This window comes from Ascaphus truei, chromosome 3 (assembly GCF_040206685.1).
Source record: "Ascaphus truei isolate aAscTru1 chromosome 3, aAscTru1.hap1, whole genome shotgun sequence".
NCBI classification, from domain to species: domain Eukaryota; kingdom Metazoa; phylum Chordata; class Amphibia; order Anura; family Ascaphidae; genus Ascaphus; species Ascaphus truei.
The window spans coordinates 109,766,258-109,910,436 of record NC_134485.1 but is presented as its reverse complement, the minus strand read 5'-3'; the positions used below and the strand labels follow the sequence as shown (position 1 = coordinate 109,910,436).

General features: G+C 44.9%; 2 protein-coding genes across 8 annotated transcripts; one reads left to right on the top strand and one right to left on the bottom strand.

The window, feature by feature from the left end:
- The first annotated feature begins 59,563 nt into the window (after positions 1-59,563).
- On the top strand, positions 59,564-79,842 carry YWHAE (tyrosine 3-monooxygenase/tryptophan 5-monooxygenase activation protein epsilon). Of its 2 annotated transcripts, XM_075589342.1 has the most exons (7): positions 59,564-59,773; positions 69,097-69,296; positions 70,103-70,209; positions 71,005-71,211; positions 74,235-74,371; positions 75,025-75,068; positions 78,458-79,842. In XM_075589342.1, exons 1-6 carry the CDS (start codon positions 59,710-59,712, stop codon positions 75,030-75,032), a joined length of 723 nt encoding a protein of 240 aa, XP_075445457.1. In that variant the 5' UTR covers positions 59,564-59,709; the 3' UTR covers positions 75,033-75,068; positions 78,458-79,842. The 2 variants fall into 2 exon arrangements, with proteins under 2 accessions (XP_075445457.1, XP_075445456.1); XM_075589341.1 differs by lacking the exon at positions 75,025-75,068 and having other exon boundaries at positions 59,565-59,773.
- LOC142489117 (uncharacterized) lies at positions 78,458-132,209 on the bottom strand. Of its 6 annotated transcripts, XR_012799799.1 has the most exons (15): positions 132,090-132,209; positions 127,232-127,318; positions 126,700-126,786; positions 126,161-126,247; positions 125,622-125,708; positions 117,269-117,349; positions 116,743-116,817; positions 107,810-107,896; positions 107,244-107,330; positions 105,877-105,963; positions 104,648-104,738; positions 103,698-103,816; positions 98,277-98,440; positions 81,330-81,717; positions 78,458-79,950 (listed from the first exon to the last, which is right to left on the bottom strand). XR_012799799.1 is itself a non-coding variant. In XM_075589336.1 (14 exons), exons 1-14 carry the CDS (start codon positions 132,204-132,206, stop codon positions 81,582-81,584), a joined length of 1,392 nt encoding a protein of 463 aa, XP_075445451.1. In that variant the 5' UTR covers positions 132,207-132,209; the 3' UTR covers positions 78,458-81,581. The 6 variants fall into 6 exon arrangements, 5 of the variants coding, with proteins under 5 accessions (XP_075445451.1, XP_075445452.1, XP_075445454.1 ...); XM_075589336.1 differs by having other exon boundaries at positions 78,458-81,717; XM_075589338.1 differs by lacking the exon at positions 78,458-79,950 and having other exon boundaries at positions 81,578-81,712.
- Between the last annotated feature and the right edge of the window lie 11,970 nt (positions 132,210-144,179).

Here is a 144,179-nt window from a genome sequence, read left to right as displayed (position 1 = left end):
AAGTTGTCACAAATCAGTTCAGGTTCCAACAGAATCTGACTTACCTTGAAGGGTGAGACCTGCTGAGAAGGTAGGTTATGCGGACACGTTAATGGCTGACTTCTGCTCTTATACAAAATTAAATTGCAGTTTATTTAGACTTTTCTGCTCTGGGTTCAAAAACTCTTCTTCTTTCTTTTTCTACTGAAGCTGTAAATGTAGCTTTTCAACTCAAAACAGAATCAAACCAAACAAACAAACTAAGATACCAGACAACCCCCTTGAACATCTTGCAGGAAATAAGATCCCACTTTATTATCAAAGATGACGGCACTGTAGAATGTAGTTTTAATTTTCCAGCTGTCATAAAACTGAGGAAGACTAAAACGCGCAGACTGGTCCTGTAATTCCCTTTTAAAAAATGCAAATAAGTGACTGTGCTGCATTGATGACTACGTATACTGTAGTTAGTGACTGTGTTTCTGAATTATCTGCTCTTACACGTTGTTTCAAGAAATAACAGGTAGTTACAGCCAAGCAGTGATTTATTCTGTGATCTTCTAAGGTAAACTGTCATTTAATTCGTAATGTCATTTTAAAAATATGAAATATGCATTTGTATCATCGCAATGCTTGATACATGTTTTAAAATGATTGTTACCATTGGGTTGCATATTTTAGCCCGTCTGCTGGTAGGTATTCCCCTCACAGTAGAAGTCTATACACAAGAAGACAGACGCATGCATCCAGTGCAAATGTCCCATGAGCATGCAGGAGACAATGTGTGCACAATGTTTCAGGGTACCAAAGTCCCAACCCTATTTTTCCTCGTGTGTATCCTCCCCTTCTTGTATATAGACTTTAAACTGGAGACAGTTATACAGTTATACAGATCATGTCATGAATATTTGACAGCAGCATCAAGTATCTCCTATTGCAGGGGCACAAACTGGGGTGCTCATAATTTTCAGGGGGGGCGGGGTGCTTACAGAGGCCCCACACTCTTTTCCACAACATTTAAATAAAATGCTGTGGGAGCAAGCGAGGTCTCTGTATGTCTCTTACTTTCTCTCTGTTGGCTTCTGACAATGCGTTGCCATGACAACGTGGAGTCACGGGGTCAAATGGCAACGTGACATCACATGATGTTGTGATGTCAAATGACACTGCCGATGCTGGAGCAAAGGTAAGGGGGAGGGTGCTGGCAGTGGGGTGTAAACAAAAAAGTTTGCGCACCCCTGTCCTACTGTATACTACTTCTCAAGGTGTGCAGGGCAAGTATATTTCCCCATTACATTAGACACCAAATTGGTGCCGGTATAATCCAGCAAAGAATAAGCACATTGTCGATGTATCTCAACCACAACAAAACATTCAGAAATATGTGACATGTCCTCTCCAAAAACATATTTGTGTTCCAACAGGGCCGAGATATAAGCCGGCATACACGGGAGGAAATGCTGCCAGAAATGCCATCCACTGAACCTGAAGAATAAATCTATCACGAAAGGCAAAATAATTATTTGTAAACACAAACAACAAAGGTTTAACTACAATGTTCCTGTACCTTGTCTGATCGCTCCCAAGCATGTCGCACAGCAGAGATACTACCCAAGTGGTTTGTTCTAGTGTACAACTCAACATTGCAGGTGGCTGCATACAGTATACCCGGCCATGAATAGTCAGAACATTTATTTTAGACAACACGTCCATCGTGTCATTTACAAAAGATGGAAGACATCAAACAAAAGAATTTTCTAAGCGCTCACCTGTTACTCACTCCCACCACTCGACCTCAAAACGGTCTAAAGTATCTAGAATTGTCGACTCACCAGGCGGCTGTCTCACCCCCTCCCCCCTTCCCTTCCCTAACTGTCTTTTTTTTATGTACCCCCCCCCCCTTCCATTTACTTTAGAATGTTTTGCTTTCTGTATACTTCTGCTTGAAAACCCAATAAAAATATTGTAAAAAAAACAAAAACAAAACAAAAGACATTTCAATCTTATCCCAATCTATTTACCAATCCAACAGTCCCCAAAACAATAGGATAGACAGTTTTTTTACCCTGTGGTGAAACTGACAGCATATAAAAGCAATAACAGTTAGGTTTGCTTACTGTCTCTGCTGTCAAGATGGAGACCCACTACAAGGGTTGGTACGCCATCCCAGGTTGAAAGAAATGTCTCAACCCTGGTAATATGTAACCAGAGTGACTCATTGTGGGTCTGGGCCAGTAACAATGTCTGAGTACCAATGAGTCAGAGGGCTAGCCCTTGCGTGGAGCCAGCTGCTGTGCTTAGGGACAATGGTGAGCTAGGGAGGAATGCTCCCACCTGCTGAGAGAGTACACACTACAAAGGGGAGCATTGTTCTCTCCCCGGCAACGAGGTGTCTAACCTTGCAGAAGGCCTGGAACTATACTCGGGGACAGGCATTTGGGTTCTAGCCCTGTGGCCACAATTCTCATTGGTCAGTTACAGTACAATTTCCCATGTTCCCAAGCCCAGTCTTTTGGCACTGGCTACACTCCCTCTCTGTATTGGTCCATTACAGATGCCCCCCTCACTCCAGACTCGGTGGATTGGTCGGCACCCTAAATGGAAGCCAGAAAAGTATAGAAGCTGACACTGATCCAAGCTCCACAGTGGTTCCTGGTTGGTCTTGGTGTCTAGAGACCAACTGTATCGTGAGCTGTGTGGACCCGGGGCAGTCCTCCCTTGTAACAGGTAACCTGAATGGACTACTAAGGCATCATCCAGGGTAACCTGGTGAGCTGGGAGTACCCCCATATGCCCCTTTTTTGTGAGGTTATTGTTGTCTTTGCTTGTGTTGCTCACTGTTGGTTCCAGACAAATTAACTTACATTTATTAACTCATGTTCTGCCTGGTGATTGCGATCCTTAGTAGTCTGGTCAACCCCCTTAAGCCCATAGAGTACAGGTGAACAATGGCTGGCCGATTCTGAGGCTTGACTAAGATCCAGCTGCCTAGAAGTCGGAGTGCCACAGAAGGGATATCCAATATGAACATCCTCTGTGATCTGTTAAGGCACGAGACGAAGATGCTGGAATATACCATGGAAAAGGGGCAGCCGGCCCCATGGCCCCGGCAGGCCAAGGCCAAGTCCTAAAGTTCAGACGGTGAATACTGCGACAGTGTCGCCCTGTTGAGAGTGGCATTGAGTCTGCGAGAAGTGCTGACCCGAGTTGGGTCCCAATGCCACTTCGGCAGAGGTCATCCAATTCAAGGTCATCCAATTCCTGAATGGTGACATAGCCCCAGAGCAGGCTGGTTATGCCATAGTAACGCTGCTTCTGGCAGTCAACAATTGGTCGCTAGACTATTCTTGCAGCTGACATAGAACAGCTTCCCCAAGTTTGACAAGGCTAAGGAGGATTTTTTTTTTAAAGATCTGCCATCTGCACCAACAGCTTGGAGTTGATTGGGTGAAGTTCCTGTCCCTCCAGCTGAGCGTCGAGGTGGCCGAGGTGTGAGTGTGACGATAGGGCAATGTGGCTCTTCTATTAAAGGTAAAGCCCAGCCATTGCCGCATCGTCTGGGTGAATATACAGGGTAGCTCAATATATTCATCCTACCGTGGTTTATCTGGCCAAATATATGACGTGAATGGATATATGTAAACCTTTATTTTCTGTGTAAATGTAACTGCAAGCATAAAAATATGTTTTAAAGCATAGCCAAGGTCTCTGGAAATGCAGCGCTGAGAAAACCTTTGTTCAGCCGACATGTCTGGAGAAATGGCTATTGCTGGGACTGAAGGTGGAGACTTTTGTACTCAGTCCTGGATATTTGTTACTCTGAGGGCAGGGCCATTGTTCAAGTCATCAACCTCCACAGGAGGTATCCAGCTGAACCTGGACCCTTTAGGCTGTGAGACCCAACTGACTAAGGCATTACTGGTTAGTTGGTTTGAATTTCCCACAGTCCTGATTGGCCTATGTAGCTTGCTCTGTGATTGGCCCACATTGCATCCAGGCTGTGATTGGTCCCACATGCCTGCATTCACTGTGATGGGTCACCACTCTTTCTCCATGATTTCCTATGGAGACAAGAACCTAGAAAAGGATCTCAGTTCCACAGATCATTCCTGGACGGATATGGAGATGGACTAAAAGGTGTTCTGTGAGGTTGTGCAGAGACACCCAAGACGAGACTGCATGCTTTTCTGAAGCGGGAGATTTAAACTTGCTTGCTTATATCTTGCAGCCAGCATTACCTGGAGTTCCCGATCCCCCACTGGAGTGGAAGCTTTGCTGGGTAAGCCAGTTCGGTCTCACTGGGCACCTAGGTCTGCTAGGATTCTCCCTGTAGTCCCGTTTGGTGTGAGTATAGCTCTGTTGGTGATATTGTGTTGCGTCTGTTGGCCCCGGCCAAAATAAACACTTTGATCTCTGTGTCCTGTCTGGTGCTTGATCCTGTAAAAGAGTCCTGGTCTCCTGTGACAGTGAGATTGACATCAAGGAGACCAGGGACTACGAGGTAGTCAAGCGCATCGTCATGGCAATGTACATGATTACCCCAGGGTCCTATCGGCTGCAGTTTCAGTTCCTGCACAGAGGTTCTCAAGACACCGAAATATCGTGCTCAGGGATTCCATCGTGAATTTTCTTGCTTGGAGAAATCTGTTGGTCTTTTTGAGATCAAATACAGCTCTGAATGATCTGTTCTTTTTTCTTACCAAATTTACAGAATAGACTCCCTGAAACCTCTGGTGTAGCTTATTTATTTATTTATTTATAAAATGTTTTACCAGAAAGTAATACATTGAGAGTTACCTCTCGTTTTCAAGTATGTCCTGGGCATAGAGTTATGGTGACAAATAATACATGGTTACAAATACGTAGTTACATAAGTGAACAGGGTATACATTATATAGAAGACATTGCATGCACAGTTAGAGATACTATATATTATAGGCGTATGTAACAGTTACAGACCAGATTAAAATGTGAGACAGCTTTAGTTTTGAAAGAACTAAGACTGGTGGTGGCTGTGAGAGCCACGGAACTAGCTTTATTTCCTTCTTGTTCAATAACTCTTTCATACTTTGCTCTAAGGCTAGTGCAGCCTTCATGTTTCTTGGGAATGTGGACCTCAAAAAACTGCTTCTTACGGTATCATCTTGAACTCCAGAAAATACAAACTGTGAATTATGCGGAGTAAAGTGAAAAAATAACCCGGTGCTCGTGATATAATATATCCAAGTGATATATAAATATTGAAGCAGCTCAAACCCCAATTAGAACTAACTCTTGGTTCATAAACTGAAGTGAAGGAAAAAATATTGGGGAGCGCTCAAAAAAGTGCCGCCGTATAAGTGCAACTTTTATAGAAGTAAACAAATATGATGAAGTGAATTGTAAAAAATAATAAAGTGAACTTTAGCGCAAAGTTGAATAAAGACAAATAATTTAAACCATATATAAATGTGATTTTCCTTCTGTTCTTTTTCCTTACGTACAGCAATTTTTCTTCTTTCAAGGTTTACATGGAAATAATTTATTAAGGAAAATTGCTATCATGTTTACTGTATGTTCTGCTGGTACTGCTATCCCTCACGCCTGCACAACATGTACCCAACATCCTCTCCGCTCTGTTTAAGAGGATGCAATTCGATTGCCTATATGTATCATACTTTATGGGAATTTCCTGGGGTTACCTCTATTTGGAAACAAACCTATGACCTCATGTACAGTATAAGATATCTGGGGTTTCCAGATTACACCAAATCCATGGCAGACCCTTCGTAATAAACCCCAGGACGATATACCCAAAAATTCCCTTAAATTGATCAAACATATTTTCACAACAACTAGATGTTGTATTGCAGTCTCATGGTGACAAAAATTACCAACAATCATAGATGTGGAAAATAGAATTTGCTGCATTTTATTGATGGAGAAATGAACAGCCTTTCTTAACAGCAAAGTAGTCAAGCTCGAGAGAATCTGGTGTCCATGGCTTGTGAAGGAGTGACACCGAGGTTTCGATATGCGGTCATTCGCAATTTAACATTCTGGTTTACTTCCACCTGGGGGAGCTGCCCCCTCACCTGCTACTTAAAAAAAAACTTGTTATGGCTACTACTATTGTTGATGCTTTCTTGTTTATGTGATGTATTCAGGTTCCCTTCATTTGCCCCACATCCTGTTTCTGTGGTTGTACCCCGACGTCTAACATACGTATCAGTATACTTTGTTTAATATTCACGTTCCCTAATTTCCCCCTTTCCTTCTTTATGCATCCCCGATAAGCTATGTATGTGTATTTTCTAATGTTTCCTCATTCTTCTTTCTGTATCCCTAAAAAAAAAAAAAAATGGAAAATAAAAAAAGACAAAAACTATCAACATCAAGAATCTCAAGAATAGCACCAGATAATTTCATCTAGAGCTGAAAAATGCACAAGAACACTTTAACAAACGATTATGAAGATTATAGTTGAAAGGGCAAAAAAAAAATCTGAGGGATCACTGACAAAAAATAGGATAAGAAAATATCAAATGAGTCAAAGCAGTTACTAAGGAAACAACAAGAATATGAATAATTCCAAGAACGCAAGAACAAGAATTGAACATGCAGAGCCATGCAAGATGATCCACAAGTGTATAACTGAAGACGGAACAGGGATTGCAGAGCACAGAGTATCCTCCGATGTATATGTAAAAAAGTTAAAAAGAACATACAAAAAATCAATCAAAGTCGAGTGGAAAAAATATAGCGATACCACTCATATGCTGGTGGAGTAACTCAAGCAATTAGGTCTGGAAGGATGCAATTCGTCTATGCATATATCAGTTGTTTCAAGTTCTCTCCCAAAATATATAAGTTGACACAAATGCTTTTATATTTTAAATAACTAACAGAAGCTGTTACTCAGAGTCAGACGCAGAATTCTCCTGTGCTCAATAGCGGGTGCGCTGCATCCGGATCACGTCACCATGGGAGTCGGGTTAGTGTCAGTATGTTCGTCTGATCTAACTTGGGGACTCCAGACTCCTGACTTCACTTGCTTCACTATGTCGCTATCTCAGTAATCCCACGCATTTCACTTGCTTCACTATGTCGCTATCTCAGTAATCCCACGCATTTCACTTGCTTCACTATGTCGCTATCTCAGTAATCCCACGCATTTCACTTGCTTCACTATGTCGCTATCTCAGTAATCCCACGCATTACACTTGCTTGAAGATTCCTCAGGGATTGTAAAATGTCCGGTCTTCATTTCGGATATCAATAGTCTCAAATCTCATGACACCACAATGCAATTAATTATAAATGTATAAATGTTACATTAGCATAACTTTGCCACACATTTATTATAAATACATATATATAGAGAGGGTGAATGGCCACTGAAGATGTAAGAAAATGTAGCACTGATATTACATAGGTACAGTACATAGTAGTAGATGAGGTTGAAAACAGACATACAGTATGTCCATCAAGTTCAACCTATCTTAAATATAGATGACAGATACTTATCCTATAGTTGTATTTACAGTATAGTGATCCAGAGGAAGACAAACAAAAAAAACCAGTGAAACATTATCCAATGATGTCTCGTAGGGGGAAAACATAAATTCCTTCCTGACTCCAATAATGGCAATCAAATTTGTCCCTGGATCAACATATTTCCCATGTTTACTTATTTGGTATGTAACCCTCCTATGGGATTACCATGGCCATAAACAGTTAATAGAGGGACCCACATATATATTATGTTTTCCTATTACATTGGGCTACAGGTGAGTCAGCAGATGCTAAGATTCACCCACTGCTGCCTGGAGTCAGGGACATATATATATAGGGCCGAGAAGATTCTAGAGGTTAGGTTCCTGGATGAACGAGTGTGGAGGAGCCTCAGTGTATCAAGTCAGCAGGAATGTTCCTGAGTAAATATGTATTATGTCCTAGTTTTGGACAGAGCCCCTTCAGGTAGGGTCCCTAGATATGGACAAGGTGAACCCAGAGGTTCACAGAAAAGGAGGCATGCACCCTACAGATCTCTCTGAGGGACATCCCAGGGTGCAACAGGTCCAGCTCTACAAGCAGGTCCACACCGGTCTCAGTAATAGTCTGTCAAGAAGAGGCAGTTCAGACACTGGTTCAGACACCGGAGTGGGATATTGACCCACTACCTATATTGAGCTGGCCAGGGCCTAAGAATGGTCTCATAGTAAGAGAGCATAATGGACGTTATACAGAACGGGGAAAGGTCAGTTAATCCAAAGACCTCCAAGCGTCCGCACCTCCCCAAGGGGTTTATAGAGGGCACCAGGGGATGCAATAAATGGGAGTACAAGCAACTGAAAGAAACAATTTGATCTGTAAATATATGTACTGTAATGAATTAGAACAGCCCTAGTAAAAGGAGGGCAAATAAACAGTGTTGTTAATACAACAAATGTTCCTGGCGCCCATAATATCCATCTTTGCTAGACCATCACCCAGCCACATGAATCCTGCATCTGGAGATGGTAATGCCCTCTGAATAGCCAAAATGAGAGACACTGATGTAAACTCTCTAGGGGACATGCAGGGAGGGTTATATATCCCTGTATACCTTTCCTTTCTAAAAAGATGTTCAACCTTTTTTTGAAGAGATCTATTATATCTGCAATCACAGTCTCCATGGGTAATGAATTCCACATTTTAACTGCCCTTACTGTAAAGAACCCTTTCCTTTGTTGCTGGGGAAATCTCCTTTCCTCCAACTTTAAGGGATGTCGTTTTTACTGCATTTGAGATGGATAGTTCTTTTGAAAGCTCCTTGTATTGACCCTAAATATATTTGTAACCACTCTCCTTACCCAGCTCAAAAGGAGAGTGTTGCACAGTGAGGTAGTGTTTGCGCAAGTGCAGGTCTGGAGCACTGGACTCTGTTACCTTTGATCTAAGGGTTGGTGCTCGAATGGCTAGGATTGTTGTAAGCTTGACTATGGTTGGTGATGGGGAAAAAGCCAGAGACTTTTAGTTGACAGATACAATAGACATACTTTATTCTTCATGACAAGAAAGGTTTTCATACATCATTGTTGCATCCCTTGATACCACACAGTGTTGGTCCAGGGAGTTCCACATGGCTTCCAGTCCTCCTATATTATTCCCTAACAGTGGGCCAACCATTAAGGGGCACACATCTATTCTACGGAAAATAATAAAAGGTGACTCCACACTCTTCTCTTACATGATTTACATAATTAAAACTTAAACTGGTGAGATCGCACACCTTCTTCTACCTTAATGCCATTATGCTCCTCCTGGGGTCTGAGGCATTAAACCCCTATCCCCAATATTTATAGTCCATGGTGACATCAGAGATCACCATGGTAACCTGGATGGTGACCTGGACCCTTTAACATACACCCAATCTGGATGACAGAGTGGGTCCTTTCTTGAAGAGGGCAGAGCCATACTGCTGAACTGCAACATTAAACAAAAAAGGTTGATGGCTTACTTACAATAATAACTACATTAACCTTTTAATTCCCAGATAGTAAGCCCAACAGGGGGGATACATATTTGTACAGTATATAGTTATCATATCCCCATTTAGATGCATCTTTCCTAATGTAAACAAATCTAATTTAGCTAGCCTCACCTCATAAATCAGATTATCCATCGCCTTTATTAATTTGGTTGCTTTTAGCTACATTCTAGTTCAATGTCTTTTTCATGGAGTGGTGTCCAGTACTCTATATTCAAGATGTGGCCTTACTAATGCTTTATACACTGGCATAATTATGCTTTCGTCTTTTCCATCCATACCCCATTTAATGCAAAATAAGATCTTTTTTTCCTTTGATGCTACTGCCTGACATTGGGCACTATTGCTAAGCCTGCTGTCTACAAGCACTCTTAAATCCTTCTCCATCAAAGATCTGAGGAGATAGTACCTACTGCTCACCTATTACTAGAATTCAAATTATGAGTCAATATGGTGCACAAGGGATAATTGACATCGCGTGTACAGAAAAAGGTTGATAGAACCAACCAGAAAAGACACCTAACTGCACTCTATATTAACCAAACTAATAGATTTGGTAGTGTGGTTGGAAAAATTCAATCCATGGTGTATTGTAGCCCTTATAGCCACTCCAGCAAAATGAATAAAATCCTTTAATCGGTATAAGGTAACAAAAGAAACAACACATTTAAAATCATTTAAAATAAGGGCGAGGTCGCTCCGGACATGTGCAGAAAACCCTCAATGTGACTTAATTAGTCCAAAATAAACCCCAATGGGTAGAGGATATTTTCTAGCATGGATAGCAGCTAGCAAGAGACAGATAAGTATCCGTAGTAGAAATACAAACATAAGTTGCCTTTTCTATACTCACTATTTGATATATCACACATAGATCAATTAATGGGAGGAACCTGTAATTGCTTCATCAGGTCAAACAATTGGTGAAACTAATGTCTCAATAGTATCACATTAATAATCTGTTACACAGTAGAAAATAGTGTGGTATGGTGAATAACACTGGTATGTAGCAAACACTTCTCATAAACACAATGTGTCAATGTGATCGCTTGTTTGAAACAAGTGAATATCCATGGGAGCTCTTTACACACAGCTTAGACACAGAGGGACAGCATGGTTAATAACCGGTACTCACTCAATACCTGACACGAGGAAAATTATAGTAATCTCTCAGTGTCACACCAACATAGTCTATGACCAATGTGGTTACATGCCCACTGTCTCGCTAACTCCTCTTAAGGTTTAATTCACTGAACCAAAATGTGAGTAGCCTGTAAGTTCCAATCCCATATAAAAGCTTGAGAAATGTAATGCCACAGTGTAACAGTTAGTACACGACCTGATCCATGTTGGTACGCTGTCTCGCTAGAATGTTATCCTAGTCCGTTGCTCTCTGCACCTGGCGTCAACGGAATGACGTCATAGAAGCCCGACGCACGTTTCGTGTCTGCTTTCTTCTTATCTATCCATACCCCATGTAATGCAAAATAAGATCTTTTTTCCCTTTGATGCTAATGCCTGACATTGGGCACTATTGCTAAGCCTGCTGTCTACAAGCACTCGTAAATCCTTCTCCATCAAAGATCCACCTAATTTTACCTCATTTGATTTGTACTGTGTCGCCTGTTAATTTTTGTTTCTCAAATGCATAACCTGTTGAAGTAGAGAGAACATCCTTACAACAACAAAAAAATGCCTGTCACATGGTACAGCATCCAATCGGACTGGTGCTGTGTCATCTAACCCCAAAATGTGATGTCACAGGCCTTATATAAGGCCTGACCCATCTCATTTTATCTTTAGAAGATGACGAGACAACATCTACCTATGGATTTCTATGGATTACAAGTAAAGAAGATTGAAGAAATAAGTTTTTACCTGATGCTGAGGATCGTGGAGGATCGCCGAGGATGACTGACAGATGGAGAGCTTCCTAATACACCGGGAATCGGAGGTGAAGACATCTAAAGATAAGAAAAACAGTGAATGTATGTAAATTTAATTTTTCAGGTTTTTTTATTGTATTTGTTCATTTTTATTATTTTGCTTGCCCATTGACTGCCACTGTATTTATCTATGCCCATTTTGGGTATAGATAAATACAGTGACAGGTAATGCATTTTTAATTAATTATTATGTTTTGTATTTGTGTCTTGTGTAGGTGTTTAATTTATTTTCTTGCTGTGTTGTTTAGGCGTTTGATTTCTTTTACTGTTGTATTGTTTAGATGATTGATTTCTTTAATTGTTGTGTTGTTTAGGAGCTTGTTTTTTTTATTGTGTTGTTTAGATGCTGTTGTTTTTTTTAGGTTGCCCATTGACTGCTATAGTGGCTTATCATGCCCATATTATATGAGCATGATGTACCACTGTGCCAGTCAATGGGTATTTGCCCTGGGGTAGGTGGTTAGGCCATCCGGGTGGGTAGCGGGGGATGGGGGTTAACCCCTTAATTACTTTAGCAGTTACTAACCGCTAAATGATTAAGGGGTTAGGGGCCATTAGACTGTATTTTTTATTGCTGTGTTCCTGCCAACGGAGGACAAGGATGGGGAGGAAGATGAGGACAGCCTTCATCCTGGGAGGGGTAAGTGCAAGTTTTATTTACTTTATGCTGGCTGGATAATGTTTATTTTGAATGGACAAATGCACTATTATCCAGATCTGGATAATAGTAATTTTGCCCATTATTGTACTGTAATGTTCTGATTGTTGGGGTAGATGGGGTGTCTATTCATTCCCCTTGGGGTTATCTTTGCTCCCACTGAGGGCATAGGTTACCACACTGGCAATGAATTGGTGTGTTGGCTAGTATTGTGTTGTAATGTTTATTGTGGGTAGCGGGGTGGGTGAAGATGGCATTTCGTCCATGGTGGGTGTTAATGCCTACCAGGTGGGTAGCGGGAGGGGTTAACCCCATCATTACCTTATTGCTATTAACCCCTAAGGTGGTGAAGGGGTTAACTCCTCCCGCAACTCCCCTGCAAGGTCCAAACACGCACCGCGGACCAAATACTACTTTCACCAACCCCCACTAACCACAATAAACTGGGAATTGGTAATTAACCCCTTAATTGCCCTAGCGGTTAGCCGCTAAGGTAATGAAGCTGCCTGAGAATGTATTTTTATTGCATCGGATAGAAGCCAGGGGTTCTCCCAGGGAGAAGCTAGAAAGGGACTCCTGTTAGCACCAATCTGAAAGATTACCATTCACACCAATTCTAAAACCTCGCTAAATCTGTATTAAACCTCTGCCATTTACCTACCCAAATGTCCAGTCTATCTAAGTTCTTCTGGAGAGAAATTACACTGCTCTGATTTTACTACCTTACACAATTTTGTGTCATCAGCAAATATGGAGACGTTGCTCTCTATACAAACCTCGAGGTCATTAATAAACAAGTTAAAAGCAGGGGCCCAGTACCGATTCTTGAGGTACTCCACTCACAACTTTAGCCGAACCTGAAAAAGTTCCTTTTCTGACAACTCTGTTCTCTGTCCTTCAACCAGTTTTCAATCTAGGTGCAAGTGTTTTTATCGAGTCCAATTTCAATTATTTTGCACACTAACCTCATGTGTGGAAATGTATCAAAAGCCTTTGCAAAAGCTAAGTAGACCACATCAACAGGATTACCCTGTTCTAAATTCCTACTTACTTCCTCAAAGAAACTAATAGGGTTAGTTTGGCACAACCTATCCTGCATAAATCCATGCTGACTATTACTAATAATGTTGTTATACATTATGTATTTCATACTATTATCCCGCACTAAACATTCAAGTAGCTTCCCACTATTGATATCAGGCTTACAGATCTGCAATTCCCTGGTTGTGATCTAGCTCCCTTTTTAAATATAGGCACCATGTCTGCTTTACACCATGCTGTGGTACTGAGCCTGTTGATATGGAGTCCTTGAATATTAAATGTAATAGTTTGGCTATTACTGTGCTTACCTCCTTAAGAACTCTTGGGTGCATGCCATCAGGGCCATGTGCTTTATTTACTTTAATTTTAACAAGCCGCCTATGCACTTCTTCCTCAGTTAAACAATGACATAACATATGATACGTGTGCCTCATTATGCTGTCTGTATATGACTTAAAGCAAAAATGGACCTTTTCATTAACAACTATAGATGTGTTAGTGCAAGTGATGTTTGTAGGCCGTTGCATGCAATATATTTGATGCATGCTTAAAATAGGCAGTAATGTCATGTTTGTCGGAGTAAAATAAATAAAATACACAATAATATTATACATATTTATGTTCTGTACCTGTAGCTAGTAATAATTTCTCATTAACATGTGTTACACATGTGTACTACCCTGTTGTTCCCCATCTTCGCCCACCATCAATTGCTTCCACTGCAGCAATGCATTTTGGGAATTCACATGTAAATGAGCACGCAATGGCACGTGCTATATTAGTTACTGCTTTTAGTAGGACTACAACATATATGTCTATTTTGAGATATATATATATACAGAATCAGACATATACATATATAGATGCAGGTATGCTTATATTGTGAAGACAGTATAAAAAGCAGTGTAAATATGCAAAATAACTGTAAGCAACGACACGCCTAGTACAGTAATATTTCTCACCTGGTGGAAATTGTGAGGGATAAATTCCAATATCCCGGTCACCAGGTAAGCCTTCCACGACGACGGGAAGTAATTTTGCCCGAAGCAGCTCCTCCAATGGACTTAATATGAGACGTTGTGGTGTCGGCCCACCTCCAGTGCCAGTAGCATGCACGCGTTGGTGTTGTATTTTCTTTTTCAATTTGGACCTAATATCATCAAATCTCTTGTGACAATTCCGCTTGTCCCTCACATGATTCCCACACGCATTGACACCAATGACTATTGTGTCCCACATTTCTTTTCTGCTTGCTGAACTTGTCCGTCCTTGAAAAACATATAAAATATATGAGGTAAATTAATAATAATAGAAGCACCAGTTTCCTACACTGCTAGCTGTTCCAAGAGATAGCAAACATGCTGTTTTATGTGTAATATGTGAAGCACATGAGCATTCACTACTAAACCTATACATGTAAGCAAGGTTGCATTCATATTGTATGCAGTTATGGCAAATTGACCGCCTGTGTTTAGTTGTCCTTGTAAGGCATGATAAAAAGCTGTGTTTCCAGACTAATTAACATAGAAAGATATTCTGAACCCATATTTGCATATGAACAAAACTCAGATGACCTAGGATCACATGTATTTGAATAATAAATGTAAAGGTACACTTACCTAGTAAATGTCCATATATACTGTCATAGTGCTCCAGAATGCCAGTGACAAGAGCTGTATTTTCCTGGTCATTGAAGCGAGGATTACGTGGCTTCTCCACACGTTTCTTCCGAGCAGGTTTAGGGTCAGAGCTTGGCTGGTGCTGACTGGACTCTCCTTGTTCCAATGGAAGAGCCTCCAAAAGCTGCCCACCAGCAAGCACGCCACCACCATCCACCCCATCAGCAACTGCGCCACCAGCAGCACTCACAGCACCAGCACTCCCACTCCTAGCACCAGCACTCCCACTCCCAGCACCAGCACTCCCACTCCCAGCAACAGCACTCCCACTCCCAGCAACAGCACTCCCACTCCCAGCAACAGCACTCCCACTCCCAGCAACAGCACTCCCACTCCCAGCAACAGCACTCCCACTCCCAGCAACAGCACTCCCACTCCCAGAAACAGCACTCCCACTCCCAGCAACACCACTCGGTGCACCAGCAACATCACTCCCCTGAACAGTACGTTCACTCCGACGCGTACTCCCACGAGTAGCACTCCCACTCCCACCAGCATCACTCTTCCCACGCTTTGCGGGCATACTTCCAGCACTCACAAAAAACAGACAAGAAATATACAGCCAATCACACGAAACACTTCCACATATAAAACAAGACAAAGATGTAAACAAAACAACAATGGACAAAGCTCTCCCAATACACAACAAGTCTCTCAGTCAATATGCAAATGTTCAATCAGCCAGCTCTGTGCGTCTCTCTCTCTCTCACTCCCAACAACACAGAGAACGATTAGCACTACACGTTGCCTTTAAATATGGCGCGCAATCCAATACATGCTTGTTTCGCCTGATTCAGCAAGATTTGTGATTGGGCAACCTAACAGCACCCCGCCACGCACGCCGATACACCTGTGTGTGATCGGCTAATCATCGTGAGAGTGGGCGGATTTGTTTTCGGGTTGATTTTGAATGTATTCGGCACTTACTGCATACGGAGAGGAAAAATCGCCAATAACATGACTAATCGGTAAGATTGCCGATTTCACATAATCGACGCTTACTGCATGAGGCCCCATGTCTGCTTTACGCCATGCTGTGGTACTGAGCCTGTTGATATGGTGTCCTTGAATATTAAATGTAATAGTTTGGCTATTACTGTGCTTACCTCCTTAAGAACTCTTGGGTGCATGCCATCAGGGCCATGTGCTTTATTTACTTTAATTTTAACAAGCCGCCTATGCACTTCTTCCTCAGTTAACCAATGTTTCATTAATCTAGAGGCTGTGGCTTCCTTCTGTGGCAATATTTTTGCAATTGATTACTCCCTGGTAAATGCAGAGAAAAATAATTTGTTTAATACCTCTGCTTTTTCCTTATCTCCAATAATTTACTTGACCATTTCACACTGAAAGGGTCCTTTATTTTATTTTCTCATCTTTTTATTATTAAGGTATTATCAAGGTAGAGGAATAACTGATATCGCCAGTTAACCTCTGAAAGAAGCACAGTTAGGGTGCACACCAGGGCTATTTAAAACATATCGTTGAATAATTATAAAGATAATATATGTCTACGCATGCTGAAATGATAATTGTAGTGGGTATATGTAAAAAATTATAACATAACAGTTGGTATGGCTACCTCATAATGTCCACTATAGGAGATACTGATTTGCTAATAGGAGGTTAAAACTAATCTACCAGTGAATACCCTAATGGGTGTGATGTAGTAAAGTATACTGCCGTATTAATGTGTGTTAGCTGTCCAGATCTGCTAGGAGACCAATTACACTCTTAAGGTGTGTGCCACAATTTATTGTGTGTCGTAAATCTTATAAGTGACACTGTATCCAGATTATTAAGGTACTTAAAAACCTTTTTTTTTAATATTTTTTATTAGTTTTTGAATAATATGAAACAATACAAATATAATAATTAAACATACATAATAGAATGATGTATATGTATTAATATATATAAAGCATATTTTAAAACACTGAATACCATACTGTCAAATCCTCTATATAATACAAATCAAGCATGAAAAAAAATAAACTTATTATATTTACCTTCACCCTCCCATAACCCCCCCCCCCCAGATCATAGCATCATAGCTCATATATTATCTAAGAATTTTGTAAGAACATTAGACATTGCCACAAAATAAAAGACCTCATCTTGATATCTGAGACCTCTTCATTTCAGAACAAATCCATCAATGCATTTATATGATTTTTTTTTTTTAATAATCTATATAGTATAACTCCCAGCATTATCTGGTCTCGTTATGATAGAGTTATGTATTTCCAAATAAGATGAGATATCCGTAAACTTAGAATGTTTTTGTCGTAAGGAGAAAGTTATGCTCTCTAAAGCACATATCTCCCATGCTCTAGTCAACCATTGTGTCATATTTGGTGCCAATACATTCTTCCAGTTAGAAGCAATGCACAATCTGGCGGCTAATAGTAAATGTGTGAGCAGAAAACTGGAGTTAGATTTAAGGATATACTTTTTATCCACATCTACTGCACCCAACAAAACCACTAAAGGATCCAACTAGTGACTAAAACCAGTCATTTCCTTTATGATTTCTAAAACTTGTATCCAAAAGGTTTGTATTTTAGAGCAAGACCACCATATTTGGCAAAATGAACCTTCCATGGAACAGTTACTCCAACATCTGTCTGAGGTTATAGGATATATTTGTTTTAATCTGGAGGGTACCAAATACCAACTAAAAAATAACCTTATAGGAATTTTCCCTATGAAGAGTACAAATGGATGATGAAGATGCTCTACACCAGATTTCAGACCATTGAGTATCAGGAATTGTATGTCCCACATCTCTTTCCCAAGCTGAAAGTACTTGGGTTGTATGTTACTATATGCGAATAAGTATATTGCAGACAGATGATCTAAGTCCAGAAGTAGATTTAGAAAGAGTAATAATAGCCTCAAAAAGTGTAGTTTCTTGTATTGCAGCTTCCTTAATATTTGGCTGTGATATCCAATGTCTAATTTGAGAGTATTAAAAAATACTATTTTCTGCCAAATAAAAATCAGATTTGCATTGCGAAAAAGATTTAGTCTGATTCTGGAAATAAAAAATGGCCACTTTATGTCACTTTATGTCACCCTCCAGACTCCCATGGGTCATACAAACCTAAGGCCAATGCCGGAGCAAATTCCAGATTATGCAATTTTGGAGTCCGAGGAGAAGGAAAAGAAGATAATTTGAATTTCCTGAACGTTGAGTCCCATATTCCCAGAGTAAAGCCAATTATAGGATGTTTATATAATTCCTTAGGTCTATGTTTTTTAGGTAACCAAATAATCTTATGTAAGGGAATTTTAGTGATGGCATTCTCTATATCTACCCATTGTTTGATACCAGCACATGCATACCAATCCCTAAGAGTTCTTAAATGGGATGCTAAATGATATTTAAAACACAAAGAACACTGTATGACGTAAGACACTGTACATACAGATAAGGCCCTATAGATGCACTCAAAATCTAAGGAGGGAGAACACCCTGAAAAATAAGCAACACAACAGAAGAAATCTGGACCAAATCCCTCTCTTGGAAGAAGCTATTGCGAAACGGACGTCAGAGGGCGTGATGACGTCACACATTATGATTTCCAACATGGATGCCTGCAGCTTCTAGTTGACCTCACCAAGTTCCTGCTCGAGCTCCCTTCAGCTGCACACTCCATGAGACACTCATCCAGGCTGCTTTAACGGATCGTGTACCCAGGGCCAGTACAGATAAGTGATTCAGGGTCCTCTTTCCCTCTTTTCTGTCCTCTCCCCCCCCTCTCCCCCCGTGTGCTGTAGGGGTATGTTATTGAGGGTCAGACCTTTTGGACTACACGATCCTGTTGCATTTCTCTCCCCCCGCAGGGCTCGCATATATTGGTGTGCAGGGTACTCCCTGTCCCACTTTTCTGTCCCTGTGTGTAGTTACTCACTAACAGGGTCAGTTTTGGTGGGGTTTCACGCCTCTTATTGCTCTTTGACCATCACATTGGTTTATGTCAGCAGTCTTACACTTGTGTGTTTTTGTGCTACATTTACACTACTGATTTATCATTGCCACTATTATGTTACTTATATAGTACATCACTGATGCATGATTGACAGCGATTATGTGCCTATACACACTTTAGTGCCCCATGTGAGTGTATATATTATATATAGCGTTCTAGTGACGTCACACACCAGAGTTAGCCCCTATTGCCTCATACCATAGGCATAGGTTCAGTGCTTTCTGGATTTATAGTGCTTACGTTCATTGTTCCATATTTTTGGATACACTTCAGGCATTTTGCCTACTAGCACTTTTTTGCATTCAGTTCACCTCATTCGCTATATGTTCCGGTACCAACCATTTTATTATCAACAATAAAGCATATTTATACATTAATCTCAGGTTTGGTCCAGATTTCTTCTGTTGTGTTGCTTATTTTTCAGGGTGTTCTCCCTCCTCAGATTTTGAGTGCATCTATAGGGCCTTATCTGTATGTACAGTGTCTTATGTCATACAGTGTTCTTTGTGTTTTGATTACCTTCCCTGCCCTTTTGCACCAGTCTGTACCAGTGACCCAAGTGGTCACACTAGGTTGAGCGGGTGCATCGCTCTTTTGTCCTCTAAATGATATTTATGCATATCTGGACAACCTAATCCTCCCTCCCCTTTTTTCCGAAATAAAATGTGTTTAGCCACCTGAGGAGGATTATGATCCCATATAAATGTCATTATTTTAGATTGTATCGAATCTAGAATGCCTTTAGGAATATTTACAGGTAAAGCTTGAAAAAGATATAACAGTCTTGGTAAAATATTCATCTTCGTACTTATATCCCTGCCAATTCAAGAAATCTCATAGGAATGAAGATCCTTTTTATATATACAGGCAGTCCTTGTTTTACACCGCTTCGTTTTACAACGAATGGCTTATCCAACGCTATGCAATGCATACCTATGTTAATTTTTACAACGCCAAAACGGCTTATTCAATGCTCTTACGATGCTTTGCAACATTGTGTATGTGTATGTGTGTATATATATACACATAAACAACATTGCAAAGCATCGTAAGAGCATATATATATATATATATATATATATATATATATATATATATATATACAGTGTTCGACAAATCACCCAAAAATCTACTAGCCCAACCAACAAAATTTACTCGCCACATAGTCCCACCCCTAAACCCTGGTCCCGCCCCTAACCCCGCCCCTAACCCCGCCCCTAGTCCTGCCCCCAACGCCGCTTTAAAATAAAACACATTTAATAAATTCCTAGTCAAAACAACATTCATTTTTGACATAAATGTATTTATTGTATTACATTATACTACAATTAGTTGTGTGTGTGTGTGTGTGTGTGTGTGTATGTGTGTGTGTGTGTGTGTGTGTAAATGCCGGATCTTACCTGATCCGCAGTCCCTCAATGTCCAGGTACCCTCATTCCCGCAATGTTATACATTGGAGGGGAGGTGTTCCCTACCTGTCTTCTGGGTTAGGGGGGGTTCCGATGTCTTCCGTGTGAAGCTTGAGTCAGATCTGGAAGAAAGCAGTATAGGTTATTTCAGTGTAGTATAGGGCAGTTAAGATATATAGGGTAAGTAAGATATCCAGTTCCAGAGTGTGAGACAGACACAGAGAGAGGGTGAGAGAGAGATAGAGAGAGAAAGAGAGTGGGTGAGAGAGAGAGAGAGGGGGAGAGAGAGGGGGAGAGAGAGGGCGAGAGAGAAAGGGGGAGAGAGAGAGGGCGAGAGAGAGAGAGGCCGAGAGAGAGAGGGGGCGAGAGAGAGGGGGCGAGAGAGAGGGGGGGCGAGAGAGAGGGGGGGAGAGAGAGAGGGGGCGAGAGAGAGAGGAGGCGAGAGAGAGAGGGGGCGAGAAAGAGAGGGGGCGAGAGAGAGAGGGGGCGAGAGAGAGGGGGCGAGAGAGAGGGGGCGAGAGAGAGGGGGCGAGAGAGACAGAGGGCTTGATTGGGTGGGGTGACGGGGTGATTGGGTGGGGTGACGGGGTGATTGGGTGGGGTGACGGGGTGGCTGGGTGGGGTGTCGGGGTGACGGGGTGATGGGGTGTCGGGGTGATGGGGTGATGGGGTGGGGGGTGACGAGGTGGGGTGGGGTGTGACGGGGTGGGGTGTGACGGGGTGGGGTGTGACGGGGTGGGGTGTGACGGGGTGGGGTGATGGGGTGGGGTGATGAGGTGGGGGGATGGGGTGATGGGGTGGGGGGGTGATGGGGTGGGGGGTGATGGGATGGGGGTGGGGTGATTGGGATGATGATTGGGGGGGTGATTGGAGTGATTGGGGGGGTGATGTGACACTTCTGGTATCCTACACACACACACACTCTCCCATGCACACACACACTCTCTCTCTCTCGCTCCCCCCCCTACACACACACACACCACACACACACACACACTCCCCCCCTACCCCCCCCCCTCTACACACCTTGGGATCGCTGTGGTCTCCCCCGGAGAGCGCCATATCCCACGGGAGAAGAGGCGGGGGCAGGCTGGGTGTCGCCCTCGGTGGCTGTCACTGCGGGTCACCGGGTGTCAGACACGCCGGGACATGGGGGCGGCGGCAGCAGCCTCAGCTCAGTGGCTGTCAGTGGAGGATGCTTTCCGGGACCTGGCGGAGCTGCCACGCGAGATCAGGAGTGAGTGGGGAGATTTGGGGTGTCGGGGGGAGATTGTGGTGAGGGGGGGTCATGGAGGCCAGGAGCAATTGTGGTGAGGGGGGGTCACGGAGGCCAGGAGAGATTGTGGTGAGGGGGGGTCATGGAGGCTGGGAGAGATTGGGGTGAGGGGGGGTCACGGAGGCCGGGAGAGATTGGGGTGAGGGGGGGTAACAGAGGCCGGGAGAGATTGGGGTGAGGGGGGGTCACGGAGGCTGGGAGAGATTGGCGTGTGGGGGGTGGCGGATGGCCCGATGGGAGGGGGTGGCGGATGGCCCGATGAGAGGGGGGCGGATGGCCCGATGGGAGGGGGGGCGGATGGCCTGATGGGAGGGGGGGGGCGGATGGCCCAATGGGAGGGGGGGGCGGATGGCCGGATGGGAGGGGGGGTGGATGGCCCGATGGGAGGGAGGGGGGGGCGACAGATGGCCCTGCAGGGGCCTGAGGCAGACAGGCATGGAAGGGGCTGGATGCCGGAAGGGGGAGGAGTGGAAGTGCTGACGAGGGAAAGTTGCTGAGAGGCGGGGGAGGAGCGAAGGCACTGCTCAGAAAGCCGGAGGCGGGGTAATCTCCCCCAACAACATAAACCTGCCTTTAATTTAAAAAACACACGTGTGCTGCTTGGGCCAATATTTACTCGCCCGGAGGTTAAATCCACATGCCCCGGGCGTGTAAATGTATATAATTGTCGAACACTGTATATATATATATATATATATATATATATATATATATATATATATATATATATATATATATATAAATATATATATATATATATATATATATAATATTATACTATGTAATATTATATTATACTATATAATATATTATTTATTATGCTATATTATATATATATATATATATATATATATATATATATATATATATATATAAAATACAGTATATACACTATATAATTTATGTGTGTGCTGCAGATCTTATTGTCTGCGTAAAATATTTGGTGTAGTTTATTGTAAATAATGCCTTCAGGAATGGAACCTTTCATTTAAACAGTGTCCCTATGGGAAAATGTGTTTCCCTTTACAACGTTTCGCTATCCAACGCCATTTTGAGCAACACATTGTGTCGGATAACCGAGGACTGCCTGTATAGCAAAGCAATAGAACAACAGACACTCCGTAATAATAGTCTCTGTCTGATGCAAATCCTATACAAATAGTAAGCAATACGATACCATTTTTGAAGACGAAATCAATCTCTCACATTTCCACACCCACCCACACCATTTATATCCGCTCCCACTCCACACACACCTTTTGTAAAGCACTGTTTATACTGTGGGCTCTCCATTCATGTTAATTCACACTGATACACATACACACTCTTTCATCACTTGCTTTAAGGAACCTTTTGACACCTCCAGCCATAAAACACATCCAGCACCAGCACAGATAACATTCCAATAGACACTGGGCCTCATGCAGAGAGCATAGAATTTTCAAATTGGCGAATTTCATAAAAAGTAGCTTTTTTGGAGAGTTTTATTCTCCATATGCAGAAAAGTGCGAATTCTGCTATGTTTAACATGGATGCGTGTGGCGAGTATGAATGGGAAAGATGCGCGCTTCAGAAATGTGTAAAAAAAAAATCGCGGCTTTTTTTCCCCCTTTGCTATAGGCGGCGATTGCCATTTTATTGCCAACTTTTCCTGGCGCGGCAAAAATGAGAAAATCGCGCCATTTCCCTGGCGCGAACAGCCGCTACATGCCGTTCGTACCTCTCTGCATTCGGAGAGTTTTAAAAATGGCGAGATGGAGGTTCTCGCCAGCCGCGAGGCGAGTTTTAGCAATAGAAAAAACAAAATGGCGCGTTTTTCGTAACTCGCCATTTTCTGCCGGTTTCTGCGCGAAATTGTACAAAAAATGGCGAATTTTGAAATAACGATGCTCTCTGCATGAGGCCCACTGTTTATAGTATAGCTTTTGCTTGCTTCATTCATTGTAACATCGCCGGAAGAAGAGATCAGTGTATCTAGAAAGCTCGCACAAATAAAAGCATTTTGTTAGCCACAGAACGGTATCATCTATTTATTTTTTGATTATTGAAGCTCGGCTAACACGGTACTGATACCTCTACATGTATATATGTATATATATATATATATATATATATATATATATATATATATATATATATATATATATATAAATATATATATATATATAATATTATACTATGTAATATTATATTATACTATATAATATATTATTTAATATGCTTTATTATATATATATATATATATATATATATATATATATATATATATATATATATATATATATAAAATACAGTATATACACTATATAATTTATGTGTGTGCTGCATATCTTATTGTCTGCGTAAAATATTTGGTGTAGTTTATTGTAAATAATGCCTTCAGAAATGGAACCTTTCATTTAAACAGTGTCCCTATGGGAAAATGTGGTTCCCTTTACAACGTTTCGCTATCCAACGCCATTTTGAGCAACACATTGTGTCGGATAACCGAGGACTGCCTGTATAGCAAAGCAATAGAACAACAGACACTCCGTAATAATAGTCTCTGTCTGATGCAAATCCTATACAAATAGTAAGCAATACGATACAATTTTTGAAGACGAAATCAATCTCTCACATTTCCACACCCACCCACACCATTTATATCCGCTCCCACTCCACACACACCTTTTGTAAAGCACTGTATACACTGTAGGCTCTCCATTCATGTTAATTCACACTGATACACATACACACTCTTTCATCACTTGCTTTCAGGAACCTTTTGACACCTCCAGCCATAAAACACATCCACACCGGGGGAAGGACCAGCACAGATAACATTCCAATAGACACTGTTTATAGTATAGCTTTTGCTTGCTTCATTCATTGTAACATCGCCGGAAGAAGAGATCAGTGTATCTAGAAAGCTCGCACAAATAAAAGCATTTTGTTAGCCACAGAACGGTATCATCTATTTATTTTTTGATTATTGAAGCTCGGCTAACACGGTACTGATACCTCTACATGTATATATGTATATATATATATATATATATATATATATATATATATATATCTTCTACAGTGGCATTCTTAAGAGATTTATTGAATCTCTTGAATTCTTGAATATATATATATATATATATATATATATATATATATATATCTACAAAAACACAGAAAAAACAGGCGCACTCATAGCGTAAAATTGTATAACAATAAATTTATGGAAAAAGGGATAAAAATACACACTCACAAACAGAGCTGAATAAAATACATTTTTGAGTACAACTCAGCCCGTTCAGACGCAGGAACCCAAAGAGGAGGACTTCGGTGTGATGTCCGCGGCGTGTCTTGCCACAATAGCCCCTCTATGTCCCAGCAGGGACCGAAAGCCACGAGGGACGCCGCCTTCCCCTTGCTCCGGCGCTACACAGAGCATACACTGAATCAAATCTCGCGTGAGCTCGATGACGTCAGCGAGGTTTCAGCCGGAGAGAGTTCACAGTGTAAACAGGAACTTGAATGTCTGAATGGCTGGTAGCAAAATGCTAGCAACGCAGCAAAAGTGCAATATATGCAGATGAGTGTCAGTATAAAATATACAAACTGGATATATATATACAGTGTTCGACAAATCACCCAAAAATCTACTCGCCCAACCAAAAAATCTACTCGCCACCTAGTCCCGCCCCCAACCCCGCCCCTAGTCCCGCCCCCAACCCCGCTTTAAAATAAAATCTATAAATAAAATACATATAATAAATTCCTAGTCAGAACAACATTCGTTTTTGACAAATGTATTTATTGTATTACATTATCCTACAATTAGTCCTTGTTACGTGTGTGTGTGTGTGTGTGTGTGTGTGTGTGTGTGTGTGTGTGTGTGTGTGTGTGTGTGTGTGTGTGTGTGTGTGTGTGTGTGTGTGTGTGTGTGTGTGTGTGTGTGTGTGTGTGTGTGTGTAAATGTCGGATCTAGAATTAAAAGCCAGGTGTGAATGACTAGTTTCATGTACCCCTTAACCAGTGTCTGGATGCCCCCGCTTCACAATATCTAAAGCAGCAATCCCACCTGGGATCTTACCTGATCCACAGTCCCTCAATGTCCAGGTACCCTCATTCCCGCAATGTTATACATTGGAGGGGAGGTGTTCCCTACCTGTCTTCTGGGTTAGGGGGGGTTCCGATGTCTTCCGTGTGAAGCTTGAGTCAGATCTGGAAGAAAGCAGTATAGGGCAGTTAAGATTTCGGTGTAGTATAGGGCAGTTAAGATATATAGGGTAAATAAGAGATCCAGATCCAGAGTGTGAGTGACAGAGAGAGAGAGAGTGTGGGGGAGAGAGAGAGAGAGAGAGAGTGTGTGGGGGAGAGAGAGAGAGAGAGAGAGAGAGTGTGGGGGAGAGAGAGAGAGAGAGAGTGTGTGGGGGAGAGAGAGAGAGTGTGGGGGAGAGAGAGAGAGTGTGGGGGAGAGAGAGTGTGGGGGAGAGAGAGAGAGAGTGGTGGAGAGAGAGAGAGTGTGGGGGAGAGAGAGAGAGTGGGCGAGAGAGAGAGAGTGTGGGGGAGAGAGAGAGTGGGGGAGAGAGAGAGAGAGTGTGGGGGAGAGAGAGAGAGTGGGGGAGAGAGAGTGTGGGGGAGTGTGGGGGAGAGAGATTGTGGGGGAGAGAGAGAGTGTGGGGGAGAGAGAGAGTGTGGGAGAGAGAGAGAGAGAGTGTGGGGGAGAGAGAGAGTGTGTGGGGGGAGAGAGAGAGAGAGTGTGGGGGAGTGTGGGTAGAGAGAGAGAGAGTGTGGGGGAGAGAGAGAGAGTATGGGGGGAGAGAGAGAGAGTGTTGGGGAGAGAGAGAGTGTGGGGGAGAGAGTGTGGGGGAGAGAGTGTGGGGGGGGAGAGAGAGAGTGTGGGGGAGTGTGGGGGAGAGAGAGAGAGAGAGTGTGGGGGGAGAGAGAGTGTGTGGGGGTAGAGAGAGAGAGTGTGGGGGGAGAGAGAGTGTGTGGGGTGAGAGAGAAAGAGTGTGGGGGGATAGAGAGAGTGTGGGGGGAGAGAGAGAGTGTGGGGGGAGAGAGAGAGAGTGTGGGGGGAGAGAGAGAGAGTGTGGAGAGAGAGAGAGAGTGTGTGGGGAGAGAGAGAGTGTGGGGGGAGAGAGAGTGTGGGGGGAGAGAGAGAGAGTGTGGGGAGAGAGAGAGTGTGGGGGGAGAGAGAGAGAGAGTGTGGGGGGAGAGAGAGAGTGTGGGGGTAGAGAGAGAGAGAGTGTGGGGGGAGAGAGAGAGAGAGAGTGTGGGGGGAGAGAGAGAGAGTGTGGGGGGAGAGAGAGAGAGTGTGGGGGGAGAGAGAGAGAGTGTGGGGGGAGAGAGAGTGTGGGGGGAGAGAGTGAGAGTGTGGGGTGAGAGAGAGAGTGTGTGGAGAGAGAGAGAGAGAGAGAGAGAGAGAGAGAGTGTGGGGAGAGAGAGAGAGTGTGGGGGGAGAGAGAGAGTGTGGGGGAGAGAGAGAGAGTGTGGGAGGAGAGAGAGAGTGTGGGAGGAGAGAGAGAGTGTGGGAGGAGAGAGAGAGTGTGTGGGGAGAGAGAGAGTGTGGGGGAGAGAGAGAGTGTGGGGGGAGAGAGAGAGTCTGGGGGAGACAGAGGAGAGAAACGGTGGGTGACACACACAGAGGGTGGGTGATACACAGAGAGAGAGAGGCTGGGTGAGTGACTGGCTGGGTGAGTGACTGGCTGGGTGAGTGACTGGCTGGGTGAGTGAGTGACTGGCTGGGTGAGTGACTGGCTGGGTGACTGGCTGGGTGGGGCAGGGGTGACTGGGTGGGTGGGTGAGTGACTGACACTGACTGGGGCAGGGGTGACTGACACTGACTGGGGCAGGGGTGACTGACACTGACTGGGGCAGGGGTGACTGACACTGACTGGGGCAGGGGTGACTGACCCTGACTGGGGCAGGGGTGACTGACACTGACTGGGGCAGGGGTGACTGACACTGACTGGGGGTGGGGGGGGTGACTGACACTGACTGGGGGTGGGGGGGTGACTGACACTGACTGGGGGTGTGGGAGTGACTGACACTGACTGGGGGTGGGGGGGTGACTGACACTGACTGGGTGTGGGGGGGTGACTGACACTGACTGGGGGTGGGGGGTGACTGACACTGACTGGGGGTGGGGGGTGACTGACACTGACTGGGGCGTGACTGATTGGGGGGGTACCTCTGGTGTGTCACACAGTCTCCCATACACACAGACACACAGACACACACACACAGACACACACACACAGACACACACACAGAAAAACACAGGGGGGGGAGGAAAGGCCGCGACCAGCACCACCACCACCACGCAGCTCCCCCACCCACCCGCGCCCATCTACCGCTCGTGGGAGGGGGAAGGGCAGGCTGACATCCCCCCCCATACCTCACGCGGGCGTAGTTTGGGGAGGTGGCAGGCACGTTGCGAGGTGTCCCCCAGCGGGCGCCCCAGGGGACAGTCAGCCCCGCCATGGCCGCCACTGCCCTGCTCCCCTCACTGGCATGAAGCTTGTGGTCGAGCAGGCAGACGGGCAGACGGGCAGACGGGCAGACGGGCCCCCCCCCTCATGCTGCGCCGTCATGAAGATAGCTGGGCACACTCTCCCATGCGCACACACCCATGCATACACACAGACACACACATGACAGGGGGAAGAAGAGGAAAGGCTGCGCGACCACCACCACTGTCCCGCTCGCTCCTCCCCCCCCCCCCCCCCCCGTGACCATATCCAACCCCGCGCGGGGATCGGCAGGAAGTCGGGGTAAGCGGGGACAGGGACAGAAGGGGGGACACCCCCCTACCATCCCCTGCCCCGCGCGGGAAGCGGGGAGGTGGCTTGCAGGAGGCAGGGAAGGATCAGAGGGGCCGCAGCATGCAGAGATTGGAGAGTACTTACTCTCCAATAGATCTCCGGCCAGAAAGAATGGCCGCTCGTTGGGGGCGGGCTCATATAGAGCCTGGCCGCGCGCCCACAAAGCCTGGGAGCGCGCGCCAATAAGCTGTCAGGTAGGTGGAGTTTTTTTTTTTCCGGCGCAAGCAGGGAAAATTTCAGCGCGAGCAGGGAAATTTAAAAAAACAAGCACGTGTTCTGCTTGGGCCAGTATTTACTCGCCCAGGGGGTTAAATCCACCTGCCCCGGGCGTGTAAATGTATAGGATTGTCGAACACTGAATATATATATATCCTTAAGAAGACTTGGAAAGTTTGTATAATACTTGTTCTATATAGGACCAATCTACAGTGGCGGCCGGGCTGACTCTAATGCGGCCGCCACCGCAGTTTTAAAATAGCCTGGGTGGTGCGCGGGCTGTCTCCGGCCGAAACCGGGCCGGTTTAGGCGGTTTTCCCGCGCCTCGGGCGCTTTCAATAGTAAGCGCCATTAGCGCTTATCTATTGAAGCGGCCGCCGCGTGGGAAACTCCATTTTTAAACGGAGCACGGACCCGCGGCTAGCCCGCTACGATCCCGGCCAGCTCCCGGCAAGCTTTAGAATGAGCTTAGCCGGGACAGTACTCTGTCAAACACTTTTTCTACATCCAAAGCTAAAACTACTGAGGGAATCTTATGTTTTTAGCAATATTACCTTTTTTATTTAAAAAAAAAAAAAAAAACAGTTTGGTGTACATAAAATCCATTTCTATTTTCTCTACAAAAGCATGTTGAGTTTACCTCTAGTCCCAATTACACGTTCCAATGTATGGGAGGAACCTGACCTTTTATGCTCGGTTTCAAGATCCAATAATTTCTTTCTAGTATTATCTATTTAAACTTTTTTTTTTCCACTCTTGAAGATAAAGTAAATTATTTTACGTCTAATTACTGCTTTAAAGGCATCCCACACATTAGAAGGAGAAAGTATCTTCCGGTCTATTTAAATCAAAGGTGAAATGTTATCCCTTCTAATCTCCTCTTTTTTTTCCCCCAAATGTTTTTATTAGGCAAGATTCAAGAGTACAGGCATATAATAAACAGTAACAGCCTAATACAGAGTAGGTTTTTGGGGTATATATAAGATAGGAAAGAGCATCGCCAAGGGAGGCGAGACCTCTGGACCACGCAGTGGACCAGTGAGAGTGAGGTCAGAAAAAGAGAGGAGAAAGAGGAGGGGGGAGGGGGGAAGTCCCTTCCCCAGTTGCGAAGATCCCACTATCTTAGCTGGGGACTATATTTCTCATTTGATTCCTGGGTAAGTGAATTTTTGGGCTGAGTTAGTGACTAAGCCAGGGTTCCCAGACCTTATAGTAGTCCTCTGTTTTTCGCTTGAGGAACGCTGTTAGTCTCTCCATTAGCATAACCTCATTTACCCTTCTTTTAACCATCTGCTTGGAGGGGGGTTGTATCTTTTTCCAGGAGAACGCCACCGCACATCTCGCCGCTGTTAAAATGAAGAAGATTAATTTCCTGACTGGGCGGTCAATTTCCTCTATTGGCCTGCCGAGTAAGTAGGTCAGTGGATCGATAGGAATAGTGAGGCCAGTTACCTCATTTATTAGGGTTTGAACTGTGAGCCAAAAGTTCTGAATTCTTGGACATGACCACCAAATGTGGGCTATATACCCTCTTTGTCCACAGCCTCTCCAGCATAAATTAGAGGCCAGGGGATAGATTTGCCTTAGTCTCACTGGGGTAAGATACCAGTGAAATAGGATTTTATAGATATTCTCCTTCGTTGTGGTACATATGGAAGTTCCTGAAGCTGAGTCCCAAATATCTTCCCAATCCTCTCTGTCTATAACTGTATTCAATTCCGCAGCCCACTTAAGCATGTAATCGTGTGCGGGGAGGTCCGCTGATATCTCCATTCCAGCGTAAATTTTAGTTATTAGACCTTTTTGATGAGTGTCAACCTGGCACAGCTTCTCAAAGTTTGTGAGAGGGGGAAATTCAGACTTTGGGAACATCTTTTGAAGGAAATGTGGAATTTGGAGATATTTAAATACGCCCAACTCTGATGCCTCGTATTTGGTACATAGATCTTGGAAGCTCAGCAGCCTTCCACCGCTCAATAGGTCGGCGACCACCCTGATCCCCTTCAATCTAAATTGTTCAAACTGTCTTGTTTCGCGCCCTGCGGGGAACTTGGGGTTGTTTATAATTGGGGTGAGCTGTGAGCCAGTGGATGAGAGTTTAAACTTGGTTTTCCATTTCAACCAGACTTCCCGGGTGTGCATCGTCGCACCTAACTCAAATTTGTGCGCTGGTTTATCACCTCTGTCCATACACCAAGGTCAGGCTGGCAGAGAAGGCATCTTGGCGTAGTGGGACTCAATATCTACCCAACAATGTTGGCCCGGGTCTGCGTTCTACACTACGGCTTGTCGCAGCTGAGCCGCTTGGTAATACTTTAGGATATCTGGCACTCCCAGGCCTCCTTTCGCTTTTGATGACAGAAGGACTAACCTAGCGACCCTAGGTCTTTTGCCCTGCCAAATGAAATTAAACAGTCTATTTTGGATGTTTTTTAGTTCAGAGCCAGGGACACGGATCGGGATTGTCTGGAAAAAAATCTAACAATCTGGGGAGTATATTCATCTTTACCGAGATTATTCTCCCGATCCATGAGATCTGGTAGCCTTCCCACTTGTCCAGGTTTTTTAATTTTTCCAAATAGAGTTGGGTAATTATATCGGTATAGTGAGTGGTAATTTCCAGATACATTTACTCCCAGATATTTGATGTATGAGGAGTTCCACCTATAATTGAAATTTAGTTTAAGCAGTCTAGCTTCTGGCTCTGATAGATTTAGGTTTAGGGCTTCAGATGTATCATTATTGATTTTATAACCTGAAATTTTGCAGAATTCTAACAATTCTTTATGAAGATTCTGAAGGGAGGTCTGTGGATGGGTTAATGTTAGAATGATATCGTCAGAAAATAACAAGATTTTATAATTCGTTTCACCAATTAGTACGCTTTGTATGTTTACGCTATCGCGGATTTTGGCCGCTAGGAGTTCGATAGTCAGAGCGAAAAGGAGTGGGGACAGGGGCAGCCCTGTCTTGTGCCATTTATTATTTCAAACTTCTTTGCTATACCCCCCGGAAGTTTAACCACCGCGGATGGGTTGCGATAGAGTGCCCGGCCCCCTCGAGAAACGAATCTCTGAAGCCGAATTTCTGTAAAGTTTTGTCCAGAAATTGCCAATCAATTCTATCAAAGGCCTTCTCTGCGTCTAAACTCAGAAGAACCGCCTTGGTGCCTGTAAGGTTGATGTGATCCACTAAATGTATTATTTTGCGTGTGTTGTCTGCGGCTTGGCGGCCTGCGACAAACCCTACTTGGTCTATATTTATGAGTCTGGGTAAAATGGGGTTCAATCTATATGCCAGTATTTTACTGTACAATTTGAGGTCATTATTCAAAAGGGAAATTGGGCGGAAAGGGAGCCATTTACCACTAGAAATCTACTCCCTGGGTCCGTGACCATTTTAACAAGATTGAATGGGGTTCCTTGACGAATTAAAATAGCGACTCCTCGCTTCTTACTACTAAAAGACGAGTAGAAACCCATTGGGAATGCATTACTAAATATTTTGGGCGGTTCATGATCTGTGAAGTGCGTCTCCTGGAGAAATATTATATCTCCTTGGGATCTTTTCATCTCTTGAAGAGACAATTTTCTTTTACTATTGTTTTGTAATCCCTTCACATTGAGGGATACAAATTTGATTGGGGTTTGACTAGCCATAGTCACTATGTTTGGTGAATAGTCTTTGGACCTCACTATTCCCACTAGCGGGGTCTTGCTGTGGTTCTATGTAGGATGAGTTAAGGTCCATTCCTTGAGCAGGGAGGGTGATTTCGTGACCTGATATAGGATCAGCAAACTGGGGAGAGAGACATGGGTGGAGACGGGGGGAGGGGTAAAGATCTGCTGGGACGCGTGGGGAGGAGGGGGGATGGGGAGATCTCGGGGACAGGTGCTTATATAGGGGGGGGGGGAAATGGGGGAAGATTTAAAGGTAAAGATTAAACTATTATAACACGGTTATCAATAATATAACACTACTAATCATTAACATAAACACTGGGAGAGAGTCAGATCCATAGGCCATAAGTGGGCCTCATCGGGGCTAGCCCACCTCTGTTTAGTGACAACGGGTGCAAAGACCTTCAGTCTCGGTTTATTCTTTACTCTCCCGACGTTTTTTGTAAGCAGAGTACAAAACTTGGGCGCAGTCTCCCAACCCAGCCGCCAATCCCTCCCGTTACAGCCCGTTTTGTAGAAATCGACACAGGCTTGTCCCTCCGGGTCAGACAACTCTTTACTTCAGTGTGGAAGCACCATGGAGGAAGGGCGCAGGGCGGCCAAGTCGAATCCGATCGACCCCAATCACCTCCCCACCCACACAGCAGGGAACACCCCACCCTTCAAAAAATAAACTTCGGCCTCTGCAGGGGCTCGTTCTCTGGGCTGGAGCTGATCCGGCGGGGAGAGGGGCCTCAGGCCATGACGTCTAGGTGGATGTCAACAGGGGGGTCGGGTGTAGGTGGAATCTGACGGTATTCCTCTTCTGTCTTCACTGCGACGGCAGGCTGTGAGCTTCAATCAGGATCAGGTAAGCGGCAACGGCCAACATGGGATGGGGAGCTCACTTGAGCCATTTAAATCCTATAGATGTCATTTGCCTCTGGCTTGGGACTGCACTGCAATTTTGCGGGAGGAGCGGATAGCTTTTTCTCTGTCCTCGGCGTCTCGTGCAGATCGTTCCCCGTCTGTCCATGAGAGTGGGGGGGGAGGCCTAGTGCTTGGGCAAATGAGGACATTTCCTCCGGTTGTCTCAGGGCTAGGAACTTTCTGTTCTTGGAAGCAATTAATTTGAATGGAAAACCCCACCGGTAGTTTATTCCACTCTCACGGAGGAAGGTGGTTAAGGGTTTAAGCTCCCGTCTCCGGCTTATTGTAATTTTGGACAAATCGTTGAACACCTGGAGGACTTCATTTTGGAAATCTATTGTGTCTAAATCGCGGCCGGCGGACAGGATCTTCTCTTTAGCCGAGTAGCTGTGAAATCTTACAATTAGATCTCTCCGGCGGTTTGGATCATCTGACCGTGGTCTTAGGGCTCGATGCGCCCGATCGATTTCTAGATCTCTGTCTTCCAGGTCTTTACAGACGGAGATGAAGAATTTCACCAGGAATGGGTGGAGGAGGTCAGGGAGAACCGATTCCGGGACGTTTCGAATTCGTAGGTTTTGTCTTCTGTCCCGTTTCTCCTGATCCTCCAAGCTGTCTTTGAGGCCCGCAACCTCTTTCCCCAGGCGGAAGATCTCATCTTCAGCCTCCGTTTGCCGTTGGTGGGATTCTCCTAATTTAGCTTCTGGTTCAGATGTTCTTTCAGCTAGGCCTGAGACCTCCTGCTTAAGTTCAGAGACTGCCGCTTTAAGGTCACTTTACAATGAGGTATGTAACTTATTGAGCATCGTCGTCATTAGTTCTTCTAGGTAGGATCTGGTAACTGGGTCTTCTGGGCCAGGATTCTCTTTTAGTTGCGCTTGCCTATTAGTGATTGTAGGTGAGCCGCGTGCGCCGGCGCCATCTTGTATTTCAGCCGTTACTCCAGGGCTCCGCTGCGATGGAGGAAAATATTTAGTAACTCCCTGATTTGAGGGTTTTTTCTGCTTTGCTTGCATCGCTGCCTTGTTCACCCTTCTGGGGGTGGTTGAAAAAGTTAGAGAAACTCGGGGGGAAAGTGCTGAATATTGCGGTTATTAGCGTGGGTCCACGGAGCTCTCTTAACACTCAACCATGCCGGATGACGTCACCAGAAACTCCCCTCTAATCTCCTCTTTAATATTTTTGTCTTGAAGTAAATTATAACCCAATTTCGAGTCAAATGTCTTTGGTGAAACCGGAACAATTTTCAACAAAGCCGATATGGGAGCATGGTCTGATACTGAGATACAATCTATATTTGCATGTGTTAACAAATGTGAGGCGTGGCTGGCTGGATATAAATATTTGATCGATCCTAGAGTAGGTATCATGAGAAGAAGAATAACATTTATAATCTCTACCTGTAGGATTTAACAAACGCCATGAATCAATCATACCCAGTTTTTTTAATTCACTCTCTGATTGTCCAGCTTCTGAGTTATCTTTTGTGGTGTTTTATTAATCTATCCATTAATGAATCAAAAGCTAAATTAAAGTCTTCACAACAGATAGGGATCCCTTCCATAAATTGTGCCATAATGGGAGATACAGTAGGTCATGGAAAAATGTATACTGATTAGTGTTGGGAGTGTAAATATGAATTATAGTAATCATTTCCCCAAACACATGTCCCTTAATCATTAAATATATACCTTCCTTATACTTTTTCTTCTTTTTTAAGAATGGGGGGGGGGGAATTAAGCAAAATGTTTACTCCTTTTCTTTTAGATGATGCAGATGAGAAATATTGAGTGGAATATTTCTTATTATTAAGAAAATGTTCTTCTTTAGAGGTACATTGAGTTTCTTGTAAGCATACTATATCCGATTTCAATCCAAAAATAACATCATAAATGTTCCTCCTTTTTCTGGGACTGTATAGGGAGAGGGGGATTGGCCCGGTATTAAAGGGGTTGCACCCCATATGGCCACCCCCTGACCTCACCAGGGAGGCAAGGGGTTAACTGGACTGCGGTCCAGGAATGTGTTTTTACCTTGCTTCACTATCCAAATGTGCGTTCCCCTGTAATAATGTATTGTCCCCATTCCAGTGTCTGCACCAACCCTCACACTGGAATCCGTTCGGGAGGAGAAGGGTTAATAGTTAGGAAGTGATTATAGCCCTTTGTTCCATTTTCCCGCCTTTTTAGGCTCCATTTTGCAGCTCCCCATAGGTCACCATTGCAGCTCCATGCATTCCAATGGCGAATCAGTTGGTTTGGGCCCGTTTCCATAGAAGACCAGCAGGTGGCGTCCGAGAGGAGGAGCAGCGGTTCCCCATTGTAAGTCAATGGAGCCATTCATTTCAATGGGGATTCCTCGACGCCAACCTCCAGGAACGGGTTGGCAGCCATCCAAACCGCAGACCGCAGAAGCGGATACATTTTCTTAAAAAGAGCTTTTGATCACATTAGTTCAAGGTCAAACACAATTGGCATGGGAAACTTAGGTTCTAGGGCACCCAGGAATACCCTAGGAACCCCTAGAACTTAGGAACCCCCACACACGACCACCACCGGGTCCGAGAATGAAAGACCCCCGTAAAGGGTCGGCTCGCCACAAGGGTCGCGCCATTGACTCCAATGGTAGCGGAGGTCCCATTGAATCCCATGGCGGCACTGGCCCATGCATTTCCTATGGCGGCGCCGCCATGTTGATTCCAATGGGGGAAACCCGCGTGGCGTTAAAACGGCTAAGTCCGAAAGTGTAAAAAGGGTAAACCCACATCTCCGGTTCTGTGAGTACCAGAGGGCTGGGATTTTGGTCGCATGTAGTCACGGTTCCGGCATGACTGCATAGCCATTTCCAGCCCTCTCCGATTAACCAGACAGAGTGTGGGCAAATGTAAAAAGTTGTGTTTTTTCCTATAGACTTCAATGGCGGAGTTTCCCCATTGAAAGCCTATAGCGGCGGAGCCCGTTTAATTCAATGGGAGAGTGAAAAGCAAAGATTTATTTTAGTTATAGCGGAGAATCCTGCGTTAAAGTTAATAGGGAATTTTTGTTGGTTTTTGGTATCTCCAGCTCTGGGGGTCGTGGAGGGCCGAAACTTGGCCACCATGACAAGGGTCCTCCGGCATGAGGACCTGGCAAGTTTCGGCCCGCTCAGACCCCCAGAACGGATTATGTTAATAAAAATTGATATTGAAAAATGTATTGTATTTCGAAGCAGGGATAAAAAGCCTGCGAAGGTTTCTGACTCTGTTTAATGTACAGCCACTCTGGCTGTATACATAAGGGCAGAGAAACGCAGGACTTGAGTGGTCTGTAAGTGTTGTAATTCACACTTACAGACAAAGGGTTTCCTGACCAGATCCAGGTCTGCTAGACATGTAGGCGCCCTGACTTTTGTGTGGGGCTAAAGAAATGAGACCCCCAGGGCCAGGAGTACGCATGTGCCAACTAGCTGAGGGGCATGATCTATCAATGTTCCCACGTTAGAGATTGGGTGCAGATAATTGTTCTCCAATGACCTGCACTCAATGACAAAGTATAGGACTGGAATCCCATATAAACCAGTGTCAGTCCTATGCTCAGAGTCTTCGATTTTACCAAGTACTTGATGCCTGATTGCTGTATGAAATGCCAATCCTGTACCTGATTGATTCCATACCCAACCCCTAAGTAAGTGTTATTTCTTGTCTGTTATTTGTATTATCTTGTGTGTTCACCTATCTAGGAATAAACTATCTTTATTATATCTAAGTCGTGTTCAATTCAACCCAGTTATTTTGGTGTGTATTATAACCTATCACTAGCTACCGTGACAGGGACTATTGAGGCCTTTAACATTAATGGATGTTATCTTAGACAGATTCTCAAGAAATCCAGGGGGAGAATATGGGAGAGAAGAAAAAACAGCGACACAGGAAATATAAGTGTAGACGTAGGAACACAATGGAAGTTATTAGAGTGTTATCTTGGCTCTATGTCCTGCCTACTCACAGGATAGAAGTAGTCACAGGGCGTTTTAGTGGACAAATCCCAAGAGGTACTGGTAAACTCCTCCCCTCCGGTATCACAAAGAGGGGTGTGTGCTCCAATGAATATAAGGAAGATAAGAAGGACTACATAGCACAGATCAATAAAATAGGTGAAACATTTTATGGTAAAATATAAACAACGCACTTACAATAGTGCTAGTAAAACAGGCATATATCACTGAATAGTGAACCAGGTACGATCATGATTATATATTCACTATTGGGTTTTTTTGCGCCTATAATATCACTGTCACATACTCACTATAGTTGTTATCTTAGACATAAATTAAAATACATTACATTGTTAAAGCAGTCTGAAAAAGATAAAAGGTGTCTATACCGCTAACAAGTCAAAGTTCCCACATTGAAACATATACTGTACAGTATATTGTGATATGAGCACATTAAAAAATATATAATTCTTGTCAACAACAAAACCCAATAACAATAATAAAAAATGACTCCATACACCCTCAGTAGCAGCTATCCCTATTCTCAAAAGAGAAGATAAGAGAAAATAGATCCAACTCTGGACCCATGCCTGAAGAGGCAAGTAGAGAATCTCTCTCTCTCTACTCTAGTCCCAAAAAAAGAGTACTCAAACAGACTACAGTACTAAGGCTCCCCCCCCCCCCACACACACTTATACACCTTCAAGGTGTTGTTATTCATATCTGTATATGCTTATATATACTTACCTATTTGCAATCATTTCCTAAGTCATCTATCCTTCCATAATATAAAAGAGATGACCAATGTTGCTCTAAAACAATTAATTCCTGTAAAATTGTTACGCCGGTACTGCCCGCAGACCAGACCCGTCACCTGTGCTGAAGGGGGAGGTAGGAATACACGCACCCGCAGCAAAGTCAGCGTGTCCGGAGTGTGGTATTAAGCGTTGTCAGGCCAGATGTAAGTAACGTAGACAATACTTGTCGGTACCGGGTATAGGAGTAGAATAGTGATTGCCTAGCCGAGGTCAGGGAGCGGAGAGATGAGGAAGGTTGAAGTCCAAGCCGTGATCGTGGGATGCCAGAGAATACGTAGTCCAAGGAGAGCCGAAGTCGGGAGCCAAAGGGGGTAGTCGTACGAGCCGTGTCAGAACCTGTAGTATCACCGAGAGTACACGAAACACTTCCATACAGAGACTATGTCGAGCGATGAGTGAGGGCTCAGAGATGCTAGATAAGGCTGGGCTGACCAATCAGGGATGGAGGCATGTCAGGAGGACTGCAGGGAGCCTCTCTGGATAGGTGTGGCTGATACAACCCAGGTGAGCACTGGTAGCACTCTGATTACACCCGTGCGGTGTACGGGGGCGGGGCCTCATAGCAGGGGTGTAAGTAGAAGAGTGGATGCTGGGCGTGCGCTCTGTAAGCTGCGTGTGCACGCGACCAGCGTTGGAGAAGGACACACGTGTACTCGCGGGACGGAGGACCCGTGCCTGCCACTGAGGAGGAGGAGCGGTGGGGCCGCCGAGGGGAGGAGCCCTGCGGCGACGGAGGGGCTGACGGCCCGTGGAGGCGGGTAAGCGGAGGTTGCGCTGTGCACCCTGAGTCTCCCTGAGGGTAGTCTGTGTGTTCCGTGGACGGCGCTGAGAAATCAGATTCCTAACAAAAATAAAGCTGCATTTTGATTTTTAACCCATTTTGACCTTAAAGAGTAAATTTCTTCGAGTATCCCTACACATATCAATAACACATCTATATTGTGTCTTCAGAGGGGGCAGGGAGTCAGAGGAGTCAGGGGGGCATGGGATTCAGAGGGGGCAGGGAGTCAGAGCGAATACGGAGTCACAGGAGTCAGAGGGGGCAGGGAGAGCAGGGAGTCAGAGGGGGCACGGGAGTCAGAGGGGGCACAGGAGTCAGAAGGGGCACAGGGGTCAGAAGGGGCATAGGAGTCAGAAGGGGCACAGGAGTCAGAAGGCAGCACGAAAGTCAGAGGCGGCATGGGAATCAGGTGGCACGGGAATCAGAGGTGGCACAGGAGTCAGAAGGGGCACAGGAGTCAGAAGGGGCACGGGAGTCACAGGAGTTAGAGGGAGCAGAGGAGTCACAGGAGTCAGATGGGGCAGGGAGTCAGACAGTCAAAGAGTCAGAGAGGGCACGTGAGTCACAGGACTCAGAGGGGGCACAGGAGTCAGAGGGGGCAGAGAGACAGGATTCAGAGGAAGCAGAGAGTCACAGGATTTAGATGGGGCAGGAGGTCAGAGCGGGCAGGAAGTCAAAGGGGTCAGAGCAGGCAGGGAGCCAGAGGGGGCAGAGAGAGCAGGGAGTCAGAGGGGGAACAGGAGTCAGATGGGGCATGGAGTCATGGAGGGCAGGGGAGTCACAGGAATCAGAGGGGCAGAAAGTCACAGAAAACACACAAACGTACACAATAGCACAGTCCCAGACAACACACAGACGCGCGCACACACACACACACACACAACAGGACAGTCCCAGAAGACACACACATGCACACACAACAGGACAGCAGCAGAAGACACACACAACAGGACAGTCCCAGAACACACACACACACAACAGGACAGTCCCAGAAAACACACACTCAACAGGACAGTAACAAAAAACACCCACACACAGGATAGTCACAGAAAGCACACACACAACTACTGCCCATGCTGCTTTCTTCTCCACTGCTTGGTCACACCCCACAGGCTCCTGATACCTCCTCCTGATTGGCTGCATTACCCAGCAGCAGCCAATCAGGATAGCGGAAGCTGCACTGTGAGATCGGGGAAATCCAGTGGCCCCCTTTTGATCCTCTCATGGAACCTCAGGGTGCCGCGGAACCCAGGTTCAGAAACACTGCAATAAGGGATTCACTATGCCCTCCCTATTTCTTTTTCTGCTTACTGTTTCCTCACTCCTTTGTGAGCATTTCTGTTCTCTACAACATCCCCACTCCCCACTGCACAATTATTTATACACCTCTCTCCCAACGGCTTCTTTACCCCTCAATGAAAAACAACCACACAAATCCTCTATTCCCACCCTCTATCTGCTCCTTCCTGCTGCTGGGGATCTCCCCTAAGCCTGAAGCCAGACATACACACCTGATCTAACCCACACCTCCCTGCCATCTCTTCCCCTGTAGATGGTGTTACCCTTTTCATTTAACACTGACTAACCTGACTGTCACGGTAACTTATGACAAGATATAACAAACACCAAATATCTGGGTTGAACTAAACGAGGCTTAGATATAATAAAATATATTTATTCCTTAAAAAGGTGAACACAGCAATATAGTACAATTAACAGGCAAGAAGGTAACACTTACTTAGGGTTGGGGAATGGAGAAGTATCAGCTAGCAATTCTCCAGCAATCCGGTGACGTTCCAGGTGAAATCAGAAGAACTACAAAAACTGTAGGGTTGACACAGTTTATATACCTTTGTAACCCTATTCTTAACATTGAATACAGACTATTGGTGAACAATTATCTGTATCCAATCCCTAACGTGGAAACACAGTTTAACCCATGCCCCCCAGCTAGTTAGCCCATGTGTACTGGGACTCTGAGGGTCTTATTTCTGTAGCCCCTTAATTAAATCAGGGGCGACGACCAGTCTACCAGATGAAGTATCTGGCAGGATCTTCTTTGTTTGTAGGTGTAGATATAACACTTACAAACCACTCCAGTTTGATGCTTCTCCGCCCTCAGGTAAACAGTTAGAGTGGCAGAGTCTTTTGATCAGTACTTGGTTCCTAGTCTAAACAATCAGGGCAGTTAACTTTTGATCACAGGGCTTATGCTAAATCATCCGTCTGACCTTCCTGACCTATTAGCATAGCAGATGGAGTCTGCATTTTCAGAGCGGATCCAAAATACCATATACACTTTAATATCTTCACATATTAATAAGTTCCGTTCTAGTGGGCCCAGTGGGTCGAAATTTGCAAGTTTTTAATGCCTACAGTGACTCTACATATTGGCCAAATTTAAACTCTCTGCGACCTCCAGAACCGGAGATACAGAAATGCACTTTAAAACATTTTTAAAATACAGGATTATAATTAAACATGGGAACAGGGGAACATACATTTTCCTGACATGACAAGGTGTAAGCCACATTCCTGTACACCGCATTCATCCCAGAGACAATGTAACAGTTCACTCATGCACTGCGACCCCTGATCGGTTAGGATCTCACTAGGGAAACCTACCCTAGAAAAAATGTTCAGCAAAGCTGCTGCCACTGTCTTGGCATCTATGGTGCCAAGCGCTACCGCCTCAGGGTACCGGGTGGCAAAATCCACCACCGTGAGGATGTAGCGATTCCCTGACCTGCTAGGAATCATAAGGGGTCCTACAAGATCCATCCTACTTTCTGGAAGGGTTCCCCTATTATTGGTATTGGTTTCAGGGGTGCCTTCACACGGTCGCCCGCCTTACCCACTCGCTGGCAGGCATCACAAGAGCGGCAGAAATTGCCCACATCTCGAGATTCTACCGGCCAGTAGTAACGCTGTAATAACCGGGCTCGCGTTCTGTTGACCCCCTGATGTCCCGCTAATGGAATAGAGTGAGCTACCCGTAACAGTTGCTGTCGGTACCCCTGGGGCACTACTAGCTGTCGCTTATCGGTCAATCCCTCCTCTATCCCTGGATTCCCTTCTTCTCTATACAGGCGTCCCTTATACCGTAGGCAGTGCTCAGTGCCTTCCCCTGCCTGAGATTCGGACGCCCGAAGTCTCACACTGGCCAGGGTAGGGTCTGTCTTCACTGCCTCCCTAAACTGGGCTCCTAATTCTGGCCACCCCCCAGTCATGTCATTGTCCGGAGAATAGGGAAGGGTGAGGGGAAACAGTAAGTCAGTCTGTGGTTGCCACTGATCCTGGCTTACCTCCCCGGGCTCCTCTGCGCGCTCCGCTAACTTTGGTCCCAAAGGCTGGGGGACTGGCGCCGCCGCCATTGCCGCTGTCTTTCTTCGGGTAACCGCCGCCACTGCAGCAGGTTTGGGCACTCGGTCGTAGGTGCAGGTCATCGGACCCAGATCGTTGCCAAGAAGAACTTCAGCATCCAAACCGGGTTAAACCCCCACCTCCCGCACAATCTGGCCATCCCCCCTATCCAAAAAGATTCTGGCCACTTGCAGGAAACGTGGCTTTCCATCAGCCACAGTGATCTGTATCCCAGGGCCTGGAGTAATTCCTATGGCTGGACCATATCCGGTCGGACCAGGGTCACTGCAGCTCCTGAATCCATTAAGCCGATTGCTTGCAGGTCCCCGACTGTGACCGGGGTGAGATGTCTGCTCCGGCCATCCGTCTGCTGCAGGTCCGCACTGAGATGTCCTCCGCTCCTGGCTGTAGGCACAGATGAAACCAGGACAGGTGTGGCATGGGAAGTCTCGCTGGGAGTTGGTTCCATGACTGGTCCGGAGTCTTTGGTGGAAGCCACCCGCACGTGGGCTACCGGCTTCGCAGCTGGGGTGCGTTGCCCCTGATGGGGTCCGCCGGAACGCAGGGGTTCCGGGCAATCTGGTCTGATGTGACCAGGGCGGTTGCAGTTGTAGCACCGGCGCTCGTGCCGGAGCACCCCCGCCTTCGGTGGACTGCTGCCCGCAGGTGGCCTCTGAGTCCATTGGGGGGTATTGGCAGACTTTTTGGCCGGTGCTGCCGCCACCACCGCCTTGGCTACTACTTTGGCGGGCATCAGGGCTCGGCTGGCCACATAGTCGTCTGCAAGCCTCGCCACCTCCTGGTAAGTCTTGGGCTTCTTGTCGTACACCCAAGCCCTCACTGCCGGCGGGCACTGCTGCATGAGCTACTCCTGAAAGATGAGGTCCAGCAGGCGTTGGTAAGTCCGTGCCTCATAGCCCTCCACCCAGCGTATCCCGTACAAAGCCATGCGGGTCACGTAGGTAACATAGGACTCCAGGGGCTGCCTCTCTTCCTGCCGGAATTTACCCCGGTAGGCTTCAGGGGTAAAACCGTATTGAAACAATAACAGTCCTTTCAGGTGTTCATAGTCATCAGCATACTCATCTGGAAGCGCCATCATCGTCTGCTTAGCTAAGCCGGACAGTAAGGGGTCTAAACGTGCAACCCTATGCTGGGGAAGCACTTTGTACCGCCGACACTGTGTCTCAAAGTTCTTTAGAAAACTGTCGATCTGATCAGTACATTCCATGAACTTGGTGAGACTGTGCTGGTCCAGTTTGAGTTAATCTGTGTTGGGTTGGACAGGGGGGCAATAAGCGGGTCTGTTCACTGCCATAGTGATAAACTGCAGCCGCTCCTCCGGTGTCCCTCTGTCACCCCATGCAGTAATCAGTGCCAACATTTTAGGGGTGAATGGACTGGTATCCACAGCAACCAGTACCTCTTCTGTTGCACTGCTCCCGGGAGGTGCACTCGTTCCCTCCCCGAGATTCCGCCGCCCCGGCACTGGGTTCCTTCCCTGATCTCCGGGTAGCTGTATAAGGGCAAGCTGAGCCGTATCCTGAGGCTCTGCAAGCCGGGCTTCATAGTCACCGATTGCGTCAACCATGTCTGCGTCTCCTGGTTCTCATAGGGCAGTCCATATTCACGGCACTTGTCCTTCAGCTGACCTCGGGTCCTCATGTTGGATGAGCCTTCAGCCTCGCTCATGGTTCACAGTCGCAGCAGTGAGGTGGTGTTACAACTTGTGTTAACTGTTGCACTACTGTGTGTTCAATATCTTTAGTCCCAGGAACTCGCAAATTCCCTTCGAGTTCCCACTATATTACAGGGTCCCGCAGTACACTTTAATACAGGTTCAGTTCAATCCCGCCGCTGTCTCCAGTTAATTATAGAGCTTGTCACGGTAACTTATGACAAGATATAAAAAACACCAAATATCTGGGTTAAACTGAACGAGGCTTAGATATAATAAAATATATTTATTCCTTAAAAAGGTGAACACAGCAATATAGTACAATTAACAGGCAAGAAGGTAACACTTACTTAGGGTTGGGGAATGGAGAAGTATCAGCTAGCAATTCTCCAGCAATCCGGTGACATTCCAGGTGAAATCAGAAGAACTACAAAAACTGTAGGGTTGATACAGTTTATATACCTTTGTAACCCTATTCTTAACATTGAATACAGACTATTGGTGAACAATTATCTGTATCCAATCCCTAACGTGGAAACACAGTTTAACCCATGCCCCCCAGCTAGTTAGCCCATGTGTACTGGGACTCTGAGGGTCTTATTTCTGTAGCCCCATAATTAAATCAGGGGCGACGACCAGTCTACCAGATGAAGTATCTCGCAGGATCTTCATTGTTTGTAGGTGTAGATATAACACTTACAAACCACTCCAGTTTGATGCTTCTCCGCCCTCAGGTAAACAGTTAGAGTGGCAGAGTCTTTTGATCAGTACTTGGTTCCTAGTGTAAACAATCAGGGCAGTTAACTTTTGATCACAGGGCTTATGCTAAATCATCTGGTTGCCCTTCCTGACCTATTAGCATAGCAGATGGAGTCTGCATTTTCAGAGCGGATCCAAAATACCATATACACTTTAATATCTTCACATATTAATAAGTTCCGTTCTAGTGGGCCCAGTGGGTCGAAATTTGCCAGTTTTTAATGCCTACAGTATCTCTACATATTGGCCAAATTTCAACTCTCTGCAACCTCCAGAACCGGAGATACAGAAATGCACTTTAAAACATTTTTAAAATACAGGATTATAATGAAACATGGGAACAGGGGAACATACATTTTCCTGACATGACAAGGTGTAAGCCACATTCCTGGACCGCAGTCCAGTTAACCCCTTGCCTCCCTGGTGAGGTCAGGGGGTGGCCATATGGGGTGCAACCCCTTTAATACCGGGCCAACCCCCCTCTCCCTCTACACTGACAACTTGCCCCACAAATCAAGCATCCCAATAGCCTGCACTCATGGCTATTGTCCCACAGTCACTTATACCACGCATTGTGGCCAAGCACATCCATCTACACCACTTATTCCCTCACCTGCTGTCTCTGTAAGTTTCCCCTCAAACCTCTTAGATTGTAAGCTCTTCGGGGCAGGTATTTCCTTTCCTATTGTCTGATTTTTGCTGCACTTATTGTATTTTTAAAATTCCCTGTACTGTATTCTTTGTGAAGCGCTGAGTACACTTTTGGCGCTATATAAATAAAGACATACAGTACAATACAATCAGCGAACTGCCTGACCTCTCTATTTTAAAACTACGTAATAAAGTTTACTTCTTATATTTTCTCTATCATTAATCATTTGCTGAGGTGTGTGCCGCTATACAGATAATTTCTTATACTGTGCTTGCACTCATTACTGGCTACAACTAAAATAGTATATAGAAAGACACAGTTTGTACAGGGATATTATGCCGTTATTTAATGCAGGGGCACGCAAACTTTTTTTGCTGTGCCCCCCCCCCCCACCCCTGCCTGCTCCTCTCCGTTCTGAGCCCCCCCCCCTCCTTACCTCGCCCGGCGTCAAATGATGCGGCGTCATTTGACCCGTGTGATGCCACGTCACATGACCCCGCTGCGTCATTTGACGGCGCGTTACCATGGACACGAGTGACAGCGGCAGAGTCCAGGTAAGTTTTAAGTTGCAGGGGCCTCATGCGATTCCCCAGCATTTCATTTAAATGCCTCGGGGAAGAGAACGGGGCCTCTGCAACCGCCCGCACCCCCCCCCCAACAAATCCAGCGCACCCTCCACTTTGCGCACCGTTGGTTTAGTGCATAGAGGTCCTATGTGGTCCTTTACTACAACAGGCTTTGGTCCATTGGGGTCTCCCATTTTTATTTCTATGTTAGGGTACGTGTGATTAGGTGGTTGTGATCCTCTTCTCCTGCTGTATGTTAACATTTTTCTAGTTAGGTTTAAGCACTTTAAATCCATGCCAAATAAGGCTTTTAATAATTAAAGTTCACAAATAGGATTGCCAGAGGGGCTATTAGTATTCCGCTGAGGTATAGCTATGCTCTGCAAGGTAATAGTGCATCGCCACTGAAAGAAGTATTCAGATTTCATTTACTTACATTCAAATGAAAAGTTATAAAGCTGAGTTAATTCCAGAAGTTTCATCTAGCTCCAGACACAGCAACTCCAGGCTCCTTTGCTCGTGAACACTATTACTGGAAATGTCTACGCTAGTGGTTTTCAACTTTTTTCCCCTCAGGGCACGCCTAATCAGTACTCAGTTGTTGAGGCACCTCCACAGCAGGGCAGTCAATAACAGGAGGCAGAGGGGGCAGAGACAGACAGCGAGTCACAGGACACAGAGGGGGCAGAGACAGGCATAAACTAACAAGAGACAGAGGGGACAGAGAGTTACAGAAGACAGAGGGGACAGAGAGAAACGGAGAGTTATAGGAGACACACAACAGGACAGAACAAATACACACACACACACACACACACACACACAACATGACGGAACAAATACACAGGACAGACACACAGCCTCACCTCTCTCCTGCCCATCTTCATCAGCGATAGCAATCGTGAAACTCGTACGGTTCAAATGTCACCATCCCACGCAACCACATCTCACTCTGTACATGAGTGTATACACCCTTTCTGGATCTCACTCCCCGCGGATTCCCGGTGTGCAGGAACCGGATTCCCCACCATCCGTTCTCGAGAGATTACAGACGAGAGAGGCGGTGAGTCAGTGAGACGTCGGCAGGACAGGAGAAAGATACAGGAATCTCTTCCGCTACAGCAGAGGACACCCGCACATGCCAGCTGGTCTGGGAATGGTCTAACATCCAGGACTTCAGCTGTTACAGCCTCGAAGGAGAGACAACTGATTCCGAATAGATATTGATTTTAAGGAGCATGTCCTACCTACATCCTGTGTATAGGATTCCAATTTTTGTTGCCCAGTTTGCGGATCGGACCATCACCTGAACTGTATTTTTTTCATGTGTTTTGTTTTTAAATTGTTTTAATAAATGTACTTTTTCCATTCTGTTCCCTGAGTTGCCTACCTCTGAGGCACACAATTTCTAGTATTCATACTATCATATATGCACAAGGTTATATGATTTTCTGATAACATACAGGATTATGCTATGTTTGTTATGTTCTTCTCGTTCCATGTGCTGTGACCATCACCCATTCACTATTTTTCACTGGAGTGGCCAGAATTATAACTTATCCGGGATGTTATATGGTTGCATTGGCAACTTATTTGTTTCATACTCACAAGTGGACTGTTATATTGTATTCCCTAGGCACCGCTACACTTACATTTGTTTCACAGTCTTTTCCCTTTCTGACCAGGGTAGTCAGCACCATCACGACACACAGTGTTAATGAATTTGTAGTGTTTCTTCAACATTGTGTATGTAACAACTGACAAATCAAATAATCTGGATAAGAGTATTTGGTAGACCTTGTTGTGTTTCAGGAAGCCAATTCTTTGCTGTAATTTGCAACTTTCAGCTCTGTATATTTTGTGAAGTAGTATCTAAATGTATCAGAAAAAGGGGGAAGGGAAACACAAATTGAATGTGCACCCTAAAAGAATTCACTTATATGCACACCAAACTAGTGTAAAAATTAACTTTTAATAAATTCCTTAAAACATATATTACCAAAGTAATGTGTAATGTGAATTAAAAATGTATTAAATCAGAAATATCTGGCATCCGTGTCTTTGATTATTGGAGTCGTGCTATCCCAGATGTCCACTTAATATTAGTGGGATACCAGAGACAGGGGATGCTAAGAGTCAGGGTATTAACCCCTCTGGAGCAACGATGAGACCCAGTAGTAAGAGTATATAGTGGTTCACAAGTAGGTGGCCAACAGATTAAGCTTCCTTGCTAGATGGACCAGCACTGCGCACTGCAATGAAGGCTTAGGTGTATTAAAGTACAAGTGCCTGGATAATAAAGCTAGCACATATAGTGTAATGATGATACAGACACTGCAGCATAAAACTGCCAGACACAGCAGTGCTGGGGTGAATAGCACAGTGATAACTGTGAAAGCGCCTCACATAGAGTGCAAGGAAAGCAGGCACACAAACTGTGAGAATAAATAAATGAACGACTAACTGCTAGGGTCTGCAAAGTTAGAACCAGGAGACTGCAGACACTACATTAAAACAGCTCCAAGTAGGAGACTGACAACATTGCGCGTCCAACGCGCGTTTCCCTCCAGCAAAGGAGCTTCTTCAGGGAAAAGTTTTACTGGGGGAGAGAGGTCTGAACCCTTTTATACCCCTTCAATACCCTAAATACAAAATCAATTGGTATCAGCTGTTGCACATGCGCACTGATCTCACTCACAAACTGACTCAGAAAAGTAATCAAACACCAATACATGTAATGTCAAAGAAAACCCCATTGTTTGTACCTTTATTAGGCATATTCCCATCATAAACCGGCTGTTCGTAAGGTTTTTAAAGCCATAAACCGTGATCGCCACATACAGTATCTAATGCGCATGTGCAGGGACTTAGACACTATTTCAATTCTAGTCTGTGCGCGCCGCGCATGCGCGGGAACTTAGATCTAGTTCCATGCCCCTCCGTATCTATTGCGCATGCGCGAGGACATAGAAAACATTTCTATATTTGTCCCGATACACTGCGCATGCGCGATTACCCAGACGCAGTCTCAATCGGGTGCATACACAGACGCGCATGCGCTGGACCTTATGCAACATTCAGTGTACGGATCGGCGTAAATCATTATATCGTATCACCGCGCATGCGCAAGAACTTAGAAATTGTTGAGTGTCCTCCCTCCGTCATTGTGCGCATGCGTGGGGACTTTGAAATAATTCCGAGCACTTGCATAAAGCGCTAGTGTGAACTGCGCATGCGTAAAAACTTAGAATTATTTACATTTGGTCTTTATGTACTGCGCATGCGTGAACACTTAGAAAAATTTTTGGCGATTCCTGGTAGTTTATACAGCGCATGCCCGGGGACTTAGGAATTATTTCAGAAACTACCCAGACATAATGTTAGCACATGGGGATTCAAGATTACACAAGGGAGACAGATGTAAATGGATAGAGTTATAATTATGCACATACATGGGGTACTGAGTATAGATAGAAGATAGGGGTATACAGAACCTATATTGCACATATTGTATTGGGTGATAATGCAAATAAAATTATCTGCAGTCCCCCATAAGTATATTCTAAAACACAATGTGTCAACTTACAATGCAGTGTTAGATAAATCAATTAAACAATTTGAAAAAGTATGACTGTATATATGTGTATAATTTATTATCTCTACTCGTTATATATAACACATATACACACATTACACAGATACTAAACCCACTGCTGGGTTTAGAACTTAAGTATTATAGTCACTAGTCTAAATAATAATAATACTATAATCTATTTAATATTTCAATACCAAGGCTGGAAATTGTCATAGTGGACAATGAGGATGACATAACTGGATATCAGAGAGACAAGTAAAATGTATATACATAATATAAGTAGATAGCAGGGTACATATGTTCGACCAAATAGTCCCTTGCTTAAATGAAGGGCGTAAAAGTAAACCCCTCATTAAGACCATTGGGGCTCCTAGTTTTTAGCTTGTAAATCCATTCTGCTTCAATACGAAGCAGGGATTGGTCAGTGTTCCCACCTCTAATGGGACATTTCAACTGATAAATGCCCATGAATTTGATGGCATTAATATCGCCGTCATGACATTGTGTGACATGTCTAGCGACCGATGTCTCAGCAGAGTGTTTGATGGAATTAATGTGTTCAAGAACACGTCTGCGTAGCTGTCTGGTCATCTTGCCAACGTATCTCTTACCACAATTGCATGTGATAAGATAGATAACGTTGGTTGTGCGACAATTGATAAAACTATCCACACAGAATTGTGAAGTATTGTCATGATTGGCGAATGTTTTGCCAACATTGATGTGTCTGCACGCTTTACATCCCTGGCAACGGTGCATGCCTTTCACGGGACTCAACCAAGTAGTGGTCCTAGCCCGCTGGAAGTGGCTGTTCACTAGAGAATCCCGTAGGTTCCTAGACCGCCTGCTGGTAATAGTGGGTCTAGGGCCTATAACCTTCACCAGATCGTCATCTGCCTGAAGAAGATGCCAGTGTATAGCAAAGATCTGTTTAATAGCCCACCATCTTTTATTAAAGCCCACCAATGACTCTGATTGTTTTGTCCTGTACCTTCTCCTTATTACTGGACAGGAGTGAGGCCCTATCACTGTGTAGTGCCCGATGATAAGCCTTGTTCAATGTTTTGATGCTATATCCACGGTTGAGGAACCTAGATCGAAGTTCTTTGGATTGGGTGGTAAATTCTTCGATCGTAGAGCAGTTACGCCGGAGACGGAGGTACTGCCCTATTGGGATACCCGCTACCAAACGCCTGGGATGCTGGCTCTGTGCCAGTAACAAACTGTTGGTTGCTGTGCTTTTCCTAAACACCTTGGTTTGTATGTTACGCTCATGATCAACATAGATGTTCAAATCTAAGAATGTTATTGAGGTGGTACTCAGCACAGTAGTAAGCCTCAGATTAAGCGTGTTTGTATTCAGCTTTTCAACAAATTCGTGCAACAGTTGACTAGTTCCTTCCCAGAGTAGCAGGATATCATCTATGTACCTGATCCACATAGAGATGTGGTCAGTGTACATAGATAGTTCCTCATTAAAAACGTGGATACGCTCCCACCAGCCCAGGTACAGGTTGGCATACGTTGGTGCACAGGCTGTGCCCATTGCCGTACCTTGGGTCTGGTGGTAATACAGCCCATCAAAAACAAAGTAATTGTGTGTTAAGACGTAGTTCAGTAGGTCTAACACAAATGAGTTATGTCTATTGAACCTACAGTCCCTAGTTGTTAGAAAGTGTCTGACAGCAGTAAGACCATTCTTGTGGACGATGGAAGTATATAACGATTCAACATCTAAACTCACAAGGATGGTCTGAGATGTAACATGGATGCCATCCAGTCTCTTTAGTGTGTCTTTCGTATCCTGAACATACGATGGGAGGCTGATGACAAAATCCCTCAGGACCTTATCCAGATATATGCTGCTGCCTTCGGACAAACAATTGTTGCCCGAGACAATTGGGCGACCAGGGGGGGACTGTAGGCGTTTATGTACCTTGGGTAAAGTATAAAATGTCGCCACAGTTGGTGACTTGCGGTACATAAAATCAAACTCACTTCGGCTTATCATGTCTGCATCAAGTGCATCCAGTAAGATGTTCAACAGTTCTAATTTATATTCAGATGTAGGACTACGTTCCAGGGTCTCATAGCAATCTTTGTCATTGAGAAGTCTCATGTTCTCCTTAACATAGGCTTCAGTGTCTAATATAACAATGTTTCCACCTTTGTCAGATGGTTTAATGGTATAGGCTTTGTTAGACATTAAATCTCTTAGGCCAGCTCTTTCCTCAGATGTGAGGTTATTGTCAGACTTATAATGTTTGGGTTCGGCTTCAAGGTCCCTAGTGACACAGCCAACAAATAATTCAACAGCCGGACAGATGGTAATGGGTGGAGTAAAGTGGCTCTTGGTCTTAAGGTGAGTAAAAGGACCAGTTATGTCACTATCAGGTACAGTGTTTTGGTCAAACAACTGACAGAGGTCCTCAACATCTTGTCTTTCCTGTACACTCATACCATCCGTGAGTGCATTTGGGTTATTTGCAATACGCTTGGAGTGGAATTTATGTAGCAATAACCTTCTGCCAAAGAGGTTCAGATCCTTCACCCACTCGAATAGATTGAAGTCCGAAGTGGGTGAAAAGGATAATCCTTTCCTTAACAGATTGAGTTGACTGTCACTAAAGGAATGATTGGACAAATTGAAAACTTGCAGGGCATCATTGTCTATACAGTTATTGGTCATTGGGTGGGTGCATTGGGATTTTTCTTTGTTCTTAAAGACCTTTTTTCCTCTCCTGGTTTTGCGTTTTGGAGTGCCTGTGCTAAAAAAACCACCTGGGTATCTTTAGTGGCCTTGCTACCTCTACCTTTGTTAGAACCCTTTGGTCTGGGGCCCTTGATCATGTTAGTCCTTGAGGACCTCAGTAAATATAATCAACTAGAGGAATTTGAGGAGATGGAGAAAAAACTGGAAACTAACATGATCAAGTTCAGACAAGAGTTGAAAGATAGAAAACATACTAAATATTTACGTGACACCAATGACTACGAGCAGGGTACAGTCTACAGATACCCTATTAGGTCTAGAAGAAGGGGCACTTATTCTGACTACTCCTCATCAGAGACAGATGCCTCTGATAGTGCACATTCAATTTGTGTTTCCCTTCCCCCTTTTTCAGATTCACTTTTCAGTTCACAGTTTGCACCCATCTCTTTGATTACCTCACTTATATATTTGACTACATTATTCAATTGGTATGGTCCTGTGATCACTCCCTATTCCTTTGTTGTTTCTATAAGTATCTAAATGTACAATTATCCATTGTGTGCACATTATACAGAATTTGAATGCAGATCTTTATATGTTATGTTTACACCGTATTTAAAGATGATATCTCTGTCCATGGACTTGTATTCAAAACCATGAAACCCAGGCTTACTGTTAAAAGATTTTACATAAGCATAAAAATCTCACAAAAATCCCGTCACCTGCTATTAAAGCAGCAGTTCAAGCGGCTGTCAGGCTCCCCCCCCCCCTTAATATGTGCATCAATACAATCCACACAATGATAATAAATGAGCTAAATTGCATATCGATCAGCGAAGATTCGGCTCGGGGGTTCACTAAATAACTGTCAGTGAGTGCAGCAGAAGAGGACCGAAAATGAAAAGTTCTCTGGGGAAGATCATTTGACCAGTCAGTCACTAGATACAATTGGTGCACTGCTAGAGAGAGGGCAGGGCATAAAAAGGGGTGTGCGAGAGCCTGTTTCAGAAGAGGAAGGGGGGGTGACTTTGTAAATGGTTGCTATAGAAACAAAAAATGCTTGTTACATTATAATACATTAAAAATGTAATTTCAGGGTTTTTTTTAAAAACAATTTACATGCTACAAGTATTTTCTCATAGTATAGAACTGATTTATTTAAAAAAAAAAAAAAAACACATGCAGGATATTGCTTGGTCTGCACCTTTAACGGGGAAATCCCACATAGCACAAAACTATTTGTTAAACCACTTATCAATGTAAATAGCTTGTATTTTCAATCCCCGCTAAAGTAACATTTTCACATATTTGCTTTCAGTGTAAAATATTGTATGTTTCTATTGTATCTGTTAAAATTCCAACATTTTCTGGAAATTATTATCCTTCCTCATTATATAGCATGAAATTAATTATGCTGCCATTGCTGGCAAAACAAAACAACAGAGACAGACTTATTAAACAGTTTACATTGTTAGCACATAAGCGATTAGGTATACACCATAGAAAACACTGAAAAATAATTGCATGCGAGAGAGTAAACAAAATATATTTTAAAAGATGTACAATTTTTTGATTTGTTTCAAAATAGTGTCAATTACCTACATTTAAGCTCCCGAGCATGTCACACTGCCATTAGCTCTCATTGGAGGAACTGTCCTTTAAGTTAGAGTTCACATTACTACAAAGTCCCTGAAAGTAAAAGATCCAGATTACATTAATTCGCATTACTATAAAGTGCCTGAATTTGAAAGATCCCGATTGCATTAGTTCGCATTACCATAAAGTGCCCGAATTGAAAAGATCCTGATTGCATTACAAAAGTAGACAACACTTTTTGGATCCTATCTTCAGATGGTGCATGCAATACATTTGTATTAGAAAAGAAAAGACTATAATTATTTATGTAAATGGAAGTTTATGTTGGTAAATAAACAAGTAACAGTACTCGGTGTGCTTCATATTATTCGATTACGGATACCATACCTAGGAACTTTTGAAATATGACCATGCTGAGATTATTGTACTTTTTAACCCCACTATAGTATCTGATGTTAGAACACATTTTTCTTTCTTCCCGGCTACCCCCTAGTTCTGCAGTTCTATGTACCCCCTTATCTCCTCAGCTCCCACCATATCTTCATCATGTTTCATTTTCCACTTAGTTCCAACTGTGTGCCCAACCTGAGACGCTGGGTGAGACCAGGAAGGTTTTGGGGACAGTAGGTGGATTTATATTGGAGGCCCCTCTCTCACATGTATTTTTATAGCTAGAATAAGTTAATACTCAGAACATCTGTACATACTGGGAAGCCACACAAGTTGAACCTACAACTATCAAACCAGGGGGGGGGGGAGGGGGAGAGAGTCACTAAACTCTCAAACTCAACAATATGCGTTATCGCACCTCAATCCCGACTTAACTGCCATTCAATTCAATGTCACTTTACAGAGTTGGGGTACAATAACCTGTATCGGAAGTTAGTAAATCCTGGCCAAGGTGAGATGGATAGGGGACCCTCAAACGTACTTGGGCCCAGGCTGTTGCTTGTGCACTAGTACCATCTTCGTTCCTACGCTAGTTAGTGCCTCTCATGGCGGTTAAAGAGGAACAGTCTCTGCTTCTAGATTTTAAGTACTGTATGTTGTATTTTATGTTGCCTTTTAACAAGTGTATTGATGCTTTCCCCATCAATTATTTTCAACTATATATGCCACAGCACTCCAGAGATATTAAATGATGACACCTAATATTCCCTAGTATTTATTGACTCGCTGGCAACAATGATGCAGAATTACATTTTGTTCATGAAAACACGAAGAGCAGGGACAGCAAATATCTGTTCAACTGGCAGTCAAGCTGTTGGAGAGCATTTTAAACAAAGAAGCACGAGTTTGGCTCAACCAGGTTATTTTATTATTCGGTATTTTGATACCAAGTGCACTTTCCTTGGGACAAAAAGATCAAAAACACAAATCTATTTTTGCGCCCCCTTGACTTAGGCCGCATCCATGGTGTGAGAGCGTGCGCTACCGTGTGCGTACTCGTGACGTGCGCATTTACCTGCATCGATCTGTGGCCTGGGTAGACGCGATGGGGAGGCGATTCGGGGGAGCGTGGCAGTGACGTCACGTAGCTGGTTCACACTCATCGGGTGAACCGCTCACGTGACCCGGCCGTCACGCTCGAAACCAGTTCATTTTGTCACCTCATATTTTGCACGCTTTTGAGCTCCAACGGGCACATATAATTGATCAAGCGCCCCGCGCGCACTGTCGCGCAGTCTCGCCAACCATGGACGCGGCCTTAGGAAAAATTAATTAATTAGGGATAAATCAGCTTAAAAATGACTACTGTAAAAGTAATGACAAACTTAGAGGCGCTACTACCAGTGTTGATGTGAAATTCTACAAATATAAGTATTCTGAAAGCCAGGGTCATATGTAGGATGATTTAGCCCAGATAGTGTCAACTCAGCCCTCCTTTCCAAGCACAACAAGTCTGTTTCTTTTCTTTACTTTATTTGTGGGAAGCAGGTGAAAAAACAGGTACTTGTGTAGAGATGTAGATGTTGGGATAGTGTCTCTCTGTGTGTGCTTGGTAGTTAACGGCAGGTGAAAAGATAATCCTACCATATAGGAGTTTACAGCAGTGCTCACTCATCCAGAGGTAATGGTGGAAAAGGAAGTGAGGGGCAAGGGTCACACTAAAATGGAGTGAGACTGCACTACTGTCAGCAAAAAGACAGGGGAGAAAATGGGAAAGTCCATTAACTGGAGGACTGGAGATGTTACCAGAGCAACCAGGGGTGTGACAGCTTGGAAGGAAAAAGGCTACTTAATGTATCCATTCCATCTGCACTGAGAGTAAACTGCAAGGAAAGTAAATCCACGTACAGCTAGCAAGCAGAACTGCCAAGGGAGAGGGGGGCTGAACAGAAAAGGCAGACAGGGGTATTTCTGTTCCATGACAATAAGATGCAAATGTGATATATAAGTATATATCAAAAAACAAATCTACAGATATACAACTAGAATTGTTGCACTTATAAAATGTGCTCCAAACATAAATCGAACTTTGGCAAAACACGGTGAGTTGAATCGTTCAAGAAGGGGAAACTGAGGTCACAACCGGAAGTGACGTACCAGATTCCAAAACCCAGCCAACCGGAGGTGACATGAGACACCCAAGGCTGAGCCGCCAATACCCTTGTGGCTTGAGGTGGCACTTGAGGTGGATATATTGACCTGTACTTCTATCATACATACAGTATATGTCTGGATATACACAGTTGCAACCAGCACCACCAATGTATAATCTATATAAAGAATATCTAAGCAGTGGTGCGGGGAGGGAGGGAAGAAATCACTGCAAATTCCTATAAATATTATAGACACAATGATCTTCCCCACACTCACACTAACAAGTACAAAGACTCTGTGTTGAAGAAGTCAAATATATATTTACTTAACAAAAATGTGGATACACAGAAATAGACACATCTTTAAAAGAAAAACATGAAGACAAACACAACAGGAGTTCAAGTAATCGCAGAAAAAAGGGGGAAAAAACAAGGGGTACGACGCCTAATATAATGAAAGCAAAGTCCAAAATATATCACCAGAAAAGGGTAAAGAAATAAAAAGTGAAAAAATTAAATTGACTAATAAATCAATAAAAGGGGGGTCAACATTAACGTTTCAGGGTACCGACCCTTTCTTGTGGCCCATTTCCTACATTTGTAAAATAAAATAAAAATCGTAGTACTTCCCTTTGGTGAGGATCTTCTTGGAATTCCGTTTTAGAAATCGCTTCAGCTATTATCCGGCAAGACGCCACACGACAAGTCCGTAGACTCCTTCAAGTCAAATTCAAAAGATGCCACTACAGCTGTTATTCAGTGGAACGCTTAGGTCTGGCTGGTTTAACTCCCGTGCTGTGTTTTGTTTTACTCTTACAAACATAGGAATGGACCAGAAGGAAGGGTCGGACCCTGAAACGCTAACCTTGCCTCCCTTTTTCGATTTATTAGTAAATTTAATTTTGTCACTTTTTTTAGTTATATATTTTGGACTTTGCTTTCATTATATTTCGTATCTTACCCCTTGTTTTTTCCCCTTTTTTCATGGATTACTTTAAGTCAGGGGTGCGCAAACTGGGGGGGGCATGAGATATTTTTTTTTGGGGGGGGGGGCGGCGCTTACAGAAGCCCAGCGCTCTTCCCCACAACATTTCAATTAAAAACCGGGGGAGCGCGTAAGGCCTCTGTAACTCTCTCACACCTGCTCTCCGGCGACGTGTCACCATGACAATGCGGCATCATCAAATGGCAGAGCGTTGCCATGGCAACCAGACGTCACATGACGCCACCCATACCAGAGAGCAGGCAGGGGGCACAAACAGAAAAGTCTGCGCGCCCCTGTTTAATTCATGCTGTGTTTGTTTTCGTGTTTTTCTTTTTGAGATGTGTGTATTTCTGTGTATCCACATTTTTAATAAGTAAATATATATTTGACTACTTCAACACAGAGTCGTTATATTTGTTAGTGTGAGTGCAGTGAAGATCATTGTGTCTACTGTATATGTCTGTTTGTTTTTTAAATGTTTGTGCATCCACTTCCATTTTTTCTACAATATTTTTATATATTTGTATATTCTGCCGCTTTAGTCCACTCATGGCAATATGTGACTAAAGAAATGTACTGTTATTAGAGAGGAGAAAACTTCTTACCAAGGATCTTGATAGCACCTATTATACATTGGTTACACAGCAGTGCAAACATTTGGATTTTTGAGATCACCACTTAGGACTATAACCTTTTGTGACAGGGTGAATGAACGTCACCAGCCATATTCCTGGCAAACCTATGTTTAGGCTTGCAGTGCAGCAGTGAGGAGGTTAAGTTTCAGTTGAGAAGAGCTGCTTAATTAGTCTGACCCAGCTGCATAATCAAGGTGTTTTAAAAACCCCAGGCTGTACACACATGCAGGCTAGCTGGTCAGGAGACAGGACTGAAATACTGAAGAGATTACTCCTATAAGGTCTGTTTTTCAAAGTACATGTGTGATGAACTGTCTGTGTCCTGCATGCTGAAGAGAAGCTGCCTTGTTTTCTATGCTGAAGAGAAGCTATTTTGTTTTTGTCTGTTGAAGAGAAGCTATTTTGTTTTTGTATGCTGAAGAGAAGCTATTTTTTGTGTGCTGTATATTTTAATGCTCAATAAATAAGCCTTATCAAGAGAACCCGCGTGTGTGGTTGCATGTACCCTGCAACACCTTTCTACCTAGGGTGACCAAATCTGTCCCGCGAAAAAAATGGACAAATTTCACACATGTGCGAACAGCGAGGGCCGACCGCGCATGCGAGAAAAAGGCGAGCACCGAATGCGCATGTGCACGAGCAGCCGGCAAGTGCCGATCGTGCCTGCACCGATAAAAACCGGGACAGTGGACAAAAAAGTCGGGACAGAGGCCTACAAACTGAGACATCTGGTCACCCTATTTCTACCCTATACAGGCAGTCCTTGGTTATCCACCGGAATCTGTTCTGGAAGTAGCGTTGGATCGTTGAAAAGTAAGTCCCATGTTAATCAGTGGCAATGAGCATTGGATAACGCATTCAGGCGTAGGATAACGCATTCCGCCATCGAAAAATGGCCCAAAGGGTTGCATTGTAAAGCGTTGCATATGCCATTCGTTGTAAAGTGAAACGTTGGATAGCGAGGACTACCTGTAGTATGCTTTTCACAAATTCTTTTTCTATGGATTTATCTAAGGCCGTGCCTATAGTGCCGTCGATGGCGACGGCGACACGACGGGTGACGTCACCCGTCGCCACCGGCGAAAGTTATATTTCGGCGGGCGTCGGCGTCGCATAATTCCGGCAATTTGATTGTTTCAAGGTCCGTCACATGACGCGACAGCCCTTGAAAAATCTAATTTTGCCGGCTACCAGTTTTCGCGATGGCGACGTCGCTCCGTTGCCGAGACGCGCACGCGGCGGCAATGCTTTTGTTTACGGGCGACGTCGCGTCACTGGCACTATAAGCACGGCCTAAAGCTGCGCTCCCTACGTGGGAAGTAGTGTAATACGTAGTAGGGCCACTTCATTTCATCCATATTGTATGATTTATATAATATGAATTGGAGAAACGTGTATAATTCTCATTAACAGTGTGTTCATTTATTTTATTTTTTTACATTTTCACAATCATTCTCTTCAAAGGGTACGTAGTTGGCTGCATGCAAAGGGAGCGTACAAATAAACCCTGTATACAGCTACATTGCTGCTAAAGCCACTGAAATAAGCCTGACTTCATTGAATTGGCCTCCTTTGAAGTGTATGAGGCCACTGTGGTTGAGACTGTCCAGGCCTCCTTTTCCCGCCCTCTCCACCCCTCTTGTCATCAATGACATGGGCAACTCTCCCCCGGGCTCCCATATAAGGGCCAACGCACCTGGCCCGCCCCTATTCTCTCCTGACGCAGTAGCCCGACGAGCCCCCGCCCACTGCTGCCGCGCCTGCTGTTGCCAGGGACCCGTTGCCATAGAGCTGGCCGATTGTCCGCGTGCGCAGGCGGAAGTCCCCGGATCAAGGAGCCGCCATCTTTCCCGGGCAGTGTTAGCGAGAGAGGTTGAGCAGCTGGGACACGGAGACACAATCGGCTTCCATCCGCCCAGTAGATCACCTTCGATACCCGCTAGCTACCGCCATGGAAGAGCGAGAGGATTTAGTGTACCAAGCCAAGCTGGCCGAGCAGGCCGAGAGATACGACGGTAGGAGGAATCGGCGGCTCTCTCTCACACAGGTCGGCGGGCGGAAAAGGAGAGAGTTGAGGCGAGACAAAATGGCGGAGAGGGGGTTGGGGGAAGGGAGAGGGGAGGACAAAGGAGATGGTTGATGGAGGAGCAGGGAGGTTTGATATGGAGCGGGGTTGTCCAGCATAGGTGGGGGATAGCCACCGGGCCGGTGGGAGGTGAAGGCGGCGGCGGAGGAGGAGGAGAGTGACAGGAAGAGAGACGGTTGCAAAATGGCGACTGCCGAATAGGGCGAGACCCGGGAGAGGAGGGAGGGATACGGCGAGGCGCTGACCACCGGAATTCTCTAGTTCCGATGTTTGAGGGAGGGAGGGGGAAGGGGACAAGTAACGGGGCTGTGGTGGTGGTAGGTGTAGGGCTGGGGGGCGCAACTTCCGCAGTGAAGCATCTTGCAGTGATTGGGGGCGGGGGGGTGGGAATGGCAGGTCGTGCCCAGAGCCATGTCTCGCACATCACCGGGCAGACTCCTTCACCACTCCCCCCCCCCCCCCCATGTCACCGGTCCCATTCGCTAGATCCGGGGGTCCCCCGCCCTGCATGGTCAGCGCGGTGCGGGACCGCTGGTATAAGCGATGGAGACCCCGGGGCCCGCCGCCTCGCCCCTCCTGCGTGAGCCGCGGGTATTTCACTCCTTAAGAGGTGGCGTTTCTCGTCCAGATCTCCCCCCCCCCTCCCCTAATGTCTCGCTCGTCTGGGATCATCGGAGTCTGACAGCTGTGGGCAGAGCACTGATTTGAGATGAAACCGGGGTTTATAGCAGGTGTGTGTGAGCACTACGAGCGGATCGTAGGATGGGTTGCAAATGTGTGGGGTTGGGCATTTATTCGTCTTTTGTCAATCCCATCCATTATCTTCCTCCCACTTCAAAGGAAGCTCTATGGATGTTGTCATGTCGTCCGTCCCTCCTCCCAAATCTGGATCCATCGGGTCACTAGTCCTAGCTGGGAGTTTCCTCCCCATGCTCGGCCTTCTCAGTGTCGGGGAGTGGGACGTGCCTCAATGTGTACCGCCGCCCAGGGCTGGGGCCCGACCTGTCTGCAGCAGAGAGAGTGATGCGTCCTCGGCCCCATTCATTCCTGATAAACCGGTCCTTGTCCGTGCGGAGGGATCCGCCGCTTCTGATGTGGGTGACACGGCCGGGCGGGCCACACCTCGGTGGGTGGCAGCACCCTGACCGGCCTGGCACCTGACCATAGCGGGGGAATCGCGGCCCCCTGGTACTTCAAGGTCAGATGCAAGGCAAGAGTTTGCAAATAAGAGTTTGGTGTCTGTATATTCACATTAAACCAGACTAGTAACTGAGCACTTCTAAGGGCGAAGCGCATGGTGGCGGCGGCGCTACGTGCTTTTGCGTCTGCGCGCACTAGCGGGACTTACCTGATTGCCTATGGTAGTCACTCAAATGCCTGTGGACGCTGCTACATTTTGCCAGCACAACTCAAATTAAGATTTCAGTCTGCAGTCACGTGGGCTGACTCAGCCAATGAGGGCGAACCAGTTCCGTGACGCATTCGCCACGCCCCCCAATCCCCTGCAGCTAGCGCACACATCGCTGGGGCTGCAGGAGTGTGCACGCCCACGCCACAACCATGCGCTTGGCCTTAGGCTGCACTTATAGTGACGGCGACGCAATGTTGCGTGAAAACAAATGCATTGCCGCCGTCGTGTGCGCTTATAGTATCGTGTGCGCGACGGCTTGGTCGCGATCGCTGGAAGTCATCGCAATTTGATTTTCCCAGCAACCGCAGCCTGACGTCGCCGGTACTATAAGCGTAGCCGTAGAGACATGTCAACAGTCACTTATCTGCAGTCTGTGTAACTGATAGTATCCGGAACCTCCTGGACTTTTAATTGGGACCTCCCCCAGAAGCCTGCATTTTTACTACTGTAATGTCAACATCTTGCCCCTGAGGATGCCCTGTCTTTTTCCAGTGTAACAATCACAATTGTCTTTAGCTTCCAAGGTTACCATGGTAACGCTTATACTGCACTGGGCATCAGGAAGAGATTCATTTTACCCTCCCGGGCACTTCATATCTCCTGTATGAAACAGATGTAAAAAAAATAAACTGCATTGAACATGCAGAGAATAGATCTCTTGATCTCTTTAAAGTACGTATAATGAACACAGACTACTTTAACAGTCTCGCAGATAAGAATCTGCTTTTCCAGGCCCCCTTCTCCCTCCCCCACCCCCCCAAAATGGAAGACAAAAATGTCGATTACTGTCCTTGGAGGTTGACATCTTTTGTGCCAATATAGAAAATTCAATTTAAATCGGATGCATTGTAACAAATCAGGGCTTCATTGAGCCTTCCTTATAATTGTGCTTTATTAAGTCTAATTTATTTTTTAAATAATCAAATCTTGGCCGACTAGTGTTTTGAAATAGAATTTCTTATGATCTTTGTTTAAAGGATGCTGGAGTAGCCTGCTTTTTGTGAGAATATTTGTTACTGTCCACGTCAATCAGGAAAGGGCTGATCCTGGTAAACCACACCTCGATCAGTCCTTCATTTATGAACATTGATAATATGTTGATTCTCCCTAGTTAATGCCACTGTAAAAGCCAATTATCTCTAAAATTGGATTTTATTTTAACACGTTTACACGCTTCACCTATGAGGTTGTAATCTGTAAAAGGCATCTTGTTAATTTATGGGAGTAGATGACACTTCCCCCACCACCCCCTATGTTTTTCATCTATACATATTTGTGAGTAGGCATTGCTGCAGTGGGGATGTTGCTGATTCATGCACACACCATTTACTAATTTAATTTAGACTCCATAGTAACTGTTGGAACTGTGTGGAAAATATCCTGGTACCACCAGAGACCTAGGCCATGATTATGTGATCTATTGCCTAGAAGAAATGGCATAAGATGTGTGCAATTGTATAGCATCCAAGAATAATTAAATCGTTACATTTATTTTATTGTGGACCTTTTTTGTATAAGCCATTTAATGCATAATCTGTCTCCAAGAAGTGCTACATTTTCCATTTGCCTTTTTTTTAACCCTTTTGATTGACTGTGTGATTGTAACTTTATCCATAACTTTAACATAATAGTATTAGTTGTGTACTATGTGTATTAGAAGGTGCATAATAGTTGTAATTATTTGAGATCATGCAGTACTGAGGCCATCTCTGAAAGGTCAAATGGCAATCCTGCAGAGCAATATAAATTCTAAATGAGAATCTCTCTGGAAAGGAAAGGGGGAACTGTATTTAAAATGCAATATTTCTTTGATATTTAGGGGAAATGGGCATGTTCTTGCTCAATCTGTCATGTGTTGTGGTGCTGCAAAATCCAGGTCACTTTTAAATTATGGAGCTGCTTTGGCTAATATCTACTACATCTCAATCTTTGCAACTTTTGGTTACTTTTTTTTCCCCCCTAAATTAAGTTGCCTTTACGTTACCCATTTCTTCAGTGATGCATGAAAATGTCAGCGGTCTGAAATTCAGAGGGCGTGTGGTAACTTGGCAATGACTGTTAATTTTTGCAGCTAGGAAATCATTGTAGGCTTCCTTTTATTAAGCTTTTAGCCAGCCTTAATAGTTTGCTATTCTATTTGAAGAAAAATCTAACTATTAAGGATGACCTGTTCTTAATTAATTGTAGTAATTTCTTATGAGTTGGAAGGAGACAGTTCTATGGCTCCCCTCCATTTATTTAGCAGCTTGTATTTACTGAATTAAAGGTTCAGTCCAAGCAGGATTTATTTTTATTTTAAGCAGAGGGGCTCCTGAGCTGAATCGCATTGATATCATTTCTGGGGACCCCCTGCTTAAATTTCCCACGTGTCCAGGTCATTTAAACATTATAACGGCTCAGGAAGCATGGGTCCTCCCGGCTTGACTTTTGAGTCCCCCTGCTTCAAATCTATTAAAAAAATGCTGCTTGGACTGAACCTTTAATGTGAACTGGGATGCAAGCAAACCAACCAGGTTTTTTTGTGTGGGCACTGGCTAGGGTTTGGGGTTCTGCTTAGGTGCCTGATGTGTACAGCCTCTCGGGACAGCCAGGTACATTCTCACACCTGGTCTGGGACAACATCTTTGAATCGTTCACAAAAAAGCTCAAGGGCCATTTCCATGAAATATACAAAGGATTTGTGCAAAAGGTGACACAGCCCATTTGCATGTCTACCCAGAGTCCCTGGCTGCAGTGGAAACACTGCTATGAGATGATGGGGAAAGGCAGCGTTGCAGACCTGTCTGAGGCATGTGAATGTGCTCACAAGTGGTATTTTTATTAGCTGTGCACTGGCTAAAGAACACTACTTAAATAGGTAAGATTGCTGCCATGGTTACAACATAGCACTGTTAAGGAATAAAAATCGCATTATGTGTTACAATAAAGAGATCCCACCAGTATCATTTTGCATCAACATTTTTAGAAACTGAAAGCAGATGGAACATGTCAATGGAATAATTGCCTAGTATGTAAAAGGAAAGGTGCATTTTGTTTTGTCAAGGTTCTCTTTCCCCCCCCCCCCCCTGCAAAAGTGATGCAAAAGCAATATTTATTGCAGTTTCCCCATATTCGTTGTATACTCTTGGGTTAGCCTGAGTATAATATTTAAAGAGCCGTGTCTGCAACGATTTAGCACAGCTGGGAAGGGGGTGTCGTTGAATCGTGTGGTCTGTAACCAACTCAGCTGGTGTCCCCTTCTGTACTTGGCTAGTGAAGTCTTCTGAAATGGTTTAGCTTTTCCAATTTCAACAGCAGCTACCAAGATCAGAAGCAAGCAGTGTGGACAGAGCTAAAGAGGTAATGAACCATTTGTTAATTGGCTAAAAATAGCCATACTGGAATCCATGCAATTGAGCGTTGGTTTCTAAAATTGGTGGCCTGATTTTATCGAGCAACGCACACTACTTGCAGTAGTCTTCCAAAACCGTTGTCAGGTGGAGAATAGGAAGATTAGCATAAGGCCGACATGATCAATGATTCATGAGTCGTGTATGTATATTGCATGCATGATGATACAATTTAATTTTGGATCGCCTTATGTCAGTTTGTATTAAAGGAAAAAAGAACCAATACAAGGCATATATAGATGTGCAACATTTTTGTATGTAATAAGACAGCACTGTCCACCTGTAATCCAGCATTTTAATTAAACCAACTTTGTGAAAACCTTTATTCAAAGTGGTAAATGATAAAATGGACTATGTTTGAGATGTGAGACTAGTAAATTAACACTTGAGAATATAAATGTGGACATGTGGCAGACTCCAGTACTATAGGTGGACTTCACTGTAGAAATGTCTTTGCCCTGTAGCTACCAAACAAACCCCATTTTGTAGTATTTCATTTTAGACTGGTTTCTGTTGACAGATAACTTCTAAAACTGTTTTCCACATTTCCTATGCAAAGACAACCAAACAGCATTAATTATACCCTGATTATTACAATAAAATGCTAAATGTCAAGAACTGATGCTCATACGGTCTAACTTTATTCTCTAGGTCAGATATAACAGATTTTGCCTGATGGTGGCTTGAAGGGTTGTACCTTTTCTTAAAATATAGGCTATTAATGATAATGTTGTGAGAAATGCACGTATTTTAGTGAATCTATACAAAACTAATTCAAACCTAACATTTAGCGTTTATTTTATTCTCTGGCATAGGGATGGAGGAAGTCATCTCATAACTGACGTCATGTGGTACTGGAGAATGTTGGTACTTGGGGGTTCATCATTAGTCACTCTAGTTCCTGTTTTTATCCTTCTGAGGCCATAGAGGGGTGAGCAGTTCGGAGCCGCGATGAGGCTCGCCTGCTGAAATCTGCGCGATTTCATGCCCATGCAGGCGAGCCAGCGGGCGCGATGGGGAGGCGGGGGAAGACTGAGGGAGGCGAGGCAGTGACGTCGCTGGGCCAATCGCCGTTGACGCTGCTTCACGCTGATTGGATGTTTTCAGCCTACAGCGCTCTGAAAAACAGCTTGGCTGTTGGCTGAAAAATCCAGCCCCTCAGCACGCCTGCGGACGCTCGCGTGAGCCCCCTCTAAAGACATCCTCATGGAGGATGCAGGGGCTCAGCGAGGAGCGTCCGCATGGCTCAGCGCGGCCGCCACTGCTATGGACTTGGCCTAAGTTACAATTATTTATTTATTTATAAAATATTTTACCAGGAAGTAATACATTGAGAGTTACCTCTCGTTTTCAAGTATGTCCTGGGCACAGAGTAAAACAAATAATACATGGTTACAAATACAGTTACATAAATGAACAAGGTATACATTTATATACAAGACATTGCATGCACAGTTAAAGAAAATATATATTATGAGCGTATGAAACAGTTACAGACCAGATTAAAGTGTGAGACAGCCTTAGATTTGAAAGAACTTAAGCTGGTGGTGGATATGAGAGTCTCTGGCCACAATGTCTGCCACAGATATTCAGGAACCAGAGCCATGTGCTTGCATTTGGGTTCACATGGTCTGATCTCCAGATAGCATCACGAATAGAAGAGGAAATCCTCTGCATTAGTGTTTTTGAAGCCTTTATTTGTTATTTTTATTTTTTTGTTAAGGACCCCTATAATTGTGTTGGTAAATTCTGTGGCACCCCAACTTGCTTAGTAGCACGTCTGAGATCAGATTGTAAGTTCTTTTGTATTTGGTGCAATTTTAAAATGACCTGAAAATTGCAGGAAACACTTAAGAGATGCCCGGGGGAACCCTTAGAGTTCTTAGGAAAGCCCTGTTGAGCACTACATCATGGAATGTGATAAAGGGCCAGCGTACCAGCTCCTGTGACATCCCCTGGATGCCATAAGGGCATTCTAAGTTGTGTGGGAAACACCTCAAACCTGTCATATCCCTCTTTTTCATCTTAAGAGTAAAAGGCAGACTTTCATTGTTCATGACAGTAGCAATTTGTAATGTCATTCTGCCTCCCAGCGTCATAAATAACATCACAAATCAAAATTGGACTTTGGAGAATAAAATGCAGATGACCGTTGTATTGCAAATGTAATTCTTGCTTGGATAGAGTAGATATCCTTCATTCAAAACTGCCTTTTATGTTGCACATGACCGCAAAATATGTAGCACCGCGTGTATCACTTAAAATGTATTTTTTTTAAATACCGGTTTGAAGCATGGGATGAAAGGTGTTCATTTCGGCTGTGGGGGGCGCCCTGCTTCCAGAGATACTTGGTGCCAGTATCTGCGCAGTTTAAATGTCCATGTCATGCAGGCCAATCAGGTGTCATGGCTTCCAATTGGCCCACGTGACACAGGGCATTTAAAGCCACAATTTCGTTAGGCGCACAAGTTCTGTCTGCAGATACTTCCCGCCGTAGGGGGTGCTGGTATCTGGAAGCAGGGGGTCCCTGGAGATTAAATGAATGCAGTTTCAGGGACTCCCTGTTCCCTATGGACGTACCTTCTAGAGGTGATGGCAAGCTGCCACGTCATCCCTTGCAAGCTGCCACGTCATCCCTTGCGGCTTTCCATTGGCCACCAGGACCTTTAAACTAAATTGCCACCGGCAGCACCTTTTTGGAGGTACATATAACGTAGTGCGGGGTCCCAGGACCTGAAAGCAATGTGGTTCCTCTCTAGACCCCCTTGCTTTTTCCATCTGAGGAGAGGAGGAAATGGATATATATTTATTTTAAGATAGAGGAGTTTGTTAATCGTGTGTGTGTGTAACATATAAAAGTGTTAAAAATAAAATAAAAAATAAGATATCATTGACTTCAGGACTTTTTTGATTTACACAATGAGTCAGTCATTTTAAAGATGTTTTTAACATTACGTGAAGATCATTGTATAATTGGTCCTATTAAAACAGGGAATGCTGCAGAAAAGTTTACTTATTGCTTTTATGTCAGAGATCTGGTGCTTGGTAAATTGCAAGGGCCCACACAAGTTACTACTCTAGCTCCTCCTACCATGCCTCCTTGACCATATGTTCCTGCATTAATGTAGATGGCATAGTCACTGACAGCTAGGACTCGTGGAATTTTACAATATGTCCTTGGCCACAATGCAAGTTATGTCCCAATACATCAGAAGCTATCCTTTAGTAATGAGGATTCAGACGTGCACTATTCTTTCTTGGTGCTTGGTAAATAAAGCTCCTGTTCCATTTAGTAGCATGTCTGGCAGTTGCAATAAAGTGAAATCAATCTGTCATGTAACACTACCATTTGAACAGTTGGTGGATTTAAGATGTTTAATAACCTTGCAGGCCTAATGGGCAAAGCTAACTGAAAGACCAACACTGATTTCACATCCTGCTGTACCTGTTTATTGGAAGATGAGGCATCATAGCGAATTAGGAAAGCACATGCACATATCTATATCCAGTTGACATTTGACAACTTTTTGGTTTGTTTGTTACATTTCCAGAGGGCCTCTTGCTATTTTTGGAGCAAAATAATACATACTTGAGTTAAGTCACTTACCTGTAAGCGATACTCTAGGTGCTCTATTACTTGAGTGATATCCGCAACATATTTCGGTAGGTCGGATTGCCAGGCACCACTCTATTTACCTTAAAGCTGCTGTGCCATCACTGCTGTTGCTTTTGTGCAAACTTAAATCTGTGGTATAAAACATTTTGTTATACATTTGGAAATGTGTACCTATGTCCTGATGAGAGTAAACTGCATCATTGACGGATTCCGCTAGCCTATAATGAACTCCTCCCCCCGCCCCCCCCCTCTGAACCTGTCTTGCCTTGTTCCTTTTATGGATGGTCTGCTCCATCTTGGATTGTTTGTCAGTTATCCTATCCTGGCTCTGTTCTTAATTGTACGTAAGGAGGGCAGGTGCTAACGTTGTTCAATGTGGTCTAGTTTAGGTCTGCTTCGCTCATTCACTGTGCTCCGGGACAGGTCCACTTGCCTAATTAATTCATTGAGCACTGGCATAATCTTGCTTTATTTGTTGGGCCACAGTTAAACATTGTTCTGCTTCATTCATGCCTTTTGATATTTGTTGTGCTACGGGTGCATGCTTCTCATTTAATCCAAATTGTTTGCTTGTTCTATGGGTGATTGATTTTGTTTTTTGAAGCAGTATCGTTTAACAGTTTTCCAAGATATTTAGCCACTTGATTTAAAATTAGCTAGCTAATTTTTAATCTGTAGGTGTGCTGTGCAGGACTGGTACTTAAGGATATTTTGTCTTGTCGTTCCAAGGCTTCGGTAGTAAATCATTGGTTTGGTGTCAGGCTTATTAATGCGGTATCCAAATATATGTTGAGCTTTCTGATTTTGACCTTACAAATGTGTTCACTGTCCTTTAGAAATGGTTGAGTCCATGAAGAAAGTGGCAGGAATGGATGTGGAACTGACGGTAGAAGAAAGAAACTTGCTCTCTGTTGCATATAAGAACGTGATTGGCGCTAGAAGAGCGTCCTGGAGAATAATCAGCAGCATTGAACAGAAAGAGGAGAACAAAGGAGGAGAAGATAAACTTAAAATGATCAAGGATTATCGGCAAACGGTGAGAGCTTGTTCTGTTAGATCTTTGAGGTTCTTCAACGTAAAAATGTAGGTGTGTGTTTTTACTTTAAGATTGCTATCGTAACGCTTTTAATATTAAAATAACATTCAAAAGTTAAAGCATATTCTGGAATTTTTCGTTACAAATCATGTATGCATGAAGTAATTTTACAGAAACTTGTATTTTCTATAAAGGGAACACGAACACAGCATGTTGAGTTGATGTAAACAAAAATGTTTTCAAATGGTGTTATTGATGGCATCTTGGCCTATTTCCCCTATTCCATATGTTGTGGTTTTAAATTATCTTAATGTATTTATATTTTTTTTAATATTTTTATTTACAAATGGAGACGGGCAAAATTGCAGCTCGATGCTCCTACATTTTTTTTTAAATTTTGTTTTATATGTACGTTGTGCTGTGGCTGATTGCCTGGGGATCCCACTGTGCATATCAGAAGCTGTGTGTGTGTTTGATAACACTCCTTGGGAGAGCTGCATTCCAAGGTTTCCAAGCAACCTGATTCCTACTGTTGGATACAAGAAAGCTACAAGTGGTCAATTATTGTGACGCTGTTAACGAACCTTAGAGCAGCAGCTGCCCACGCAGAACCCTCTTGAGTATCAGAACCAAGAAGTCCTCTTTCCCAGTGTGTGACGGTAGTGCTGGAAGGAAATGGCTTTTTTCTATTTCCAATATATACGCAGTATGTAATTCGCACGTGTAAAGAGGGGGAAAGGATGAGCAGCTTAGAATGTATGTATAATAATTTGAAATAAGTGATTATTTTGACATCTGCATTTCAGGTTGAGGCTGAGCTGAAATCTATCTGTAATGACATACTGGATGTACTGGACAAGCACCTCATTCCAGCTGCAAACAGTGGGGAGTCCAAGGTTTTTTACTATAAAATGTAAGTATGGGCTCTTTTGGGGGTGCTCCTGTATGCATCGGTAGATTCTATAAAGAGGGAAGTTTCTTTGCACACCAAATGGAGCCAAAAATGTCACATGCTGCAGGGATTGAGAATTGGGCTGGTCACCTTTGACAATTTCCATATGTGGTAAAATGGGCAACATTGTTTAGTATGTTACTGCATGGAATTTGGGGGGTGTTCTCCAACAATCTGCTGTTTATACCAGCGGTGTGCAAACTGGGTTGCGCACCCCAGGAGGGGCGGGAGAATTTCTAGGGGGGGGGGAGGGACGGTGGTTACAGAAGCCCTGCGCTTTTCCCCCCACGGCATTTAAAAATTAAGGCCTCTGTTACTCCATTACCTGCTTTCTGCCGGGTCTTCGGCGATATGTCGCCATGGCAACGTGCGTCAAATGACACGGCGGGGTCACATGACCCGTAGCGTCATTTGATGCCGAGTCCTTTGAGAGAGGGGGGCTAAAAACGCTGGGGTGCACAGCTCAAGTTTGCGCACCCCTGATTTATACAGTGATTTCCATAAAGATTTAACATTGCTTTTGAATTTGTGTGTGCAATGTTTTTTCCAATCATTACCCAATTTGTTTTCAACTATTTCCTTCTCTTGATCCAGTTTAACTATATAGACTTGATGGAACGCTTCAATATCCACCCCACCTGCCTATAGCTGATATGTGGACATTGCTCTGCTTGTCACGGTTTCCTGTTTGGAATCATGACCCTTGTACCTGTCTCATATGTAAAATTAGTTCAGCGTTTTCCCTTTGTTTCTTAGGAAAGGAGACTACCACCGATATCTGGCAGAGTTTGCTGTAGGCAATGATCGGAAGGAGGCTGCAGAGAACAGCTTGGTAGCTTATAAAGCTGCAAGTGATATTGCAATGACAGAACTTCCTCCAACACATCCCATTCGTTTAGGTCTTGCGCTCAATTTCTCTGTGTTCTACTATGAAATTCTTAATTCCCCTGACCGTGCCTGCAGGTAAGTGTTAGCTGTATAATTAATTAAAGGACTGAAAAGGCATTTTTCAGTAGCCATGATAAAAATATATTAATAGTCAGGGATTTTCTGAGCGTCTGCACGGACACGACTAGTTTGCCTGGCGAGTCCATTACCCTCTAAATTCTCAATAGTTCAGTATCGAACCTGACTTTTATCCTTTATCAGAAAATTCAGATCTAATGTTAAGTACCGAGGAGCCACACCTGAACTTTCTGTCAATGTCTGCCAAACTATGGAGACGATAGAAAGCCATTCTTAAATATAAAAACAAAATGTATTTAGAAGGCGTTCAGTGAATAGAATTGTACTGATGGCCTGGGCATACTGTGTACCATTTTACATGCAACTTGTCCTGCAAATCAATTTAATTTTCTAAAAATTAAGTTTAAGTGCCGTCCCTCCTAGGACAAGGGAACGAAGGACAGTGGCATGTTTAATTTAAAAGGAGCTGATTGACAGTTTTTTTAAAGTATTGTATACTTTTTTTTAAAGTACAATTTAATATTCCCATGGAACATGAAGGTATTTTTTTTTTACAATTTTGATCTATTGTCTTTAGGTGATTTAAAACTTTCTGTCCTCAGTCACAGGTAAGTTATTAACTTTGTTTTCTGTCAAACGGATAAACATAAGTAGTTGATATGCTTGAATACAGCAGCCCAGGAGAAAAATAAAACAAGGAAGCTGCTCTTCATCCATGTTTGCGTATTTTATTGACCTGGCGAGTCATAGATTTGAGCTAATGTGGTTTCTGAGGAATGAGTCTCCTGAATTTAGAAAAGTTTATTTTTTGGGCCTGTATTTTTATAATAGGGGGGGGGGGGGGGGAGAATGGGGAGTTCCCATGTGTCAACATATAAAAAGCCACACGGTTTCCTAAAGAGGCTGATATGTGTCGGTGTGAGCCTGGCTCTAGTGGTCATATTATTCTCTGGCACAAGTTGTGGGTTAAAAAAATAGAGCGAGGCTGGAGGGAATGTTGGTCCAACTCATGCATCCAGATTACTCACACATACCTCACAAGGGTCAAACATCAGGAGTGTACAAACTGTCCCAGATTTTCTAAATTTGAGCCTATCTGAGCAATACGTGCTAGGACAGGAGTGAGCCAAGTACCGTGGCATGTTTAATAGGTTAAATGTAGTTGATTGACATCTTAAAACATTATGTCCTTTTGTACGTTTTTTATAAACGTTGCAAATGCTTGGCCCTTAGGACTTTGCAACCTTCATGCTGCAGGAGAGCACATGCAGCACAGTCTCCCCCAAGATGCATTTGTTTCTCGGCATTGGGCTCCATGCTGTCTTCCCATGGCTCATCTGTCTCTGGGTGATGTGATTTCTCAGACAGAGGAGATCCAATGACAGCATGCAGCACTCCAATACAGGGAGCACTACCCCAGTGTGTGTCCGGGACAACCATGGAGTTCAGGTTGAACCTCCCACAAGGGGATGTTCTATTCTTAACGTTCACAAAATGATGGGTTGTATAGTGTCAATTTGTTCCATTCAGACTGCAATATTACTCATTAACAGCAAAAAAAAATTGCTGACGAATGTAAAAATGTGTATCTTTGTAAACGCTAAAAAATGATTGAAACAAAAAAAAATTTGCTAAGCAGTTTGCTTAGTCAAAAGATCGAAATATGCATTTTACACCAGCGCCAAATAAGTGTAATGTCATTTTTTTGTTTTTTAAACCACGAAACGGACACTGGTTTGTTTAATTTATAAGATCTTTTACCAGAAAGTGAGCCCAAGAACACCATCAGGGCTCAACTCTGAATAGTCGTTAAATTACACTTTTTTTTCCCCTGCTGTTTGGTGTGCTTGGCTCCCTTCTACATAGTGCTTTTCCTTGACTAGGATTTTTTTGCCTTTAGCACCCAACTCTTGCATCTTTCTTTTTACTTGGACCCCTGCGCCTTAGGGGCATCCCAAGTAGCTTTACCTGATTCTTCCTATTACGTTACCAGGAAGTAATACATTAATTTGACTCTCGTTTTCACGTTTGTCCCGGGCACAGAGTTATGGCAACAATGCATGGTTACATTAAATGAACAGAGATTATACAGTCAATTTACAGACCTTTCATGGACAGTTGGAAAATTTGGTACAGTTTAAAAATGTAATTGCGCAAAAATCTCAAATCCCTTTGCACTCGCAGGGTAAACTGCATTGACTGAATTGTTTAAAAGGCAGATCCATGTGGCAAGTTAAAAAATAAATACAACTTGGTGTAATTTGCTTCTCTTAATATTTGCACTCTTAAAGTAACACTTACATATTTGAATCCTGTTTAAAAATGGTATTTCTCTTGGTATGCTGAATTCAAGCTGATTGTTTACCTGTTTTGACTAATGATTACTTCATAATAACAATATGAAGAAAGGACGCAACAAATTTGCTTTGCCCATGAGGGGAGTCTATATATTAAAGATTATACAAATATTCCAGAGCTTGTTTACCATGTAGATGTTGAATTTATTTAAATACTTGCCGCTGTGTTTAACATGATAAAATATGCCATAGGCTTTAGTTCACTTTTCCTCCTAGGAGGGACGGCCCCTCTGAAGACACATCCTGCTTCAGCGACCTTATGTCATTCATACAAGTGCACAAAATCTGCTCCTGGGTCAGTGTTAGAGCTTGTGTAGATAAGCGGCTTTACCATTATATGACAAATCATGTCCTTTAATCATAATTACGGTCATAAAAATACATCATTGTTTGTGGTAAAATGAGCAATGTTGTCACAAATGCAATTTCTTGTAAGTAACTGATTTTGATTTTTAATTCTATTCAAAGTGGTCTAATTGAGGGTTTTATGGATACGTTGACGTTTCTTCTTGGAGGGCAATTGCATATACCCTGAAGCAACCGTATGGGCCCATTACAGCCGAAAATATCCACATACTTAATTCAACGACTGCTTCAGTGTATATAGAATCTTGTTTCAATTTGTTGACTAATAATTTTTAATACAAGGTCTATCTGTTAAAGGTTGGCAAAAGCAGCATTTGATGATGCTATTGCAGAACTCGATACATTGAGTGAAGAAAGTTACAAGGACTCCACGCTTATCATGCAATTGTTACGTGATAATCTGACACTATGGACTTCAGATATGCAAGGTGATGGTAAGTGAAATGGTGTAATTCTAATTAACTTGTCACAGCGTTGTTGGGGACATCAAATGCTTCTCGACTGGCAAGCTTTTACAAAGCCCCTTCACAAACAACCATCAGCAATGAAATATATTATACCTGGTTTTGTTTTCTGAGTCTCTTAATTCCTGGCCCGTGTTTTATTTTATTTATTTTTTACGCGCGTGTGGTCCTATTAAACATTTCTCTGGATATGTATTGCTATTGGCTGTTTCCTAATGGTCCACCTCTATGGCATTGATAACAGGTTTAAATTGCTATTATATATTTGGGCGGCTCACTAATGTTCAGCTTCATGTACATTATTCTTTTTGCATTTGGGAAAGGACAAAATGGCCAATGTTATGTAGCCTAAGAATCTTCTAATTTTATGGGGCAACCTTATTTTTTTTCTTCCTGCTTAGACATTTGTCGGAATAGTACAATTTTCTGCTTAATCGGGCACTATACAGCTTTTAAGACCTTTAAATGCAACATGGAAAGGTCTCATCCATCAGGCATTTATTCTGGAATGGACTTAACTTTGTTTTCCATTTAGCAGTTTCTTCTGTTCAATTGGTCTTTGATTTTGTTTCATGCTTTTAATGTCACTTTCACATGATTCCTATTCTCCCTTTTTTGTATAGATTCGTAAAGGAAAACACAAGTGTTCCTTTCCTAAATATTCTTTGTAAGTTCTTCTGACTGCCCCAAGAAATTCTTTTTTGTTTGTTTTTCTCATAACCCTGCATCGTCCTGTCTGTTCGCTTACGTGTCTTCCATCCAGGCCTAACATTAAAATCCATTTTATTTTTGCCACTTCGGCTCTGTTAGTCTCATTTACAAGAGCGGTGGATATGAGGACTTTTTGTGTGGCTGGATGGATATTACAAAATGTTTGGGCATGACACCACCATCTCAGATCTTGGTTTGGATGTGCGGCCCAACGAGGGACCGTGCATGCTAAGATCTTTGCATCCATCTTTTTTTTAATGGGCCGTTTTGGTCTTCAGAACGGTTGTGGCTCGCTCTGTTAAAGCACCTCCTTTCTTTTTTTTATTTATTTTTTCTTTTTTTTCCCTGAATGATCCTCTTGCCTGGATTTTCACTATGTATTGTCTAATTGGGACATGTTGCATTTTTGTTTTACTGAAATCTCTTTAGCCGTTTACATTCTTTGTTTTATCGTACAGTAAAGAATGTTTTACAAATAAATGTATCATTAAGACCAGATTGGTATTGCATTGTAATAAATGGATGCATAATACAGCCCTGTGATATCAAAATATTAGTCCCATTCTATTTCACACTATGGGGTAGATCCACAAATCCCTGTTAGTAACTTGACTCGCAAAGTGCTAATGGGATCTTCAAAGCTCCCAGACTGGGCTTTAAAGCTGCAGTTCAGTCTTTATTTTTTTTACTTCAATAGTTTCATGTGTGCAATCTCTAATTACCTAAAGAACTGTATAGCTGCAGGTCAATTCGTTCTCCATGTATTGATAGGCGAAATTTGGTGACATAATTAGTGAAGGGATCTGTTTTTCTTCTGCTTCTGTCTCTCAGTGGAAGCTCATGAATATTCATGAGCACTCCTGCACTGACATGTGCTAGAGGGAGGGCAGGGGTGTGCCAGGGCTTGTGACAGGACATGAAGGGGCAGTGCCTTAGCAAATGGCTGTTAAAATAGAATACAAGAAAATTGGTCTTTCAAAGTTGTTTTTTTAAAAACAGAAAATGCTAAAAGTATTTTTTCTTACTACAGAAGTGATTTATTAAAAAAACCACACATGCAGGATATTGACTGAACTGCAGCTTTAAGTGCCATTTTATTGCTGAGACGACCTGCCGTTAACTTGAATGGACCTTTGTGCAAAAGGGGTCTACCACCTCAAAGCATAATTATAGCAGTCTGCAGTTAACGCAGGAGTTGACACTGTTAATTTAGGTCCTAGTTTTATACCTGCGGTTAGGTGCTAGCAGGTGGTAGAACTTTTCTCTTTAACCTTGTCCAGGCTTCTGAAGTGAGCCAGTTTGGCTTTGTGTACACTTTTTTTATAAAAAAAAAAAAAATATATAAAATAAAAATTATTTGCTTGGGTGGTGTTGGTATATTGTGGTGGTGGCCATTGTCCTGATTTTTAGCCACCTTTTTGGCTAGTAAGGCTGATGGCCAATACTGGAAGGGGGGAGGAAAGAATGCAGAGGTCCACAGTTATGGAGGTGGGGCCCATGGGGTGAACCCCTTTTTATGCTATACAGTGGTTAGTAGGGTCGTTGGCTTGACTACCTTAGTGACCACGAAGGCTGATATAATGCATGGCCATTAAAGCTTCCAAGGGGTTGATTTTTTTATTTTTTTTGATTATTATTATTATTGGGAAGGCAATAAAAATATATACTTGGCATATGGCTAATGCAAACCGCGTTGCAGCCAGCTAGTGCTGGGGTATCTTAACCTGTTAAGTGGCCAGCGGCGCGTTGACTAAATGCAAACGAGCTGCCTAACGGACATTGTTTTTGCATATATTTAGCTTTGCTGATCGCAATTCAAGTCAGGGAAACTAACGTCTGTTCACTATTTGGTTACCGTGACGTTGATTGATGGAGATTTGTGCATTTACACCCAAGTCTCAATAAAATGCTCTCCAATTCCACATTAACTCCTACCCCAAAAAGTGCCGTCTATTTTATTACAATAATACCAACAGATTCTGTTCACTTGTAACAATAACCTTGCTGTATGATGCATTTGAATGTACAGTTAAATGTTCTGTTTTGAACATTAATTTGACAGACTAACCTTCGTAACAAAAAAGGTTGCATGGTGTATTTGGATGACGTATATTTTGGTTGGTGTGTAACCTGAACTGCATGATAAATCTAATACAATATTCTGTGTGTTCTAGATAAACACGTTTAAATCGGTTTCCTTGTTTGGACAGCGATACATTGCCTGCAAGCCAACGTTTTGCAGACATGCAATGAAGTGTTAATTTTTAAATCTCACCGGTGTCATTTTTAGGTTTTATATTATTGCTGAGTAAATATTTACCAGTAAACATTGTGTGCAGACAAGAAACCCTGTTTTTTCTGATATTTAATTGTGACGTGTAAAGGCGGATAGAACTAGTATTTTCGTCCTCTTCATTGGCCCATTTGTTTAAAGACTGGCTACTTATAGTATGTTCATACACTGGATTTGTAATCCAATCAAAGCGCTGAGGCGCATGTAATACTCTGTCAAACATGTATTACATTAAACATTACTAATGTTAAATAGCTGCCTTTTCAATTTTTGCTTAAACCCAATTCAAAGGGTACAAACAAAAGATCCACTATGCATTGCGTTTGGTAGGTAGCCCAGGTTTCAAACCCAAATTGTTATAAAATTACTTCATTTAGCACTTTTTTATATATATATATTATATATTATATATTGGAATTTAGACTATAATAGAGTATTCCTGTAAACCTTTTAAATCCATTGAAAACTACCGCAGCAAGAAAAAAACAGGCAATTTGAGTGTCCATATTTGTGGGACTGTTCATTGGGACATGCCATTTTTAAGTCCCTAAAATGTCCTGTTTAATGTGAGTTTTTAAATTTCATTGAAACAATCTCCTGTAGATTTAATAAGGGACGTAGGTCAATCAAGAATAAAGCCATTCCATATTTTTGTGTAAACAGTGTTGTATTTGCTTTATCAGTGTTTTCTCCGATGATGGTTACACCTGTGGGAGCATTCTTATTAGTGCCCGTACAGGGGGAGATGAGGAGTGGGTGTCTCCCCAAAGTAATCAGTGTTTAAAAAAAAAAAAAAAAATAGTTGTGTCCAGATTATACAAAAATACAATACAGAAATCAGATGGCATTTGTTGGATTCATTCATACACTGCAGCAGTGTCTGATTTCTGCATGTAGCAATTACAACTTGTGAACTTTGTTGGCATAATGTACCTAACAAGAGTGAGGGGGGGGGGGGGGAAACTATGTTCTGATGTAATTTCGGTGAAGCTTTGGTTTTGCCTCTGTAACTGCTTCCTAGTTTTAATGATGCTATTCTTGCTATTGTACAGGTGAAGAACAGACTAAAGAAGCACTGCAGGATGTGGAAGATGAAAATCAGTGAGACCTTAAAAGCCAAGAAGAGACCCTCTAACCAACTTCCCCTTCCCTCCAAATATCCCGTCTCACTCTGAGGACCACCAAAATTTGACTTTTACACTGGTTCTCAGGATTTAGGTTCCTGCCCAGTTGGGTGTATCATTTTTACACAGTTTAAGAATTCTTAAAGGCAAGAGTGAATGACTGTGGATTTTGCTGCTGCTGCCAGCCATCTTAGGTTCTTTAAGACACTAACAGGACTGCATAGAGGCTTTATCAGCATTAGATTGTCTCCGTGCCATTCAGCACTATAACCTTTTTAGAAATACAGAACAAGCAAACGCCGTTAGTCTTTAGGGCAGACCAGAGTCAATCGCACTGTAGAACTTGTGTGGTGGCTTTTTTATTTTATAAATGTTTGAATTGAATTTCATACTATTGTTTAAAATGTGGTTAGAGCTTGACGTTGCAGATTGCTTCAGAATGTCCTTGTAGTGGTTTTGCTGTAAAAGTGTTTTCAAACTGTGCAAAAATGTTGCTGAAAACTCTGGTGCTGGTAACACGTCAACAATCCGGGTTTATTCATTCTTGCCTCCTTTTTACTTTCCCTCCTCAGAGCAGGTTAGCATTGGAGCTGGTGTTGAATAGCCTGCATGCGTGTTTAAATTTTTTGTTTTTCTATCTTCTCCCCTCCTTTCCCTTTCTCTTTCTCTCTCTCTCTCTCAACCTATCTTTCGTTCAGTATGTGTAACTTGAAGCTAATTTGTACTACTGGATATCTGACTGGAGCCACAGATACAGAATCTGTAATTGTTCTTACTGAAACACAGCATGGATTAACATTAAACTTAAATAAACAAACCTAAATTAAAAATGCCAAATACTACTGTTACTTGATCTTTCTTACTGATGTCTGTTTTAAAGTATTGTATTGATAGTCAAAGTAGCTTTTAAGGCCAGCATTATTTAAACATTTCACATCTGAAAACATAACACAAGAATGATTCATTGCCAGATTCAGTTTAACGTTTATTCTTTGACAACTATTAACAATACTTATACAATTCAAATCTTGAAACTGTTAGTACTTAGAACAACTTACAGTTAAGATGTGAAGACGGCTTCTTTATAGGTCTGTAAAACGTTCATGAAAATGTTTGCCAAAACATGTAATTTAATTTTAGAAAGTTTTTTTGATTTATCTGGTGGGGTGATACAATATATAAGTACGGTAACACTTCAGTTTGGTCCCTGAAAGGTGTAGTGTCTCTTAGATAAACAAAAAAAAATGTAAACTGCTGCCTAAGTGTTATTGGCTTCCTTAAACAAATAAAAGCATCCATAGAGTGCAAATTTACTTTCAGTTTCTTTGTCAGTACATCCAATACTGGAGATATTTTGACTGTAAACAGGTCACATCCTGCTTACACACACAAGCACCTATAATTAGAGGTTCCCATTTTGCCTGGAAAACACAAACACCGGTGATCATTTTGCACTTCCAGTTAAAACTGAAAAATAATGGTTAATTCAACAAGAAATTATACTTTGTGTAACACACAACCACAGGGCTTTTTTTTTTGTCCTATATCTAAAATAATGGGGGGGAGGTAGAAAGCAAATTCTACTGTGCAATTTTCAGGTAATTTGAAATTGTACCACATACAGAACACTTTAGGGATGCCAGGGGAACCCTGGGGTTATATGATCCCTGGTTTAGAGGCTGATACGTTACCTTTTTAATCACTTTTGCAACAAAAAAAAAAATGTAAGACTTTAAAACCGGTATGCAGACACACACTATCGCTTGCTTGGAGCACTCAAGCACGGAAAGGTTTTTTGTTTTTTTTCCCCTCTGCCTTCTGTGCAATTGATAAAGCAAGCTGTTTTCGATGTAAAGGTATCCCCCTTTGCTATACAACTTGCAATTGGCAATTGTTCCCACAGGGCGTCTTCCCAAAAAATGGGAGGAAAAAGACGTACCAGGGGTCCAAATAAAAAAAAAAATCTGAAAAGCAATTGTAGTAATTCTTTTATCCCCCATAGAGGTAAGTAATGGTGGGTATTAAACAATCAACTGTGGTATCCTGGATTGATGGTAGTTCAGCTACAGTGGCAAAGCACACAGCAGCTTTTGGGAACCCTGCCCGTGTTGTGATGGCTGTCAAGTTGTTAGGTGTGTAGATGTCGCACTGAAATACCATAGCGCGCGCATTGACATGATGGCTGACATCACAACCCAGGTGGGCTTCTGCCACCTGGGACAATGGCAGTTGATGGTTTATACTTGCCCTGACTTACATCTGTGCGCGAGAATTTTGTTACGATTGGGTTTAATACAAAATATATTGTGCTGCCTTGTTCTTATATCGCGCATGGGCAGCTTGCGATTGGTACAGGACAATGTGCAGCACAGTATTTATCGGTGCATACAATTTAGCAGCTGAGGGAGTGGGGAGAAGCTACGATACACAGCTGTAAGAGCTCCATTCTCTGTACCGTGAAGAGGGATCCAAAGATGAAGCCCCTGATGGCTGCCTGTGCCTTGTGTTGCCCACCAATTCTTTAAGTGTTGGTCATAAGACTAATTATTTATACAAACCGAAATGTTACTAGGTTTTTCTAATTTCTCCACTGCCAATACGATGCAGGCATTTCTTTCCGTGAAAGGGTTGGGCATTTTATTAGCAAGGCTGAGAACTAGTTGAGGGTGAATGTTTTAATTTTACAGTACCCTATCGCTAGCTACGCTCACCTATATGGTATGTAATAAGTGGACCACGTGATGATACAAATTTAATACGAATGACCTGTAGTTTACAGAATTCAATGGTAATTACGTACCTGTTTTAAATCATTTAGCTTTCAAGTGATTTATAAGACTTCTGGGGTAATGGAATAAACACAGCCAGATGTTGGGAGAGTGGAGAGAAAGTTGTGAAAATTTAAAAAAAAAACACTTTCTGGTTAGTGCCCATCATGTGCGTTCTGTTGACGTAACCAGGCACCAAAAAATGGTGCAACAGATGGGCAGACAAATTCATTTATATATAGAAAGTTTTGACAAACGTGTCATCTTTTCATGTCCCTTCAGGTTTATAAACTTAAAAGACAAAGCAGTCTTTTTAGTGCCTCATCAATGTCACAGCCGACCAATTTCCAGTTGATTGCAGAGAAGTCTGCTTTCTCCACCCATGGCTTTTCACAGTACTTATCATGGGTGTCTTCTGTGCTTTAAAAAAAAAAAAAATTATATATATAAATAGAAATGTTACTTTTCCAGTCAAATGAAGCACATTATATTTTCTATACTTGAGTGTGTACAAATTATGGCCCAGTATTCTGTATTATTTCACCATGCTCTTTTGCAGATATTGTATTTAGCAAGTTGCTGAGGGCCACTTTGGCATTATACAAATGTTCTGAAGTTAAATCTAGATGTATAACCCGTTGTAGTATGCAGTGGTAAGCAGCCAGCGAAATAACATTCAGTTGCAAAAGCACATTTTCAAATTAAAATGTGTTTTTTGTGTAATTGTTGCAAAAATATATATTTAACGGGGGAAAAACCTTTACCCATATGCATATGTATTTTCCTGCAACAGTATATTTATTGTAAAAACCCAAACTGTGGTTTGTGTTAGAACAACTTACAATTAAGTTGCAAATACAGTACAGATTTTTTTTTTATGTATGTGTGTATTTAAGGGTTGGGGGGGTCCTGCTACAGCATAGTGATGGGGTGGGCAGGGTGCAGAGAGAATTGACTAGTTAACAATACAAAAAGAAAGGACTTCTTATACCGTACTGAACTCAAACTTCAATTTTTGGGGGGGTTAGGGAACCCCAGAATTTGATTGTGAAGTTCTTGGGAACTCCAACCCTTGCCCCCGTTTCCCATGTCGCTCACACAGCCTCTCACTTACACACACTCGCGTGTATACACGCGCACGCACTATTACTCTTAGGCTGAGTCCATAGAGACTTCAGCCATGCGGAGACTGGGGGAAAGCAGGTGCTTTCCCTGGCCATAGTCCGGGGGCGGGCCAGTGATGTCATGCTCACGTGACCGGCCCTCTGCTCTTGTCAGTACAAATGTATTGTCTGCTACGCCTGCGGACGCGTGTGCGAGCCCCTGCTAAAGCTGCTCTCATTGCGGCTTCAGGGGCTCACTGACAAGCATCAGCGGATAAGCGCTGACCATGGACTCGGCCTTTAGGGAGCTGCCGGCACTGACCGTGCTTTTACCCGATCCTCTCACTTCCGTCAGTCGGAAGTTGACAGGACTTCCGGCGCCAACCGAACAGGGAGGATATCAGTGACCGGGGCAGCTGTTGCTGAGCTCGGGAGCCGTCGGCTTACTGCTATGGGGTGCCGCCGTAGCTGCGAGAGTTGTCCCAGCTCTCCCCCCCCCCCCCCCCTGACTGCGGAACCCCAGTTGAAAAATCACTGCCCTAGCATATTGTACACTATTAATGACTCACTCAGTACTCCACCGATGTGTCTGTCAGAAGGATAAAGTGCTAAATAAGGGTTAAACGGGGGAGGGTACATAAATAGAGGATAGTCCTAGCATAAGTGTATCCAGACACTTGAGTGGTTAAACAATTTTTTTGTAGGTACTTGCTGCACAAAGGGAATTAAAATAATTAGTACTCATGGCGGCATGATGGAAACAGACGACACTTAATAACTCAATGCGGTGAAACCCTATCTGAGCATATTTACTGCCAACCAGGGAGCCTCTGGGGATTATGGGGCTTTTTTGAGAGGTGTGATCAATTAGCACCCACACCTCTCCCATTGAATCTTTTATATTTTACCATGTTAAGTGTTGTCTGTTACATACGTCCTCAGAGAATCAATCCCTCTCCCCCCCCCCCCCCGTGCAAGAGTTAAATGCTCCGGAAAGGCACACATTGTTGGATATCATCATGCTCTCTGGTAACAGCTTTATCGCTCTATGAATCTTACAGCAGCATTCCAACCCAGCTGAATCTAATTCCATCTCCAGACACAACGCCCTGCCCCTGCCTTGGGGTGCGTGTTGTCCGCTACTGTTTGTACACCGCACCAGCCAACACACCAAACTGGAAACACAGCTTCATGTTAAACAATTACTTTAGCCCAATCTCAGCTTTGGACTACTGTTAACTTGCTCTCCCTTATTTACCTCTACTTACACTTCTCTCTTGCACTTTTACCTCTACCCCTAGCTCCCACACTTTCTCCTCTAAACCCTTCTTCCCAACATCCAATTCTCTACTGTCAGTGCCCTCATCAAAACCATCTGCTTCTCACATCCCATCCCCATTGGTCAAAAAAAATTCCAGAAACTCCTACTCCCTACTATTACTCCTACTCTGGTGATATATCCCCTAATCCTGGCCCTATTCACATACCAATCCGCTCACGTCCCACAATCTACCCCAAAGTTTCCTTTTCACCACGCACTGGTAATCACTCCAACCTCATCCCCATTACACCTCTTCCCTTTCCCTGTGCCCTATGGAATACACAATCTGTCTACAATAAACTTACAGCTATCCACGACTTACTCATTTTCAACTCTCAACCTCCTAACCATTACAGAAACCTAGCTCACCCCCTCAGATGCCACCTCCCCTGCTGAGATCACCTACGATGGCCTTTCCCTTAGCTACACCCCCCAGACCAGGGAATAGACTGGGTGGAGGAGTAGGTATACTACTTTTCCCACGCTGCACATTTTTGTGCATGTGTGCATGCATATCTTTATATACAACCATCTATGTACATAGTGCTTCACAGCAGTAATATACGTTACATAATATAACACAATGTAAACAAGAAGATGAAGAGAATGTAGGCGCTCCTTACACAACCAACGTGAACATTGATTCAAGTGACGGTATAATGTGACTATATACACAGTGAGCAAGTGAACACTAATAGTGAGTAAATTATAAGGTTGTAACTCCCTACTCTGACCCTCTGGTAGGGACTGTTTTTGGTGGTCCCAAAATGATGCAAGTATTCTTCAGAATCCAGGGGGAGCATGGGAGAAGTTCAACCAAAAAAAGAACAGAAAAACATATCTAAGTGTAGATGTATTCAATTCGTGAATTTACAAGAAACCTTGGCTCCTATGTGTTGCCTATCACTATGTGGCAGGTTTATATGGGCACATCCAAAACCTTGGTAATCTGTTCTTGTATATTGGAATCGAGTGGTTGGTACCTCAATATAGAAAAGAGAGGAACCATTGCGCAGATCAAAAAGGTATGAACTTTATATATAAAAAATACAAGAATCGCACTCGAGTGTGCAATATTAAAAAAAGCATGAAACACAAAAAGTGTATGGTGCTCAACGTCGTGAACTCTCACTGCCACCATCCCCTCGGGTGTCGTTGATGGTCCTGGAGCGGAGTCCAAGCCCTGCCGGCATCTCTCTTGGGCTCCGCGACGTCCGCCACCGTCCCACCAGGTGTTGTTGGCTGTTCCGAGCAGCGTCTCAGCCCTACCATCATCTCTCTGGCCTCCATAACGTCACTTCCGGTGTCACTTGCGGTTTTGTGTTTTTCAGCTGGATAACGCGTCTTGGGGTGCAGAATCTGTTGGGAGGCTAACACTGCGTTTCACTTTCAGCAAGCTTCATCAGAAGTGTACCTTCCCCCCTTATTAGCTGGTATTTTTAATGGCACCAATTATTGTTGTTCAATAGAATACAGATCTGTGCAATTACATTGCAGTTTAATCATTATAATGTACAGAGACTCCATATGTATTTGGACATGGACTGAACCATTTGAATGAGACACTCACTGCATAAAGACATTGCATTACAATCCTGTGCTTTTGATTGAAAAGGAATAATGGACAATTGACAAATTCATCTCTAATGAGATCTAAGAGTATATTGCATTCTCATTCTATATTAATTTATTTTAATTCCAATAAGGAGAGTGGATGAAAAGGGTTGAACAATTTACAAATAGTTGTAATTATATCTCTAATGGCATTTTGCTTATTGCAAATAGAAGATTAATTGTTATATCAATTTACATCTATCTAGGACAAATATATATGTCCGGTAAGTATAATACTCCATGTAATAAGGAATATTAAAAATGCTGGAAGCACGCTAAAAAGGAGTCAAGATCAACATCCAGTACTACCCACATCTGGGGTTATCACTTCATCCACTGTATCCTGATTTATGCTCTAATTACACTCTTAAGTGGTTACTCCATATAAGTGGGTGGAGAACAGGTCAGACCGGTCTTACAGGCCATATCTGTCCCCAATATCCAAAAATCCCCACTTGGAGAAAATACCTGTTTTATCTTGTCCACTATGCTATGAGTGATATATCTACACATGCTATTATTGACCAGGTAGATTTAAGGAGTTTATTCAATACCCTGAAAACGTCGCGGAGCCCAAGAGAGACCAGTCAGGGCTGGGACGTCGCTCCAGGACCATCGACCACACCCGAGGGGACGGTGGCGGTGAGAGAGTTCACGATGCCGAGCACCATACACATTTTGTGTTAAATGCTTTTTAAATATTACACATTGTCACGGGAGACCAGGCAATCCACACCTTTTATACCAGGATCATTTCACTGAGCAAAAAACGCGTAATGAAATAAATTGTAATTTATTCACTTAAAATAGTCAAACGCACAATGTTACACAAAATACAGGAAAAAAAACACACTTACTTGGGACTGGGATAACCACCTAACTTTCCTAGGTGCAGGGAATCCTTACTTAAGGATTTCCCCCTGATAACGGTTGCAAAAACAGGACCGAAAATATCCAGGCAGCTTTCTGCTGAAACCCCTTTTCTTCCTGGCTGCACGCGAAGGAGCAACAGGTGCGCAAATCACATCAGGATATGGAAAAGAAAGTGAAAACACAAAATAGTGCAATATGTCTGCTCCAACAGATAATTTCAATGCTGGAAATTCTATAAAGTTTGCACTCACGTGTTGAACGTGAAATGAGAGCGTTGTGGTTATTCAAAGTTACCAACTTATGTCTCCAGACAGGTACTCCAGATCCACATAGGGGGGGGGGGGGGAATCCATATATAAAAGAGGGAAAGCAAATAGATATGAAGTAAGGGCTGATTGCTGCCAGAACATTTCTATGACATGAAAAGGTTTTCCCATGATCCACTTGTACTACAATATCTGTTAGCTTGCCCTCGTCATACATTGTTTTAAGCTGTTGGAGAATACTGCAAGCATGGAGTGGATCCATCCCACTGCTGACTGGGTTTGAAGGGGGAATTCCATTCTGTGTATGCCCTATGCCATAATCTGAGATTAGCCCCTGATGAAGACCTAGTGGTAGAAACGCACGTTGGGTGAATCAGACATCACTAAGGAGCCCTTGCTGATGACATCCAGAGTGGAGGACAACTTTGATCAGCCCAGTACCTGCTGCGACGGCCGTGGAGCGGATGCTGTTGCTGTGAATACTCGTCTGACCCTATGACCCAGAGTGGTCTGAATGCTCTCAAACAAAGGCACTTATGTAAGTGATATACCTTATGTTTTTAACATTAAAAACAGTATTACACTATTTGCTTTCCCTCTTTTGTATATGGATTCCCCCCCCCCCCCCCCATGTGGATCTGGAGTACCTGTCTGGAGACATAAGTTGGTAACTTTGAATAACCACAACGCTCTCATTTCACGTTCAACACGTGAGTGCAAACTTTATAGAATTTCCAGCATTGAAATTATCTGTTGGAGCAGACATATTGCACTATTTTGTGTTTTCACTTTCTTTTCCATATCCTGATGTGATTTGCGCACCTGTTTCTCCTTCGTTTGATGATTGAATTTGGTTTGAATTCTACGTCGGGAGCTGCACTCATTAAGGATAGTATATCATTTGTGGTACTTTGATTTATTAGTAATATTATTTGCGCTTGTTCTTTCTTCACTCTTCCTGGCTGCAGACTGAAAACCCCCAGAATCCTGAAAATCTAAAAACTTGAGGGAATCTTGGAGAGCCTTAGACACTGTCAAATCCGAGGCGCGCAAGGGGTTATAATACCTCTTGCTTTCATTCCCAAATTACTATCGCCCAATCAAGAAGCCTGAGAAATTTCCCTAGCAACCAATCTGAGACAACTAAACAGGGTTTCTTAAACTCCTGAGTGTCCCCAGGGTCAGATGAAATATTCCTCTCTGCCTCTGCTTCCCCCTATGCACCCCCACGGTGATTGACTCCTGCCTGTCTGGGGTAGGCCACATGGACCCTTTGATCTGAGGATGTGAGTGCTTCACTTAGCCCTCCCACCCAAATGCTCCTCACACTTCTGGCCCAGCTGCGCCTTTCAAGCCCCGACCTCTGAGCAGACAGTGGCACCAACTTTGTAGCGATCTGGTCTCTGGGGTCAGTGACTTGGAAAGCCTTCAGCTCATACACAGTGCATCAAACATATATACCTTTATTAAATGTACACTTTAATAAAATATGCTTTTACACTTTACTTGGCTAAAATAACTAGGTCTTTTCTGGTGCAAGGGATCGACTGCGAACTTTTACTTTGTACTCACTAGCCTTATCCCTAACACTCTGTAAAAACCTGACCTGTTATTTTACAAAAACCTCTCAGCTTTGTAACTTAGGGGTTCATGGGATACTCCAGCTATGTTACCTAGGGATCCCCGCAGCCACAGGAACACTTTTCATCCCTGTGCCTCATTTTACTGTGCACAAAGCATATGTAGCCCTGGTAAGAAATAGGGCTAAATGTCTTTCCTCCTACTGGTATAAGCCCTGGTAAAGACAGGCTGCCAGAAGTTATCATGGGTTTCCCCCACATCAAGCCCTGCTCTGAGTGGTGGAAGTAGGTCACCTGACCCTGTGTGGAAGGCATAGACACAGGGGCGGTTCCTGCTGATGTCATGAAGGGGAGGGCTGTCTCAATTTAGGGTTGCCTGTTCCTGTCAGTGACAGTAGAAGTTCTGTCCTGGGTTCAGACCTGAGCAGTAAGACAGTGTGTGAGCTAGCTAGGTTCCTGAGGAGTAGTGCCTAGTTAGCTATAGGTGCCTTGCACCGTTCCTCCCCCCCCCAGCAGCCTCATGATGCCCCCAAAGGTGGGCTGTAACACCAAAGGTAGGGGGGGCTGTTGTGTGTGTGTGTGGTGTGGTATGTGTGGTGTGTGTGCTGTGAGTGTGTGAGTGTGTGCTGTGTGCTGTGAGTCTGTGCAGTGTGCTGTGAGTGTATGCAGTGTGCTGTGAGTGTGTGCAGTGTGCTGTGAGTGTATGCAGTGTGCTGTGAGTGTGTGCAGTGTGCTGTGTGCTGGTGCTGTGTGTGTATGCAGTTTGCTGTGAGTGTGTGCAGTGTGCTGTGAGTGTATGCAGTGTGCAGTGTGCAGTGAGTTTATGCAGTGTGCAGTGAGTGTGTGCAGTGTGCAGTGTGCAGTGTGCAGTGAGTGTATGCAGTGTGCAAAAAAAAATGTAATTTTTTTTTTTTAATTCATGGTCCATGCTCAAACCGCGTTATAAGTGGATCCGCGTTATAGCGGATCGCGCTATAACGGGGTTCAGCTGTATATATATAGCTGTTCTTGATTATCCCCCATTGACTCCAATGTATGCCTTAGAAAACAATGTGTCCCTCGTTAGGCGTGTATACAGGCATACCCCACATTAACGTACGCAATGGGACCGGAGCATGTATGTAAAGCGAAAATGTACTTAAAGTGAAGCACTACCTTTTCCCACTTATCGATGCATGTACTGTACTGCAATCGTCATATATGAGCATAACTGATGTAAATAACGCATTTGTAACGGGCTCTATAGTCTCCCCGCTTGCACACAGCTTCGGTACAAGTAGGGAGCCGGTATTGCTGTTCAGGACGTGCTGACAGGCGCATGCGCGAGCTGCCGTTTACATATTGGGCGCTATGTACTTACTCGCGAGTGTACTTAAAGTGAGTGTCCTTAAACCGGGGTATGCCTGTATATTCACTAATGTAATATGTTGGCCTGAGAGAAGACCATGGACCACCTGTGACCTCCCTCCCTAGTCTCTCTTGACCTCCAGTGTCTGCAATGGGATACCCTGTTTTATCAAAATTGCAACCCCCCTTTTCTTACTGGTAAAAGACGAGTAAAATGTGACAGGGTATGTCCTGCTAAAAGTATTTGGGGGTTCTTGGGAATCGACATGTGTCTCTTGTAGAAAGACAATATCCGCTTTCAGATTTCTAAATTCTTTTAGAGCCAGTCTACGTTTACTATTACTATTAAGGCCTTAACATTCAGGGATACTAACTTCAATGGTGTTTGACTAGTCATTTCCAATATCGTGTCCCTTTCTCTCTTTAATGGTTAAACTTTAATGGTTATAGGGAACAAAAAAGGGTAAAAAAACAAAAAAAAGGGACTTTCCCCCTTCGGGAACTTAGGAAAAAATGAAAACAACAAAAATAAAACTATAGAATAAGATGAGTGAAACCAGCCACTCATCCCATGTTTGCGGCCAGACCCTACGTGGCCTGGCTAGGCGGGCATATGGCTCTACTGGGGGTGACCTGATGTCGGGCATGCAGAGCTTCCTCCGATCCTGCACACTCCACCTCTAACTGCTCTACCTCCCCTGACCGCGCCCTCATCACAACTTAATTACAATATAAAAGAACCTAAGAAAAACACACCAATTACTAACACCCGGGACACAAATAAACATATAAAACTTTTCGTGTTAATATATACTTATAGGGATAGACTTCCCAGCTACAAATATAAAAATATATATAAAAAGGAAACCCCGGATTCACATTTTATCTTTAAATGTTCAATGTCTTTTAGCATTAAAATTTTCGAGTAGTAAATTGCTCTTGGTTTCTCGTTGAGGCTTAGTGTCCTTTATATCTATAACCAAGCAAGAAAAAACAGCTCTTCTAAATCATTGGGCCAAGGCCCCCTCACCCATCGTCAGGACTCTCAATCCATGTATACACCGGTTTCATCCGTCCATCAGCTTTAGCAAACCGGTACCTGAGAAGCAGGCAGCCGACTCCAAACCGTGTATTAAACAGTCCCTGTAATAGATTGGAAAAAATATAGAGGGGGACTGGGAGGAAAGCGGAAAGAAAAAAAGGGTGACAAATGTAGCTGCATATCCGGGGTCTCCCTCCCCGAGTTGTCATTGGTTGCCGAACAGCCAGTCAAGGAGATGGTCTCAAACTCACCGAGAGATCCTCAAAGCCACCGTCAGTCTTGAATCTTTTATCTCCAGGCAACCGCACCCTCAGCCGATCGATCGTCATCCGTGTTATCTTCTTTGGGTTTTCAGTACCGACTCGAACCTTCGCTGGGAGTCAGATCCAGTGCCGCTAGGAAAGACACAGATTCCTCAGGATAACGGAGGGAGACATGTCTGCCTCTGTGGTTTACCACCAAGCGGAACGGGAAGCCCCACCGGTATCGTATACCCTTTCCTGGAGCACTGCCATCACTGGACGCAGTCCTCTCCTCCTCTCAATTGTCATCCTGGACAGATCCTGGAAAATCGAGCGGTTTTCAAATGCAATTGAACTGCTGTTTCTGCAGCCTTTTATAATCCTTTCCTTGGTTGCATATTGGTGGAGTTTTAGGACTACATCTCTACTTCTTCTGGGGTCTTCGAATCTCGGTCCAAGGGCTCTGTGAGCTCTGTCCATCAGGAGATCGCCATCTTGCAACTGGGGTCAATTGACGTGAACAGTCTCTTAAGGTATGGCAGGAGGGCTTCTGCGGAGACCAACTCAGGGACATGACGGATTCGTAGATTCTGCCTTCGCTCCCTGTTCTCTAGATCGGCGATACCATCCCTCAATGGCTCTTATCTGTTCATTGAGACACAGGACCTCGTCATCAGTATTTACCTGGTTTTGTAAAGAAATTTCCATTTTATTTTCAAGCTCCGTAGTTCTTTTAGCCAATAAAGAGACTTTTGCTTTAAATTCCTTTACTGCTCTATCCAGCACTGACTGAAAGCCTGCTTGCATTTCTTTCTGCATGTTTTGGAGGTCTTGCTTGGTGATTACTGTCTCCCTCTGCCATACTCTGCTCACTGTCTGGAATGGGTCTCCCACTGCCTCTTCTCCTGTTGCAGCCCTCTCCACTGAGTTTGCCAGGGTGGTTTTTCTGTAAGAAAGGTCCCCTTCAGCTCTTGCAGCCTGCCTCTCACCTTCCCTGGATGTTGATATGGCCGTGCACTCCCGTGCGCTCAGCTCGGTGGCGGCATCTTTGATCCGTCTTCTCTCTTCTGCTGCCGACTCTCCAGGGCTATAGTGGGAGAGATCAGGCATCCCCGGCTTTGGCGTCTTCTTCAAAGTCATCCCTGCAAGTTCCCCCGGTCAGCGCAGCGTCTCGCGGGGCTGATCGGAGCCTCGGTCGGGTTTTATAATCAATATCGGCGAAGTGCACGGAGCTCTACCCCAGTGACGTCACCTATGCGCTCCGCTATTCTCCCCCTCAGTCACAGGTCTCACCTCTGGCTCCTCTCCTGTGATGGCTGTTTCTGCTGAGTCTCTCAGCATTGCCCTTTTTAGGTGTCCTCCTCTGTGCCTGCAACTTGCCTCTCTGCTCCCTTGTCGAAGCTTGATGCCGCGCACTCCTGTGCGCTCACCTTGGCGCCATCTTTGTATTCCTTCTTGTCTCTGCTGCCACTGGCTGTCCACATCTTTATCAGGACAGATATGGGTTTCCCGGCATCAGATCCTTCTTAGGGGGCATCCCCGCCAGCTCCCCCGGGCGACGCTGTGGTCCGTGCCCTAAAAAACCCCGCCGATCAGGGGTTTATATCTATTTCTGGCAGCGGAGTACACAGAGCTCCCCTAGCACACGTGCATCCGCGCCGTCACGCGCGAGCCCCAGTTCATACCTTTTTGATCTGCGCAATGGTTCCTCTCTTTTCTATATTGAGGTACCAACCACTAAATTCCAATATACAAGAACAGATTACCAAGGTTTTGGATGTGCCCATATAAACCTGCCACATAGTGATAGGCAACACATAGGAGCCAAGGTTTCTTGTAAATTCACGAATTGAATACATCTACACTTAGATATGTTTTTCTGTTCTTTTTTTGGTTGAACTTCTCCCATGCTCCCCCTGGATTCTGAAGAACACTATAACACAATGGAAATAAGCGCTTGAGACATGAAAGTAACATTAGGAAAAGGTGTCCCTGCCCGAAGAGCTTACATTCTAAGAGTTAAGTAGGAAGAACGTACAGAGACAGTAGGAGGGTGTTCTGGTAAGTGCAGGTCAATGTATGAGGTGTATAGCCACGGAGCTGATACTATACATCATACGCCTCTTTTCCTCCTTCTTTTCATCCTTTCAAGCCCACGCCGTTCATCTTTTTTCCCCCTTTCTTAATTAACCTCTCAATTTCTTGACAACTTTGCTGCCTGGCTTATTCACTTCCTCTCTTCTGACACATCTACTGTCATTTTGGGAGACTTTAACATACCTATTGACAATCCCAATGCCAACGCAGCCATCCCCACCTTCTCTCCTTAACCTCCTCCTTTGGTCTCTTTCAGTTGACTACCTCCCTAATCAATTCAATGAATGCTCCCTTGACCTGGTTTCCTCTCATTTCTGCTCAGTGTGTAACTCCTCTAACACTCCCTTCTTCTCTCTGATTATCACTGTCACGGTAGATCAGACTTACAGGGATCGCAAACACTAGGCAGAATGAGCAAGTTAAATAAACAGGTTTATTCTGTCCAGAGCCAACAGGGAGCGACACAGCACAGATAACATGGCAACAACTCACAGGGGCTACTGGGGTCTATTAGCTCTCTAGATGCAGGGCGCTGCCGAAGTGAGCTTATCCTGGATGCCTCCTTGTTTCGTCCATCCCAGAGTATCCCAGTACCATGGATCACCGCCTTTCGGTTCACAGTTCACTTTTCCAGTTGGCGTCCAGTCACCAAGACCAATCATAAACGACTGTGGAGCATTGATCAGTATCAGTTTGTATAGTTTCCATCTGAAAACATGGAGAACCGGGTGCCAACCAATCAGCGAAGACCTTTTCCTTCACTCAGCCAATCAGGAGCCGGAGGGACGGTGACAGTGCCGAAGGACAGCATCCAGAGGTGGGGCTTTGGGAGTGGGAAATCGGAACTGACCAATGGGAATTGAGTCGGCAGGGCTAGGACCCAGGCCTTGGTTCCTAATTTCGGCTCCATACCTCCCACAGGAGTAGACGCCTGGCTGTTGGGGAGAGCACTATGCTCTGCTTTTGGAGTACGTACCTTCCAAGCAGGTGGGCATACCCTTCCTTGCCTCTACATTGTCCACAGACACAGTACTTAGTCCCAAACAAAGGCTAGCCCCCTGACTCGCTGTAAGCTATCCACTTGCTACTTGTAGGTAGTCCAAGCATACATGTCGCATAAAAAACACAGAAACTAGACATACATATTAAATACTACGCATAGATATCTAACTGGGAGTCACATTAAAAGGGCTGGCAGCCATTTTTCAGCCCTAAGATGGCCTATATATGGGGCAACTATCTTGACTGGTAGAGGCAACAAGTGGGCTTAACCTTTAATATACTGTGCCACACTGCCCCTACCATCACAATCACCTCTTAACTTTTAGCCTCACTCTACTCTCTGCACCCTCCAGAACACCTACTTCCACACGCACATACAGAAGAACCTTCACCCAATCTCTACACTGCCCAGACCTAGAAACCTCTCTCTACAACAGTACACATTTAACAGCCCTAGATAAGAGCTCTTGCCACCCCGCGTTGCACACGATAATTTCAGCCACAACCATGGCACACAAATTTTACCCGCTACCTCCAAAAGTGCTCATGCACTGCTGAATGTTTCATGACGAAATCACACTCTGAAGTGGATTTCCTCCACTATAAATTCATACTCTTCTCCTATTACACTGCCCTCTCCCTTGCCCAGCAAACCTACTTTTCTTCACTCATACAAACTCTGTACTGTAACCCTCAATGTCTATGTCACCTTTAACTCCCTTCTCTGCCCAACTGCACCCCGTTCCGCCCACGTGGTTCAAGACCTTACCACCTATTTCACAGATAAGATTGAGTACATCAGACATGACATATCTTCATGTCGGGCTCCACAGGCACCACCTACCTCCCCTCGCACAAGTAAATCTACCATCAGTTCATTCTCCCTTGTGAGTGAGGATGAGGTCTCCATGTTCCTCATAATCTCACCCTACAATTTGCCCCCTTGGTCCTATTCCCTCACATCTCCTCCGCTCCCTCTCTGGCCCACTAAGCCCCACCCTAACTTATCTTTTTAACCTCTCTTTCATCTCCAGAACATTCCCATGGCCCTTTAAAGATGCAGACCAAGCAATATTCTACATGTGTGTTTCTGTACTATGAGAAAATACTTACAATTTTAAAAATGACATTTTGAATGTATTATAATGTAACATGCCTGTTTTGTTTCTATAGCAACCATTTACAAAGTCACATCCACTTCCTCTTCTAAAACAGGCTCTGGCACACCCCTTTTTGAGCCCTGCCCTCTCCCTAGCAGTGCACCAATTGTATCTAGTGACTGCCTGGTCACATGATCTTCCCCACAGAACTCTGCATCTTTGGTCCTCTTCTGCTGCACCGACAGCCATTTAGTCAACCCCCGAGCCGAATTTTCGCTGATCCATCACAGGAGAATGGATCGATTGGCAACTTAGCTAATTACTTATCATTGTGTGGATTGTATTGATGCACATAAGAGAGGGGGAAAAAAACATTTAAAAAAAAGACGACAGCTTGAACTGCTGCTTTAACATGTCCAAAACAGAATTAAAAGTCTTTCCCCCCTTTCACTGCCGCCCCTACACCCAAACTCTCCTTATCAAGCCCGCTATCTAGGGGTAATTTTTGTCTCTGCCCTCTCCTTCATTCCTCACATTCACTCCCTCACTAAGTCTTGCCATCTCCACCTCAGAAATATCTCTAGGATACGCCCTTTTCTCACTTATAATGCTACAAAATCCTAATTTACACACTCATCTTTTCCTTACTTGACTACTACAACTTTCACCTAGCAGACATTCCTCTTCTCGGCCTGTGACAACTCCAATTCCTGCAAAATGCTACTGCCAGACTCTTCTACCTCACTCACGCTACACTTCTGCTGCACTACTGTGCAAATCCCTAAACTGGCTTCCCATATCCTCTAAAATCAAATGTAAAACCCTATTTCTGATTTACAAAGCTCTCAACAACTCTGTCCCTTACATCTCAGCCCTCATCCCCTAATACAGCAGTGTGCAAACTGGGGGGGGGGGATTTTCTGGGGGGTGTAAGGCAGTTATAGAGGTACCACGCACTGTGCGAGACCTCTATAATACACTTCCCTTCCCTTCTGGTAACGTTGTCCTGGTAACCCGGCGTAAAATTATGCCGCGGGGTCATGTGATGTCACGTTACCATGGCGATGTGACGTCACATGATCCCGCGGGTCAGTTGACTCCAGCATCGAGCAGGGGGGGCGCACACCCACCACCCCTGTTCAACCCTACTGGGACTAGCAGTGCGGCTGGACCAAACTCCACGCTGACATTCTGTGAAGGAGAGTATAAGAGGTTAAACTCTCTTACTGTAGTAGACCCAGGAAACCACACCCTAGCTTCTAGGTCTGCTAGGTGTTCCAATAACTCCTGATTGGAACTAAGGGTCATAACATAGCAGCCTCCCTGTCGAATTGTCCCCCAGCCTGCAAGGAAGCAGGTTCACAAGCCTGCTAGGAAGTGGGGCTTCAGTTTCCAGAAGGATTGCCTGTGAACAGCTGGGACTCACACACTCACAGACCATTCTCCCCTGAAATGGTGTCACACAATGAAGAACACAAACCCCAGAGTCATGCACTGATATCTCACCCTTCAGTGAGGTATACTTCTAGTATACTTCTAGTCATACTTCTAGTTCTGGCTCCAGCATCAGCCCAGTAAATTACAATTTAATGCAGATTTTTTTTGCCCCAAAAGGTTGAGGGGGGAAGATTTAAATGGCGAGTGTGCGAAGAGCGACACTAAGGGGGAAGGTATGGGAGGGAGTGTATAAGACCAAAGAAACCACATCCTTGTCTCTTTGTCCCCCAGCCTGCTAGGAAGCAGGTTCACAAGCCTGGTAGGAAGTAGGACTTCAGTTCCAAAAATGATTGCCTGAGAACCGCTGGAACTCACACCCAGCACCAAAGATAAGGACATTCTATATTGTTGCAGATCCATGCTGTTTATGTTTGCTCATTTACACTCGCTTCCCAGTCCGGGAAAATAACTTTATTTGAAATTACACGGTGTGGGGACTCCTCACTGACCCTACTTTGAAGGCCAATCCGTCACACACCCCCTAATATCCACACCCACAAACCTCAATTGGATCAGCTATATGGTTAGAACATACTCCATCCTACAATGAGCAGCCACTTCACCTTTTGTTTCAACATTGTCCCTTATTCCCTCTAGATTGTAAACTCTCACGAGCAGGGCCCTCAGTATCGTTTGTATCTGTTTGCACTTGTTTGCCCTTATTTGGTATGTCATCCTGTTGATGTAATTTACATAACTCTAATTGTACCATGCCGGGGGAATATGTTGGCACTTTACAAATAAACGATAATAATTATTATTAATATAGTCTCGCTTGGATAAAAAAAAATACAAAATTAAAAAAATTTCGTTGTCAGAAGACCAAATATAGAAAACATTTTCATTGTAAACAGGAGGGCAAGTCCTGTTTAACACACAATTTGACATCACACAAGTTCATCTTTCATAATAAAAAGTGAAATCTTCCCATGCTACAGGTTACAGTCTTCATTGAAACACGTGAAAATTATTTTAAGAAGTATTAAAAACATGCTAGTTACAGAAGGCATGGAGTAGGCAATACTAAATATGGCTGGTTTTAGGAATATGAAGAATGTTTTGCTGGAGCTTACATCACTCAACACATTACAGATTGGCTGAAAAGACTGGGTACCAATTTATTGAATTTATCTGAAACTGAAGATATTAGATGTTTAAAAGTCAAAAATTATTTCCGGGTACATGTGCTACAATTACATATTTTATGTTTATTACTAGGTTCCCTGCATGGTAAATCTGCTTTCTGGGCTTCATGTAAAAGATGACTACTTTATCCCTATACAATAGTAGTTCTTGTCTAAATCAATGATTCCCAACTGGGGTTCGGGAGCCTCGAAGGGTTTGTGAGGTGTCTTTAAAGGGTTTGACAAAAAAACAAAAAAACATATAATGGTTGATCCCAGGCAGTATAGTGGGTTCCTGAATCCGTGTATGAACTGCACACTTTGTAAGGCCACAAACTGCACATTAGAGTGGGGGGTATAGCTGCCAATTACAGCAGCAGCTTCCAAAGCCACTACCCACAATGCTTTGCATCCACAGCTGCAAGGCATTGTGGGGTGTGACTTTGGAAGACCTCGCAGTGATTGACAGCTATACCACCCATGCTGTCTGCACAGATTGAGGGGCGGTTTGGGGCCTTATTAAGCGTGTGCTCCCCCCACAAGCTCAGAGGACACTATACTGCCTGGGATTGGTCACACAGTTTTGTTAGCAATAGTCTGATGAGTAGGCAATAAGTTGTATTAATTAGAAGTTCACTGACCAAATATTTTCTAGCCGGGGGTAAAAAAGATTGTGAACCACTGATTTAAATCCTCATTGCACACCAGAGTGTTTACATTTGTAAGATACTATGAAAGTGTTTGGCACTGCAGTGTTGGGATAATACTCACACAAATTTTGTATAGAAAAGACGCTCGGACAGTGCACACAGGGAATAGAAGAGCTTAGAATCAAATTCTGTATTCTCTTCCGCTGATATCACTGACATTAGATGTTTAACTTGTTCGGAATTTATTTCATTGAAGTAGACATCTTTCAAAGCAGCCTCCATTTCCTAAGTTCAGAAAGCAGAAAACATTTTACAATAATGCTTTCGTAGATCTGTTTGTAAATAAAACAACATAGCCTTGCAACTATTTGCAAACTGGAGGGCATTTTCCACACCTATTACCCATCTGTAATTAAAGTACACTTTTACTGTCCCGGCTAAGCTCATTCTAAAGCTTGCCGGGAGCTCGCCGGGTGCATAGCGGGCTAGCCGCGGGTCTGTCCTCCGTTTAAAATGGAGTTTCCCGCGCGGCGGCCACTTCAATAGATAAGCGCTAATGGCGCTTACTATTGAAAGCGCCCGAGGCGCGGGAAAACCGTCCGGGTTTCAGCAGAAGACAGCCCGCGCGCCGACCGCGCTATTTTTAAACTGCGGGGGCAGCCGCATTACAGTCAGCCCGGCCGCTGCTGTACAACAACAGTTCACTTTATATCTTCGGCACAGACTGTTTTGATTTTTGTATACTGTAGCACAGCAAATCCCAAACGCATGTGAGCGACTGGAAAAAAACTCCATGAGGGTAATGACTGGACAGACTTAAAGCAGCAAAACATGTGAAATCTTATATGTTTTTTATTTATTTTTTAAATAAATCAATTCTGTAGTATTAGATAATAGTGACTGTTCTTTATTTATTTATTTTTTTATTTTTTTATTCAACTCAATACCATTTTTAATGAGTTTTAATGCAAACCTTTGATTTCTATAGCATGTTTAGTCCACCTCCCAAGCAGTGCAAGTTATTGACAACACTTTCCAGTTTGGGATAATTTGTTGCCAATGTTCCCAGCAGTTTGAGTTATAAACTGTAACAATAGATAATGTTACCTTAGCAATATAAGGTAATTGTAGCTGCTGAGTTACACTGACTGAAGGATTGATTGGAACAGAAAGCCGGCCATTATGTTAGGCACACAATTGGGATTTTTTACAGATTTATAACAGGAGCACCAAATAATTGCCCGCTTTGGTAAGAATGTAGAATTATACTTTGTCACATGCTTTGCATATACAAATAAGAAAAGAAAAAGAAGGGGAAAAAAAGGTGGAATGTAGAATTGCTGCTTTAACAAAGCTTATACTTTATTAAAAAAAAAAATGTAGCTACACAGCATCCCTAACACATAGATTGTATACCTTTACAAATACTAAATTATTGTCTACCTTTCGAAATCTAGAACATGCAAAGATTCATTCAGGGACCAGCAGAGTTCACGTGGCGTGACGTGGGACATTTCAACGCCGCCATTATGTTAGGCCAGTCAGTTTTTCTGACTGCAGAGATACTGGCATCTCCCTTACGGAGGAGATAAGCATCTCCGGAAGCAAGGGGTCCCCAAAGCTGAAATTAACACAGTTCAGCTCCGAAGACCCCCTGCTTCAATCCTGTAATTAAAAATAAATTCAACTTAAAAAAAGTGAAACCAGTATTGCTGATTTAATAGAATAATAAATATAAGAAACAAAGTTGGTTAATTTTGCCTTATGTTATTTACAGCACTTTGAGCACATTTTTGCTTCTATGATTTTTGGAGTGATGTTCACCTGTGTTTTTTCTATATAGATCTGTCCCCCCTCCCCTGTTTTGTACAATATGCCCTAATATAGAAGAAAGCACAGTATTTATAATAAGACCAGATATTGCAGAATATGTGGTATGGCATAGTACAGCCAGGAGATGGTGCACAAAGAATGGAACATGAAAATATGTTTATTTATGTGTAGAAGTATCAAAGGAAGAAGGGGAAAATAAAGAATAGGAAATGTTTTTGACCCCTAAAATAATGAAACTGTGCCAAGTCATTTTAGAAGTATTCAATGGAAATTTAGCAGGGTCATTTGAGATAAAAATGGGTATTGGGATTTCATCATTAAAATAAAAGGTAATGCTTTCAAAATTATATTTGATAGAAATCTAGGTATCAAAGCACCCCAAAAAAATGCTATTTATTACGCTATTCTTTTCTAATCTTAAGTCTTCTTTGTATAAAATGCTTCTTTTTTTGTAATGCATAAAATATGGAAAAAGAAGTATCTCAGCTGGGGCATTGCCACATAGGAAAAAGAAAAAACTCTCTCTAGGTTTCATAATATTAGTTAGAACAGGGGAGCGCAAACCTTTCCTGCTGCACCCCCTTGTCTTCTTTGTCCCGCTCTCACGCCTCCCCCCTCCCTACCTGGTATCTGCATCAAATGATGCTGCGGGGTCATTTGACGCATGTGACGTGTGGCGTTGCCATGGCGACGCGTCACAGCCGGCTGAATCCCGGTAAGTGAAGTGTTGCATGGACCTCACGCGACCCCCCGGCATTTAATTTAAATGCTGTGGGGAAGAGCGCGGGGCCTCTGCAACCGCCCGCAAAATCTCCTGCCCCTCCTCCCCCTGGTGCGTGCGCCCCCCCAGTTTGCACACCCCTGTGTTAGAAGACGGAATCTATAAAAAAAAACAGCCGTAATCCCAGATACAACTAAAAGTCACAAGCAAACACCTGGGAAAGAAACTATAGCCCTTGGCTGAAAGCATGGTTTATTCATCAACTCTCAGGCTTGTGCCAGAGAAATGAAAGCTGCAAACTTCCTACATAGTTCTAAGGCAAGCAAGTACAGCTCAACCCCGTTATAGCGCGGTCCTCGGGGGCCACCCGATCCGACGGCGCTATAATCGATCGTGAGGAGTGGGGGAGGGGGGAAGAGGTGGAGTGAGGCGCCGTTAGCACTACACGTTCCCTAGCAGCCACCATACTTCTCCCAGCATTCCCCTCGCAGCCTCACTTCCCCCAGCAGCTCCACATCGATTCCCCCCCCCAACCCCGCACCGATCCCGATCCAGCAGCCCCACGATGCCCCAGCAGCTCCACATCAATTCCCCACCCCCTGCCCTGCACCGATTCCCGATCCAGCAGCCCCACGATGCCCCAGGAGCTCCACATCCATCCCACCCTCAGCCCCGCACTGATCCCGATCCAACCGCCCCACGATGCCCCAGCAGCTGACACCAAAGGTAGGGGGGGGGATGTGTGTGTGCAGTGTGCTGTGTGTGCTGTGTGTGCTGGTGCTGAGTGTGCTGGTGCTCTGTGTGCTGTATGTGCGTGCTGTGAGTGTGTGCAGTGTGCTGGCGGTGTGTGCAGTGTGATGTGTGTGCAGTGTGCTGTGAGTGTGTGCAGTGTGTGGGCAAAAAAAATATTCGGGGTCCACGCTCAAACCGTGTTATATGCAGATCCGCGCTATAGTGGATCGTGCTATAACGGGGTTGAGCTGTGCTCTGCAAAAATACCCATTTTTTGTATTGCTCCTTAGAAATTGGATGTATGTGACGGCAGGAACAGCATGGCATTCTCCAAATAAGGCCTCGGACATGGTCAAAAAGACCGTGCTGAGTCGTGCTGAGGCGCGCTGAGGGGAAACATTATCCCTATCAGCGCGGCTTTAGACGGTGCTTCCGCAGGCGTGCGGAGGCGTGTGGAATTTCAGCCGACAGACCAATTTTACATTTCCCGCTGAGGGAAGTGCAGGGCCGGTCACGTGACTGCCAGAAGCCAATGGCAGTCCGTGATGTCGGCACCGTGATGTGGCGCACTAGCTCCGCCTCCAGGCCCGCCTAACGCCCGGCAAACAAGCGCGCTCGCTGGCGCTCATGCAGGGACAAGAAAAATCTCCTGCTTGAGCAGGAGAGTCAGCGCTGCCCAGCGCTCCTCCCTGCACCATGTCCCAGGCCTAAAGGTTACGCCCACTTGCTGCCTCTGCCAGTCAAGATGGCGACCCACTGCAAGGGTTAATGTGCCATCCTTGGGTTGGAAAATGACCTCCGACCCTGGTGATATGTAACTGTGTATGTGTTTATACTGTTTTAATGTATCTGTGTGGCTCGCTGTACTGTATGCCTGGGCAGTAACAATGGCTAAGTGGCCAGCATACAAGAAGTCAGAGAGCTAGCCTTTGTGTGGGGCCAGGTGCTGTGCTAAGGAAAATGGGAGGCTAGGGAAGGATGCGCCCACCTGCAGGGAGAGAACACACTCCAAGGCCGGAGCATTGTTCTCTCCCTGGCCGTGAGGCACCTAACCCAGCGGAAGGCCTGGAAGTGAATTTGGGGACTGGGGTTTGGGTTCTGGACCAGCGATGCGCAAAGTCCGTGCGCCTCCGCCTCACTACATGCTCCCTCCTCAGTCACGCCCCCTAATGATGCGTCAAATGACACGTGTGTCATGTGACGTCATGTGACCCGCGGCGTCATTTGATGTCATGTCTCCAGGGCAACGGGCGTAATTTGACACCGCGTTGTCATAGAGACGCATGACGAGAGCCTGGTAATTAAGTGTACAGAAGCCTCGCGCTCTCAGCGCGGGGCCTTTGTAAACGCTGCGCCCCCCCAGAAAAGTCTCCGGCGTGCCCCCCAGTATGCGCACCGCTGTTCTAGATCATCGACCCAGATTCTATTGGTCAGTTCCAATTTCTCACACTCCCAGGTCCTACCCCTCAGGGCCATTTTAAGGCACTGGCTCCAGTCCCTCTCCTGATTGGTCTGTTCTGGACACCCCACTCGCTCCTGATTGGCTCAGGGGAGTAATGGATTGCGCCGATTGGTCGGCACCCAGTTCTCCATGTTTCAAAATGGAGGCCAGTAAAGTATAGAAGCCGATGTGCCAGAGTTGTTCTTGATTGGTCTCTGTGTCTAGAGACCAACTGTATCGAGAACTGTGCAACCAGGGGCTGTCATCTCTAGTTACTGGGATCATGGAACCAACTATTGAGGTGGCATTCAGGGTAATGCACCCTGCACCTAGCGTACTAGAAGTCCCCCGTATGCCCTGTTTTGGTGAGTTATTGCTTTGGTTGTTCCCTGTTGGCTCCGGCCAAATAAACTTTTGATTGTTAACCTCTGCGTTCTGACTGGTGTTTGCGATCCCAAGTAGTCTGGTTAACCCTGTACCATGACAGTATGTATTTAATCAGAACTACTATTCTCCCTAATAAAGGAAACAGACAGTTTTTCTGCTCTATAAAAAATCCAGAACATTATCTATAAGGTGCTACAGTAAGAAAAAGAAATGACAGAATCTCAATTAAATGCACAGTATAGAGTTTTAGAAGGAGGGTAACATCAATAAAATCACAAGTTTCACCACTGACGCCCTCATTCTACATATCAGTTAAAGTGGCCATTCAGGGATTTGTATCCGAAAACAGCCTGAACGGCTGCTTTGGCACATATAGAAAAACACTTTAAATCTTCTAGCTTCTGTTAGTGCTGCATTGTCTTACATACCATGCTAGAGATAATTCCATCTTTATCACTGTCAAATTTATCAAAGAATTTCTTATAGTACGTTTGTCTGCGCTTGCACACGAGGCAGTAGTTTCGGAGGTAATCCTGCACATTCATACCTGCAACAACAGCAGCAAAAACAGGAGAAGAAAAGCAGGCTACCAAAAATGCCACACAATGTAGAACAGGCAAGAGTCATGGGAGGCTATTTATGAAGCAGCAGAGCCCATTTACATGTGATGCCATCACGCAGTGGGGAGCGGACGTGACGACGGAAGCCCAACCAGCTGCGGATACTCATCAGCCCTGCATGAGGTGTGTTCCCTTTCACATGTAAGCAGCAACATCATTTTGCACCCTGAACTATTCCATCTTTAGTTCTGTGGGAATGTGACTTGGGGAACCTCCACTAGTGCTCTGACTGTGTGGGTTAATAGATCTATTAGGATCCATTTATTTTATATTCATTTTATATTCATCATGTGTCTCTATGTGATTTTTAGAATGCAATTTGAGTCAATTTATAAAGTTTTTTTTAATTTTGACTGATGGTTTTTCTTTTTTTGCGCTTCCTTTCTGTGTACACGTGGTAAAGGCTAATCAGCTCGTTGTAGACAAAGACAAGTAAGGTAGAAGTGCTACCTTTAATAGCCATCTCGTGGTTAAAAAGCTTTAGGACCACAAAATTCCCCCCAAAATCTGCCTGAAGAAGGGACCTTTGTGGTCCTGAAAGCACTCTTTTTGCCTACGAGTTAGCTATTAAAAAGGTATCATTTCTACCTTACTTTCCTTTGTCTATTCTACGGGTTGACATGGTACCATCCTCTATTGGCATCACTTTGTCAATAACTCCAAAGAAAGATAAAACAGTAGCTGTGCTTGGTCTATGAAGGAGGCTTTGAGCAAACGTGGGGACATGTCACGTACACAAGGAGACAACCGCAACTCACTTTCTAGCAGTTTTATATCCATTGGAATCTGAAAACGGCTGATGTGATTAGATAGGCCCATTCTTACTGCAACATGCTGGCTCTTCTGTCTCTGCACACAAAATGTATTAAGGTCAAGAAATAATTATTCATGTTGTCTGCTGGGAAAATGATATATTTTTTGCAGTATATCCCATGTCCCATTTTAAATAGATAATAAAGGTGCGAGGGTGTGTTTTAACATATCCTGTTGCAGAAAGGCTCTCACTTCATGGAATTTGGGATGCGATTTGCAGTGGCTTTGTAACTGGATGCAAATACACAGACCGTTTTTATTACATCCCTAAAATAATGTTCCAGTGCTCAAAAAAGGTGTTGACACTCAGTTCCCTTGACAAAAAAAAGCCCAGCAAAGGCCCCCTTTCAATATACTGTGAAGCAAATTATTCCTTGCCCAGAAATATTTCTGCTCTGTTCCTCAGTTCCTTGCTGGCCTCTTATCAAGAGGTGAAAGTAAGGGTTTGATTTCAATTTTAACATGAAAGTAAGCACATTCAGGCCCTTTAAAAAAAAAAAAAAAAAAAAATACTATGAAGCTGCTTCTCCATACTAGAGAAGAGTTCTGCTCCATTCAAGTGATCGGAACTGAAATGCTCTCCGGGACAGGGAAGCAATGTCACAGCGTATTGAAAAAGGGCCTTCGCGAAACCATATGTCAGTACACAATCACTGCCATTTCATCACTTAAAGCTGCAGACAAAGCAATATCCTACATGTTTTTTGTATTTTTTTTAAAAATAAATCAGTTCTGTACTGTGAGAAAATACTTGTAGCATTTGTTTATTTTAAAACAACTCTGAATTATATTTTTAATGCATTATAATGTAACCAGCATTTTTTGTTTCTATAGCAACCATTTGCAAAGTCTCATCCCCTTCCTCTTCTGAAACAGGCTCTGGCACAAACCTTTTTGAGCCCTGTCCCCTCTCTAGCAGTACACCAAATACCAATTGTCTGTCTGGTCACGTGATCTTCCCCACATAACTTTGCATATTTGGTCCTCGTCTGCTGCACTGACAGCCATTTAGTGAGCCCCAAGCCGAATCTTCACCGATCGATCACAGGAGAACGGATCGATCAGCAATTTAGCTAATGACTTATTGTGTGGATTGTATTGGTGGACATATTAAAGGGAAAAATAAATTAATTAAAAAAATAAAACGTCAGCTTGGACTGCTGCTTTAACTTACATCAGGCACATATTCATGGGGTTCATTCAGCCCACTATCTTCTAGAGATTTTTTATATCTCTGCTTTAATTGCTCCTGGGGAGTCACCTGAAGATAAACGAATGCTAGATATTAGCGATTTGCATGAGGTGTAATATCATGATTGTACTATGACTGAGAGGCCTGTACAGAAAGCAATCACTACAACTGCAGCTAAGTTTATTCTTTTTCTGTTTTCAATTCAATGAACAAAATAATAATAATGATTTCATAATGTCTGCGCTTTGCATACCGGACAGCCTTTTTGACCGGTCTTATGAACTGTGGGCAACCTGGCTATTGGTGAGTTTAATTGTTCCCACGAGGAGATTGGATCCACATGTTAAAGATAGCTTTGGGCAGTCTATAACCGTGGCTCCCAAGGTATCCCCAGTGTGATTCTTGAATTTTGATCCATGATGTAAAGACACAAGACTTTGTTCCAGCACAGCGGCAACCAGTCCCGGAGAGAAGGGGTTAATAACAACGCAACCAAGGATTTGCCCCAAACTTCGGAATTCATTAGCCCTCGTGACTCTGGAATGGATTCTTACGAATTTTAACGAAATTCCTTGAGGTGGCTGAGATATTAGATCGGCAACTTGCAATCTGGCCACAGGACCTTTAAACCAAGACTGCATTTCTTGCACTTGCAAGCAAAGGACAATTTATTTAGTTTCAAGGACAACTTATTTTGTTCCCTTGTCCCAGTAAGTGTTGTTTTAAGTGTATTCTGAAGATGTTGTGTGTTTGTCTATTAAGGAAATAAATCACAATTTATTTTGCAACTTGTTCTGTTCAATCAAATACCCAGAAATATAAATGTGTTGATAAAGTTGGTGTCCATCGTGACAGGCTTTTAAATAACTGGTGGCAGCGGTGGGATCATCACAGCTAGATATTAGCTATTTGCATGAGGTGTAATATCATGATTGTACTATGACTGCCAGTCTGAGAGGCCTGTACAGAAAGCAATCACTAGAACTGCAGCTAAGCTTCTTCTTTTTCTGTTTTCAATTCAATAAATAAAATAATAATGACCAAGAAATAATGATTTCGTATTGTCTGTTGGAAATGTTATTTCATTTGTCAAATATCCTTGGTCAAATTTTAAATGGATTATAAAGGCAAGAGACAGGCAGGCTCCCTTTCAGGCAGTTTATTTACTGCACTGACAGCCATTTAGTAAGCCCCCAAGCCGAATCTTCACTGATCAATCACAGGAGAACGGATCGATCAGCAATTTAGCTAATGACTTATTGTGTGGATTGTATTGGTGGACATATTAAAGGGAAAAATAAATGAATTAAAAAAATAAAACGTCAGCTTGGACTGCTGCTTTAACTTACATCAGGCACATATTCATGGGGTTCATTCAGCCCACTATCTTCTAGAGATTTTTTATATCTCTGCTTTAATTGCTCTTGGGGAGTCACCTGAAGATAAACGAATGCTAGATATTAGCGATTTGCATGAGGTGTAATATCATGATTGTACTATGACTGCTAGTCAGAGGCCTGTACAGAAAGCAATGACTTAGCTTCTTCTTTTTCTGTTTTCAATTCAATCACTAAAATAATAATGACCAAGAAATAATGATTACTCATATTGTCTGCTGGAAATGTTATTTCATTTGTGAAATATCCCTGGCCAAATTTTAAATGGATTATAAAGGCAAGAGACAGACAGGCTCCATTTCAGGCAGTTTATTTACTGCACTGACAGCCATTTAGTGAGCCCCCAAGCCGAATCTTCACGGATCGATCACAGGAGAACGGATCGATCACAGGAGAACGGATCCATCAGCAATTTAGCTAATGACTTATTGTGTGGATTGTATTGGTGGGCATATTAAAGGGAAAAATAAATAAATTAAAAAAATAAAATGTCAGCTTGGACTGCTGCTTTAACTTACATCAGGCGCATATTCATGGAGTTCCTTCAGCCCAATATCGTCTAGAGATTTTTGATATCTCTGCTTTAATTGCTCCTGGGGAGTCACCTGAAGATAAACGAATGCTAGATATTAGCGATTTGCATGAGGTGTAATATCATGATTGTACTATGACTGCCAGTCTAAAGCTTTGTCCCCGCTGGCGCTGAGGGCGCTCATGCTTGGAGAGATCTCCAAGCGTGAGCGCCGGGTGGCCTTTAAATTTTTGCAAGCGCTCGCGAGGGGGGGTGGGGCGAGTGGTACGCTGCAGGGGAAGCTGAGCGCACTGGTAAGTATGAAAAATTTATTTACCTGAGCGCCGGTGAGCGTGTGTGCACGCGCATCGCGTGAGCAGGGACTTGCATATAAATGTAGGGGTGTGTTAAATACCTCAGGCGGTTGCAGTGAGGGCTCGGAGGGAGTGGTGCAGGTTCCGCAGCGGCCGACAGTATAGAGCGCCGCCATGTTGTTGCGCAACCTTTCAGAGGGAACTGACAGAGCGGAGAGGTCGCGCATGCGCGGTGTAAGCGCGCGAACGACGGACCAATAGGGGAACGGCTCCATTGGCAAACTACAACTCCCATGAGCTCTGGGACAGTCATCTGATGTCAGGAGCCAATCAGAAGGCTGGGATTACGGAAGGAGGAAAGGGAAGCGTGGGGGAGAGACCACGCTAGGCAGGGGGGGTCCGGAAGGTAAAGGAGGAGGGTATGTGAGTGCAGGGGGTCCGTGACCCGCCTGCATAGGATAGCTTTACCCCGCAGGCCCTTAGGAGAATCCCTGAGTCACAGTAGGCTGCTGTGCTGCAGGGATGCCCATAGTGGTAGAGATCATTCACCTTTCTGTGTAGACAGTTAGGGACCAGTGTGCAGAGAAAGGTGGTGGCGAGCTGTATAGGACCAGGCAGCTGCACAGCGCGACATCAAAGGCAAGCAGAGGATTCGTCTGATCCTTTTCGAAGTGTTACCGGTCACCGCCGTGACCGGAAGGTATTTACAGTAAGTGCACCAACACCGGTCAACAGGCGCAGATCCCGCCGTAGGCGTAACTCTTTGGGGACACTAGTGAAGTGGCCAAAGGCCTAAATACACAGAGCAATCTTTTCTATTAGTATCAGGACACTATGTGTGGGGCACGCGGTGAAGGGACAGAGACATACTCATTAGGAGTGTGGCTGAGCCACTACTGTTATAAGGACAATACTCCGTAGGAGCGTGGCGGAGCCACTCCAGTTATAAAAGACATTACCAGTTAGCGGTGTTAGAGTATAAGTATAAGCGTTATAGTATAAGTGTTATGTATTATGTGTTGATGCCAATATAAAGTATAAGGTTACTTTTGTATACAGTAAAACTGGTTGCACGCATATGTGTTGTTATGTTTCTTGCCCAGGGGAATCTTACGTAACGGGGATCCTGGGTAAGTGAAGGCGCTGCGCTAATAAGTGTTACCCCAGGCTCCCAGCTAGCGGAGGCTCAGATCTCCTGGAGCCACAGGTGTGTGCAGTACCCGTAGTCTCTTTGGGAGCGTCAGAAAGAGGGCTACATATATATACAGTGTTCGACAAATCCATTAAAATACAGGCCCGTGGGAGATGCGCATGCGCGGCTGGCTGGTGATGGACGCTTAGTCATTCAGCTCCACCAACCGCCGGCATAATAAAGACAATATACAAGACTAAGACCAACATCAGAACACAGTAAACGAGCAGTATCGGCGTATTAACACACCCCGGTGCGGCAGATCGGCTCCAGAACCAGATGGCGGCAACGAGGCAGAAAGCCCGATGCAAGTCGGATGTCAGGGCCTACTTTACAGGACAAGGCAAGGCGGGAGCCGCGGAGCTGTCGGCGGTGTCGGATTCCGATTCCGCCCAGGATACAGAGGGAGCAAGAGCAGCAACGGAACAATCCAGAACCATTAAAAAGGAAATTTCTAAGCTCCTGGTGGATCTGAAATCTTTTTTCAGGGGGGAGGTGGAGGGGCTCCGGCATGACCTAATGCAGATTGGGTCCAGAACAAATGCCCTAGAGGAGCGTATGGAAGCCAGCGAGACCACTCAGCAGACAACAAACTCCCGTATACAGGCTCTTGAACAACGGGTGATGGAGCTGGAGGCCCGCCAGGAGGACGGGGAAAATAGAGACAGGAGGAACAATTTGCGAGTCAGGGTGATCCCGGAGGAGATCTTGGACCCGGAGGCACTGCTGACACGCTGGATGGCCTCCATCCTGCCGGATAAGCCAGAAGCTGAATTTCGGATGGACAGGTGCCATAGAGCCCTGCGATCTCGACCACTGGCCTCAAATCCCCCTAGGGACGTGATCCTCCGCCTCCACTATTTCTCCATAAAGGAGGAGGTGGGAAGGATAGCCCGAGCAACCCCCCATATCACCTTTGAGGGGATAACCCTCACAGTATTCCAGGACTTGTCACCCCTTACTCTGGCCCGACGGAGAGCTGTGGGCCACGTCACCAGGGCTCTCAGAGACAATGAAATAAGGTACCGCTGGGCTTTCCCCTTTGCCTTGGTGGCCACAAAGAACGGAAGACCCCACGTCCTCAAGCAACCTTCGGAAGGGGCAGCCTTCCTGAAAAGGCTTGGGGTGCAGGGAAACATAGCCAACACCCCGGATGGGGCCCAACAAGCTCCTAGCGCGGAATCCCCGTCAAGACGACAGGGTTCCTCTCCCCCAAAGGAGAGGAGTCTAAGTAAAAAAGATGGGAGCGGGAAAAACCCATAAATCACAGAAGGGGTTACACATAAACACAGAACAGTTTAGTTTCGCTTGTTGCGTTGTTACCAACCAGTTTACTTCCTTCATGACAGCCAAGAGGCTACCCCAGAGAAGACCTATGCAGGAGAGAGGAGACCAACTCCAGTAGGCCCCAAACAGCGGCCGCCAAGATCAGCGGGCTCATTCAGATCGGGAGGATCCAAGATGGCGTTCCCTTACCTCATGGAGCGGGAAGATTGAGAAGAAGCGCGAAATCGACCATGGCGGCGCAACTCTTGGCGGGACGGACTGCTCCGGCGGTGGGACCCGCCCGGGGGGCGGTCCCCGGACCAGCCCTCTCTCCTCAGCAGCCTGCCTCCGAATGAGGAGGACCCGCCCAGACCGGTGACGTCAGAGAGGGGGATCTCGCGAGAGCCCTGGAAGGGAAGGCTGGGAAGTCGCGGTGACGTCACGAGGACGGCGCCGACCAGGATATGCAGAGGAGCTCCTCGGCGGAGGCACGCGAGTTCCGCCGCCGGGGAGAAGCCGACACAAGGACAAGGCGGACATAAGCGAGGGAGGGGGGCAGGAGAGCGATGGCCGCAAGGTCGGGAAGGGGTGTCCCGAGAGAGGAGGAGGGAAAGTTAGAGGAGGGAGTTTGGATGGAGGGAGCTACGGAGGGGCCAAAGCAAATGGATTAAATCCCAGCGCTAACAGGCGGCAAGGGAAAAAGTTACCCCTGCTAGAGCCGTGAGGGAAGGAGTAGGAGGGGTGCAAGAGTCGGCACAAAAGGCTGCCAGAATTGAAGGGGTAAATTGTTTTAGAATTTTGGGAATTAGTATAGAGAAAGTAGAGGGTAATAGAGTAGAATATAGAGGCTTACCATGGCCTGCACCAGAACTGGGCGGGGGAAAATAAATAAATAATAAAAATATTATATTTAATAATAAAAAAAAAAAAAAAAAAAAAAACTACCTCGACAACAGTTTAGAGTTTGGAAGTTAGGTTTTAGTTCCGCATAACTGCCGGCGGGGGGGGGGGGGGGGAGGGGGTGACCATCGCCCTGCCCACAGGTATGTGCATCCGCTTCAGGAGATGGGACAAGTCCCACCTTCCTGGCAAAGACCCGGCTGTCCGTGGCTGGTCGCAAGAGCCACGGAAGGGGACCAAGGGGGAGAGAGGTCCAGGAAAAACGGATCGCAGCCGGGCATTGAACCCGAGGTCCACTAGGACCAATACGGTTCCTGTTATTTGTGTATGTGATATTTATATGTTTCTTTCCCTCATGTTTCTTCCCCCCCCCCCACCCCAGCCCCAACAGGCGTTAGACGAATCCTGCTCGGAAAGTGCAAGCACTACGGCTCGCAAACCCATCTGGAGCACAGGGACCGGGGTAAGAATAATTACGCCTATACACTCTATCTGCTCACACAATTGATATACATATGGCGGTAACCTTTCTGTCACAAAACGCCAAAGGGCTTAATAGTCCGCACAAGCGGAGGATCGCCTTCACGGAGTTCAAAAGGAGAGGGGCTGAAGTGGTCTTTCTCCAGGAAACACACTTCAGTTCTAAACACAGCCCTAAATTTATGGACTCACACTTCCGTCAGTTTTTTCTAGCCTCAGGGGCGGAAAAAAAGGGAGGGGTAGCTATATTAATGCATAATAACACCCCATTCCAGGTAGAAAAGATAAAAAGGGACCCCGGGGGAAGGTATATTGTGCTGATCGGGCTCCTCAAACAGACCAGAATCACATTGGCATGCATATATGCGCCGAGTGAAGGACAGACAGATTTCTTTAACGTTTTCTTTCAAAAGCTGCAGCAGTGGGCCGAGGGTCATATTGTACTGGGAGGGGACTTTAACACGGTTATTAACCCCAAGGTCGATCGCTCGACCTCCCAACAATCTATAAGGAAAGCAAGTAATCCCGCTCTCCTGCGGGGCCTGAGGCAAACTGGCCTCGTTGATATTTGGAGAGAGCAGCACCATGGGGAACGCAGCTACTCTTTTTATTCCCACCCCCACGACAGTTACAGTAGGATTGACCACTTCTTTGTTTCGGGCAGAATGGTCCCACAAATATCCGACACAATCATACATGATATTACATGGTCGGACCATGCATCGATTGAGCTACGATGCAGTCAAATTGGTTCTGTCAGGCCGGGAGCAAATTGGAAGCTAAACGAATCGATGATTAAAATCCCGGAAATACAAAAAAAAGTCAAAGCCAAGCTATTAGCCTACTTCAGGATAAATAGTGGTAGTGTGGTTTCCCAATCTATGTTATGGGAGGCTCATAAAGCCACAATCCGGGGGGTCTTAATCAGCATCGCTGCAGGTAGAAAAAAGAAAAAGGAGGCCAAATTAACGCAGCTCTATAAAAGGTTACATGAGCTCTCTACACTACATAACCGGACAGGTAGAGAGGATACCCTTAAGGAGTTGAAGGATGTCAGGATCGAACTGAACCTCCTCCTTACCTCCAGGGCCGAGAAGGACATGAGTTGGACTCAGAGGAAATTTTATGAGAAGGCAAACAAACCGGACACTATGCTGGCTACCAGACTCCGAAACCGGAAACCAAATTATAATATTCAGTCTATCAATACAAGTGGGGGCCAGTGTTCCTCAAACCCTAAAGTGATAGTGGGGGAGTTCGCGAAATTTTACGCACAGCTATACAATGGGGAGAAGGTGGTTCACAATGCGAGGACAAGTAGTAAACTACGGAAATTCCTGGCAGACGCGGCCTTGCCACAATTGACCGGATTAGAGCGAGAGGCACTACAGAGCGACTTTACGAGGGAGGAATTAGAGGCGGTAGTAAAAAACCTATAAGCATCAAAAGCCCCGGGCCCGGATGGGTTCTCCAATCTGTACTATAAAAAATTTATTGGAGTTCTGGCTACTCATATGCTCCAGTTATTCAATGGAGTGCTAGCAGGGGAGCCCTTCCCGGGACAGATGCTCCAGGCGTCAATTTCAGTAATTCATAAAGAGGACAAAGATCCCACTAGCTGCCAGAGTTACAGGCCAATCTCATTAATAAATACAGATGTTAAAATCTACTCTAAATTACTGGCCAATAGATTAAATATAATCCTGCCGAGGCTTATCCACCCGGATCAAGTTGGCTTTATTAGAAATAGACAAGCGGACGACAACACTAGAAGGATTGTTGATATTATAGACTTTATAGGAGCCAAGGAGATCCGAAGTGTGGCCCTAAGCCTAGACGCGGAAAAGGCCTTTGACAGGATTGATTGGCCATACCTGGAGTCCACGCTTGGAGCATTTGGGTTTGGGGGTATATTCCAACAGGCAGTTAAGGCTTTATACACGGCACCAACAGCTAGGGTGGTCCACCAAGGATACCCATCAGATCCTTTTCCAATTAAAAGCGGTACGAGGCAGGGGTGTCCGCTTTCGCCCCTGCTCTTCGCCCTATGCATCGAGCCGCTCGCAGCACAAATTCGGAACAACGCTGATATCTCCGGGGTACAAATCCACTCAAAGGAGCACAAAGTGGCTTTGTACGCAGATGACATCATTCTAACCCTTACTAAGCCGCTCGTCTCGCTACCCAATCTGTTCGAGCTTCTAGAGCGATTTGCCCAGATCTCAGGCTTTAAAATAAATCAATCCAAATCGGAGGCCCTAAGCCTCAACATGCCAAGAGAGATGGAGAAGCTGATAGAACTCAATTTTGGGTTCAGATGGTGCCCTTCCGCCATGAAGTACCTAGGAGTGCAGATCACAAAACAGACAAGCTCCTTATATTCGGCTAACTATCCCAAACTGCTGAGGACTCTAAAAAGAGAGCTGCAGGATTGGAGGGCATATGGTATTTCCTGGTTAGGAAGGATCTATAGCGTCAAGATGAACGTCCTTCCCCGGATTCTATACCTGTTCCAAACTCTCCCAATTCCCGTGGTAAGAGCGGATATTGCAGGGCTCCAAAAATCAATATCCCAATTCATTTGGAATGGTAGAAAACCACGGATTAGAGTAAAGACGATGCAGAAAGCCAAGGAAGCTGGTGGCCTAGCGGTGCCAAGTGTTATATCCTACTACAAAGCGGCACAATTGTGCCAAATTACGCAATGGCACGGGGACCCTGAGCTACGGCGGTGGGTGGCACTGGAGAGGGAGGTGTGCGCCCCGCTGGAGCTCATGGACCTGATCTGGTACCCGAGGAAACGGGTGAGGGATGTTCTCATTTCATTGACCTCTGTACTCAACTCACTCTCGGTCTGGGAGGCTTCCAAAGATAACAGCTCATTGACCTCCAAACATACTCTGATGGCACCTCTATATGGCAACCCGGACTTTGCTCCTGGTCTGACAGATAAGAGCTTCCCGCTCTGGCGTAAATCGGGGGTTAGACGGTTGAAGGACCTGGAGGTTAAAGGTAAGATCAAATCCTTCGAATCATTACAGTCGGAAACAGGCATTCCCAACACAGATTTTATGAAATACCTCCAGGTCAGGGCATATTATAAAGCACACACGGGGAGGCCACCGCTGACGAATTTTGAGAAGCTCTGTGTGCGAGGGACAGGCACGCGGGGACTGATCTCTGCCTTGTACAGAGAGGTGGTGAATACGAACTCAGACAGGACAGGTAAACCCCGTTTCATGACGCAATGGGAAGAGGATCTTCAGGGCCAATTAGAGGACGAGGACTGGGCCGCGGTATTTAAGGCCGCGGCCACTAGCTCCATCTGCACAACATTGAAGGAGAACTCGTATAAAGTATTACTACGGTGGTATCTCACCCCAGTCAGATTAGCTAAATTCAACCGGGGGTCTTCCCCGCTCTGCCCTAGGCAGTGCGGGGAACAAGGGGATCTGGTACACATGCTGTGGTCTTGCCCGAAAATAGTGCCGATATGGACCCAGATCCGACATTGGCTGCAGAGGATCTTTTTGGGGCTCAAAATTCAGCTGGACCCGTGGCTGTTTTTGTTAGGTAAACCTACGAATGAGGTATCTCGATCGGGTAACAAGTTGATAGCACACTTTGCCACCGCTATGCGGTGCGAGACCGCAGCACTGTGGAATCAGAATGCGATTCCTTCTATAGACAAAATCAGGAACAGAATTTGGTTCATATGCCGAATGGAAAAGTTAACGAGCTTAGTTAACGATTCGGCCGATAAATTCGAAAAAGTCTGGTCATTGTGGTTGGCACAGACCGATATTCAGGGGATGAATGAGGCCACAATATGGCTTTGATAGATGGAAGTGGGTTCTCCTTGGATGATGGACGGGGGGCTACACGGGACGTCCGGACGGCAGGGTTCCCCCAGGGCAGTAGTAATACCCCAACGGAAACGAAGTAGAACAACGGAAGCGGATCTGGCGCAGGGCTCTCGGTGAGATCAAGAGTAGGGTGCTAACAGTGCCGGCGCAGGACGTCGGTTCATCAAGTAGTAAGAGACTCGTCTACGCCTTTCCCTCCCTACCCCCCTCTCCCCCCCATACTTCCCCGTAATTGTTGTCTGTCTGTTAAGGTCTTGTCCTGTAGGTTTCCCCCACATACGTCCGTCATATGTAGTATGTCCTTGCAGGTGAAGTGTATACGTGGAATAATTATCAACGTAATGTATCCCATTGATTGTATGCACTAAAAACCAATAAAAACAAAGTTGAAAAAAAAAAAAATACAGGCCCGTGGGCGACTGGATTTTACCCCGTGGCGACCTCCTCATGGCCGACACCAAGCAGGGCGGGATTGGGAGTGGGACTAGGTGGCGAGTAGATTTTTTGGTTCGGCGAGTAGATTTTTGGGTGATTTGTCAACCACTTTAAATATATATATATATATATATATATAAAAAGAGAGCTACAAGAAATATATATGCAAGTCACCTCGCCAAGCGCTTCCCGCTCAGCGAGCTCGGCGCTAGAGGGGACGCAGCCTAAGAGGCCTGTACAGAAAGCAATCACTAAGCTTCTTCTTTTTCTGTTTTCAATTCAATGACTAAAATAACAATGACCAAGAAATAATGATTACTCATTTTGTCTGCTGGAAATGTTATTTCATTTGTGAAATATCACTGGTCAAATTTTAAATGGATTATAAAGGCAAGAGACAGGCAGGCTCCTTTTCAGGCAGTTTTAAAGGGAAAAATAAATAAATTAAAAAAATAAAACGGTAGCTTGGACTGCTGCTTTAACTTACATCAGGCGCATGTTCATTCAGCCCAATATCTTCTAGAGATTTTTGATATCTCTGCTTTAATTCTTGGAGAGTCACCTGAAGATAAACGAATGCTCAATATTAGCGATTTATCATGATTGTACAGTACTATGACTGCCAGTCTGAGAGGCCTGTACAGAAAGCAATCACTAGAACTGCAGCTAAGCTTCTTCTTTTTCTGTTTTCAATTCAATTAATAAAATAATAATGACCAAGAAATAATGATTTCATATTGTCTGCTGGAAATGTTATTTCATTTGTGAAATATCCCTGGTCAAATTTTAAATGGATTATAAAGGCAAGAGACAGGCAGGCTCCCTTTCAGGCAGTTTATTTACTGCACTGACAGTCATTTAGTGAGCCCCCAAGCTGAATCTTCACCGATCAATCACAGGAGAACGGATCGATCAGCAATTTAGCTAATGATTTATTGTGTGGATTGTATTGGTGGACATATTAAAGGGAAAAATAAATGAATTAAAAAAATAAAACGGCAGCTTTAACTTACATCAGGATATTCATGGAGTTCCTTCAGCCCAATATCGTCTAGAGATTTTTGATATCTCTGCTTTAATTCTTGGAGAGTCACCTGAAGATAAACGAATGCTAGTGTCACGATGGACACCAACTTTATCAACAAATTTATATTTCTGGGTACTTGATTAAACAGAACAAGTTGCAAAATAAATTGTGATTTATTTCCTTAATAGACAAACACACGAGATCTGCAGAATACACTTAAAACAACACCTACTGGGATTACGTAACAAAATAAATTGTCCTTGGAACGAAATAAAATGTCCTTTGCTTGCAAGAGCCAGAAATGCAGCCTTGGTTTTAAAAGTTCTGTGGCCAGATCGCAACTTGCCAATCTGATATCTCAGCCACCTCAATGTATTTCGTGGAACTTCGTTAGAATTCGTTCCAGTCACCAGGGCTAACGAATTCCGACGTTTGGGGCAAATCCTTAGTTATGTTGTTATTAACCCCTTCTCTCCAGGACCGGTTGCTGCTGTGCTGGAACAAAGTCTTGCGTCTTTACATCATAGATCAAAATTCCATAATCACACTAGGGATACCTTGGGAGCCACGGTTATAGACTGGCCAAAGCTATCTTTAACATGTGGATCCAATCTCCTCGTGGGAACAATTAAACCCACCAATAGTCAGGTTGCTCACAGTTCATAAGACCGGCCAAAAGACTGTCTGGTGGACCTTACAGACAGGAGACCAGACTACCAGAAAAGACTGACTCTTCTGGGTCAAGTCAGTCAGGGGTTCGGCAAGGGCGCTACACTGAGGGACAAACTTTCTGTAGTAGCCTGCGGTGGGTGCCTAGGAAAGCCATCACTTGCTTCTTGGTTTTGGGAACTGGCCACTTCACTATAGCTTCCACCTTAGCTGGTTCTGGCTTAAGATGCCCGCCACCCACTGTGTGCCCTAGGTACAATACCTCTGCCATCCCTACTAAGCACTTGGTGGGTTTCAACGTGAGTCCCGCTTCCCTAATCCTAGCTAGCACCGCGGCTACATGCCTCAAATGTAAGTCCCACGAATTTCTAAAGACAGCAATGTCGTCCAGGTATGCCCTTGCAAACCCTTGCATACCCTCCAGCAAGCGATTTACCAGGCGTTGAAAGGTAGCCGGTGCATTTTTCATCCCGAATGGCATCACTAAAAATTCATAGAGGCCACTTGGGGTGATAAATGCCGACTTCTCTCTAGCCTCCTGGGTCAAAAGGATCTGCCAGTAACCTCTACTGAGATCCATTGTCATCAGATACCTTGCCCCCGCGAGTTCGTCTAACAACTCATCCATATGGGGCATGGGGTAGGCATCTGACATTGTGCCCGCATTGAGTTGCCGGTAGACCACACAGAACCGGGTGGTTCCGTCCTTCTTAGGTACCAGGACTACCGGACAAGCCCAAGGATCTGGGACGGTACAATTACCCCTAGGGCCAGCATCTCTTCCACTTCCCACTCTATACTGCCCTTTACCTCTGCTGACACTCTATAAGCGTGCTTATGCATAGGTCTCAGATCTCCTGTCAGCACTGGGTGATCTGCAATGTGTGTCTTCCCTGGCTTGTCTGAGAACAGAGCCTTATACTTCTCTAGCATAGCCCTGGCATCTGCTCTCTGCCAGACACTCAGCTGAGACCCTATCTCAACCTGCTCTATTGTACCTCCCTGCCTAGCCTCCCCCAGGAGATCAGGCAGAGCATTGCTCGCCGGATCCCCCATCGGTGGGCTGCAAATGGCCAGCACCAACACCAGACTCGGTGCTATGTACTCCTTCAGCATGTTGATGTGATAAGTCTTGTTTCTCCCTGTCTCAGCATCTACCTGTACAACATAGTTGCACTCATTCATCTTTCGTAGTACCGGATACGGTCCTGACAAGGCAGCCATTAATTTGTTCTCCAGAATGGGCTTGAGAACAAGTACCTGCTGTCCTGGGATGAACTCTCTGCTACGGGCATTCTGATCATACCAAATCTTCTGCTTGGTCTGGGCAGCCCTAAAGTTGTCCTGTGCCAACCCCATGAGCATCTCTAACCGGTCTCTTAGATCTATCACATACTGAAGCACAGAAGCGTCAGTAGCGGTAGTCTCCCCTTCCCATCCCTCATGGAATAGGTCCAGAGGTCCCTGTACCCTGCGACCATATAGCAGCTCAAAGGGAGAGAAGCCTGTAGATTCTTGCGGTACCTCTCGGTATGCAAACAGCAAGTGCTGCAGGTGAATCTCTCAGACTTTTCCCTCTGCCTCTATAAATGTTCACAGCATCTGCTTCAGGGTACCATTGAACCTCTCATATAGTTCCTTGGTTTGGGGGTGGTAAGGGGTCGTGCGCTGGTGCTTCACCCCGCATGCATCCCAGAGACACTGGAGCAATTCACTCATGAATTGCGACCCCTGATCGGTTAGGATCTCACTAGGGAAACCTACCCTAGAAAAAATGGCTAACAGAGCTTTAGCTACTGCCCTAGCATCAATACTGGCAAGCGCTACCACCTCAGGGTACCGGGTGGCAAAATCCACCACCGTGAGGATGTAGTGCTTCCCTGTCCAGCTGGGTACCATGAGAGGTCCCACAAGGTCCATGGCTACCTGCTGAAAGGGTTCCCCTATTACCGGTAACGGGTTCAGGGGTGCCTTCCCATGGTGACCCGCCTTACCTACTCACTGGCAGGCATCACAGGATCGGCAGAACTCTGCCACCTCACTGGATGCCCCCGGCCAGTAGTAACGCTGCAACAGCCGGGTTCGTATCCTAGAGACCCCCTGATGCCTCACTAGTGGAATGGAGTGGGCTATCTGCAAAAACTGCTGCCTATACTCCTGAGTTACCACTAGCTGTCTCTTCCCCGTCCATACCTCATCTAAGCCGGTGGCCCTTTGCTCTCTATACAGGAGCCCACAGTGCCACAAGAAGTAATCAGACCCTTTGCTTGGCTTAGACTCAGACGCCCGCAGTCTCATGCCCTCCAAACTGGGATCAGATCGCACCGCATCCCTCCGGCCACCATCAACTCTGGCCACCCCCCGGTCACATCTGAGTCAGGGGGAGAGGGAACAGGTACAGGGAACAGCAAGTCAGAAAGCGACTGAGTCTGGCTTACCTGTCTGGTCTCCGCAGAGACTACTGGAACTGTAGGTCCCAAATGCAGGGGGACAGGGGCTGGTTCTGCTGCGATCCTCGCTGACTGGCTCCTGGTGATTGCTGCAACAGGTACCAGCTCAGTGGTAAAAACACAGGTAACATGTCCTAGGTCGTTACCCAGCAAGACCTCGGCATCTAACCCAGGCAAAACCCCCACCTACCTCTTGCCACGTCCGGCACCCCAATTACAAAAAGACCCGGGCAACCTGGAGTGACCGCGGTCCTCCGTCTGGCATGGTCACTTGCATCCCGGTGCCCGAGAGCAAATCCCCTGGCTGCACCATAACAGGGTGAACAAGGGTCACGGTGGCACCATAGTCTAGCAAACCGTCCGCATGCCGGTCTCCGATGGTCACCTTCCGCAGATGCTTCTGCCGGACATCGTTGGGCTGCATCCCGACTGGAGCAACCTGATGTCCTCCGCTCTCCGCTGCTGGTCCCGAGGTGGCAAGTGCAGTCTCTCCGCTGGGCATCCCTCTGTGGGTTGGTTCCACGGCTGTACTTGGCTCCTCTGTGTGTTCCAGACGCACACGGGCGACCGGCCTAGCATCTGGTGAGCGTTGCCCCTAATGGGGTCCCTTGGACCAGTCCCGGTCCGGACAATCTGGCCTGAGATGTCCAACCTTATTGCAGGAGTAACACCGCCTCTCATGTTTGAACTCTGCAGACTTGGGTGTGCTATTTGCTGCCGCAGGCTGGTGTGTCCCCTGAGGGGTAGTCTTAGCGCCCTGGGCCGCATAGCCCGCTCTTTTGGGTGCTACCGGGCCCTTCATTACAACTCAGCTGGCCCCATACTGATCTGCCATTTTCGCTGCATCCTCATGTGTCTGAGGTTTATGGTCATAGACCCATCCCCTCACATCTGTGGCAAGCTGGTGCAGCAGCTGCTCTTGGAAGAAAAAGTCCAGCAGGGTATGGAATTTTGTAACCCCATTCCCCTCCACCCACTGAGTCCCGTGCAAAACCATCCTACCGGCATAGGTGCTGTATGACTCTCCGGGGAGTACACCCCCTGTCCGGAACTTGCCCCTGTAAGATTCTGGGGTCAGGGCATACTGGGTTCGCAGCTTGCTTTTCACATGACCTTAGTCATCGGCATCGACGCGTGGAATACGCATCACAGTTTGTTTGGCTTTGCCGGATAACAGCGGTCGCAGTCTGACCACATAGTCCCTCCTTGAGATACGGAACCGGGAACACTGCGTCTCGAAGTCATTCAGGAACGCATCGAGGTCATCTGTGCCATCCACGAACTTGCTGAAGCTGTGATGATCCGCCCGGGAAAGACCTTGTTCCCCGTTTTCAAGGTAGGAGTTGTGGGTTCTTCTGAGCACTGCTGTCAGGAGCTGTGCCCGCTCCGCAGTGCTAATATCCATTCCCCATGTAGCCAGAAGTGCAGTGAGCCCAGGGACGGCACGCTCGGCAGCCGCAGCTGCTACCTCGTCCGCAACCCATGGCGCCAAGCCACCCACGACCGGGGGGTCACTAGCACTCTCCTCATTTCCTTGCAGCCCCGGAGCTGGAGGGACCTCCTGCACTCCGGGCTGAATAGCGGCCGCCACCACAGCAGCTACGGAGACTTGCCCTTCTGGCAGGACCATGCGGTCCTCATGATGCTCCAAATCCTCCTCCAGTTGTACCTTCGACCGCCCATCTGTCGGTAAGCCATACCCCGCACATCTCTCCACGACTTTCTCTCTTGTCCACGACCTGAACTTTCCTGAGCGATCGCTCATGGTGCCTTCGGGGTACGGGTGAAGGGAACAGTGAAGTCTCTTGTGCTCTTTAGAAGTGTGTGTCAGTTGCTACTTGTCTGAGGAGCTCGCAAGCTACCAGGTCCTCACTATATTACAGAGCCCCGCAGGAAACTGCAATATAGGTTAAATCAGTATCCCACCACGCTGCACCAGTTATTTAAAAGCTTGTCACGATGGACACCAACTTTATCAACACATTTATATTTCTGGGTACTTGATTGAACAGAACAAGTTGCAAAATAAATTGTGATTTATTTCCCTACCAGACTCAGACTTTACCATCCAGCCTAAGAAGTGCAGAGGGCACAGCCCTGTTAATGGCGTTGCGCGGCAAAAGAACCCCTCTGACTTTGAATCCTCAAAAGCTGCCATGGCCCAGGCCGAGGTAGCTGGCCCAGTGGGCACCGTTTGAGGAGGGGAGGTGTCATGATGGCAGCTGCCAGGCTTGTAATAAAGGGGTCACACCCAGCCAGCAGTCCCTGCAATCATGCGGGATACGAGGGGTTAATGGGATCTGTGTATATGTTGATCTGTATTCCCCTGCTTCAACACAATTGTCCCAGGTCTTGGATGTATTTCCCCAGAAGTACTGTGTGTTATTGTATATATCCTGTTATCATGATCAGGATATGAGGGGTTAATGGGTGCTGGGTATAACCTGCATTCCCCTAACCTATCTGTTTTGTTCCAGGATAAGGCTGCAAACGACGGCAGTCTGTGTGGTAATTACTATATGTATGAATCCTGTCCTAGGGGTCAAAAGCCCATTGAAAGTAATGGTGCTATGTATTAACATGGAGAGAGGGGGAGAATTGTATTGTATCCCTGACAATGGATAAAGTGAAACATTATAACTTTTGCTGTATACAGTACATGCTACAAAGGTGATATTTGGACACAAGTTAAATCCCACCTATTGCAGGCGGCCCATGGATTGTTAACCCCTTCATACTAATAGAAAGTATGATTTCACCATGGTATAGTTTATGCCATATTTTTATTCAGAAAGGCAGTGCGAGTTACATGAGTCCTCTGATGTGTTAATGAGGCAATCAAGGTGAGTCATTGTGGAGATAGGGGTTAACCGTGTATTTGTTATAATGTAAATGCCATAGAATCATATCTCCATATGTGTTTATGCTAGAAAGGTGAAATTTGGATATGTTTTACTATGCCAAGAACACATGTCGCATACATATCGTTAATCTGGTCACTACCGGGGAAATATAGTTATGAGTTATCTCTGGTTTTCCTATACGTTTGGATATAGGTTTGAAAGCTTGCCAAATGGCAGCTTTGATATGTAATTGTACAATCAAAGGAAGCTCCTTGAAAGGCTTTGTGATGTACTGTCCCCTGTAGAGAACTTAGCCAGAGGTGAGAAATACCTGTACATCAATGGAGGTGACTCGCCCTCATTGCATACGTAGCCAAGTATCACTTGGACACTAACCATTGTGACTTGTTAAATGTAACACCCCTACAGGAAAAGTTTCTTCCCCAATAATATTTTACTAGACATAATGGCACCCAGGCCTCTTGTCATATTTTTTTTTATAAATGGGCTGGCCGAGTAGGACCAGGGGAGGGGTGTATTAATGAGGGGCTGAGTAAACCCTGCTTCTCGCGTTACCTGTCAGCCTTTGATTGGGACAAGGTAATTGTTCACCAATAACTGGACTGCCATGTTAGGAATGAGGTCCTGCATCTATATAATTGCTTGCACCCCTTATTCCTGTGCTTGTCGTGACCGGAACAACTAATGAGCTGCTATTCGACTGAATATCTCATTATCCAACCCCAGTAAGTGTAAATATTTCTGTAATGTTATTTACTTGATGTATTGTCTGTTCTGCTCATAAGAAATAAGCTCATTCAGTTTACTATATCCTAATCTTGTTCAATCTGGCCTGGTTATTATATATAAGTTCTGTTCTCTCGTGACAGGCATATATATTAATTGGTGGCAGAGGTGGGATGTTTTAATAAAGTGTGTAGAAGCTGCAGATTTTAAATGTAAGGCAGGATGTATTCTGTAAGACCGAGGAGGAATTCCTCGGACATACAGCTGTGAGACAGGTGAATGAGCTGGGGGGATTTTTATGACTGAGCCTCAAAGGGGTCTCGCTGACTTAGCGTCCCCCTGTCTAAAAGAGTGGCAGTCATGAAAAGACCCAGGGACCCACAGTATATACAAAACTGGCATACTGATGCACAACAGATGCCAGGCTATTGACACCTCTGGGTCAAAAATCAGACTCAGCGGCGCCAAGGTATGGGTGTATCCCAGGTATGCTAAGTGGCATGGGTGTCAACCTGACCCATGCGCTTTGCATACCGGACAGCCTTTTTGACCGGTCTTATGAACTGTGGGCAACCTGGCTATTGGTGAGTTTAATTGTTCCCACGAGGAGATTGGATCCACATGTTAAAGATAGCTTTGGGCAGTCTATAACCGTGGCTCCCAAGGTATCCCCAGTGTGATTCTTGAATTTTGATCCATGATGTAAAGACACAAGACTTTGTTCCAGCACAGCGGCAACCAGTCCCGGAGAGAAGGGGTTAATAACAACGCAACCAAGGATTTGCCCCAAACTTCGGAATTCATTAGCCCTGGTGACTCTGGAATGGATTCTTACGAATTTTAACGAAATTCCTTGAGGTGGCTGAGATATTAGATCGGCAACTTGCAATCTGGTCACAGGACCTTTAAACCAAGACTGCATTTCTTGCACTTGCAAGCAAAGGACAATTTATTTAGTTTCAAGGACAACTTATTTTGTTCCCTTGTCCCAGTAAGTGTTGTTTTAAGTGTATTCTGCAGATGTTGTGTGTTTGTCTATTAAGGAAATAAATCACAATTTATTTTGCAACTTGTTCTGTTCAATCAAATACCCAGAAATATAAATGTGTTGAAAAAGTTGGTGTCCATCGTGACAGGCTTTTAAATAACTGGTGGCAGCGGTGGGATCATCACAGCTAGATATTAGCTATTTGCATGAGGTGTAATATCATGATTGTACTATGACTGCCAGTCTGAGAGGCCTGTACAGAAAGCAATCACTAGAACTGCAGCTAAGCTTCTTCTTTTTCTGTTTTCAATTCAATAAATAAAATAATAATGACCAAGAAATAATGATTTCATATTGTCTGCTGGAAATGTTATTTCATTTGTGAAATATCCTTGGTCAAATTTTAAATGGATTATAAAGGCAAGAGACAGGCAAGCTCCCTTTCTGGCAGTTTATTTACTGCACTGACAGCCATTTAGTGAGCCCCCAAGCCGAATCTTCACTGATCAATCACAGGAGAACGGATCGATCAGCAATTTAGCTAATGACTTATTGTGTGGATTGTATTGGTGGACATATTAAAGGAAAAAATAAATGAATTAAAAAAATAAAACGTCAGCTTGGACTGCTGCTTTAACTTACATCAGGCACATATTCATGGGGTTCATTCAGCCCACTATCTTCTAGAGATTTTTTATATCTCTGCTTTAATTGCTCCTGGGGAGTCACCTGAAGATAAACGAATGCTAGATATTAGCGATTTGCATGAGGTGTAATATCATGATTGTACTATGACTGAGAGGCCTGTACAGAAAGCAATCACTACAACTGCAGCTAAGTTTATTCTTTTTCTGTTTTCAATTCAATGAACAAAATAATAATAATGATTTCATAATGTCTGCTGGAAATGTATTTCATTTGTGAAATATCCCTGGTCAAATTTTAAATGGATTATAAAGGCAAGAGACAGGCAGGCTCCCGTTCAGGCAGTTTATTTACTGCACTGACAGCCATTTAGTGAGCCCCCAAGCCGAATCTTCACCGATCAATCACAGGAGAACGGATCGATCAGCAATTTAGCTACTGACATATTGTGTGGATTGTATTGGTGGGCATATTAAAGGGAAAAATAAATGAATTAAAAAAATAAAACGGCAGCTTTGACTGCTGCTTTAACTTACATCAGGCGCATATTCATGGAGTTCCTTCAGCCCACTATCTTCTAGAGATTTTTTATATCTCTGCTTTAATTGCTCCTGGGGAGTCACCTGAAGATAAACGAATGCTAGATATTAGCGATTTGCATGAGGTGTAATATCATGATTGTACTATGACTGAGAGGCCTGTACAGAAAGCAATCACTACAACTGCAGCTAAGTTTATTCTTTTTCTGTTTTCAATTCAATGAACAAAATAATAATAATGATTTCATAATGTCTGCTGGAAATGTATTTCATTTGTGAAATATCCCTGGTCAAATTTTAAATGGATTATAAAGGCAAGAGAAAGGCAGGCTCCCGTTCAGGCAGTTTATTTACTGCACTGACAGCCATTTAGTGAGCCCCCAAGCCGAATCTTCACCGATCAATCACAGGAGAACGGATCGATCAGCAATTTAGCTACTGACATATTGTGTGGATTGTATTGGTGGGCATATTAAAGGGAAAAATAAATGAATTAAAAAAATAAAACGGCAGCTTTGACTGCTGCTTTAACTTACATCAGGCGCATATTCATGGAGTTCCTTCAGCCCAATATCTTCTAGAGATTTTTGATATCTCTGCTTTAATTGCTCCTGGGGAGTCACCTGAAGATAAACGAATGCTAGATATTAGCATGAGGTGTAATATCATGATTGTACTATGACTGAGAGGCCTGTACAGAAAGCAATCACTACAACTGCAGCTAAGTTTATTCTTTTTCTGTTTTCAATTCAATGAACAAAATAATAATAATGATTTCATAATGTCTGCTGGAAATGTATTTCATTTGTGAAATATCCCTGGTCAAATTTTAAATGGATTATAAAGGCAAGAGACAGGCAGGCTCCCGTTCAGGCAGTTTATTTACTGCACTGACAGCCATTTAGTGAGCCCCCAAGCCGAATCTTCACCGATCAATCACAGGAGAACGGATCGATCAGCAATTTAGCTACTGACATATTGTGTGGATTGTATTGGTGGGCATATTAAAGGGAAAAATAAATGAATTAAAAAAATAAAACGGCAGCTTTGACTGCAGCTTTAACTTACATCAGGCGCATATTCATGGAGTTCCTTCAGCCCACTATCTTCTAGAGATTTTTGATATCTCTGCTTTAATTGCTCCTGGGGAGTCACCTGAAGATAAACGAATGCTAGATATTAGCTATTTGCATGAGGTGTAATATCATGATTGTACTATGACTGAGAGGCCTGTACAGAAAACAATCACTACAACTGCAGCTAAGTTTCTTCTTTTTCTGTTTTCAATTCAATGAATAAAATAATAATAATGATTTCATATTGTCTGCTGTAAAATGTATAGTGACAACTGCACTCCAGTGTTTGATCACATAAATGATGGAGAAAGGAACTCAGGCTAATAAAACATAACATCCTCTGTGGGGCCAAAAGATTCCTGAGGTAGGGGCAAGCAATAAACCCCCATAATACCTCCAATGGGGATGATCCCCCTCAAAGTGTTAAAAGTACTTAAATATTGCACTGGTCCTTTGAATTCCTGGTAGACGTGCAGCCAAGTAGATATAGATAGTTGTAGAGAAAAGAGAAAACTGGCGCACAGTTCAATGAAGTGGGTCCCAGGATAACAAAAAATAATGTTTATTGATGTAAAAACATCCAACAAACGGAGGAGAGCAACCTCCTACGCGTTTCGAACAGTAGTTCTTTGTCAAGGAGTATCAATAAACATAATTTTTTGTTATCCTGGGACCCACTTCATTGGACTGTGCGCCAGTTTTCTCTTTTCTCTACATAGTGTCTGCTGGAAATGTTATTTCATTTGTGAAATATCCCTGGTCAAATTTTAAATGGAAATTAAAGATGAAATTATATATATATATATATGTATATATGTGTGTGTCTATGTCTGTGTGTGTGTGTGTTCTCACCACCTGCTACCCATCCAACCCTAACACTCTATGGGAGACATATAGAGAAATCCGTTTGCACTCCTGACGAAGCCACGCACCGTATTGGCGAAACGCGTAGAGTGATAGCCGCCCACAGGAGGAGAGAAGCAGGGACAGAGATTGCAGACCCACAACCGGAAGTGACATATCGCGACCAACCGGAAGTGACATATCGGAGTCAACCAGAGGGGACGGGACAGCACGCCTCAGAGGGAACTCTAGAGATACAACAGAGCGGCGTTTAACGCAAGGATTGGAGCTGACGAGACCAGAACACCCTAGAGGGACCACAAGAGGTGGAAAGTCCAGCATAGCAGCGTCCCACGCGGTGTCCACAGACCGGAGGTGGTGGGTGAGCCAGAAATCAACAGCACTCTCTTCGATCACAGCATTGTGATATATGCATTATTTGAATGTTTTTATTGTAAGTGTTCAATTTTAAACCCCATAAAAGTTACGTTTTTATGCTTGGTCTGCACTATGGATATCTTTTCTCTCTTATATATACCGCTGTCTTGCTGAGATTGGAGGTCTTCACCACTTATTGGAATAGAGGTCCTTCCTGCAAAGACCACTGTGCTATATTGCCTGTATTTGATCCACATCTTGTGAGTAGGCTACACATACGAGCCAAGACACATCACTGAATTGACTCTTAGATTATCATACTGTCTACACTTAGATAGTTTTTTGTTTTATCTCCCTTATATGCTCCCCCTGGATTGCAAATGGATTTCTACGAATTGGGGGACCAGTGGAACCAGTCCCTACCAGCTGGGGTTGAGCAGGGGGTTTTAATCCATTTAATTCATTTACTCACGTTATTTATCACGTTTTCACTGAATTATGTTTATATATCACTGGATTTGAATTGATTCACTGTATATTATAAGTGAACACTAGTAGTGTTAGTGCCTTTTTTTCACTATAACACAAGACATATAGAGAAAACATGAGTGAAGATATACTGGCAAAAGCACGAACAGACCACCCAACACTAGAGTTAACATTTTCTCCTGAAATTTACAACGAAGTCCTCATATTGTTGGAAGATAAACTTCTAGCTATTAATAACAAAACACTACTTCAATTAGGTGTACAATCTGCTTAACGGAATCACCGCGATATACTTAATACAGACATTATGCGCGAAAGAAACTACAATATTACACATCTACAAACATACTGTATGTTGCATCAAAAAAAAACATATTAATCGCACAACAATTAACCACATATCAAAACATAATGGATCACATCACAAAGGGAGAAGGTACAATTATTTTCCTCGATGCTCCCAGAGGAACAGGCAAAACATTTCTCATCAACTTACTCCTTGCAGAAATTTGAATGCAAAATGAAATAGCACTTGCAATTGCATCATCTGGCATTGCAGCCACTCTTATGGATGGAGGAAGAACAGTGCACTCAGCTCTAAAATTACCTCTAAACATTGCCAATGAAGAAAACCCAACATGTAATATTACAAAAAAAAATCTGGCCAAGCAGACGCACAACAAACTTGAAAGCTAATTGTGTGGAATGAATTTACAATGGCTCACAAAAAAATCCCTTGAAGCCCTTGATAGAACATTTAAGGACTTCCGTAACAGTCAAGAAATCATGGGAGGAGCTGTACTACTTTTAGCTGGAGATTTCACATAAACACTTCCAGTTATCCCAAGATCAAAACTAGCAGACGAACTTCATGCATGCCTTAAATCTTCTCATCTATGGCAAAACATTAAACATTATCCATTAACTACAAATATGCGAGTGCAACTTTTAGGAGAATCAACTACACAAGATTTTGCTAACAAGCTTCTTGAAATTGGGGAAGGTTGCTTACCTACTACCTTATCAGGAGAAATACATTTCCCACATAATTTTGCACACATGCCATCACTTACAGAACTCATACATCACGTATATCCAAACATCGTTGAAAATTTCAGAAATCACCAGTCGCTATGTGAACGAGCCATCCTTGCAGCTAAAAATAATTCTGTTAATGACATCAATAATCAAATTCAAGATATGCTTCCAGGAAATATAACTGAATACAAGTCCATAGATACGGTCGTAGATACGGTTGTAGATACGGATGAAGCCGTTAACTATCCCACTAAATTTCTTAACTCACTTGAGCCACCTGGAATGCCACTACATTGCCTTCAACTTAAACTTGGATCACCCATCATGCTACTTCGCAATCTCAACACTCCTACCCTTTGTAATGGAACAAGACTCTGCATCAAATCCTTAATGTCCAACCTCATTGAAGCTACTATATTAACAGGCAAGGCCTAAGGAGAAGATGTCTTCATACCCCGCATTCCACTGATTCCTACAGACATGCCCTTCAATTTCAAATGCCTACAATTCCCAGTGAGACTCGCATTTGGTATCACCATCAACAAATCACAAGGACAATCAATCAAGTGCACTGGTATAAACTTACAATCACCTTGTTTCTCCCATGGACAATTATATGTGGCATGTTCTAGAGTCGGATCACCACATGACTTATATATCTTTGCTCCAAGTGGATCAACAAAAAATGTTGTTTATAGACAAGCCTTACAATAAACATGAACTTCAATAATATTTCAATTGACTACTTTTTATTTTAAACAACATAAATTAATTTTATTTATTTACATCCCGGGCAACGCCGGGTATATCAGCTAGTATATATATGTGTGTGTGTGTGTGTGTGTGTGTGTGTGTGTGTGTGTGTATGTGTGTGTGTGTGTGTGTGTGTGTGTGTGTGTGTGTGTGCGTGTGCGTGTGCGTGTGTGTGTTATCAATATTGCTCCTCCAATTCTAAACATGAACAATAAATATTTCTGGTTATCCAATCTCCCACATTTCTTGCGACACAGATCCAATGATATTTTCTAATATTAGGCAGATTAGGCCCTCCGCATGCTTTTTTCAAACATAATTTGTTAATAGCGATTTTATTTCTCCCTCTTTTCCAGATACATTTAGAGATTGCCTTATTCAGTAATTTAATATCAGAGTGTGTCAATAATATTTGTAGCATCTGTAGAGCGTAAATGAATCTTGCAAAACGAATCATTTTAACCATCTGACATCTGCCCGACAAATTAAGCGGTACATTTTGCCACCCCTCTAATTCTGTGATTATCTTCGGGATAATTGCCCCCCAAATTTTTTATACAGATGTTTACCTTCCGAATGAATATACATTTCTAGGTATTTAAGTGGTTTCCTAGTTACCTTAAATGGAAACTTTTCCTCCCACTTCATATTGCTTTTGCATGTTAGGATTAATATTTCAGTTTTGGCTGCATTAACCTTAAAACCCGAAAAGTGTCCAAGCTCCTTGAATGTCTGGGGTATTTATTCTACAGCTTCCTCCAGATATGACACAAGCATCAATAAATCACCCACGAACAAGGCTATCTTAGTTTCCTTTTCTTCTATTTTAATCTCCTTAAACTCTTTCACATTTCTAAAATAATTCAGCCAGTGGTTCAATCGCAATATAGCGGCTTCTAGCCCACCTCCTCAGCAGCGCAAGATCTTTTCAACACTTTCCTGTTTGGGAGAATTTGTTGCCAAATAATTTGTTACCGTAGTTATATAGGAATACATTGTAGCTGTTGAGTTACACTGACTGAAGGATTGTTTAAAACTGAAAGGAAGCCATTTAAGGAACCCTGGGAAGCAGGATCTTTGCTGATCGATCACGGGAGAACAAATCGATCGGCAGTTTACGTAATCAGTTTTCAATAAAGGTAATCAAAGGCTATTTTTTAAGTGCCACGCGGACTGCATGCTGAAGCAAAGATGGAAAATGTTGAGAGGTTTTATTTGGAATGTCAGTAATAAATTAAACAAAAAATATATGCCACAACTGAACAGAATCTGTAATAAATGTTTTAAACCAGCATTACTTTATCTGCACTAGTGCGATTTTAGATGATCGACACATCTCTATGGATTACCTCTAGATTATGAACTAATGGGCGGAAGCACCGAGCATCTTCTTCTTCTTGGCTCTCCTGTGCACTCTCCTTTGCCCTCTTCTTTTTGTGGGTTCTTGATTTTGTATCTCGACCCATAGACAAGCTGTAAAAATATTTCAGATATTGAATTTTGATTCCCCCTGAGCATCATCATTCTCAGACTTGTTCTTGTCTCTTTGGGGTTTTTTTTCCCCCTGCTCATATATATAGATATATATATATATGTATATAGATATAGCTATAGATATATATATATAGAGAGAGATATCTGTACCGTGTTAGCCGAGCTTAATAATCAAAAATGAATAGACGATACTACTCTTCTTCCGGCGGTGTTACAATGAATGACGCAAGCAAAGGGTTTTACTTAAAACAGTGTCTCTTGGAATGTATCTGTGCTTATCCCTCCCCCGTGTGTAGATGCGATTTATAACTAGGTGTTAAATAGTCCCTGAATGTTAGTGATGTAAGAGTGCATTGTAAAAAACACAGCAAGTGCATCAGAGACTTACAATTCATCAAATTACAATGGGCGCCACACGGAAGTACAGTCTGCGTAGGTCTGTAGATGGAATTCAGCAAGGACCTCATGCACCAGATCCCCGGACCAAACACTTGCAGCACTGGGTTATGCAGGTGCGTCAGATTGTGATACGCTATGACAATACCTCAATGCATTTCACATGCAAACGTGCTTAATCAGGGGTAACGTCACTAAGATGGACTCTCCTATTTACACTCACATTCAGTAATTAATTTGAGCCCATAATTAAATCTGACATAATATACAAGTGACACTAATACAAATTACATCATTTAAGATTATCCGGAGGACAACACAATTGTGTGAAATGCGTTGAGGTATTGTCAAAGCGTATCATAGTGTCACCACAATCTGATGCTCCTGCATAACCGAGTGCTGCGAGTGTTTGGTCCGGACATCCGGTGCACAAGGTCCTTGTTAAATTCCATATACGGACCTATGCAGACAGGACTGCCGTGTGGCTCCCATTGTCATTTTATGAATTGTAGGTCTCTGATGCACTTTGTGTGTTTTTTACAACATATTTTTTATAGTTACCCTCATTCGCTCTGTATTCTTGTTTCATTTATGTTGGAGATCCGGCTGGATTTCGTGTGTGGGTGAACGGAACGCCCATTTAAGGCACATGCTGCAAAGGGGTGCTATTTTTCTCATGACTATATCAACATCTACCTGAATCCAGTTAGTCTGCACAATTAGGACGAGAGAGAAAGAGGAGAGAGAGCGAATACCGACACACATGTAAAATCAAAAAGGTGGGTTTATTAATCCACAGAACACTAAATATCCCAACGTTTCGGTCCTTGAAGAAGGTGCCTCCAGGGACCGAATCATCTGGATTTTTGGTGTCCCGTGGATTAATAAACTCACTTTTTTTTATTTCACGGTTGTTAGTGCCGGTATTTACTGTATATTACATACAGTGCCATCGACAAAGGGGGACAGAAGGGACAAGAGTCCCGAGCCCAGTGACTGCGGGGGACCCAGAAGCCGGCTCTGCAAATTGGCCCCGACTTCTGGCCAGGGGATTTATAGCATAAAGATGAACTCGTAGATTGTGAGCTCTCAAAGCTCTCAAGTAGTAACTTACACATGTTACACAAAGCAGGAAAAGCACAGGTTCTCTCGTCATTGTAAGTTTAATGCCACAAGGCGAATATGGAGAGATGGTCGGGTCGTTACCGGACCTGGGACCATCCCAGAATCGTAACCCGGTGTGAGGGATATGGACTACCGACCGCCGGTCGGGCAAAGACTATGCTGGAGGAGGATCTCGAGCAACATGAAGCGGGCATTGCTTCACCTGCTGATGCAGGTGCAACCATTCCGGCCAGGGTCTAGGAGAATCTTCCAGCCCTGGGAGAAAGTAGAGGTGGAGGAGCAGGAGGAGAACGGGGAAGCAGAGGATGCAGATGGTGAGCGTGAACCAGGGAGTGCAGCTGTAGCCCCAATTGCTACCGGTCTCCCTGCCACAGGACTTACCTCTCTCCTCGCCATTTGGGGAGAGGGGGTCACCTTAGAGCAGAGGTTGCAGTTGATTGCAGCTGCTCAAGGTGTGCAGCCCCCAAGACACCAGCGGGACCCTGACCAACCTCCCCAGCCAAAAGGTGTCACACTACAGCTTCAGCAAGTTTGCAGATGGCACGGACGACATTGAAGGATTTCTCAAGGTGTTTGAGGATCAGTGTCTCCGGTTCCGTGTGCCAGAACAGGACTGGGTATTGCGGTTGTCGCCGCTATTGACCGGGATAGCCCTGAAGACCTTCCAGGGAATACTGTCAGCGGACAGCAATGACTACCAACATGTGAAGGATTTGTTACTGTGCCAGTATGCCCTCACTCCAGAGGCATGCCATGGCATGTTCAGGTCTGGGGACAAGACCATCCGGGAAACTCACATGATATTTGCCTCTTACTCTTACAGCAATGCACTTAGTGGGTGGAAGGATGCAAAGCCACCTAGTACCACTGCTTACTGGACTTAATGTTCAAGGAGCAGTTTTTACAGTGGTGCCAGCCTGAGGTGAGAGATTGGGTGTTTGACTAAAAGCCCGCCACTTGCCGGGATGCAGCCAACCAGGCTGATAAATGTCACCAGCCAGGCGCTGTCAGGCAGGAAGATGCCTGTCCAGAATGGAGCCACTCCGGTTCGGGCACCCAAGGACACCGAGTTCAATACCAGTGCTCCACAGGGGAAGCCCAAGGCATCTGCAGAAGGGAGTACATCCAAGTCTGCAGAATCCAGGCACGAGAAGTACTGCTACCAGTGAATCGGACTGGGCACATCACGCCAGATTGTCCTGAGCGGTCCCGCTCTAGCAATCCCCCTTAGGGGAAATACACTACAGCTGCCAACCCGTCACCTTTATGGGACTGGTACTCACACCGGAGCAGCGTGCAGCCATCCGGCAAGTACAGCAGTGGACCCAGACGGCGATATCTACCCCCGCCGCAAGTGGCACAGCAGCAAAGGCAAACGGGCATCAGGTTGCAGCTATCGGGCTGCCTTCCAACGAAGGGGGAGAGTGGGGGGCTTTTTAATATGGAATGGGGTTGGTTGGTATGTATTTTGTGGTGGGGGATTGAGTGAGAATGGGGTAATTGATGGAACGTGGAGGCGAGTGAGAGGAGAGAGGGGGCGAGGGAGGGAGTAAGTGAGGAAAAGAGGGAGCAAGAGTGAGATTCAGGGAGATAAATACATGCGAGGCAGGAGGGGGGTGAGTGAGACAGAGGGGAGAGAAAGACATGGGAAGAGGGGGGAAATAGAGGGAATTTGTGAGTTGTTAAATGGGGGGGGAGGGGAGGGCCAGACGTTACTCTAGTCCTGATCCCTGGGAAACCTGTCAGCGGCCCTGATTATATATATATATATATATATATATATATATATATATATATATATATATATATATATATATATATATATATATATATATATAATCTACTATATATTTCTGAAAGCGTCTTATGTGGCTATGTCTGTATGTGTCTCCCTGTGTTCCTCCCTGTTTCCCTAGCGGCAATCCCATTGGACCTTGGGCCAGGCCAATGAGATTGCTTCCTTGGCCCGCCCACCCCCGCACACCTCTCATTGGCCTGAGGCGGAGTGACGGGCCAAAGGTCACACACACACACACCCACGCTCTCTGCGGCTCTCCCCTCACATAGGCCGCTCCCCCAGCTGACCATCCCCGAGAGCGCTCCCCATGGCTCTCACCACCCATAGGCCACTCCCTCACCTGGCGCTCTCCCTCACCCCCACCCGCTCACCCCCCCTCCCCCCCACTCTCCCCCCTCCCCCCCGCTCTCCCCCCCCTGCTCACCAACCCCCATTTACCCCCCGCCCGCTTATCCCCCCCCTCCACCCACACACACAGAGCACGCTCTCTGCGGCTCTCCCCTCACACAGGCAGCTCCCCGTCCCAGAGGCCGCTCCTCCGGCTGTCTCCGCCTCTCCCTGCGAAAGGCACACCACCTCCTCACCGGAGCGTCTCAGCCTCTCCGCTGAGGAGCCCGAGGTGGAGGAGGAGGGCGGCCGGTACCCGGAGGAAGAGGAGGAGCGCGGCCATGTGCAAGGTGAGGAAACGCAGGGGAATTACCACGTCCCTGACTCCCCCTGCCCTTTGCCCCCCCCTACCCTCCCTGCCCCCCCTACCCTCCCTGCCCACCTGCCCCCTGACTCCCTGCCCTTTGCCCCCTGCCCTTTGCCCCCTGCCCTCCCTCCCCCTGCCCTTTGCCCCCTGCCCTCTCTCCCCATGCTCTTTCCCCTTGCCCTTTGCCCCCTGCCCTCCCAACCCCTGTCCTTTGCCCCCTGCCCTCCCTGCCCTTTGCCCCCTGCCCTCCCTCCTCTGCCCTTTGCCCCCTGCCCTCCCTCCCCCTGCCCTTTGCCCCCTGCCCTCCCTCCCCCTGCTCTTTGCCCCCTGCCCTCCCTCCCCCTGCCCTTTGTCCCCTGCCACCCTCCACCTGCCCCTCCTCCCCCTGCCTCCCCAGCCCTTTGCCCCCTGCCCCCCCAGCCCTTTGCCCCCTGCCCTTTGCCCCCTGCCCCATCCCTCCCTCCCCCTGCCTTTTGCCCCCTGCCCTTTTCCCCCCTGCCCTCCCTCCCCCTGCCCTTTTCCCCCTGCCCTTTGCCCCCTGCCCTCCCTCCCCCTGCCCATTGCCCCCTGCACTCCCTCCCCCTGCCCTTTGCCCCCTGCCCTCCCTCCCCCTGCCCTCCCTCCCCCTGCCCTTTGCCCCCTGCCCTTTGCCCCCTGCCCTCCCTCCCCCTGCCCTTTGTCCCCTGCCACCCTCCACCTGCCCCTCCTCCCCCTGCCTCCCCAGCCCTTTGCCCCCTGCCCTCCCAGCCCTTTGCCCCCTGCCCCATCCCTCCCTCCCCCTGCCTTTTGCCCCCTGCCCTTTTCCCCCTGCCCTCCCTCCCCCTGCCCTTTTCCCCCTGCCCTTTGCCCCCTGCCCTCCCTCCCCCTGCCCATTGCCCCCCTGCACTCCCTCCCCCTGCCCTTTGCCCCCTGCCCTCCCTCCCCCTGCCCTTTGCCCCCTGCCCTCCCTCCCCCTGCCCTCCCTCCCCCTGCCCTTTGCCCCCTGCCCTCCCTCCCCCTGCCCTTTGCCCCTCCCTGCCCTTTGCCCCTCCCTGCCCTTTGCCCTGCCCCTCCCTGCCCTTTGCCCCTCCCTGCCCTTTGCCCCGCCCCTCCCTGCCCTTTGCCCCTCCATGCCCTTTGCCCCTCCCTGCCCTTTGCCCCGCTCCTCCCTCCCCTTCCTGCCCCTCTCTGCCCTTTGCCCCACCCTGCCCTTTGCCCCTCCCTGCCCCTCCCTGCCCCTCCCTGCCCTTTGCCCCGCCCCTCCCTGCCCTTTGCCCCGCCCCTCCCTGCCCTTTGCCCCTCCCTGCCCTTTGCCCCGCCCCTCCCTGCCCCTCCCTGACCTTTGCCCCTCCATGCCATTTGCCCCACCCTCCCTCCCCTCCCTGCCCCTCCCTGCCCTTTGCCCCACCCCTCCCTGCCCTTTGCCCCTCCCTGCCCTTTGCCCCGCCCCTCCCTGCCCCTCCCTGCCCAACCCACCCCTCCCTGCAACCCCCCCGCCTCTCCCTGCTTTTTGCCCCCCCGCCCCTCCCTGCCCCCAACCCATGCCCCTCCCTGCCCTTTGCCCCCCCGCCCCTCCCTGCAATTTGCCCTCCCCACGCTTCTACGCCCCTTGGCCCCCCCCCCCGCCCATCGACGCCCCTCCCCCCCGCCCTTCCACTCCATGCCCCCTGCCCTTCCACACCCGGGCAACGCCGGGTATATCAGCTAGTATATATATATAGTAAACATGCTGTCCCACCAGGAGACCAGAACAGCACTCAAAGATATAATGCAAAAAAATTGTATTAAACACAAAAAACAGGCACAAACAGTCCAACGTTTTGGTCCTGTATAGGACCTTCCTCAGGGTCGTGCTAGAGAACAATGCCCACAAAAAACATATATACCCATCACCAACCTGTGTGCACAATCAAACCCAGCTGTTAGCAATTAAAATCAGGAGTATTTGCAGACGCATAGGAGCCCCGTCATCACCGCGCATCAGCCCGGCTTCTCTGCTCCACTGTTTACATCCGGCTGTCACTGCCATACACACCGCGCATACGCGTCCACGGGTGGAGCCAGCAAGCACACCGGCCTTCTGTGGCGTCCCCCGTTGCCATGGCGACGTCACGAAGCGTCTATAACCATGAAAGTGCAGGCAAAAGCAGACTGCAGCAGAGAGCAGGAACGCCGGACTGTACGAGTACAATGACGTCACCTCACCACTCACTGCAAGTCCTGTAATAAACATAAAGGTGCAAAGTTAAAAAAACACATAGATGGTCTAAAAAGTGTATTACACTCTGAGTAGTTATTTAATTAATACCGTGCATAGATGGTCTAAAAAGCATATTCCAAATGCACGTTATTAACCGGCGGTTCCAGTGGTGAGGGCCGATCTACACTGATGCCACGTAGTGGTAAGAGCAGTCCGTGTTCCTACCAGGCTCCGAAGGTGGCATCGGCGGAGGAAGGGCGGTGCCAGGCCCAGGCGGTGCGACAGAGAACAGCGGAACTTCCGGATGTCGTGGTGAAGGAAGAGGTCCCTCTTGGGGGCCCAACCCAAGAGGGCGGAGCATCCGGCGTAGTCGAGGGCGTCACTTCTGGCGGGCGTGGCAGAGTAACCGGAGGGATGACCGCGCCTTACCGATCGGGCAGTGCTTCCCGATCGCCCGGACCAAAGAAAAGCTGGCAGACCTTGAGGAAAGTCGAGAGCGGTGAGACCCGACCAACGGAGAGCCCTTGTGGCAACTCCGGACAATGTAGCGGTAGAGAGCGGGTCGGAACCCCGCGGATACCAACCATCCGCCCTTATGCCCAACCCCAGGCCCTAGTTAAAGCCCCAGTCCCGGTCACGTTTTCCCATGGGTCATCCTCAAGTTTCACTTCCGATGATGGGTCAGTGGGTGGAGGGTACTCTCGGGAAGTGTCTGTATCTAGCAACTGCCCTAGTATCGTAAGCGTTACCCTGGCTACTAGGCCCAAGAGGGTAGGGCAGCCTAATTCCCGGTCTACCGGGACATTTGGGGTGTCCTCCTGGGAAGAACCAGAAGAAGGGGATTCAATAGAGTCTGCACCAGAGGAGATCAGGGAGACCCAGTGGTGGGCCCCCTTATTCGAAGGTTACGAGGCGTGGTTAGACCGCACTAGGTTTCTGTTAGAAAAAGAGGGTGTGGTGGATTACTGGTGGGCTCGTGGGGAGTTTACTGAAGAGGAACGGGGAAGGCATTACAGGAGCGGTGGTACCAGATCCGTCACGATATAATAGAACCCATGAGTCCCAGTAAATTGACGGATCCGGTGGAACCAGATGAAACCCTATCATGGGTGCTACCAGGGAAAGCGGGCAACACAAGGTTGATCCGGGCCAGTAGGGCAGAGAGGGCCATCATAACAAAATACAAGAACTCCCATGGTTTGGAGTATCCCTATGTCCCTGAACCCCTCATGCAGGAGATAGAGGATAACAGGGACAGGTGGTTGCGGGAAACCATTGAACAATATATGGTAAACCGAGGTGGTGCCATTACTGGGCGCAAAGTGGAGGAAAGGATTGCTCAACTCATGAGAGTGTGGAGCATAGGCCGAAGCATTTATATGCACAAAGCAGTGTATAGGCCTGAGAGCGGGTTACCACGCGAGTATAGCGTAATGCTACTGGATATGGGTGGTCGGGAAGTTAAGAAACCCGATCCCCGTCACTACTATTAGGAGAAAACAGGATAGATGTTGCGCGAGATAGTGCCCTGCTGGTCAGAGAGTGTTTTGTGTGATGCAGATACTGTGAACTCAATAATGTTGTAACTAATTATGTTTGCATTTTACAGTGTTTCCCGGAGAAGGTACAACAAATTTAGGTCCCAGACGGAGTGGTGGGATTCACCAGGGGGAGAATGTAGCCATGCTGTAAAATGGACTGCAGTTTTCTCTCCTGCTGGCAGTAAACCTGGTAAGTTACAGGGATGCCAGCAGTAATCATGGAGGTTTGCCCTCACACCCTGGTGAGGTGCCCTATGTGTGGATGGGAGGGGCTACATACTCTGAGTCCACCGTTAGTGACATCAGAGATGTGCCTGCCCCCTGAGGGATATAAGGCACAGCACTGCTCAAAAGTTAGTGTGTTGGAGAAGGAGCAAGTCTGCATTGAGACTTGGGAGTGGGTGGCACACTAGTGCTTTAACTAGTGGCCCCATTCTATGTTAAGGACGTCTAGCTGACAAGCCATACTGTGTCCAGGGACCTGGCACAGGGGTGATCTCCCTGAGGGGAGAGGGGATCCCACTCCATTGGGAGGGTGTACCTTTGAAAGGATAACACAGCAAGATGTGTGGCTAAGAGAAACTCACTGTAAGGGGCAGTTGGCCCGCACCGCAAGCCACAATAAAGCAACCTTGATGAAAGACATCTTCATGTGTGGGTCTGAACTTACTCTACACATGATGGCACCACGGAGGAGTTCCTCATCAGAATCATCCCCACGCAGACGCAGGGATCCTGATGAGGTGGAGGCACTGTACTGGATATAGGTAGGACTCGCACCCGCTACCTCAGCTACCTGTCTGGGTTGGCAATCCCCACACAACATCATGCGGGAGACTCAGGAGTCCTGTTGCCAACAGGTGCACCACCAGACACTACTATGTAATGGGGACTGGTTAGACCACAGGGGCCAATGTGAGATTCGGTGGATCAGGCCAGATCAGAAAATCCGTTACATATATATATATATATATATATATATATATAGTATTGTATTGTATGTCTTTATTTATATAGCGCCATTAATGTACATAGCGCTTCACAGTAGTAATACACGTGGTAATCAAATAAATAACAGATAATATAAATAACAGATCATGGGAACAAGTGCTTCAGACATAAAAGTAACATTAAGGAAGAGGAGTCCCTGCTCCGAGGAGCTTACAGTCTAATTGGTAGGTAGGGAGAACGTACAGAGACAGTAGGAGGGAGTTCTGGTAAGTGCGTCTGCAGGGGGCCAAGCTTTATGTATCATGTGTTCAGAATATCCACAGTGCTATTCATATGCTTCTTTAAGCAAGTGTGTCTTAAGGTGGGTCTTATAGGTGGATAGGGAGGGTGCTAGTCTGGTACTGAGGGGAAGGGCATTCCACAGGTGTGGGGCAGTCAGTGAAAAAGGTTTAAGGTGGGAGAGGGCTTTAGATACAAAGGGGGTAGAAAGAAGACATCCTTGAGAAGCACGCAAGAGTCTGGATGGTGCATAACGAGAAATTAGGGCTGAGATGTAAGGAGGGGCAGAAGAGTGTAAAGCTTTAAAAGTGAGGAGAAGAATGGAGTGTGAGATGCGGGATTTGATCGGAAGCCAGGAGAGGGATTTCAGCAGGGGAGATGCTGAGACAGATCTAGGAACGAGTAGAGTGATTCTGGCAGCAGCGTTTAGGATAGATTGTAGGGGAGACAGGTGAGAGGCAGGAAGGCAGGACAGCAGGAGGTTACAGTAATCAAGACGGGAGAGAATGAGGGCCTGAGTCAGAGTTTTAGCAGTCGAGCAACAGAGGAAAGGACGTATCTTTGTTATATTGCGGAGGAAAAAGCGACAGGTTTTAGAAATGTTTTGAATGTGAGCGGCGAATGTGAGAGAGGAGTTGAGTGTGACCCCTAGGCAGCGTGCTTGGGCTACTGGGTGAATGATCGTAGTTCCAACAGTAATGTGGAAGGAGGTAGTAGGGCCAGGTTTGGGAGGAAGTATGAGGAGCTCTGTTTTAGCCATGTTGAGTTTAAGGCGGCGGAGGGCCATCCAGGATGATATAGCAGAGATACATTCAGAAACTTTGGTTAGTACAGCAGGTGTAAGGTCGGGTGTTGAAAAGTATATTTGTGTGTCGTCATCATAGATGTGATAATTAAACCCAAAAGATGTTATTAGGTCACCTAGAGAGAGTATGTACAGAGAAAAGAGAAGAGGTCCCAGGACAGAGCCTTGGGGTACCCCCACAGAGAGATCAATAGAGGAGGAGGAGGTGTTAGCAGAAGAGACACTGAAAGTACGATGGGAGAGGTAGGATGAGATCCAGGATAGAGCTTTGTTCCGAATACCAAAAGTATGGAGAATGTGAAGGAGAAGAGGGTGGTCCACGGTGTCAAATGCTGCAGAGAGGTCGAGTAATATGAGTTATTTTAGTGAGGGCTGTTTCCATGGAGTGAGCAATACGGAAGCCAGATTGTAGAGGGTCTAGGAGAGAATAGGTGTTGAGAAAATGGAGCAAGCGAGAGAATACAAGACGTCCAAGGAGTTGTATTGTATTGTATTGTATGTCTTTATTTATATAGCGCTTCACAAAGAATACAGTACAGGGAATTAAAATGATACAATAAGTGCAGCAAAATCAGACAATATGAAAGGAAATCCCTGCCCAAAGAGCTTACAATCTAAGAGGTATGGTGGGAGACTTACAGAGACAGTAGGTGAGGGAATAAGTTCTGTGTATGGCAGTGCTTGGCCACAGTGGGTGGTAGGAGTGGCTGAGTGTGGTACAGTAACCATAAGTGCAGGCTGTTGGGATGCTTAACTTGTGGGGTGAGTTTTAAGCTTAGTTAGTTTAGAGGCAAAAGGCAGGAGGGAGACAGGTCGATAGTTAGAAAGACACGTAGGGTCAAGCTTGCTGTTTTTGAGTAATGGTATGACTGTTGCATGTTTGAAGGAGGATGGAAAGGTTCCAGAGCAGAGGGAGGAGTTAAATATGTGTGTGAGCGTAGGGATTATAGTAGGAGCAAGAGGTTTTAGGAGATGGGAGGGAATTGGGTCAAGAGGACAAGTGGTAGAGGGAGAAGAGGCGATCAACAGCGACACATCCTCCTCTGAGACAGTGGAAAAAGAGTCAAGGAAGGCAGGAGGAGAGTTAGGAAGAGGTGTAGAATGGGAGTAAGAAACAGAGGGGATGTTCTGACATATGGATTCCACCTTTTCCTTAAAATAGTCAGCAAAGTCCTGAGCGGAGATGGAGGAAGGAGAGGCAGCTGAGGGTGGATTGAGTAGAGTATCAAAGACAGAGAACAGTCGACGTGGGTTAGACTTGTGCATGTTGATTAGTGAAGAAAAGTAGGCTTGTTTAGATTGCGAGAGGGCAGAGTTGAAACAGGATAGCATAAATTTGTAGTGAAGGAAGTCTGCGAGAGTATGAGATTTCCTCCAGAGGTGTTCAGAGGAACGCGTGGAGGAACGCAGCATGCACGTGTGGGAATTTAGCCAGGGTCTAGGGTTAGAAGGGCGGCAGAGAGAAAGCAGGGCATGTAGACCAAGAGAGGACGACAAGGCAGAGTTGTAGTTTCTGACCAGGTTGTCAGGGTCTGTAGCAGAGCTGAGAGAGGAGAGGGAGGAGCATAAAGTGGACTCAAAGTCAGGAAAGTGAATAGAGCGCAGGTGTCTGCAGAACTGGGGGGTAGATGGAGATGGAGAAGGGGAGAAGCGAGATAAGGAGAATGAGATGAGGTGAGGGTCAGAGAGAGGAAAAGGGGAAATGGAGAAATCGGAGAGAGAGAAGTTTTTAGTGAAAACCAGGTCTAAGTAGTGGCCATCCTTGTGGGTACTGGCTGCGGTCCACTGTTGAAGGCCAAAAGAAGAGGTTAGAGAAAGAAAGCGGGAATACCAAGGGAGAGAGGGGTCATCAATGTGGCAATTGAAGTCCCCAAGGAGAAGAACAGGGGAGTCTGATGAGTGAAAGAAAGAGAGCCAGGATTCAAAGTGAGAAAGAAAGGCAGAAGGGGGATGAGTAGAGGTAGGTGGGTGATAGATGACCACCACATGGACAGGGAGAGGAGAGAAAATCTGGACAGTGTGAGTCTCAAAGGAGGGAAAAGCAAGAGATGGAGGAATAGGAAGGGTTCGGTAACGACAGAGAGAGGAGAGCAGGAGCCCCACGCCTCCACCCCTGCCATCAGTGCGCGGAGTGTGGGAGAAGGAAAGGCCACCATAGGAGAAGGCAGCTTCCAGAG

Excerpts from the sequence above, each read along its gene's own strand:
- LOC142489117 (XM_075589336.1), bottom strand. The coding sequence starts at position 132,206 with ATGGGTCGAGATACAAAATCAAGAACCCACAAAAAGAAGAGGGCAAAG. Across the intron at positions 126,248-126,699 it reads TCCATGAATATGCGCCTGAT|GTGACTCCCCAGGAGCAATT; the intron begins GTAAGTTAAAGC and ends GTTTATCTTCAG. Across the intron at positions 117,350-125,621 it reads CCCATGAATATGTGCCTGAT|GTGACTCTCCAAGAATTAAA; the intron begins GTAAGTTAAAGC and ends GTTTATCTTCAG.
- YWHAE (XM_075589341.1), top strand. The coding sequence starts at position 59,710 with ATGGAAGAGCGAGAGGATTTAGTGTACCAAGCCAAGCTGGCCGAGCAG. Across the intron at positions 69,297-70,102 it reads TCAAGGATTATCGGCAAACG|GTTGAGGCTGAGCTGAAATC; the intron begins GTGAGAGCTTGT and ends TCTGCATTTCAG. Across the intron at positions 74,372-78,457 it reads TTCAGATATGCAAGGTGATG|GTGAAGAACAGACTAAAGAA; the intron begins GTAAGTGAAATG and ends GCTATTGTACAG.